This window comes from Mustelus asterias, chromosome 1 (genome assembly GCF_964213995.1).
Source record: "Mustelus asterias chromosome 1, sMusAst1.hap1.1, whole genome shotgun sequence".
NCBI classification, from domain to species: Eukaryota; Metazoa; Chordata; class Chondrichthyes; order Carcharhiniformes; family Triakidae; genus Mustelus; species Mustelus asterias.
The window spans coordinates 131,202,755-131,346,933 of record NC_135801.1 but is presented as its reverse complement, the minus strand read 5'-3'; the positions used below and the strand labels follow the sequence as shown (position 1 = coordinate 131,346,933).

The 144,179-nt window shown below is 44.0% G+C and overlaps 1 protein-coding gene and 1 pseudogene across 1 annotated transcript; one reads left to right on the top strand and one right to left on the bottom strand.

The window, feature by feature from the left end:
- Nucleotides 1-25,748: 25,748 nt before the first annotated feature.
- On the bottom strand, nt 25,749-135,018 carry ankrd55 (ankyrin repeat domain 55). The gene is made up of 12 exons (XM_078239754.1): nt 134,944-135,018; nt 126,709-126,811; nt 115,963-116,085; nt 112,123-112,253; nt 101,254-101,363; nt 81,404-81,464; nt 78,773-78,901; nt 72,884-73,068; nt 57,883-58,050; nt 50,729-51,396; nt 32,011-32,112; nt 25,749-26,042 (listed from the first exon to the last, which is right to left on the bottom strand). Exons 1-12 carry the CDS (start codon nt 135,016-135,018, stop codon nt 25,768-25,770), a joined length of 2,130 nt encoding a protein of 709 aa, XP_078095880.1. The 3' UTR covers nt 25,749-25,767.
- On the top strand, nt 36,938-37,592 carry LOC144497584 (NADH dehydrogenase [ubiquinone] 1 beta subcomplex subunit 8, mitochondrial pseudogene; annotated as a pseudogene).
- Nucleotides 135,019-144,179: the final 9,161 nt, after the last annotated feature.

Below are 144,179 nucleotides of genomic sequence, written 5' to 3'. Positions count from 1 at the left end.
ACTGCACCCACTGCCTGTAGCAAACATTCCACAGGAACAAAGAGCTCCCTGCTCTCAATCTAATTACAACAACAACCACCTACATTCGACAAGCTACCAGATCTCACAAACACACTGAAATACAAAAACTAAGATCTCTCCTATCCATCTGCTGCCTTTCCCCTGGCGTAAAAGGCTTATAGGTTGCCTTTGGTTGTGCTAACGTCCCTCCTCTCGTGACTGGCGCTAGATTATAATTGTCTATGTTTTCTTTTGATGCTGGAGTGGCTGTATGTTTCTGCACTGACTCGTATGGGCGCCGAGGGTCCGTTTCCTCTGATCTCTGCGTTATCTCCGCAGTGTGGTTTCTGTATTCTAATTCCCTCACTCTCTCCTGTAATACTTTAATTTGCTCTGTCTCTTTGTGTCTCTCCTCCATAGAGGCATTTACTTCCTCAATTAGTCCAGCTAACTGGGTCACTAATATTACTCCCATTACTTTTGTTTTGTCCCGTTTAACTCCGTCTACCCACTTTCTTTGATCTTCTAAAGTTTGTGATGCGTTCCACCCATTCCGTTTCATCTTTGCAACAATCGCTTCTCTGGCTAACAGATACTTCAAAATGAGAGCTACTGCAGTTTCTCCCTTAACAACGTGGTCTGCCATTTTTCTGTCTAGCAGTCCTGCAACCCCCGTATGCTGGCTGCTACAGTAAAAGTGCCTCAACTCTCTCCCTTATCTCCTGTCACTGATACTGCCCCAGCACCGTCTGTATTGCTGTAGGTTCTCGTAGTGAGGTTCCAGTGGGTCTCTTTCCCCTGGGCTCCCCCAACTATTCCTGACACCTCACGCTTGGACTATTTTGTGTTGTCTTATTGGGATGTGTGCTGGTTGTTTAGTGGGTTTGTCCGCCCCTGTTCCCAGCCCCTCTAAGTACAACGCCTCCCGCTCGGCCACCACCCCCACTAGCAGGGTTGATCCGTTACCCCAAAACCGGGTATCCTGCTATGGGCTGTGGTGTTCCCTACAGACGAACAAGGTTATCAAACTCCGCCCGGGTCCCTAATGGATCCTCCGTCGTCGTGTCTCTTGGTCAGGATGGATCGGGTCCCCTTTTCCTCAACACTTACACACATGTATTCTGTTATCAAAGCCCCTGTTATAGTTAGTAACTGTATCGACTCTGAGGTTGTTCGTCCCTTCAGAGTCAGTGTTGTTACCCGATTTACACTGTCCGTGCCTTGCACCCTGAGTGCCTGTGCCTCTTAGCGCCCGCTTCAAAACCCAACCTTAGCGTGGGAGATTTCTCCTCTTAACGTCCAGTTTAGGGTAGGGCACCTTGAGTCAAGCACTCCCTTGTCCTATTGCCTTGGCACAGACAGCGGTTTCATTTACAATCCTGGGTTAGTTACACCAATTAGTTCTGCATGCGGTACTTATCTTTATATTAGTCTTAATTCCTGTTATCAAATAGCCCAAAACCTGTTATCTTTACCTCTGGTCCTTTACTCCTATTAAAGTTAAAAGTTACTTACCTTCTTCCACGCGGTCGTTCTGACCTGTACCTCTTTAGTGCGGACTTCTGTTTCAATTTAAAAACTTAGGCAAGATTATACAGTTCTACAAGACAACAATACTTAAAACAGACAAACCCTAACCCTTAAAGGTACCTCACTTTGAACGGAGACCTGCACTCGCCTTTGACTGCTCTGGATTTGTATCAGATTCGTTTAAATTTGATCCCGACTTTCAAACTGTGGCCATCAGTCAGAAGTCAGATATCAAATCCTGCCGTGACTACGCCATTTTGTTGTAGGGAAATATCCCTTACCAGTGCAGAATAGAAGTTGAGTCGCAAATCAAGGTTCAAAGCGTGTCTTTATTGTACAATTACTGGGATCCCAGGGAGACCCCCGTAGCCAGCTCAGAAACAGTGGCTTGGCCACGTTGATCTCAATTAAATCACATCAGCTCTGGATCTTTATAGGGATCCAAAATTCGCGCGGGAACATTTGATTATGCCTTTTTTTACACAATGTATAAAGTGGTCTGTCAGTTTCAAAAGTCCCTAGGAAGTTTCATGGATTAGCATTTGTATGGTGTGTGTTCGTGTTAATGGGATTACTTGGTCCTGCCCCGGTGTCTAAATGCGTTTCCCATTACTATCTCTATGTGTCCTCTTATTTAAATTGGTCCTATTGTTCCGTGTCTGTGTTTCCTGCTTGTGAGATTGAGTGTTAATGTCATCCTGTCCTGTTGGGTGTCTGGGGTATTTCATTCTTAACCTTTTATCCTTATCTCTTAGTTTATCAGATTTTTATGTCTGCCTTGGCCGAATTGGTAATATTTCAGTGATAGCTTGGTTTTGATAACCCACTCTCTGTCTCGTTTCATAGGGATCTTGATCTTCCTTGGCCAGTTTAAAATGCAGCTATGCGCTGTTGCTAGGCAGATTAGGGATCTTCCGTAGTTTCTGAAATTCGTGAGTCTCTCAGCTGTGCAGGGGGGGACCCGATCGAATATCCATCCGGTGGTGCCCCTCTGCATTGTTGGCCCGTTATGAGTGGTGCCAATTAGTCCAATAAAAATATGTTTGATGATGCAAATATGGTTTTCTGGAAAATTTCCTCCTTCAATGGTTTGCTATTTATGGGAAACCTAGAGTTTCTTCATTAAATCATCAAACTGTTGGTAATTGTGGATGATACCAAACTCTGATTTATAGTGATTTGAAATGAATTACTGTGAATCTAGTTTGGTTTTTAAATCTATTTATCATAGGTTAAAAAGCTTATCATGAAATAATAGCACAACACTTCAAAAGGCGTTAGATAAGGTGCCACAATGGAATATGGTTGATAAAATAAAGATGTACATATTACATGGAATAAGGATTAAATGGAATAAGAAGTAAGGATTGGAACTTAGCCTGAGAACATTCGACAGAGTGTTGGTTAATGGATTTTTTTTCAGACTGGAGGGATGCAAACAGTTGTGTTTCTCATGGATCAGTGTTAGAATCATTGTTTTTTTCACTTATGTGAATCTTTTACACTATCTGGAAAGGAAAATTTTGAAGGGTCACAGGGAGAAGGTGGGAGAATGGCACAAAATAGAAATGGTAGTGTGGTCAGTGCTGAATTACCTACTTTTGCACTGTAACCTTTCTGTGATTCTGTGAAAGGATTGGGACTTGGATATGCACAATAGCAACTCAACATTAGCAGGCAACATGAAAATATGGTGTGTAGCTAACTGTGGAAAGGCCTGTAAGTGATTTCAGTTTAGTAAATTGATGGCAGATCAAATTTAATGCAGAACAATGTGAGGTGATGAAATAACAATGGATTTGCTTCGCCCTGCGTTAAGTCACCCATTAAATTTTAACAGTCTGTCTACTTAATTTCTGCCAGGCAGTTATGTTTAAAATCATCCCCTGTACTTGCATGGTTAATGCTGTATCAATTATTTGACTGAGGTTTCTTACAGAAAGGTGGAGAATCACTGTACTGAGAAGTCATAGCATCTGCTGCTTGGTAATGAGGGACAGTATTTAATCCTGCCGAGAAGGGTTCCCATCAATTGGAAAACAAGAGAGAGCCCTGTGTCCCACCCTATGGGAAATGCCTGCTGCATTAAATGCTAATCTGGCACTTAACTGGTTCCAGAATTCTAGGAGTGGAAATTCCACCTCCAAGAGCTGCCCGCTAATCAGAAGCTGGCATCTCCCAAATGTAGGCGATAGGCCACCAACAGCAGTTGCTGCCAACGATGCACCTACCAGATGCCGAGGATCAGTGAGAGATCCAGGTCACAGGTGAGAGGAACATTTAAGAAAAACTTGGACGGGTTCATGGATGAGAGGGGTGTGGAGGGATATGGTCCAAGTGCAGGTCAGTGGGACTAGGCATAAAATGGTTCGGCACAGACAAGAAGGGCCAAAGGGCCTGTTTCTGAGCTGTAATTTTCTATGGTTCTATGGTTCTATGATGAGAAGGAAGTAGTGCAAAAGATGTTGCTGGTTTTGGGGAGGGCAACAAGATGGTAGATAGGATATAATGTAGGTAAGGGTAGGATTATGTGCCATGGTCGTAAAAATAGAAAAGCAGAATATTTTTTGAAAGGTGTGAAACTTTGATGTTGCAAATGGTGATTTTTCAGGGAGATGATGACAAAGTGGTAATGTCTCTGGGCTAGTAATCCAGAGTCCTAGGTCAGTGCTCTGGTGCCACAGACTCAAATCCCACCATGGCAGCTGGTGGAATTTAAATTTAATATATAAATCTGGTCTCAGTAATAATGACCATGACAGCTATCATTGACCCATCTGGTTCACTAATGTCCATTAGGGAAGGAAATCTGCCATCCTTACTTGGTTTGGCCGACATGTAACTCCAGACCCACAGCAATGTGGTTCCCAATGAACTGCCCTCTGGAATAGCCTAGCAGGTCATTCGGTTCAAGGGCAGTGCTGGCCTTGTCAGCGATGCCCACATCCCATGAAATAATTTTTTTAATGTTCAGAGCACCTTTGGGTCTTCTGTTTGTACTGAAATCTTGTTGCACTTCAAAATGTGAGGAAATTCGAATGTAATTCTGAGGTTACATTTGATTTTTATTTGAGTAGAAGCGAAAGATTTTGCAAAGGGTTCCTGAGGGGAATAAGGCAAATTGTTCATGATTTGTGTAGCAATGGGCTGGTGGATTGAATCATTATTTTCTTATATTTTTACAACTGAAAACTGATGAAATACATCTCTGGAGAAAAAGCAGAAGATAAGACTACAAAAGAATTGGCACTATCGGATATGTGAATGAAGACCACTTATCATCGTGGTATAATGTGAAGGAGCAGTTTAAAAAGTACAGTATTCAGCAAAGTACAGAAACTTGATATTTGTAGTAATCAATAAAGAGATTTATTTATTGTGTATTACATATTAAAATTCTAAATTTAGCTGAACAAAGATGTTGAAGTAAAACCAGAAAATGTTGGAAAACTCAGCACATCTAGTTGCCCCTATAGTGCGAGAAACAGACTAGCCAGGACCTTCTGTTCCTGTTTGCATCAGGCAGGTTCAGCGACAGGAGCAGAAAATGTTATGGGAAGGTCAAAGTCACCATTGCAGATGTCAGAGCAGCTTTCTCGAAAGCGACTGGCCTGGATTGGGTACCCAGACGAGCATTCAGATCCTGCGTGGATCAGCTGGCGGGGGTATTCGCAGACATCTTCAACCTCTCTTTACAACAATCTGAGGTCCCTAACTGCTTCAAGAAGATGACCATCATCCCAGTACCAAAGAAAAGCCAAGCAGCGTGCCTTAATGACTATCGTTGGGTGGCTCTGACATCGATCATTTTGAAGTGCTTTGAAAGGCTAGTCATGGCACGAATCAATGCCAGCCTCTCAGACTGCCTGGATCCACTACAGGTCGCCTACAGCCCCAACAAGTCCACGGCAGACGGGATCTCCCTGCCCTGCACTCAACCCCGGAACACCGAGATAACAAGACACCCATGTCAGACTCCTATTTATTGACTATATCTCAGCCTATAACACCATTATTCCTATGAACTCATCTCCAAACGGAGTGGCCTGGGCCTGGGCTCCTCCCTCTGCGACTGGGTCCTGAACTTCCTAACCCACAGACGACAACCAATAAGCCTAGGCAACAACATCCCCACGATCATCCTCAATACCGGTGCTTCACAAGGCTGTGTTCTCAGTCCTCTAATATACTCTTTATACACCTATGATTGTGTGGCCAAATTCCCCTCCAACTCGATTTTCAAGTTTGTTGACGACACCACCATAATGGGTCGGATCTCAAATAATGATGAGACAGAGTATAGGAATGAGATAGAGAATCTGGTGATCGGATGCGGCAACAATAATCTCTCCCTCAATGTCAACAAAACAAAGGAGATTGTCATCGACTTCAGGAAGCGTAAAGGAGAACATGCCCCTGTCTACATCGATGGGGACGAAGTAGAAATGGTCAAGAGCTTCAAGTTTTTAGGTGTCCAGATCACCAACAACCTGTCCTGGTCTCCGAATGCCGACACTATAGTGAAGAAAGCCCACCAAAGCCTCTACTTTCTCAGAAGACTAAGGAAATTCGGCATGTCAGCTACGACTCTCATCAACGTTTACAGATGCACCACAGAAAACATTCTTTCTGGTTGTATCACAGCTTGGTATGGCTCCTGCTCTGCCCAAGACCGCAAGAAACTACAAAGGGTCGTGAATGAAGCCCTGTCCATCACTCAAATTAGCCTCCCATCCATTGACACTGTCTACACTTCCCGCTGCTTCGGAAAAGCAGCCAGAATAATTAAGAACCCAACGCACCCCGGATATACTCTCTTCCACCTTCTTCTGTTGGGAAAAAGATACAGAAGTCTGAGGTCACGTACCAACCGATTCAAGAACAGCTTCTTCCCTGCTGCCATCAGACTTTTGAGTTGACCTACCTTGCATTATGTTGAACTTTCTCTACACCCTAGCTATGTCTGTAACACTACATTCTGCACTCTCTCACTTCCTTCTCTATGAATGGTATGCTTTGTCTGTATAGCACACAAGAAACAATATTTTTCACTGTATACTAATACATGTGACAATACACAATGACATCAAAGCAAGAAGCAATTTTTCCCTCCATCCATCAGTGAAGATCTGCATTTCCTGTATAACCTCATTATAATAAATTAACATACAATTATGTTTTTGGGCCCATACATCAGAATCAGCCGCCCATGTCAAAAAATCTATCCATGGTGGTGTGCTGTCAGAATGATGTGAAGCACGACTTGTACCTGGCGAGCAGTACTCTCAAGACAACGTGGAGGTGAGTTCAGTGCTCGGGGTAGAGGATCATGCCACGTGCTGGCAGGGTAATGCAAGGGTAGTACCAGCTTAAACTAAAACAGAAAATGCTGGATAATCTCAGCAGGTCTGGCAGCATCTGTAGGGAGAGAAAACAGTTAACATCGCAATTCCGTCTGACTTTTCAGCGCCCAGATCTTCAAGTGTCTGATTTGAATCAGAGTCTGCGTGCCAGTGATATGTCATGGAACCTGGTCTTTACTGATATCGTAAAATATCCCAGCCAGAGTTAATGTTTCTGGTCGATGACTTTTCATCAGAGGTCAAAAATACCAAATTGTTGGTTTAAGAGCCAAATTATAGTTGCATTTAGTTGAACACATACTTTGATTTTAAAGAAATAGCTTGAATAGTTTACTTTGGAGTGAGGTGTATTAATGAGACACCTACTGAAAATAAAAGATATTACAAGCAACATGCTTTACTATGAGCAATTTTATAAAACTGAATTGAAACTAAAAGCATACAAAATCCTCCTTTGAATATTACAGTAATGATAGTTGACTCATTCAGAAAGATGGGATAACTCATTTCCCTTTGGTAAGTGTATTCATTTGTCCTAAGTTCCCTTTGGTAACATTACACAGAAGTTACAATGTAGAAATAGACTGCTTAGCCCAACCACTCCATGTTGCCTCCACAGGGGCAACAGTCCTAATACCAAGTGAATGCCCTGGTCATTTATCCCCCTTTCAACACACATCTTACATATTCTTGAATGTTAGTAAATGGAGTTCAGATTCTAAAACTAGCATGATAGAATTTAAATTTATTCTTTGGATTATTAACCCAGACTTCTTCTATATTACTAAAATAACCATTACCCCACCATGTCCTAGGGTGGGTATTTGCTAGTGTGATTGAGGAGAGTTTCAACTGGAATGGCAGGGGGATGGGAACCTAAACAGGGTGACAAGGGAGAGAGAAACGAGTACAGCAACAAAAAAACAGTAAAATGCAAAAATGGTAGACAGAGTAATTAAGGGCAAGAGGCAAATAGGGCCACAGTACAAATAAATGATAGGATGATTAGGCTTTGTATCTTAATGCACAAAATGTAAAAGACTAAATTTGACATATCAGCTATGACTCTCACCAACTTTTACTGAAGCACCATAGAAAACATTCTTTCTGGTTGTATCACGGCTTGGTATGGCTCCTGCTCTGTCCAAGACCGCAAGAAACTACAAAGGGTTGTGAACGAAGCCCAGCCCATCACTCAAACCAGCCTCCCACTCATTGACACTGTCTACACTTCCCGCTGCTTCAGAAAAGCAGCCAGCATATTAAGGACCCCATGCACCCTGGACATTCTCTCTTCCACCTTCTTTCGTCAGGAAAAAGATACAAAAGTCTGAGGTCATGTACCAACCGACCCAAGAACAGCTTCTTCCCTGCTGCCATCAGACTTTTGAATAACCTTGCATTAAGTTGATCTTTCTCTACACCCTAGCCATGAATGTAACATTACATTCTGCACACTTTCATTTCATTCTCTAAGAATGGTACGCAAGAAACAATACTTTTCACTATATTAATACATGTGACAATAAATCAAATCAAATCAAGTCATGTTACACGATGACGTCAAAGCAGGAAGGAATTGTTCCCTCCACCCATCAACGCGATCTGCATTTCCTGGCATTCCATGTCGGGAACCTCATTATAATAAATTAACATACAATTATGTTTTTGGGCCCATACATCTGAATCAGCCGCCCATGTCAAAAAATCTATCCACGGTGGTGTGCTGTCAGAATGATGTGAAACATAATTGAGGTGTATAAGATTATGAAGGGTATGGGCAAGGTGAATGGGAAGCAGTTTTGACTAGATTAAGCTTACTTTTCGTGCTTGGTTGAAGGGTCAATCATGAGGGGACATAGTTTTATGGTGAGGGGTGGGAGATTCAAAGGGGATTTGAGAAAACATTTTTTCACTCGGGGTAATGAGAATTTGGAATGCACTGCCTGAGAAGTCAGCGGTGGCCGGAAACCTTACAACCTTAAAAAGTATTTGGATGAGCACCTGAAATATCATAACTGGCAGAACAGGATATATTGTCCATCCCAAGTTTCTCCCTGAATGTAATCAGGGTCAATTATCTACTATGGAACTGGAGTTTCATTACAGCAGACTTGACATGGCATTAAGTGAATCAGTGTGACTGTTACAACAATTATAGATTATTTTATTTCAGATGTTAGCTGACGAATTCCCATGCAATATGTGATAAGGCAAGGAAAGTCTGTTGAGGTGTTTTGAGAATTTGAGTGAGTAAAGGAAAAGATGTACTGATTTTAACAGAAAGATACGGGGTGGGGGGATGTGTAATAGTTTATTGTATTCCCACTTCATTTACACCAGCAGCACAACAGTAACAAATATATAGAAAATCAATCTTTACCAACATGGCTATTCTATATAGATACATTGCTTTGAAGTCCATTGTTGTTTAGAAACTGGTGAATACACTTCTTTGTTTAGTACATTATTTATACTTAAATTTTTGCAGTGAGAAACTTTGGGTGGGAAACATTTCCTGCTGCCCAGCAGATGGCGTCTATAGTTATAAATCTTACAAAATATCATATATTGCTAAGACAATGCAGGGTAGTTAGTAGAGAGTAAATTGCAAGAGTCAAGGAATGTTTCTTACCTGTTTTTCCCCAGTCTTTTCAAAAGCTGTACCGAAGTTTCCGGTTAGCTGGCTGCTTACAACTGTTTCTATACCAATGACTGTATCATGGCAATGCATATGATCAAGACCAGGAAACCCTTCATCAGGCTAAAATTATTTAAAGGCTGTAAGTTGGCATAATTTATTTAGAGGAGATTCTTTGCCTAGATGTTGCAATTCTTTGCCTAGATGAAGCAAACTACTGTCTTGGCTTCAATCCAGCTCAGATGAACAAACTAAACCCTGCTGCTTGACTAATAGCTGTGGACAGGAATGAATGCATCCTCTTGAAATGGTTTATGGATTAATTTAATATATTTATAATGTTTGTTTTCCTAAACATGGAGCCAGCAGGAGCAGGAATTTTGTTTCTGGCACCACATAAAAATACTGGGCTGTTATTCACTGCTCACCAACTTATTTCCCCTCGATTTCCTTGCACACTCTACCCTAGACTGATATTTCCTCCAGTGCTGGCACCACCATCTGCTAATTGATCTGAAAGAGATGAAACTTGGGCATTGCCAGATCACTGCAGACAGAGTGAAGGTGGAGATTTAGCTCAGGGAGAAGTTCAGACACACCGGAAGAAAGATAATGAGTTGAATTTACCACTATCCCATCAGTGGGTTTGAAATCAGTGGGCATGTAAAATCCAATGGGTACCATGCAACTACTTACCTGCCCAGCCCTGCGCCACTGCAATTTACCAGTGGAAGCCTGGAAAGGGGTGAGAAGTGCAGGGCCAACTGAGGCCCTGAAGTAGTCAATGAATGCCTTGCACATACTGTTGGCAAACAGGGATCGGTATCTCCTTGTCAGGCCATTGGGTCCATTGGAAAGCCATACCTCAAGATATAAACCCCCTAGATTATCCTCCCTCTGACCTTTGTACCCCTACCTCCAAACCCCCTTGCCAACCTCAGACATACCTTTGATCTCAGTTCCAGTGCAGCTCGTCATCATGTAGACTGGCAGTGGATACCACTCCTGGTGACGTTGGCAATACTGAAGATGTGCTGGCCTCTGATTGGCTGGCTCTGAGGCTGGGCGTTTTGTTGCTGAGGGGCATCACTTCAAGCCAATTAACACCTGTTAGATGGTTACGGGATTCAGAATGGGTTCCCCCCTCCACCTTATAGTCAGGAGATTTATAGACCATGGCACCCCATAAAATCTAGAAAAATGTGTCCAGAATAAAGAAGAAAGTGAATTCGGACAATGTCAGGGGAGGGGGAGGCGGTTGGAGTTGTTTAAAAAAAGTAAAGTTTATTTATTAGTCACAAGTAAGGCTTACATTAACACTGCAATGAAGTTACTGTGAAATTCCCCGAGTCGCCACACTCCGGCGTCTGTTCGGGTCAATGCACCTAACCAGCACGTATTTCAGACTGTGGGAGGAAACCGGAGCACTCGGAGGAAACCCACGTAGATACGGGGAGAACATGCAAACTCCACACAGACAGTGACCTAAGCTGGGAATCGAACCCAGATCCCTGGCGCACTGTGAGGCAGCAGTGCTAACCACTGTGCCACCGTGCCACCCAACATTTAAAGATTGAAAGATTTAAATACAAAGACAAAAGTAAGAGATAATTATAATGTACAGAAAGGGAGAAGACAGGGAAATGGAGCAAAGGACAAATATGAGAACGCAGAGACAAGTAGGCAAAAAGAGAAACAAAAGGAATTTAAAATTATAGATACAGAATCACAAATGGAAAGAGATAAAGAGGAAAGCGAACCACTACAGGAAGCAGTGGTAGTTTTGAGTATATTGTATTTTTTATGGGTATTATAAATAAGGTATGGCTTTAAGTAAGTTTAATTTTGTGTTTCTGTATTTTTGTTTTAAGAAAGGGTTAATAGTTCAGTTTGTTTCTGACGCCTGCATTATAATGAGGTTTTATGATGTTAAAGCAAATAGGATGTAAAGAAAAACTAGGCTGTTGCTTCGCAACCAGGGATTACACTGAGGCCGCAAGAACTTTTGAGTGAGTTGTAATCCAGTGTCAGGAGCAGTTGGACACAGGACAGGGAACTACATGGATCAGATTTCCCAAAGGAAATCTCAGAAACCAGGTAATAGGATAAAAGAATGTCCTAGGAGACTGGAATCTGAGCAAAGTATTGTTGAGGGAAATTACAGGAAAGAGCAGAGAAAGGGTTCTGAATTAAAGAGCCCTGAATTAAAGAAACAAATGTAGGAATGAGAAGCCAGACATCTGAGGTAATCAAAACGTTGGTGACTCCTTGTTATGGGCCTGTGAAGCATTGGTGTTCTGTTGGCATGGCTGGTTTCACAATGATGGAGAAAAACCATGAATTACGCAGAGAAATTTTGGACTTTAAATAACAACTGAGTTTTATTTTTTAAAATGAATACAAACCCCAAAGATGACTGAGAATCTACAATCAGCCACTGAGAGGAATGGCTGCAGAGTCATTCCCAAACGGATAACAGAATCCCTCCTTGTTTCCAGGCAAGATACTTCTAAAAGCAAGAAGAGACTGATTACCATCTCTGTCTGGTAAAGACAAAACAACATAATGACCATCCCATCTCGAGAGATCCTTTAACTGATACCGAAACAGAATTGTGGTTTCCATTTTACACTTAGAATCAACAAAGAAGGGGTTAAAAGCTAGCTGAAAGATCTGCCCTAGTGTCTGTGTGTGCTCTGTGAGGATAAGCAGCTGTAAGTTGTTTTCCCACTGAAGGTGTGTGATACAGTAACAGAAACTGCCAGCAGTATCCCTGCAAAATAGCCATATTTTTTGCAGGTATATTTTGGATCTCTCTCTTTGACTGAGGAAGGCAGCTAGCAAAGGGGTTGCAACTGGAAAGCGAGCTTTAGAAATCTCTCCACCAAACCACAGAACACAGGAAATGAAGAATCAACTATTTGCCTCAACTCTACTGGAATCAAACTGTAATGGCTGCACATTTCAGCAACTACTCCTTGTGAGTCAGTATACCTTTTTAAATTTATTTTTACTTACTATTGGAGTAAATTCTCAATTCTGACCTGTGTGTTTGTATATGCATGTTGTTTTATCATTTTTCTCCTTACCTTTTTAATAGTTAATAAACTTACTCTATCTTAAATTCAAGAAAACCTGGTTAAATTGTCTCCTTTTTAAACATAACTATTTGGTCTGGGAAAGATACCCACGTGTAATGGAACCTTATTAGATTAAACCTTGTTGCTACCAGCAGAGATGGGAGGGTTGAATTTAAAAAATGGAACCAGTCGCCCAATTGTTACCGATTTGTAACAATTAGAGGGGTACCCCAGACAAATTGAGTGGTCTTGCCTGGATCAACATAATTAGAAACCTCACCTGGGATTGGTTGTAACACTGAGTACCAGTGAGAGTCCATTGAAGGCGAAGCTTGAATGCACATGACGATCCAGGGCAGAGGAATACTGAAAGTTTGAAAATCCTGGAGGTGGATCTGTGGGGAAAGCATCCGAGAGAAAGCATTGTTTGGAAGAAGATTTGAGAGTGAAGTTTCGAAACCCTTGTGTGAAAGTCAGAATTCCAGTGAGACCAGTTGGCCCACAGTGTGACCAGTATCTGGAGGGAAATTGATGAGAAACCTGCAGAAGTTATATTGGGCTGTGGTATCTGTCACAGTTTGAGAGTGTGAGGTATGTGATCACATTTTGCATTTTGGTTTACATGGACTGTGCACTTACAATGACCATTATTGTATATGATAGATTTTGTAACCTGTATTGTCCTGACAAACCTGTATATATCTGTCAAAGTATAGTTAGGATAAAGGAGTAGCATATTATAGTTAATATTTTCTGATTTAATAAAAGTTTTATTCTTGTTAAAAGTTCATCTTGTGACTGTTCATCCACATTTCTAAACAAAAGAAAAGAAGTTAGATCCTTCAAGCCAGGCTCCATCTTGGGATCTGATTTGTCAACTAGTAAAATCAGCTAGGATCATTACCGTAGATTGTTTTTGATCATTAAAAGTTGTGGTTAACTTGTCATGAGTGAGCACCAAAGAAAGTGCAAATAGTCATTTGGTAGCTTTTATTAACAGGGGGTTGGAGTTTAAGAGCCGTGGGGTTATGCTGCAACTGTACAGGACCTTGGTGAGACCACATTTGGAATATTGTGTGCAGTTCTGGTCACCTCACTATAAGAAGGATGTGGAAGCGCTGGAAAGAGTGCAGAGGAGATTTACCAGGATGCTGCCTGGTTTGGAGGGTAGGTCTTATGAGGAAAGGTTGAGGGAGCTAGGGCTGTTCTCTCTGGAGCGGAGGAGGCTGAGGGGAGACTTAATAGAGGTTTATAAAATGATGAAGGGGATCGATAGAATGAACGTTCAAAGACTATTTCCTCGGGTGGATGGAGCTATTACAAGGGGGCATAACTATAGGGTTCATGGTGGGAGATATAGGAAGGATATCAGAGGTAGGTTCTTTACGCAGACAGTGGTTGGGGTGTGGAATGGACTGCCTGCAGTGATAGTGGAGTCAGACACTTTAGGAACATTTAAGCGGTTATTGGATAGGCACATGGAGCACACCAGGATGATAGGGAGTGGGATAGCTTGATCTTGGTTTCAGATAAAGCTCGGCACAACATCGTGGGCCGAAGGGCCTGTTCTGTGCTGTACTGTTCTATGTTCTATATGTTCTAGTACAGAACCTGAGTATTGCTGAAAAAAAGAGACATGTCAAAACTTTTCATCTTTCACTCATTAGGACACTTCAGGAATACCAATATAAGGTGAGAACAACAATTAATACTGCCTGAGAAAAGAATGTTAATTGTTGGCAAGTGGACTGTGATTGGTAGAGGCATTGCCATGCAGAATGCACTGGTTAATGGTGACTGACCGATAACTGCCAAGCATTGTTTGAAAGTTAAACCAGGCAGCTTGATCCTGGTTGGTCAAGGCATTATGCTGGGGAATGAATCAGTGAATGGTTGTCAGCCATTATAACAGGAAGTAATTATTATATATGTGTAATAAGTAAACAACTCATTCTCTGTGTGTAACTTCAGGTGGAGTGGCAATTGAATTGGATTGCAACTGTGCTGATAGTTACTTACCTTGTAATCCAGCTGTCCACAAACTTCATCTCATGCTTTGATATTGGGGGTTTTCAGAAGGTTGCTGCTTCTTTGGCCTTTAGAAAATATGTCAAGTATTTAAAAATATTCAGATCAGTAAAAAGATTTTTAAAATTAAAAGATATTGACAACATTTAAATGACTTTTCTCCCAATGTAGCTACTTTAATGTTTAAAACTGATTTGAACACAAAAATTGCCCTCAGATTTTTGGACAAGATTGTGTCTGTGGCCTTACATAAGAACGTACGAACATAAGAAATAGGAGCAGGAGTAGGCCATCTAGCCCCTCGAGCCTGCCCCGCCATTCAATAAAATCATGGCTGATCTGAAGTGGATCAGTTCCACTTACCCGCCTGATCCCTATAACCCCTAATTCCCTTACCGATCCGGAATCCATCTATCCGTGATTTAAACATATTCAACGAGGTAGCCTCCACCACTTCAGTGGGCAGAGAATTCCAGAGATTCACCACCCTCTGAGAGAAGAAGTTCCTCCTCAACTCTGTCCTAAACTGACCCCCCTTTATTTTGAGGCTGTGCCCTCTAGTTCTAGCTTCCTTTCTAAGTGGAAAGAATCTCTCCACCTCTACCCTATCCAGCCCCTTCATTATCTTATAGGTCTCTATAAGATCCCCCCTCAGCCTTCTAAATTCCAACGAGTACAAACCCAATCTGCTCAGTCTCTCCTCATAATCAACACCCCTCATCTCTGGTATCAACCTGGTGAACCTTCTCTGCACTCCCTCCAAGGCCAATATATCCTTCTGCAAATAAGGGGACCAATACTGCACACAGTATTCCAGCTGTGGCCTCACCAATGCCCTGTACAGATGCAGCAAGACATCTCTGCTTTTACATTCTATCCCCCTTGCGATATAGGCCAACATCCCAATTGCCTTCTTGATCACCTGTTGCACCTGCAGACTGGGTTTTTGCGTCTCATGCACAACACCAATACGCTGTGAAGATGGATAATATATTGCAAGTCAAATGCAAAACCAGGCTTAAACTTCATTGAACCGTTTTAACCTAACCTGCTCAGCGTATCTGGGTAGGGCACCAATTTTACATCTGCATGATTTTACTCTCCAATGCTGTTGATGGTGAGTGGAATTGGACAGGATTTAAAATGAATGTTCAATGTGAACCCACCATATTAGTAGCAGGAAGGTTACAATAACAAGTTGTATTTTTATAGCCCTCTTTATAGCAGGCAAATATCCCAAGGTACTTTACAGGAATGTTAACAAACAAAATTTGGCACCAAGCCACTTAGGAGAAGCATGACCAAATGTTTAGTCAATGAGATAGGTTTTAAGGAGCATTTTAAAGGAGGTAGAGAGACAATTCCACAACATAGATCCTAGGCAGCTGAAGGCATAGCTAATCATGGAAAAAACAACAACAGTTGGACAGACCACTTACAGTCCACGATGCAGCTTGGAATTCTGGGGTCAGATATTTGCAAACACAATGGACAGGACTTTCCAACTGTTCCCGCTAGTGGGATCTTCCAGTCCCGTCGATAGCGACAGTGTGGGTTTCCCAGTGGTGGAGGGTGCAAACAACAGGTAATCCTGTTGACAGCGATAGGACTGGAAGATCCCACTGAATGGTGATCTGTCTCCATCGCCGCAAAACATGCGGAAAATTCCTCCAATGACTGGTTTGGTGAAAATGATATTAAAAGGTTACATGATGGGAAACATTACTTGCACTCATCATGGATAAAGGACAAGTTACAAAACAAAAAGCAATATGCTTATAATCGTATTAAAAAGAAACATATGTTATATCAATAAACAAGGCCAGACTAAACTAAGGAGTATGAGTGACATCTGGTGGAGCATTGCAATGGTCTACTGACCAGAATGACATGAAGAACTTCTAAAATATATCCTTGGATTCCCCCAAGGATCTGGACTAGGCCCTCTCCTATTTCTCATTCACGTACTATCCCATGGCAACATTATCTGAAAACATAGGTTCCATGTGTCTTTGCTGATATGCACTATCTCATTATCATCTCTCTCAACTGCTGCACTGTCTCTGATTTGTCATGTTACTTACCTGACATCCAGTCCTAGATGAGCAGAGGTTTCCTCCAACTAAATATGGGGAAGACTGAAATCATTGTCTTTGTTCCATGCCACGAACTCTGTTTCCTGGCAACTGACTTTATCACTCTCCCAGGTAACGGAGGGTGAACCAGACTAATGACAAAGTTGGCATTATATCTGACCCTGAAGTGAATTTCCAACAACTTAGCCACTCCATCATCAAGACTACAAACTTTGTAACACCGCTCATCACCATCCTGCTGCTGAACCCCTGTCCTATGCCTTTGATCCTCCACATTGCTATAATGCTGTCCTGGCCAGCTACATATCTTCCAACTTCTATAAATTTATGAATTAATTCAAAATTCTGCTAACTTGTATCAAGTTCCATTCACCCATTATACCCCTGTGCTAGCTGACCTACATTGGTTCGTGGTCGAGCAATGGTTTGATTCTAAAATTCTCTTTATTATTTGAAAATCTCTCCATGCCTTGCCTCCTTTATCTTTGTAATCTCCTCCAGTAGTACAAACCTCTGAGATATCTGTGCTCCTCTAAAGATGCTCTTGTGTATTCCCAATTTTAATTGTCTGATTATTGACATTTTACAAAATTAAAGCTGCTATGTTAATAAATACGCTAACTTCTGTAATTCCCTCCATAAACCTCTAAGCCTTTCTCTGCGTTTTAAACCACCTCTTTGACCAAGCATTTGATCATCAGTCCTAACATCTCCATATGTGACTTTGTGTCAGATTTGGATTGATAATGTTGCACATTGAGATGCTTTATTATGTTACAGGTGCTATATAAATGCAAGTTATTGTTGCTAAAAGACTACAAAGTGCTGGGAAGAACTTACTGATAAATATTTGCTGATGGTCTCTTGTCACCAATTCCCAGGATGATATGCAAGCAGTCAACAACACGTTGCAATAGCTTTCATGCAATTTGGCAACAAGACCAAACCAGACCCTGTCAAGGATTACACTCCACTTATTATTACTATTGATACTGACATGCTGCCGATAATGGAGAGGTTCACTTACCTCTGTAGCAGCCTCTCTAAAGAAGTCTATATTGATACAACATCTTGAGAGAGATTTTGCACCCGTGTTCATTATATTGTCCTTCCACATTAGGAATTCATGACAGTTTACAACTTTAAAAAAATGACACAGGTGAGTGGAATGGGCCAGGTATAGCTCTGGGGGGAGTGAAACATGGCCGGGCAGTACCCCGGCACTGTCCCTGGCCCCTTGACACTCTAAGTAAGAAGTTTAACAACACCAGGTTAAAGTCCAACAGGTTTATTTGGTAGCAAAAGCCACAAGCTTTCGGAGCCTTAAACTCCTTCTTCAGGTGAGTGGGAATTCTGTTCACAAACAGGGCATATAAAGACACAAACTCAATTTACAGAATAATGGTTGGAATGCGAATCCTTACAGCTAATCAAGTCTTAAAGGTACAAACAATGTGAGTGGAGAGAGCATTAAGACAGGTTAAAGAGATGTGTATTGTCTCCAGACAGGACAGCCAGTGAGATTCTGTAATTCCCTGTAATTTATTAGCTCAGTTTTTTGGCCCTGTATTTTTTTTAAAAGCATTTCAATCCAGAACTTGTTTAAAATGGCTGTAGCATATCATTTGACTTGGCAGTATTCAACTTTGGACAGTCCTGAAACTCAAGAAAACACCTAATTAAAAATGGGCAATCATAGCCAATTGTGAAATTCAAGCATCCCTTAGTTAAACATGCACTGTCAACAGAAATTACGATTATGTACCAGCAGAAACTTGTTGCTTCCCCATGAGCAATAGAGACATCGAAACGCAATGGATGTTGGGGTGGCATGGTGGCACAGTGGTTAGCAGTGCTGTATCACAACGCCAGGGACCCGGGTTCAATTCCGACCTTGAGTGACTGTGTGGAGTTTGCACATTCTCCCAGTGTCTGCATGGGTTTCCTCCGGGTGCTCCGGTTTCCTCCCACACTCCAAAGATGTGAGGGTTAGGTTGATTGGCTATGCTAAATTGACCCTAATGTCAGGGGGATTAGCCTGGTAAATATGTGGGGTTACGGGAATAGGGCCTGGGTGGGATTGTGGTGGGTGTAGACTCGATGGGCCGAATGTCCTTCTGCACTGGAGGGATTCTATGATATGAAATGAATATTATCAACCTTTCATTATATTGTGTTGACTCCTTAATCCCAACACAAAGACCTTGACGGAGTGAAATTTCACAAAAGGTGTTAAAAGCCACAATAGAGGATGTTTACCAGCCTAACACACCATTTTATTTGGAAAAGAACTTTGGACTTGTAACAGGTCCCCTCGGCAAGGCAGCCATATTTGTTTCCTGCTTTTAAAATAGCCGGCAGCTCCACATCATTTAAAATATAAAAGCAGAAGCTGTTGTGCAATAGATACCATCAAAAGACCATCTGAAAAGCTACTGATTCAGCTGCAAGACAATTAAGCAGCTAAGGTAATATACAGCGACACCTTGAAAGAGAAAAAAGAACTGTCTTCTCCAATCTGTTCCAACTTCAAGTTCACTTGAGAGTCGACCTCTTGGCAATTCAACTACAAGATGCCTCGCAGCTTACTGAGAATTCTCTGCGTAAGACCTCCACTCCAGCTAAAGCATCAATTCATCAAAGAAACTGCAGCCATGCTATGAAGAAAAGTGAAATAATTCCAGATTGTAATTGTGTTGTTTTCTTCTTCCTGTAACTAATTTCTATGTGCATGATAGTGTATGTGAGACATCATGTTTTAAACCTCTAGGGCAAGTGTCTGATAACTAATTTTATTTTATTTTTAAATTCATAAAAGCCTGCTGCTGGAATCATTTAAATTGGAATATATCATTCTGAGAATCATTGAAGTAATTCACACTAACATCACACATTAAAAAACTTTGATCACAGACAATAATAAAATATGCATTCTGTCTGTGACAACTGGGTCAACACTCAGCTATAAGCTGACAAATAGTCGGCTATAATTACATAAATGCCAGATAATGACTATCTTGAGCAAGATAAAATCCTGCCACAGTACCCGACCTAACAGCATGACTGCAATTGAGTTCCTGAATAGCAAAATTTTGAAGATCCGCTGTTTGACCACAAACTTAACTGAACCAAATCTAACAATTCACACGATAAGAGACTGGGTACTAATGTGATGGCTCACCTTAAAACCTCTCCACTGTGTACAAGGTTCACATTAGGAGCATGAATGAATATGCACCACTTAGCTGTTTGGGTGCATCTTCAATCCTGAAGATGTTTGATGGCATTTAGTGTTCAGCTCTTCTATCACTGATACACTGAGGGTCTATTATATACAATCAACTGGATGCACTGCAATAACCTGACACAATTACTTTGTCTACACCTCCCTCCCAGTGAGTTTCACCACCAGGAAGGGTAAGAACAGTAATATTATGTGAACATAACCATCTCCATGTTCACTTCCTAGTCACATACTATCTAGACTTTGTTATATATCACCTTTTAATTATTGCTGGGTTAGTATTCTGGAATTACCAAACATCATTAGAGTAATAAAAGGTTTGGTTGGGGTCAGATAAGATTTAATTTAAAAAAATATTTCGAATCTGACTTCAACTCTCCTCCTGCCCACCCAATTCTTGGAATAATGGAGCAGAACATGGGGACAGGCACCAAATCCACTCAAGTTGGTCTTTTAAATGTTTAAATGAAGCTGACTCACATTTAAGTTATTCTACAGACTTAAATCTGTCTAGTTTTCCCTGGCCTCTGAGAGGCCGTTCATTTTTTTTAAAGAGTTTACATTTGGCCATCCCATTTCGTCGGCTTGAATGTGTCTACCCAAAATGTTTAAGGCATTTACGTCTGCAGGGTATAATCACCTAACTTTATTTCAAAGGGTTTGTGTTCATGCCCCTTGGAGTCTATGAGGGATTACCCTCAAGGATTGCATGAAATCAAAAGACATACCACCATCTCCAGTAGGAATGGGCAATAAATGGAGCTTTTGTTTATTCAGCATTACCCACATCCTGGGAACAATTTAAGAAATTAAACACTGATAGCGATTCATAGATCTGTTGAACGGACATTGAATGAAATTATGATCTACATTTTGTATTAGTATATCATTTTAGATTGGCAATACCAGACAATGTAAAATAATAACTGTGCCAAAAGTAGTAAATCAGTGCCAGGAATCAACAAATTGCCTAAATAATGAAGACGACTTCTCTACCATTCAGCTGTTTGTCAAAATGATAGCCATAGAAATGACGATGTGCAATAAACGTGTATGTTTTATGCATTGTATTTTATATTTTAGAGGTACAATTGTTTGTAATACAATACATTAATTAAAATAAAGTGGTGATTTAGACTAGTGGTGATTTAGATTTAACCTGAGGATCGCCAGACCTCAAGTGAGGGGCAAGATTGAGAAGCTTCATGAATAATCTCAGCCAGTACAGGAATTGAACCTGTGCTGTTGGCATCATTCATCAGAAATATAAATACTGTGGCTACAAAAGTAGGTCAGAGGCTAGGAATCCTGCAGTTTGTAACTCAGCTTCTGATTCCCCAAAGCCTGTCCACCATCTACAAGGTACAAGTTAGGAGTGTGATGGAATTACTCCACTTGCCTGGATGAGTGCAGCTCCAGCACCAGTCACGAGGCGCGACACCATCCAGGATAAAGCAGCCGCCTGATTGGCATCCCTTCCATAAACATTCAGTCCCTCCACCATTGATGAACAGTGACAGCAGAGTACCATCTACAAAATGCACTGCAGAAACTCACCAAGTCCCCTTAGGCAGTACCTACCAAATCCTTGACCACGACCATCTTGAAGGCCAAGGGCAGCAGATGCATTGGAACACTACCACCTGGAAAGTTTCCTCCAAGTCACTCACCATCCTGACTTGGAAATATAATGCCATTCCTTCACTGTTGCTGGGTCAAAATCCTGGAACACCTCTAACAGCACTATGGGTGTACCTACACCACAGGAACTACAGCTGTTCAAGAAGGCAGTTCACCACCATCTTCTCAGCGCAATTAGGGATGGGCAATAAATGCTGGCCTAGTCAACAACAGCCAACAACACCTACATCTGATAAATGACTCTTAAAAAAATTCACAGGAATGGAGCGAAGACCTGATAAAGCTGGGCTCAGGGCCTCCCTCTTGAGGTGCTGCTACGGGATGTACTGCACTCACTGTCCAAAGTCATGCATGAAGAATAACTACTTATGAAAACCACTGGGGCTTTGCTGATGCCTGTTTAACAGTATTTCTGTATAGTTCACTGGGAGTAAAGGATACAATGTATAGGGAAACTAGTCCCAGAATGGCATCACAACACATGTGTTCTAGCCATAAATCATTACAAGTGGTGAGTTGCCAACCTCAGTCTAAGGGATCTTCAAACTAAGATGAAGAATTACACCCTACTAAGAAGAAGGGCAAGATGTTGGAAAAAATTATAAGGGATAGGATTTATAGTTATTTGGAGAGTAATGAATTGATAGGTGATAGTCAGCATGGTTTTGTGGCAGGTAGGTCGTGCCTTACTAACCTTATTGAGTTTTTTGAGAAAGTGACCAAGGAGGTGGATGGGGGCAAGGCAGTGGACGTGGTATATATGGATTTTAGTAAGGCGTTTGATAAGGTTCACCATGGTAGGCTTCTGCAGAAAATGCAGATGTATGGGATTGGGGGTGATCTAGGAAATTGGATCAGGAATTGGCTAGCGGATAGGAAACAGAGGGTGGTGGTTGATAGTAAATATTCATCATGGAATGCGGTTACAAGTGGTGTACCTCAAGGATCTGTTTTGGGGCCACTGCTGTTTGTAATATTTATTAATGATCTGGATGAGGGTATAGTTGGGTGGATTAGCAAATTTGCTGATGACACCAAAGTCGGTGGTGTGGTAGACAGTGAGGAAGGGTGTCGTAGTTTGCAGGAAGACTTAGACAGGTTGCAAAGTTGGGCCGAGAGGTGGCGGATGGAGTTTAATGCGGAGAAGTGTGAGGTAATTCACTTTGGTAGGAATAACAGATGTGTTGAGTATAGGGCTAACGGGAGGACTTTGAATAGTGTGGAGGAGCAGAGGGATCTAGGTGTATGTGTGCATAGATCCCTGAAAGTTGGGAATCAAGTAGATAAGGTTGTTAAGAAGGCATATGGTGTCTTGGCGTTTATTGGTAGGGGGATTGAATTTAGGAGTCGTAGCGTTATGTTGCAACTGTACACAACTCTGGTGCGGCCGCACTTGGAGTACTGTGTGCAGTTCTGGTCCCCACATTACAGGAAGGATGTGGAGGCTTTGGAGAGGGTGCAGAGGAGGTTTACCAGGATGTTGCCTGGTATGGAGGGGAGATCCTATGAGGAGAGGCTGAGGGATTTGGGATTGTTTTCGCTGGAAAGGCGGCGGCTAAGAGGGGATCTTATTGAAACATATAAGATGATTAGAGGTTTAGATAGGGTGGATAGTGATAGCCTTTTTCCTCTGATGGAGAAATCCAGCACGAGGGGGCATGGCTTTAAATTGAGGGGGGGTAGTTATAGAACCGATGTCAGGGGTAGGTTCTTTACCCAGAGGGTGGTGAGGGATTGGAATGCCCTGCCAGCATCAGTAGTAAATGCGCCTAGTTTGGGGGCGTTTAAGAGATCCGTAGATAGGTTCATGGACGAAAAGAAATTGGTTTAGGTTGGAGGGTCACAGTTTTTTTTTTTAACTGGTCGGTGCAACATCGTGGGCCGAAGGGCCTGTTCTGCGCTGTAATGTTCTATGTTCTATGTTCTATGTTAAAAATAATGAACCAGCTGACTTAATTGGCCATAATACGGTCAGTTTGGAGTGAAGTACACAGAAATCTGGATTCTCAACTGTGAAGGAAGAGTTGTGCATGACAAGAAGCATCACAGACAGTTACAAAACAGATTGAATATTTCAATACAAGAATTTTGAACAAGTATATCCTTGAATTTTTAAAAGTCATTTATTGTAATCTGAGAGACAGTGCAATAGCAAATGCATGTCCAAGCAAAGACGAGACAGTGAGTAAATGTTCCCAGCTGATAGGTACACAGCAACTTCATACATCAAGGTAGAAATTCCACTCTACACTTTTCAGCAAATTGGCTAACCTGTTCAAGCCAAATTCCTCCGTTCAATATTTTAAAAAAGTCTCTAACATTAAAATAATGGATAGAGGATTTCCACTGAACACGATAGTCAATAAAAGCAATGTAAAAAAATAATTAATTTCTATCATGTCATAATTTTTGGACCGTTTTAACATCTCAAACAATACTCTCACAAAGTTTGCTGAATATTTTTGGCATTAGTTACATTTCTATTGAAAGAAAAGCAGTTAAATAGTAGAAGTCTTGAGTGTGCTAGTATTGCTGGGAGCTGGAAGCATCACTGAGTTCAAGGAGGTTAAATAGCAGGCTTAGAGAGAGAAGTTGTGGCATAGGACTAGAGTTGAATGTTATTGAGAAATTTAATCATTTGTTGAATAAGAAAAAATTGTAAGTGAAGTAGTTTTATTTTTTGTATGAAAAGATTGATTTTAGTTCCAATGCTGTTTTTACATTTTTTTCTTCTTTTTGTTTTCTTTTCCCCTCTTTTCTGCTCCCCTGTTGATATTGACTCCTTGTTGGTATACTTATGAATGGCACCGGTGTCATTGATGCAATGCTGAAGTGGCTATTCTTTGCATGTGTACCCTGGAGAATTGAGGGAACGTTTGTACTGGCCTTTGCCAATTCTGGGAAGGCAGGGGTGGGGAAATGCTTGGAGAGTATTTTTGTTTTGGCATCCAATTTTTCTATTTGGACAGATAGACTTTTATACTCTTTTACTTTGTATCAGTTTGGTTCTCCTCTTTTGCTGTATACACAACCTGCTCTGCTGCTGTGGATATCCAAGATTCACAGTGAGCATTTTTCTTCATCCAGTTCCCAAGGTGGCCTTTGGGTGGAGAAAATCCCACTGGGAGCGCAATAAAATTACAGTAATTAGATTGACCTCAGAAAAATTTGTCAGGGGTAGTAACAGAGCAGTTTGGTGGGTTTAAAGTCTATCGTTCTAACTTTACACCATCTTCCAATCTTATGTTACTGATAAGCTTTTGGTCATGGAGAGGCAGTACAATCAATCCTGTTTCTGATTTCACCTCGTGTCTTCACATGTACATTTTTCAATAAGAATTGCTGAACAGTGATCAGGAGACATAACAGTGGCTGGTTTTCCCTTCCTTGGCACAGGTCATTGGGGATAATTGTAACACTGTTACTGATGTATCAGTTGTCATTAGCTTGATTATTCAACAGAGAGCATGGATCAAATCGGAGACTTTCCTTTTCTCAGATAGCTCAATTACACATTGACTCACGGGAAAGTCTTTTTGTGGATTTTCAAGAATTCAGCATGTGACGAGTTCTTATCACATCCTCCTTTAATTCATCCTATTGTAGCATCAATATATTACATAAAACATTGGAAGTCAACAGGTCATCATTTGAAATGAAATACAATATTTTAGTTGGAACCCTTAACACCTGAAATGTTAATCCATCTGCCTCATGCAGATATGCTGTGTACTTGTAGCATTTTCTCCTCTTCTAAAAATGCAAGCATTCTCAACTACTTTTAATAAATGCTTTAGAAAAGAGCTGCCATGAACTACAGTTTCAAACAAATGCTTTCTATGTTTAGAAACATTGGCGCCTGAAAAACTTATGTAGAGAAAAGTAATAGTTTAAAGGTACATATAGCACAAGTATACTATTTTGAATATAGACTGATTACGTTTGGCATGCAAATGACGCTTCCACAAGAACTTCTTGCATTTTAACAAAATAAGCACTGCAGTCTCAAAATATAAAATGCATTAAAAAACTTACCGCCTTGTTTGAAAATGAAAGGCAAAAGTTGCTAAAGAAAGCTATCTGAATATTTACTCAGTTTCATAAATTGTTGTAAAAAATGCATTTTTTATTTACATTCCTATATTTATTGGCTGTTGTGCTGCGGTTTGGTATCACATTTGGATAAGCCTTCTGAATGAGTACCTTTCTTCTGAGATGGGATTGCAGGGAGTACACGATTGGTTCTCAGTGAATCACCTGACATAACTGGCAGAAAGGATTGGTTTTGGCTAATCTTTTCCCTTTGCAATCTGGATGGACGTGGTGGCAGGAGATTCAATGCAGTAGTCCTTACAGAAGTCTGAGGAAGAGATCTGAACTTTTTCATATTCTGAGACATGCTGTCAGATGGCAGATTACCTACAGTCAAGAGAAATAATTTAATTTTTAACAGAGTTATATTTCAAACTTTCTTTTAAGAAAACCTATTTCCCCTGCATGTTGGTAATCATTTCAGGCAAGTGATAGTTAAAACAGAATTGTAGACAATACAAGATATGAACAAGCAGGGTAGATAAAGTGAAACCAGTAGATGTAGTATATTTGGAATTCCAAAAGGTATTTGACAAGGTGCCACATAGAAGGTAAGATTATGGTGTTGGGAGTGATATATTAGCCTGGATAGAGGACTGGCTAACAAATGGGAAAACACAGTAAGGAGTCTAACAACACCAGGTTAAAGTCCAACAGGTTTATTTGGTAGCAAACGCCACCAGCTTTCGGAGCGCTGCTTCTTTGTCAGGGGAGAGGGACGGCCTCAACCGGGATCTTGGGTTCATGTCACACTATCTGTAACCCCCACAACTTGCCTGGACTTGCAAAGTCTCACTGGCTGTCCTGTCTGGAGACAATACACATCTCTTTAACCTGTGCTAATGTTCTCTCCACTCACATTGTCTGTATCTTTAAGACTTGATTAGCTGTAAAGACTCGCATTCCAATCATTATTCTGTAAATTGAGTTTGTGTCTTTATATGCCCTGTTTGCTGTTTATGAGCAAATCTCCCACTCATCTGATGAAGGAGCAGCGCTCCGAAAGCTAGTGGCGTTTGCTACCAAATAAACCTGTTGGACTTTAACCTGGTGTTGTTAGACTCCTTACTGTGTTTACCCCAGTCCAACGCCGGCATCTTCCATAAGACCATAAGACCATAAGACATAGGAGCGGAAGTAAGGCCATTCGGCCCATCGAGTCCACTCCACCATTCAATCATGGTTGATTTCAACTCCATTTACCCGCTCTCTCCCCATAGCCCTATAAGACTTCACATCATAACAAATGGGAACAGAGAGTCAAGATAAATGGGTCATTTTCAGGATGGCAAACTGTAACTGCTGGATTGCCACAGGGATTAGTGATGGGGCTTCAGCTATTTACGGCCTACATTAATTACTTGCATGAAGGGACCTATTGTAGTCAAATTTGCTGACAATATGAAGATAGGTAGGAAAACAAGTTGTAAGGAAGATGTAGAAAGTCTGCAAAAGGATAGGTTAAGCGAGTGGGCAAAAAATTTGCAGATGGGGTATATTGTGGTAAAATTTCTCTTTGGCAGGAAGAATTGAAAAGCAGGATGTTATTTAAATGGAGAAAGAACGCTGCATATACAGAAGAATCTGGGTGTCCTTGTATATGAATCACAAAAAGTCAACGTGCAGGGACAGCAAGTAATTAGGAAGGCAAATGTGATGTTGGCATTTATTGCAAGAGAAGTGGGCCTCAATTTTACTGCCCCGCCTGGTGCAGGCACCAGAGTGCGCGAGGACAAACAATGGAAAGGTCCATTGACCTTGGGTGGGATTTTATGGTTTTGAAACAAACTAGGCCATAACATCCCACCACCGGGTTATAAAAGTAGGGAAGTCTTGCTACAACTGTATAAATTATTGGTGAAACCATACCTAAAGTACTGTGTACAGTTTTGGTCACCTTACTTAAGAATGGACATATTTGCATTGGAAGCATGTCAGAAAATGTTCATTAGACTGATTCCTTGGATGAGGGATTTGTCTTATAAGAAAAGGATGGGCCAACACTCATTGGAGTTTAGAAAAATGAGAGGTGATCGCATTGAAATGTGTATGATTTTGATGGGGCATGGCAGGGTAGACACTGAGAGGATGTTTCCTCTCATAGGGGAATCTGGAACTGGGGGCACAGTTCAAAAATAAAGGGTCTCCTATTTAGAACATAGATTAGGAGGATTTCTTCTTTTAGAGGATTGTTAGTGTTTGGAATTCTCTGCTCCAGCAAGCAGTGGAGACTGGGGCATTGAATCTGTTCAAGGCTGAGTTAGGCATAGGTAGACTTTTGTTTGACAAAGGAATCAAGGGTCATAGGGGGCAGGCAGGAAAGTGCACTTATGGTTACAGTTAGATCAGCCATAATTTATTGAAAGGGGAGCAGGCTCAAGGGGCTGAATGGCCTATTTCTGCTCCTATTTCTTATGTTCTCTATTCTCCTAAAGACAAGTTAATGTCAACTGCACAAAAGTGCCAGTGCTTATCAACAACAACAACTTGTTTTTATATCACATTTTTAATGTAGTAAAATGTTCCAAGTCACTTCAAGGAGCATTGTAAATCAAAACTTGACACGGAGTGACACAAGGACATATTAGGGCGGATGAAATTTTAGGATGTCTGGAGCATCACATCCCCACCAACTCCAACAGGCCCACTTTACACTGCCATTTTACACTCTAACAAGCATTGATTGACAAAAGGCAGGCATTCCATCCTCACTTGGATGGAAGTCTTGCAGCGACCCCTGGAAGGGGAGTGTTGGGGATTCCTGTGAGGGGTGTTGCAAGGGAGGTGATTGGGAGACAGGTCGAGGTGGGGTAAGTGCGGTCGGGGGTGTCTATTCCTTCAGGGGAGGGTAACCCCAGTAAGAAGGGGACTCCCAATGGAGGTGTCCTCCACCTAGCCCTGAAGTAGCCATTTAAGGCCTTAATTGAGGCAAAGTTGGGCTTTTTCCCCAAAGTCCTGCCTGGCCTATCGTAAAATTACTTCCAGATTGTGGTGTGGAATCCTGGAGGGAATCCCGTCCATGCAATTTCATGCTGCCCCTTTGCCTCAAAGCCCACTGGGAGAGGGAGTGTAAAATTCAGGCCAGAATGTCTTAAAGGACGAAGGAGAGGTGGAGAGGGAGTGGCATTCAAGAAGCGAATTTCAGAGGTAAAGGCACAGCTACCATTGATGAGGTAATTAAAATCAGGGATGCTCAAGAGGCCCGAATAGAGAAGTGTAGATATTTCAAAGGATTGTGGGGCTAGAGGAGATTAGAGGTGGGGAGGATGACACCATGGTTGGTTTTGGAAAGACCAATGCAATGCTTATCCTGAAGCCAGTCTAGGTCAGTTACCACAGAGTTGATGGGTGAAAAGGGACTTGGTATGAATTAGGACACAGACAACAGAGGTTTGGATAACCTCAAGTTTAAGGAGAGTAGAATGTGGGAGGTCAGCCAGGAGTCCGTTGGAATATCCAAGTTTAGAGGTAATACAGATATAGGTGAGGATTTAAGCAGTAGATGATCTGAGACAGGGTTGAAGTTGCTAATGTTATGGAGGTAAAATTAAGTGGCCCAAGTGATGGTATGTTTATGTGGCCAGAAGCTCATCTTAGGGTCAAATATGACAATAAGGTCACAAACTTGCTTTTTCCTTCTCTATATTGCAATTATTAGATTACCACTATTACATGAAATTTTATGCAGTGAATGAAAATGATGAAAAAACATTCAATGAATACATAAATACTGTATTTGATCCAGCCTGTAAGCAGAAAATGGTAGATTATTTGCAGATATTAATTATTCATTTTAATTTAGATTTATATCATTGATTCAGCCTCTTAAAAAAGGTTTGCCTGTTTATTTTGTGATAAGCTGGAGTTTGACACTCCATTTAAATATATGGTATTAAACGTTTGAGTTGAAATGAAAATATAAGCCAAAAAATATCTAAAGTATAAAAGATAAAATATAATTTTGCAAAAGTTTGGAATTTCGAGTCAGAATAATTAACAACATTGAATACAGTTTATAAGCAACTCACTTCTCTGGAAATCTTAATGAGCTTCACTTTCAATATTAGAAATTTGAATGTTACAAAAATGACCAGTATGACGTGGCGAAGTTTCCTTGGAGATTGGGCAATAGATTCTGTTACTCTGAATCCACCCAGACTAATGGGATGTAGGTCTTCTCTCTACTAGGTGTAAGGGACCAGTGTAAAACAAGTTTGGTCAGATTCTCTGATCTCATTTGCCCTGTCACCACTGCAAACGAGAACAGAGAATTTGGCACTCAGCCTAAACTTCATTCACTGCAGCGGGACTGGAGACTCCCAGCTGTGGATGAGGTCGGAGAATTCCAGCCAAGATCTCCTATTTGAATTGGCTTAAACCATAGAATCCCTATAGTGCAGAAGGAGGCCATTCAGCCCATAGAATCTGCACCAACTCTCCGCAGGCCCATGGCTCCAACCTAACCCCATAACCCCACACGTTTACCATGGTTAATTCACATAATCTACAAACTTTTGGGCACTAAAGGGCAATTGGCATGTCCAATCCACCTAACATGCACATCTTTAGACTGTGGGAAGAAACCAGAGCACCCGGAGGAAACCCATGCAGACACAGTGCAAACTCTACACAGACAGTAACCCCATGCTAGAATCGAACCCAGTCCCTGGTGTTGTAAGGCAGCAGTGCTAACCACTGTGTCACCGTGCCACCTTTAAGTAGCAATCTCAAAGTGACCACAAGAGTGATTGCTGTGGGAAATAAAGGCAGGGGCTCTTATGAGCTTTAGAATCTAAAGTTAGGATAGATCACATTAGACATATGTATAAAATATACATAATGGAACCTGCCATTTTGACCAACTAGTCTGTACTGATGTTTATATTCCTCTGAAAGCTCCTTCCTTTACAACTTCCTCATTTAAGCTTTTCAGCATACCTTTCTAATCCCTTTCCTTGTCTAGTTTCCTTTTCAAAACATCCAGGGCAAGATTCACAGTCAATGGGATTTCCTATTGAATCCACCCCCATGCCACCGGGAAACCTGCGGCAGGGTTGCACCATTGGTGGGACCAGCAGATCCCACTGGCATGACCAACAAGAAGTTGTTCAGCAAATAAATTTCTCCTTATTTTCCTATTGGATTCATTAGGAACTATCTTGCATTTATGGCCTCTAATCTTGGATCTTTCCACAAGTGGAAACATTTTCTCCACATCATTCCTGTCCAACCCATTCATAATTTTAAAGATTCCTTGCTGGATTACAGGGAAATGGCAGGAAGTCATCAAGGAACTCACTAAGATGCTTAGACAGCACTTTACAAACCCATGACTACTATCATCAAGAAGGAAAAGAGTAAACACATGGGAACACCACCACCTGAAATTCCTCATCAAGCACTCATCATCCTGATTTGGAAGTGTATCGCCATTCCTTCACTGTCACTGAGTCAAAGTCAAGTCCCTTCTTAACAGCACTGTGGGTGTACCCACATCATATATACTGCAGCAGTTCAAAAAGTTAGCTCACCACCAACCTCTCAAGGGCACCTAAGGATGGGCAATAAATAATGGCCTAGCCAGCAACAACAATATCCCATAAATTAATTTAAAAAAAAGAGTGGATCTAGCTGAGTTTCTGTTGCAAACGCCGGCAGGAACACAAGCCAAATGACCTCTTTGTGTGCTATAACCACCTTATGATTCAATGGGCTGGATGTTATGCTCCCCGCTGGTGGGTTTGAAGGTGGGGGCATACAAAATCCTGTGGGCAGCCTGCCTGCCCACTCCTGACTTGTGAAAAATTTAATGGGAGGATGGCTGGAGAATAGGGTGACCCATTAGTGGCCAATTAATGAAGGGATGTTTACACTGTAGCAGATTTTTTTCAAGTCTAACCTGGGAGGGAGTGGAATTGGAAAGCATTTTATTCTTTGATACTAATATTCTTTACCTTAATGAGAATAAAAATATACTCCAAATATGGAATTTCCTCATTACAAGTATAACAACAATTGTGATAACAGTTCCATATATTAATACCAAAAATACCAAATCATCATTTATCTATTAACACCAATTAATACAAATGGGGTGACATTACTCTTTTCAGTAGCTTAATGAAAAAGAATGAGTGTGAAATGAGAAATCACATTTTGTGTGCATGCTAATGGAATTATGGAACAGAGAAATGTTGACATGAAAATGTAAAACAAAAGTCATACAGAACTTATCAAATATGATTAGACTTTACTAAGATGATTTGCAGGAACAACTTTATAAATAATCACTTACATTTACGAGCACAATAGTCAGCAATTGGAGCTAGGAAGGACCGTGCTGGGATTGAATCTTGTATTTTTATTTTCTCAAGGAGTTCTTGCTGCACATTTACTTCTACAGAGAAAAGGGGATATATAATGTATAACAAGGATGTAGGTCAGTGTATATTCTCAATATCGTCATACTGACAAGTATCCATTTTCATTTAGAATTTTTAAAAGTTAGATTCACTTCTGTGCCACTAGGAGCAGACTAATCAAGCTACTCAATGACATTGATTTGGGAACACATGAATTGTCCAAGTTAGAAAGTAAGCTAATTTAAAAAACTGTGTGACTAACATGTCTAATTACCTCAATACTAATACCAGGAAAGGTTCATGTGAAAATCCATTGTTGATTTCCAAATCTTGTGGCATGTACCCACTAAGTGAGTGAGTGATTACGTGTACTAAATGAGTGAGTGCATATCTGTACAGAAAATTCTTTCTCCAGTGCATTGCAGAGATGTATCCGACCTGTTCTCATGAGACAGAAGATTTAACAAAAGCAGATTACACATGGAAAGAACTATCAGTACACAACATAGTATACCATACAATTATTTAAAGGGATACAGCAAAAGTTCACCATTTAAATTACTGTGTTTTTTAATTGCTTCCTCAAAATCTTTTCTTACCGCTGTTGTCACAATTGGAAAATTTCAACTTGTAACAGGTATGCTTTGTTTGTGTAGCGCGCAAGAAACAATACTTTTCACTGTATACTACTACATGTGACTGTAATAAATCAAATCAAAAATATCACAGATGTGCCAAAATGGGCCATTCAGCATGTGAATGCTGGAGCAAGGATAGTCAATGCAAGAATTATGGTAAAATGGGTCACATTGCAAAAGCTTGTTGGGCTTGACCTTGAGAAGAGCATTCAGAAGAAGAATCTGGGTACCTTCAAGAAGGAGAACTAGTTACCTTCTACAAAATAAATTGCAACATGGAAGAAAAGATTTATGACTGAAAAAGAGAATGCCCAGAAATATGATTAAGAATGCTGACTGAGCACCATATTCATACAGGGTGAATCACTTAGATTCTGGGTGATTCTGAAGTTAAGTGGACAACATATCAGGATGATGGTTGATACTGGTGCTGCTGTACCTTTGATTCCTGAGACTATAGATCAACAAAAGATGAAGCATTTTCCTTTGCAACCAGCTGATCTGATTTTGAGAACATACACAGAAGGGATCGTTCCCTTAAAAGGTTACCTCATGGTCAATGTAGAGTTGAGTGGACAAACAGCAGAGTTGCCTCTCCATGTGGCCTGTGGTGATTTACCAGTTCTATTTGAGTGATCATGGTTGGAGAGGATAAAGCTTAACCGGAGTGCTCTCAACAGATTGGTTGATGCTAAAACAGATCTACTGCACATTCTGCTTAAATACTGGGTTATCGGGCGGGCAGAAATTCAGCAAGATTGATCTTTCACAGGCATATTTACAGATGAATGTAGTTGCGGAATCACAATCATTGCTTACCATTGTTACTCATAAGGATTTTTTTGTTATAAAAGATTGCCTTTTGGAATAACATCTGCATCGGCCCTCTTCCAAAGATTGATGGGTCAGATTTTAAGTGGTCTCTCTGGTGTACAGTGTTACCTGGATGATAGTCTAATTACAAGGTCCGGTAAACAAGAGCACTTGAATAATTTAGAAGCAACATTTGAATGTCTTCAAGCACTATGGTCTATGTATCAAGAAAGAAAAGTGTGACTTTTTCCAGACATCAGTCAAACACCTAAAAAGATGGACACTATTTTAGGAGTACCATGTCCAACGAATGAGATGCAATTGAGGTCCTTTTTAGGATTTGTAAATTATTATGGCAAATTTGTTCCTAACTTATCTACATTATTGAAGCCATTGCATAATTTACTATGTGTGAAACAGTCATGGGGCTGAACAACAGACTATGAGAAAGCATACAAGAATGTCAAAGATGCTTTGCAAAAGTCTGAACTATTGGCTGATTTTAATCCGAAGCTACAACTATTGCTTGCTTGCGTGCTTCACCTAATGGAGTAGGGGCAGTAGTTTCAGATATTATGCCTTCAGGAGAAAAATTACCAATATCTTTTTGGCTAGTGCTGAATCGAACTATGCTCAGCTAGAAGAAGAAGAATTGAGTATAATTTTCAGTATACGAAAGTTGCATCATTATTTATATGGTCATCATTTCACATTATTGACCGTTGACTACTATTTTTGGGCAATATAAATGAAAACTGTTGTTACCTGCTAGTCAGTTGCAAAGATGGTCACTGATCTTATCTGCACGTTCATATGATATAATGTATCATCAATCAGAGTGCCATGCTAATACTGATGCATTATCACACTTACCTTTACCTATTGAGCAGATATCACAAACTACTTTTGCTAATATTCTTTCTTTTTCGCTGGTAGATCATTTGCCTGTGACAGCTTCTCAAATTCAGAAACATAACAGAAATGAATCCATGGTGGATAAGGTGATGAAAGGAATTCAATATATTGAAAGGAACAATAGCTGGAACGCATCCTGATTTGAAATCATATGTGTCAAGAAAGCTTGAGTTGACCTTCCAAGGTGCGGGTCTATTGTGGAGAATCTGGGTGATCTTTTCTCCTAATCTGCGTGGAAGAGTTCTTGAACAACTACCTGAGCGTCATCCTGGTATAGTCTGGATAAAGGAATTAACACGTTATTTTTGGTGGCCGGCCTAGATACTCAGATTGAAGAAAACGTGGGACAGTGTCAATCCTGTGCATGAATAAGAAATATGCTACTGTTGTCTCCTTTATATTCTTGGGATTGGCCTAAAATGCCATGGCAACATGTAGCTTTTGCTGGTTTGTTTGAGGGTTACATGTTGTTAGTTATAATTGATGCACACGCAAAGTGGCCAGAAATTATCATGATATCTGCTACATCAGAACAAACCACTGAAAAACTTGATGAAAATTTTGAAAGATTTGGTAAACCAGAACAGATTGTTAGTGATAATGGTTCACAGTTTACTTCACATGAATTTGAAAATCTCAAAGTAAATGGTATTCGACATATAAAATCTGCACCTTATCATCCATCAACCAATAGATCAGCTGAAAGATTTGTATAATAATTTGAAACATTCTTTAAAAGCTTTCAAAGAGCAAGGTTCATTATCATGTCGTGTGACTAGCTTTTTAGCATCTTATATAAACACTATTCACCTGACTACCCAAAGTTCACCTGCATTATTACACTTAAAAAGAAAGTTAAGAACTACATTTGATTTGTTATTACCTCTAGAAACTTCAGAGATGGTAGAGCTTAAGCAATAATCTCAAGTTGCTAGATGTTAAGTGAGGACAAAACAATGCTCATTTCGACAAGGAGATCAAGTATTAACACGTAATTATGCCATGAGTGAGAAGAAATGGATACCAGTCATAGTTTTAGAAAAAACAGGTCCAATTTCTTACACGGTTCAAACCGAAGATTAACTAGTTTGGTGATGCCACGCTGAATAATTGTTGCCATCCTGAAATGATTTCTCAGAATCATCTCCAGAAGAACCAATGTCTTTTGTCCCTAGTGTTGTGATTACTGCTACAGAAGACTTAGTTCAATCTGAATTGCTTGATGATTGTGTCTATGCTAGTGCACCGAGTAAGAATGATACAGAATTAGTTCCAAGAGAAGAAATGTCTACTGAAGTTCCAAATCATACTTCTAGAGTCAAAGATAGCCAAATTCCACAATGTTGTACACAACCGAAGTGGCACAGTGGTTAGCACTGCTGCCTCACAGCACTAGTGACCCAGGTTTGATTTTGGTCTTGGGTGATTATCTATGTGGAGTTTGCACATTAAGAACATAAGAAATAGGAGCAGGAGTAGGCCATCTAGCCCCTCGAGCCTGCCCCGCCATTCAATAAGATCATGGCTGATCTGACGTGGATCAGTACCACTTACCCGCCTGATCCCCATAACCCTTAATTCCCTTACCGATCAGGAATCCATCCATCCGCGCTTTAAACATATTCAGCGAGGTAGCCTCCACCACCTCAGTGGGCAGAGAATTCCAGAGATTCACCACCCTCTGGGAGAAGAAGTTCCTCCTCAACTCTGTCTTAAACCGACCCCCCTTTATTTTGAGGCTGTGTCCTCTAGTTTTAACTTCCTTACTAAGTGGAAAGAATCTCTCCGCCTCCACCCTATCCAGCCCCCGCATTATCTTATAAGTCTCCATAAGATCCCCCCTCATCCTTCTAAACTCCAACGAGTACAAACCCAATCTCCTCAGCCTCTCCTCATAATCCAAACCCCTCATCTCCGGTATCAACCTGGTGAACCTTCTCTGCACTCCCTCCAATGCCAATATATCCTTCCTCATATAAGGGGGCCAATACTGCACACAGTATTCCAGCTGCGGCCTCACCAATGCCCTGTACAGGTGCATCAAGACATCCCTGCTTTTATATTCTATCCCCCTCGCAATATAGGCCAACATCCCATTTGCCTTCTTGATCACCTGTTGTACCTGCAGACTGGGCTTTTGCGTCTCATGCACAAGGACCCCCAGGTCCCTTTGCACGGTAGCATGGTTTGCACATTCTCCCTGTCTCTGTGTGGGTTTCCTCTGGGTGCTCAGGTTTCCTCCCATAATCCAAAGATGTGTACGTTAGGTGGATTTCCCATGCTAAATTGCTCCTTAGTGTCCAAAGATGTGTAGTTTAGGTGGATTAGCCATGATAAACGTGGGGGTTATGGGAGTAAGGTGAAAGGGTGGGCCTGGGTAAGATGCTCTTTCAAAGAATCAGTGCAGACTCGATTGGTTGAAAGGCCTCTTTCTGCACTGTAGAGATTCTGTGGTTCAGAGGAGAATAGACGTTGTGAGGTGGGGTGAAGGGACATGGTGCTGAGTGGGTGCTGGCTTCGCTCTTTGAGCAGAGGCTTAAGGAAGAGCCTGCAGCTGGTGGGGATTTTGGCCTGATTCAGGGCTGCCTTTGGTATTCCTAAGGACATGTTGCCAGGTCCGTATCCCAGAACAACAGAGGAAATAGAGATAGCAGCAAAAAAGTATAATATGAGGGTGGAAGATTATGAGCCGTATCCTGACGATGGAATGGGATTTGGTGACTACTCAAAACTACAGAACCAGCCGCAGCAAGAGTGAGATCCGTGGTACATCTGGGCAAAGCCTGACCTGCAATGAAGCTGGGGTGAACTGATGCATTGGGATTTTGACATGTTAATTTGGAATCGTGTGGACACATCTTCAAATCCTGTGGATTGGAATACTATAGTCAAAATCTTGAGTGGCTTTGTAGGTTTGATGCTGTTCATGTCCTTTGTTGGGGAGGTATTTTCTTCATATCAGCCTGTGGTTCCTAAACAATATCCCTACAGTAACCTGTACCTGGAGAATGGAGGAGCACCTGACAAAGAGCAGCCTGAAGTGCACAATTATAAAATATAACCAATTTTCCCTGTCTGATTCGAAGGTGCAGATCATTTTGGAAATGGTCTCTTATTCTGTACAGTGAATAATTTTTAATGTCTGGATAATGAATAACTGAATATTAAATCAAAGAGGAATAGATGTCCTGATCAACTTTCTTGTTGACTATGTATAATGATTAAATGATGCAAAATACTGCGTCTGGAGTATTATTGATCCTATGTATAACAGCATTGTAATTTGCTGTCATGTCAACAGAAGAGGGAGGGATGTTTTATATTTTAAAAAGGTGCAGGTTGCTTTAAGAGCTGATCACATGATTTGGTGACATCATTAGGGTTGTGCTATTTTACTTTCAGTTTTGTATGCTGCAGTGCAGAGAGAGCAGCTCTTGAATAGGAACTGTTGCATTGTTTGAATCTATATGTGCAAACCATGTTTTTTTTCTGTTAAAACCCATGACCCTTAATCTGGTTAGGACAATACAGAGACAGCCTCATTCTTCTGAAATCCAGTGAATATAATCCTAACCGACTCAATCTCTCCTCGTCAGTCCCATCATTCCAGAAATCAGTCTGATAAACCTTTTGTTGCATTCCCTCTATAGTAAGAACTCAGATAAGGAGACCAAAACTACATACAATATTCTAGATGTGGCTTACCATGACCCTGTATAATTGCAGCAAGACATCCCTGCTTCTGTACTCGAATCATCGAGACTCCAGGATGGTGTGTTGCCTCCCTGGTGCCAGGGTCAAGGACGTCTCTGAGCGGTTGCAGGACATTCTTAAGGGGGAGAGTGAGCAGTCAGAAGTCGTTGTACATATTGGTACCAACGTCATAGGTAGGAAAAGGGATGAGGTCCTGAAGTGCGAATAGAGAGAGTTGGGCAGAAGGCTAAAGTGCAGGACCTCGAAGGTAGTAATTTCTGGACTACTACTGGTGGCACTTGGTAGTGAGAGTAGGAATAGGAAGATTAGGTAGATGAATGCATGGCTTGAGAGCTGGTGCAGGAGGCAGAGATTTAGATTTGTGGATCATTGGGATCTCTTCCGGGGAAGGGGTGACCTGTTCAAGAGGGTAAGAAGTTTAACAACACCAGGTTAAAGTCCAACAGGTTTATTTGGTAGCAAAAGCCACACAAGCTTTCGGAGCTCTAAGCCCCTTCTTCAGGTGAGTGGGAATTCTGTTCACAAACAGAGCATATAAAGACACAAACTCAATTTACATGAATAATGGTTGGAATGCGAATACTTACAACTAATCAAGTCTTTAAGAAACAAAACAATGTGAGTGGAGAGAGCATCAAGACAGGCTAAAAAGATGTGTATTGTCTCCAGACAAGACAGCCAGTGAAACTCTGCAGTTCTAGGCAACTGTGGGGGTTACAAATAGTGTGACATGAACCCAATATCCCGGTTGAGGCCGTCCTCGTGTGTGCGGAACTTGGCTATCAGTTTCTGCTCAGCGACTCTGCGCTGTCGTGTGTCGCGAACCCTGCCACAGCAACCTCTGCAAGACGTGCCGGATCATCGACACAGATGCCATCATCTCACGTGAGAACACCATCCACCAGGTACACGGTACATACTCTTGCAATTCGGCCAACGTTGTCTACCTGATACGCTGCAAGAAAGGATGTCCCGAGGCATGGTACATTGGGGAAACTATGCAGACGCTGCGACAACGGATGAATGAACACCGCTCGACAATCACCAGGCAAGACTGTTCTCTTCCTGTTGGGGAGCACTTCAGCGGTCACGGGCATTCGGCCTCTGATATTCGGATAAGCGTTCTCCAAGGCGGCCTTCGCGACACACACAGTGGTGTTGTTAAACTTCTTACTGTGTTTACCCCAGTCCAACGCCGGCATCTCCACATCATGACTGTTCAAGAGGGACAGGTTACACCTGAACTGGAGGGGGGACTAATATCCTGGCAGGAAGATTTGCTAGAACCACTCGGGAGGGTTTAAACTAGTTCGGCAGGGGGGTGGGACCCAAAGCAGTAGCGAGACAGAAGAGAAGATTGAGGACAGCACAGAAGTTCAAGAGAGCACATTAAATAGTAACAGCAGTGTCACTAATCCTAGTACTAGACAGGTAAGAACGTAAGAATATAAGAACTAGGAGCAGGAGTAGGCCATCTGGCCCTTCGAGCCTGCTCGGCCATTCAATAAGATCATGGCTGATCTTTTTGTGGACTCAGCTCCACTTACCCACCGGCTCACCACAACCTTTAATTCCTTTACTGTTCAAAAATTTATCTATTCTTGCCTTAAAAACATCCAATGAGGTAGCCTCAACTGCTTCACTGGGCAGGGAATTCCACAGATTCACAACCCTTTGTGTGAAGAAGTTCCTCCTCAACTCAGTCTTAAATCTGCTTCCCCTTAATTTGAGGCCATGCCCCCTAGTTCTAGTTTTACCCGCCAGTGAAAACAACTTCCCTGCTTCTACTTATCTATTCCCTTCATAATCTTATATGTTTCTATAAGATCTCCCCTCATTCTTCTGAATTCCAATCAGTATAGCCCCAGTCTACTCAGTCTCCTCATAAGCCAACCCTCTCAACTCCGGAATCAAACTAGTGAATCTCCTCTGCACCCCCGTCTTACCAATGGGACAATTTATATCCAGATGTCTCGCTATTTCTTCCTTGATGATAGATTCAAGCATTTTCCCTACTACAGAAGTTAAGCTAACCGGCCTATAGTTACCTGCCTTTTGTCTACCTCCTTTTTTAAACAGTGGCGTCACATTTGCTGTTTTTCAATCTGCGGGAACTACCCCAGAGTCCAGTGAATTTTGGTAAATTACCACTAGTGCATTTGCTATTTCTCCCGCCATCTCTTTTAGTACCCTGGGATGCATTCCATCAGGACCAGGAGACTTGTCTATCTTTAGCCCCATTAACTTGCCCAACACTACCTCTTTCATGATAATGATAATTTCTACGTTCTCATCTGCCATAGCCTTCCTGCCATCAATTTCTGGCATGTTATTTGTGTCTTCCACTGTGAAGACCGACACAAAACACCTGTTCTTAGAGTGAAGGGCAAGGCTGGTAGAAACAGGGAATCCTGGATGACTCGGGATATTGAGGCCTTGGACAAGTAGAAGAAGGAGGCATGTGACATGCAGAGGCAGCTGGGATCAAGTGGATCCCTTGAAGAGTATAGAGGGTGTAGGAGTAGAGTTAAGAGAGAAATCAGGAGGGCAAAAAGAGGACACAAGATTGTTTTGGCAGATAAGGCAAAGGAGAATCCAAGAAGTTTCTACAAATACATAAAGGGCAAAAGAGTAACTAGGGAGAGAGTAGGACCTCTTAAGGATTAATAAGGTCATCTATGTGCGGATCCAAAAGAGATGGGTGAGATCCTAAATGAATATTTCTCATCAGTATTCATTGTTGAGAAAAGCATGGATGTTAGGGAACTTGGAAAATAAATAGTGATGTCTTGAGGAGTGTACATAAAACAGAGAAGGTGGTGCTGGAAGTCTTAAAGTGCATCAAGGTAGATAAATCCCTGGGACCTGATGAAGTGTATCCCAGGATGTTGCGGGAGGCTAGGGAGGAAATTGCGGGTCCCCTAGCAGAGATATTTGAATAATTGATAGTCACAGGTGAAATGCCTGAAGATTGGAGGGTGGCAAATGTTGTACCTTTGTTTAAGAAGGGCTGCAGGAAAAAGCCTGGGAACTACAGACCGGTGAGCCTCATATCTGTGGTGGGTAAGTTGTTGGAAAGTATTTTGAGAGACAGGATCTACAGGCATTTAGAGATGCAAGGTCTGATTAGGGACAATCAGCATGGCTTTGTGAGTGGAAAATCATGTCTCACAAATTTGATTGAGTTTTTTGAAGGAGTAACCAAGAAGGTAGATGAGGGCAGTGCAGTTGATATTGTCTACATGGACTTTAGCAAGGCCTTTGACAAGGTACCACATGGTAGGTTGTTGCATAAGGTTAAATCTCACAGGATCCAGGGTGAGGTAGCCAAATGGATACAAAATTGGCTTGATGACAGAAGACAGAGGGTGGTTGTAGAGGGTTGTTTTTCAAACTGGAGGCCTGTGACTAGTGGTGTGCCTCAAGGATCGGTGCTGGGTCCACTGTTATTTGTTGTTTATATTAATGATTTGGATGAGAATTTAGTAGGCATGGTTAGTAAGTTTGCAGATGACACCCAGAAGGTATCTTAGATTGCAATGGGATCTTGATCAATTGGGCCAGTGGGCTGACGAATGGCAGATGGAGTTTAATTTAGGTAAATGCGAGGTGATGCATTTTGGTAGATCGAACCAGGGCAGGACTTACTCAGTTAATGATAGGGCGTTGGGGAGAGTTATAGAACAAAGAGATTTCGGGGTACAGGTTCATAGCTCCTTGAAAGTGAAGTCACAGGTGGACAGAGTGGTGAAGAAGGCATTTGACATGATTGGTTTCATTGGTTAGAACATTGAATACAGAAGTTGGGACGGCTTGTTGAAGCTGTATAAGGCATTGGTAAGGCCACACTTGGAATACTGTGTACAGTTCTGGTCACCCTATTATAGAAAGGATATTATTAAACTAGAAAGAGTGCAGAAAAGATTTACTAGGATGCTACCGGGACTTGATGATTTGAGTTATAAGGAGAGGCTGGATAGACTGGGAAATTTTTCTCTGGAGCGTAGAAGGCTGCGGGGTGATCTTATAGAGGTCTATAAAATAATGAGGGGCATAGATCAGCTAGATAGTCAATAGCCTTTCCCAAAGGTAGGGGAGTCTAAAACTAGAGGGCATAGGTTTAAGATGAGAGGGGAGAGATACTAAAGGGTCCAGAGGGGCAATTTTTTCACACAGAGGGTGGTGAGTGTCTGGAACAAGCTGACAGAGGTAGTAGTAGAGGCGGGTACAATTTTGTCTTTTAAAAAGTGTTTAGACAGTTACATTGGTATTGAGGGATATGGGCCAAACTCAGGCAATTGGGACCAGTTTAGGGATTAAAAATGGGGCGGCATGGACAAGTTGGACTGAAGGGCCTGTTTCCATGCTGTTAACCTCTATGACTCTATTATCTCGCTATGAAGGCCAACATATCATTTGCCTTCTCTGCTGCCTGCTGCACCTGCAGTGACTAGTGTACGAGGAACACCAAGCCCTCGTTGCATATTCTCAATTTATAGCCATTCAAATAATAATCTGCTTTCCTGTTTTTGTTACTGAAGTGGATGTCCGGACATTCATCCACATTATATTGCATCTGCCATGCATTTACCCACTCACTCAGCTTGTCCAAATCTCACTGAAGCATCTCTGCACCCTCCTCACAGCTCACCCTCCCACGCAGCTTTCTGTCATCTGTAATTTTGGAGATATTACATTTAGTTCCCTTATTTAAATCATTAATATACATTGTGAATAGCTAGGATCCTAGCCCCATTCCCTGTGATACCCCAGTAGTCACTGCCTGCCATTCGGAAAATGGCCCATTTATCCCTACTCTTTGTTTCCAATCTGCCAACAAGTTTTCTATCCATCTCAATGTTCTTCTTTTCGGTGATCCACCTAACAAGCTCCTTGTTACTGGTCATAGGCTCTGTGGGTTCTTGTGTGGCTGATGAACCTGATCCTATAGCCACTTCTTCGACTACACACAGGTATTTCCGGGAGGTGGATTTGGTCCTTGGACTCCAGATCGCTGATAATATTGGTATTCATTTCTCAGGCTCCTTTTCCAGGCCTCCTCTTGCCGCTGAGTGTCCTCGAAGAATTGTGTCCCTTCAGTTAGGAGATTCCTCCAAGTAGGTCCCTTCTGAGCAAGGGTCTCCCAGGCATTGATGTTTATGTTGCATTTCTTGAGGTAAGCCTTCAGGGTGTCTTTGAAGTCCTTCCTCTATCCTTCCCTTATTCAGGAGCCTTCCTTGAGCTGGATGAGGAACATTTGCTTTGGCAGTTGGGACTCTGACATCCTAAGCACATTGCCAACCCAGCGGAGTTGGTTTCGGATGATCATGGCCTTGGTGCTGGTGTTCTTAGCTCCTTCAAGGATGCTGATGTTAATATGCCAGTCCTCCCAGCTGATACGGAGAATCCATCTCAGAGAGCATTAATGGTACCTCTCCAGGGTCTTGGGGTGGCATCTGTACGTGGTCCAAGTTTCTGAGACATATAGAAGAGTTAGGAGGATGACTGCCTTGTACAGGAGGATCTTGGTGTCAGCATGAATGTTGCTGTTGTCAAAGAGTCTCATCCTTGGGTGTCGGAAGGTGGCACTCGAGGATTGGATATGACGTTGGTTGTCCACATTGATAGCAGCCTCAGATGAGAGTAGCTCCCAAGGTAGAGGAAATGTTCATGTTTGGGATTTCTCCATTTCACGACTTTCAATTTTGTATGCTGCATGACTTTGTGAATTTGTGCTCATAGGCAGCTAAACCTGGACAACATTCCAGGCTTGGGCTGATAAGTGATAAATAACATCCATGCCACACATGTGCCAGGCAATGACCATCTCCAGAAAGAAAGAGAATTTAACCATCGCTTCTTGACATTCAATGGCACATCAACGTCTTGGGGGTTAACGTTGAACAGATGTATTACATAGCTTACAGCACCGATACGTTCTTTGGAGATGCAAAAACACAAAATTAGCCAGTCAACTGTGGCTGACAAAGAACGTTAAGGACTGTATAAGATTAAAAGAAAAGGCTTATAAAGTTACCAGAAATAGTAGAAAACCTGAGGATTGGGAGGTTTTTAAAAATACAGCAAAAGAAGACCAAGAAACTGATAAAGGGAGACTAGAATACGAACGCAATCCAGCAAAAAATGTAAAAATGGACTGTAAAAGCTTCTAAAAGTAAGTAAAAAGGAAGCATTTGGCTTAAGCAAAAACGGGTCTATTAATGGCAGAATCAGGAGAATTCATAAGGAGGAATAGAGAAATGGCAGAGAAGCTAAATTATTACTTTGTGGTTGTTTTCACTAAGGAAGATACAGGAAATCTCCCAGATGTAGAAATCCAAGGGACTAGGGGAAATAAAGGAGAGAATTTGGATGAGGTATATTTGGATTTTCAGAAGGCTTTTGATAAAGTCTCCCAAGGAGGTTGATTAGCAAAATAAAAGTACGTGGGACCGGAGGCAATATACTGGAATAAATTAAGGATTTGCTAACAAGCAGAATACAGAGTAGGAATAAATGGGTCATTCTCACGTTGGCAGGCTGTGGCTAGTGGGCTACCACAATAGTGGGGATCAGTACTTGAGCCCCAACTTTTCCCAATATATATCAATGATTTGGAAGTGGGGACTAATATTTCTAAGTTCATGGATGATACAAAGCTAGGCGGGAATGTGTGTTTTGAGGAAGATGTAAAGTGGCACAGGAGGATTTGGATAGAGTTAGCGAGTGGGCAAGAACATAGCAGATGGAATATAATGTGGAAAAATGTGACGTAATCCATTTTGGTAGAAGGAACAGAATGTGCAGAGTATTTCGTAAATGTTAAGAAATTAGAAAGTGTAGATGTACAAAGGGACCTGGGTGTCCTTGTCCATAAGTCACTGAAGGTTAACATGCAGGTGCAATAAGCTATTAGGAAGGCTAATGGAAGGTTTGTTTTTATCACAAGAGTATTTAAGTATAGGAGTATAAATACAAGTTCCTTCTCCTAAGCCTTACCCAAAACACTGCCTACAACTTTAGTGATACCATAATTTTAATCAAAACTTTCCTCTTTGGTTCCACATGGCACAAATGTGTGACTTCTTCAGTCTAGCCTTGCACTTCTCCCAGGTACTGCCTGCGTGGCTGGAATGTAAATTGCATTCCTACAGGTACTTGTTTGGTCTGTTTTTGTTTCAGATTCCAGCATCTGCAGTTTTTGCTTTTATCTTGTTTAGTCTAACCTGGTGCTCATCTCTTGATAACTGAATGCTGAAATAGATCCGCTCAGACTGCACCTGTTATGAAAATGCAACAACAACAACCTGTCCCTGCCTTCTCTCTGCCACATGTGCAACATTTGATGGGAATGATGCTGCTATCTATCAGATGCCTGGCCCATTCAGCTGGAGAAGGTGTTTTAGTTCTTCAGCAGTATCTTTTTGCCTCAAAGAAGCTTCCAAACAGAGGTGTTGACAATGCTGGGAACTCATCCACAATGTTCAAATTGCATTGCACCTGAAACTTGGTGGGGTCACTGCAGGGTCAATTAAGTGGGTGAAAACCCATCCCAACCACATTCCTGCCAATGACTGCACAAAGGTATTATTGCTGCTTTGCTTTTGGACACTTTTAACCTTCCTTATAAACCTAGGGATTCATAAATCTTTTCAAAAAATTAAAAATTATCATGTCCTCTATCATGAAATGCCATATTTATTTATTTAATGGACAATTTTTTAAAGTATGACGTCACATACTCTCAATACTCATTCAAGTGCAATGTGCGTGTGTACTTCTGTGTTGTAAAAATCTAAGAGGAAAGTGGAGTGTGAGAGCATAATTTCAAGTGATTCATTTCCCAGGTTATTGAATGGTGGCAGATGTGTGTTAAGTAAAGTATATTGTGCAAATATGAGGTTAGGGCCGGGTGAGGTTAGGGCCGGTCAAGGACAGTAGTGGGAACTTGTGTATGGAGTCAGTAGAGATAGGCGAGGTGATGAATGAATACTTTTCTTCAGTGTTCACCAAGGAGAGGGGCCATGTTTTTGAGGAAGAGAAGGTGTTACAGGCTAATAGGCTGGAGGAAATAGATGTTCGGAGGGAGGATGTCTTGGCAGTTTTGAATAAACTGAAGGTCGATAAGTCCCCTGGGCCTGATGAAATGTATCCTAGGATTCTTTGGGAGGCAAGGGATGAGATTGCAGAGCCTTTGGCTTTGATCTTTGGGTCCTCGCTGTCCACGGGGATGGTGCCAGAGGACTGGAGAATGGCGAATGTTGTTCCTCTGTTTAAGAAAGGGAATAGAAATGACCCTGGTAATTATAGACCGGTTAGTCTTACTTCGGTGGTTGGTAAATTGATGGAAAGGGTCCTTAGGGATGGGATTTACGACCATTTAGAAAGATGCGGATTAATCCGAGATAGTCAGCACGGATTCGTGAAGGGCAAGTCGTGCCTCACAAATTTGATAGAATTTTTTGAGGAGGTAACTAAGTGTGTTGATGAAGGTAGGGCAGTTGATGTCATATACATGGATTTTAGTAAGGCGTTTGATAAGGTCCCCCATGGTCGGCTTATGATGAAAGTGAGGAGGTGTGGGATAGAGGGAAAGTTGGCCGATTGGATAGGTAACTGGCTGTCTGACCGAAGACAGAGGGTGGTGGTCGATGGAAAATTTTCGGATTGGAGGCAGGTTGCTAGCGGTGTGCCGCAGGGATCAGTGCTTGGTCCTCTGCTCTTTGTGATTTTTATTAATGACTTAGAGGAGGGGGCTGAAGGGTGGATCAGTAAATTTGCTGATGACACCAAGATTGGTGGAGTAGTGGATGAGGTGGAGGGCTGTTGTAGGCTGCAAAGAGACATAGATAGGATGCAAAGCTGGGCTGAAAAATGGCAAATGGAGTTTAACCCTGATAAATGTGAGGTGATTCATTTTGGTAGGACAAATTTAAATGTGGATTACAGGGTCAAAGGTAGGGTTCTGAAGACTGTGGAGGAACAGAGAGATCTTGGGGTCCATATCCACAGATCTCTAAAGGTTGCCAGTCAAGTGGATAGAGCTGTGAAGAAGGCCTATAGTGTGTTAGCTTTTATTAACAGGGGGTTGGAGTTTAAGAGCCGTGGGGTTATGCTGCAACTGTACAGGACCTTGGTGAGACCACATTTGGAATATTGTGTGCAGTTCTGGTCACCTCACTATAAGAAGGATGTGGAAGCGCTGGAAGGAGTGCAGAGGAGATTTACCAGGATACTGCCTGGTTTGGAGGGTAGGTCATATGAGGAAAGGTTGAGGGAGCTAGGGCTGTTCTCTCTGGAGCGGAGGAGGCTGAGGGGAGACTTAATAGAGGTGTATAAAATGATGAAGGGGATAGATAGAGTGAACATTCAAAGACTATTTCCTCGGGTGGATGGAGCTATTACAAGGGGGCATAACTATAGGGTTCGTGGTGGGAGATACAGGACGGATATCAGAGGTAGGTTCTTTACGCAGAGAGTGGTTGGGGTGTGGAATGGACTGCCTGCAGTGATAATGGAGTCAGACACTTTAGAAACATTTAAGTGGTTATTGGATAGGCACATGGAGCACACCAGGATGATAGGGAGTGGGATAGCTTGATCTTGGTTTCAGATAAAGCTCGGCACAACATCGTGGGCCGAAGGGCCTGTTCTGTGCTGTACTGTTCTATGTTCTAAATGTGTACAAAGCATTTCCTGCTAAATATAGCATGAATGCAGTATATGGTTAAAACTGTAGGAGCTGATAGGACCCTTTAGCAGCATTATGTCAAGGGATCATTGCCCACTTTAAATTATTTGCTGGTTGATTTCTTCTGGATGTTGCTCTCAGCGAAAGGACATATCACCCCCAAGGTATTCAGGGAACTATTGTCCTCATCTCAGCAATGAAAATATCTGTGAAATATCTACATTTCAGGAAGGATTTCCCCACTTTAATATGCTACCTGCTGCTCCCACAACTGCACCCTCATAGCAGGACAAGGTCTGCATTATTAGTGGCTGCAAGGTTGAAGGCAATGCACATTGCTTTGTCACGCCAAATGCGAACCCTGCCCTGTACCAGAACAAAAATGATTCCACACTTGCTGCATTCAACTTGTGTGTGATCATGGGTAGTGAATTGAGCACATCAATCCCAAATGTTTATGATGATGCTGTCAGATGGAGTGGAAACGTTTAACCACAGGAATTGTTGGATACAAAGAACAAAAGAACAAAGAACAATACAGCACAGGAACAGGCCCTTCGGCCTTCCAAGCCCACGCCGCTCCCTGGTCCAAACTAGACCATTCTTTTGTATCCCTGCATTCCCACTCCGTTCATGTGGCTATCTAGATAAGTCTTAAACGTTCCCAGTGTCCGCCTCCACCACCTTGCCCGGCAGCGCATTCCAGGCGCCCACCACCCTCTGTGTAAAATACGTCCTTCTGAGATCCGTGTTAACCCTCCCCCCGGCCTCCTCACCTTGAACCTATGACCCCTCGTGAACGTCACCACTGACCTAGGAAAAAGCTTCCCACCGTTCACCCTATCTATGCCTTTCATAATTTTATACACCTCTACTAGGTCACCCCTCATCCTCCATCTTTCCAGTGAGAACAACCCCAGTTTACCCAATCTCTCCTCATAACTAAGCCCTTCCATACCAGGCAACATCCTGGTAAACCTCCTCTGCACTCTCTCTAAAGCCTCCACGTCCTTCTGGTAGTGTGGCGACCAGAACTGAGCGCAGTATTCCAAATGCGGCCGAAACAACGTTCTATACAACTGCAACATCAGACCCCAACTTTTATACTCTATGCCCCGTCCTATAAAGGCAAGCATGCCATATGCCTTATTCACTACCTTCTCCACCTGTGACGTCACCTTCAAGGATCTGTGGACTTGCACACCCAGGTCCCTCTGTGTATCTACACCCTTTATGGTTCTGCCAGTTATCGTATAGCTCCCCCGTACGTTAGTTCTACCAAAATGCATCACTTCGCATTTATCGGATTGAACTCCATCTGCCATTTCTTTGCCCAAATTTCCAGCCTATCTATATCCTTCTGTAGCCTCTGACAATGTTCCTCACTATCTGCAAGTCCAGCCATTTTCGTGTCGTCCGCAAACTTACTGATCACCCCAGTTCCACCTTCTTCCAGATCGTTTATATAAATCACAAACAGCAGAGGTCCCAATACAGAGCCCTGCGGAACACCACTAGTCACAGGCATTCAGCCGGAAAAAGACCCTTCCACTACCACCCTCTGTCTTCTGAGACCAAGCCAGTTCTCCACCCATCAAGCCACCTCCCCCTTTATCCCATGAGATCCAACCTTTTGCACCAACCTACCATGAGGGACTTTGTCAAACGCTTTACTAAAGTCCATATAGACGACATCCACGGCCCTTCCCTCGTCAACCATTCTAGTCACTTCTTCAAAAAACTCCACCAGGTTAGTGAGGCATGACCTCCCTCTCACAAAACCATGCTGACTATCGTTAATGAGTTTATTCCTTTCTAAATGCGCATACATCCTATCTCTAAGAATCCTCTCCAACAACTTCCCTACCACGGACGTCAAGCTCACCGGCCTATAATTTCCCGGGTTATCCTTCCTACCCTTCTTAAATAACGGGACCACATTAGCTATCCTCCAATCCTCTGGATAGGCTTGGGCTGTTTCCTCTCGAACAGAGGAGGCTGAGAGGACATTTATTGAGACGTATAAAATTTTGAGGAACATGGATATAGTGGATGGGAAATACCTGTTTCCCTTAGGAAAAATATCTATAACCAAAGGGGCATAGATTTAAAGTAATTGGTAACAGGAATCGAAGAGAATTTTTTTCACCCAGACGATGCTCTGGAACTCATTATTTGAAGAGATGGTAGAGGCAGACACTTCATCACGTTTATAATCCACTTGGATAAGCACTTGAAGGGCTCTAACTTACTGGGCTATGGACCAGGAGCTGTAAGGTAGGATTAGATTGAATAGCTTTCTTTTGGACACAGTGGACAAATAGCCTCCTTTGGTGCTGTAAATCTTTGTGTTTCTTTCTATTTTCTACCTTGGACTTCACTCACCTCTGTTCTTCTCCTAACTCAGTTCATTTGTTTCTTAAATCATCATATGCACATACAAGCATATGAAATAGAGTGGAAGTAGATAATTTGGCCCCCTGAAACAGCCATTCAATAAGATCATGGCTGATCTGTTTGTGTTCCACATTCCCCATCTATTCCCAATAACCTTTGATTCCCTTGCCTAGCAAGAATCTATCTACCCCTGCCTTAAAAATATTCAGTGACCCCATTTCCACTGCCTTCTGAGGCAGAGAATTTGTAAGTTGCACAATGCTCTGAGATAAAATAATTTCTTGTCTGATACTGTTGACTCTCAATTAAGAAGGTTCCAGGATTGCTTCTTCCTTGAATTTAGCTCCCTGAATTTAAAATAGTAATGCAGCTTTTCCTAAATACGATCAGTCATTGCTCTTAAAGTAATATATTGCATGAAGTATTGTTACACAAGTCATTATGTAAATGTAAGTATTACAGTATAACATTTTAAAAAGTTACCTTGAGTTTTGTTGTGTAAGCAGGGAAGTTGAGGATGTTGTGAGAGTTCCATGTGTTTGACCCTTTCTTGCAGGAAAACCTCCAGCAGCTTTGATGAAGGAGGATCAGTCCATGCTTTATGGGGCAAAACGTGATTGGTGTCTTTGGTCCACGGACCATCCAAAAGTTGTTGAGAGCTGGTCCTGTTCTCAAACAAGTCATGTTCACTGCGGCTTTTTTGAGACCTGTGTGCAAAGTGGTGTGTACTAGACTTACTGACTATGCTCTGAACTGTGCAAGGAGAATTTAAAAACAGAGGATTGCTAAGAGTTAGTGGTGGGAGGCTCTGTGTCCGTATTGGGGGAAGGCTTTTATATACTTTGTGTTTTTTGTCTGATGACTGCTGTTTCCGATTTGCTAGCTCTGCAGCCGTTTTCCTAAGTCTGTTCTCCTCCGTCCATTCCTCCAGGACATCACTATTGTTGGAATCCATTATGCAATCAAAGGTTGTTATAATGTCATCAACTTCAGAAGTTTCATCTCTTAGACATTTTTCCTTGTTTTTAATTTTCCGAGTGCCCTTTTTCTCATCCTTTTTCTTTTTACAGGAGAATATCTGGTTCAGTACACTGAAGCGTCCCTCTTTCTTCTTGCTGGTTTGAGAAGGTTGCTGTCTAACAGAGTCAGGTCTGTTTTCAACGAAAATTAAATTAAATCAAACTTTCTAGAATTTACAAACTGATTTTATCACATTTCTCATTAGTGGTTAATATTTAAAGCATGAAATAGCCATAGATTTTTATAGGTTTACAGCAATTTGTCATTCGACAAGCATTGTATAGGTCGGTCCATAGACCAAAAAGACATCAACCAAAGACATCAACTACATTTTATAGTTTTCTTAACTGTCTTCAGTTCCTTATTTCATTGGCCTGTTATTTGTAATTATTATGAGTTGTACATTTTTCTTCATAAAAGTAAAATCTTCACTTTACATTCCTTATTTATAGATATTGGCAAATACCGTTTAAGAGAAAGAAACATTTTATATGCCAAGCCATAGTGCCGACATTTCTCTACACCTTTGTCTCTCAGTTAGGGCTGAAGCTATCTGCATTGCCATTTTCAGTCTATTGGAAGAATGTGCATCACACTGGGTATTATAGGTCTCATGTCGATTCATCCTTCCTGATAAGATGAAGAACTATGCAATTTTGAGGTATGGTCTGGCATCCTAGCTGAGAACTGGCATCCTGATATGTCGCTTGATTGTTACTTGAATTGGACATTGTATTTTCCCCAAATCTTTAACTTGTGCCCTGTGCACTCCAGCCTAAGTGATTAATATATATTGGGGAAGAGCAAGGGTCCTACTGCCCCCTAGGAAACTCCACCATAAACCGTTACCCAGTCCGAAAAACAACTAGAATCCATACTTTATACTTCAATAATGTTTTGGAAAAATAGCATCTATATAAAACAAAATGTTTTGTCTGAAGGATCACAACATCCTCCAAACAATATTATGTATTCTTCAGGCTTGTAATTCAGACATTGAAAAGTACATGAGTGGAAGTGGGTGGATAATGTCATTTCTCATGCAGTTTAACTTGCTCTTAGTATATTGATTGTGCTTTAAAATAAAGACTAATTTTTGTTAATAGGTTCTTACAACTGCGCAAGTTTTCTCAGAAACACTAACCCCAAGAAAAGCTTCAATGACTTAGATGAGGGGAATGAAGGCATGGTACCTAAATTTGCAGATGACAAACAGATAGGTAGGAAGTATGTTGTGAAGGAGACATAATGGGAGCCATCTATTATAAGTGCCGAAAGAGCGTGAAAACAGGAAAGAATCGCGCTGATTTTTTGGGTGAGTTAAAAATTCAATCTTACCACTCTCTGAGGAAAAAATGAAGAAAGATCTGTTTCCCGCCAACAGGGTGAGGGGGTGGGGCCTAACCTCACCTGAAAGCCGGCAGATCACAGCAGAGAGCGCCATTGTGTATGCCCAGATCTCTCTATTCTGTGCAGTAGCACAGAACAGAGATCTGTTACTGCCTCCCCTAAGCTATTGGGAAAGTGTGAAGTTATTCACTTTCTGAAGAAAAATAAATAAGCAGAGTATTACTTAAACTGAAAACAACTACAGAATTTTGAGGTGCAGAGAGATCATAGAATAGGATCCCTACAGTGCAGAGATCTAGGTGCATAAGGCACAAAAAATTAGTTTGCAGATGCTGCATGTAATCAAGGAGGTTAATGAAATCCTGTTCTATATTATGAGAGGAATTGAACATAAACATAAGGATGTTATGCTTCAGTTGTACAGGACAGTGATGAGACTATCTTGAATACTTTGTGCAGTTTTGGTCTTCATATTTAAGGAAGGAAGTGAATGCATTGGAAGATGCTCAGAGGAGCTTAATGAGATTGCAAACCTGGAATGAATGAGTTATCTTATTAGGATAGGTTGGACAGCCTGAGTTGGCATTTAGAAGAGTGTGGGTTGATTTGCTTGAAGTATATAGCATCCTGAAAGGTTTTGACAAGGTGGAGGTGGAAAGGATGTTTCCTCTCGTGGGTGAATTCATAACTAGAGGGAACTGTTTTAAAATTAGGTGTGGCCCTTATAGGACAAGATAAGGGCAACTTTCAAACTCTCTGCCTAAGGCGGCTGTGGAAGCAGGGTCACTGAATATCTTTAAGGCACAGATTCTTGTCAGGCTGGGGAATCAAAGATTATTGGGGTACATGAGACTCTGGAAATCAAAACACAAACAGGTCAGTGAGTCTAACGTCAGTCGTAGGGAAATTACTGGAAAATATTCTGAGGAGAGGCAAGGATTAGTCAAGGACAGTCAGCATGGTTTGATTTGATTTATTATTGACACATGTATTACTATACAGTGAAAAGTATTGTTTCTTGCACACAATACAGACAAAGCATACTATTCATACAGAAGTAAAGGAGAGTGCAGAAAGTACTGTTACAGTTATAGCTAGGGTGTCGAGAAAGATCAACTTAATGCAAGGTAGGTCCATCCAAAAGATGGAGTTAAGAAAGTTAAGAAAGCCCACCAATGCCTCTATTTTCTCAGAAGACTAAGAGTCAGCTACGACTCTCACCAACTTTTACAGATGCACCATAGAAAGCATTCTTTCTGGTCATATCACAGCTTGGTATGGCTCCTGCTCTGCCCAAGACCGCAAGGAACTACAAAAGGTCATGAATGTAGCCCAATCCATCACGCAAACCAGCCTCCCATCCATTTTCTCTGTCTACAGTTCCCGCTGCCTCGGCAAAGCAGCCAGCATAATTAAGGACCCCATGCAGCCCGGACATTCTCTCTTCCACCTTCTTCCGTCGGGAAAAATATATAAACGTCTGAGGTCACGTACCAACCGACTCAAGAACAGCTTCTTCTCTGCTGCCATCAGACTTGATTTGATTTGATTTATTGTCACATGTATTAACATACAGTGAAAAGTATTGTTTCTTGCGCGCTATACAGGCAAAGTTCATAGAGAAGGAAACGAGAGAGTGCAGAATGCAGTGTTACAGCCATAGCTAGGGTGTAGAGAAAGACCAACTTAATGCAAGGTAAGTCCATTCAAAAGTCCATTCAAAACGGACATGCCAAATTTTCTAAGTCTTCTGAGAAAGTAGAGGCATTGGTGGACTTTCTTAACTATAGTGTCAGCATGGGGGGACCAGGACAGGTTGTTAGTGAACTGGACACCTAAAAACCTGAAGCTCGCGACCATTTCTACTTTGTCCCCAATGATGTAGACAGAGGCATATCTTCCACTATATTTCCTGAAATTGATGACTATCTTCTTCACTTGGTTGACATTGAGGGTGAGATTATTGTCGTCGCACCAGTTCACCAGATTCTCTATCTCTTTCCTGTACTGTGTCTCGTCATTGGTTGAGATCCGACCCACTACGGTGGTGTCATCAGCAAACTTGAAAATCAAGTTGGAGGGAAATTTGGCCACACAGTCATAGGTGTATAATGAGTATAGTAAAGGGCTGAGAACACAGTCTTGTGGGGCACTGGTGTTGAGGATGATCATAAAGGAGGTATTGTTGCGCATGCTTACAGATTGCGGTCTGTGGGTTAGGAAATTCAGGATCCAGTCGCAGAGGGAGGAGCCGAGCCCCAGGCCACAGAGTTTGGAGATGAGTTTCGTAGGAATAATGGTGTTGAAGGCTGAGCTGTAGTCAATAAATAGGAGTTTGACATAGGTGTCTTTGGTATCTAGGTGTTCCAAACCCTGCAGGACCAGGGAGATGGCGTTTGCTGTGGACCTGTTGCAGCGATAGGTGAACTGTAGTAGATCCAGGCAATCTGGGATGCCAGAATTGATTCATGCCATGACTAACCTTTCGAAACACTTCATAATGATGGATGTCAGAGCCGCTGGACAATAGTCATTAAGGCATGCTGGCTTTTCTTTGGTACCGGGATAATAATCATCGTCTTGAAGTAGATAAGGACCTCAGATTGTTGTAACGAGAGGTTGAAGATGTCTGCAAATATCCCCGCCAGCTGGTCCACACAAGTTCTGAGTGCTCATCCGGGTATCCCATCTGGGCCAGTCGCTTTCTGTGGGTTGACCTTCGGAAAGGCCGCTCTGACGTCTGCAATGGTGACCTCGGATATAGGTTCATCCGAGGCTTCCGGGGTGGAGGGCGTGCTCTTGCTGACCTCTTGCTCAAAATGGGCATAGAATGCATTGAGTTCATCAGGGTGGGGTGCGTTGGTGCTGGCAATTTTACATGCCTTCATCTTATAGCCTGTTACGTCATGCAGACTTTGCCACAGTTGGCGGGGGTCCGTGTGGCTAGCCTGGGACTCTAGCTTGATCCGGTACTGTCTTTTGGCATCTTTAATGGATCTCCTTAGATCATATTTGGCTTTCTTGTATAGGTCAGGATTGCCTGACTTGAATGCCTGAGACCTAGACTTCAGCAAGCAGTGGATATCCCTGTTCAGCTATGGTTTATGGTTGGGAAACACCCGGATTTCCTTCTTTGGCATACAGTCTTCTACACACTTACTAATGAAGTCAGTTACTGTAGTGGTGTACTCGTTCAGACTGTTCGCAGAGTTTTAAAATACTGAAAAAGCTTTGTTAGAGGGAGATCATGTCTAACAAATTTGATTGAATTTTTTCCAGCAGTTGATCAAGTGTGTAGAGGAGGACAGTGTACTTGATGTAGTCTACATGGACTTCAATAAGGCTTTTAACAAGGTCCCACACAGGAGACTGATCAAGAAGCTAAGAGTCCATGACACCCAGAGCAATTTGGCAAATTGGATCCAAAATTAGCTTAGTGACCGGAGGCAGAGGAAAATGGTCAAATGTTGTTCTTGTGACTGGAAGTCCCTGTATCCAGTAGTGTACTGCAGGGATTGATTCCTTGCTGTTTGTGGTGTACATTAATGATCTAGATGTGAATGTGGAGGGTACGATCAGTAAATTTGCAGATGACATGAAAATTGGTGGTGTGGTATTAGTGAGGAGGGAAGTCTTAGATTACAGGATGATATAGATGGGCTAGTCAGATGTCAACAGAGGCAAATGGAATTTAACCCCGAAAAGTTGCAATAATGCATTTTGGGAGGACTAACAAGGCAAGGGAATATACAATGAACGGTAGGATGCTTGGAAGTACAGAGGACCAGAGGGACTTTGGGTGCATGTTTAAAGATCCCTGCCAGAAGACAGTAGAACAGGTAAATAAAGTGGTTAAGAAGTATATGGGATACTTGCCTTTATTAGCCGAGACACAAAATATAAGAGTAGGGAGGTCATGATGGAGCTCTATAAAAGAGCTTATTAGACTACAGCTAGAACACTGTGTGTAGTTCTGGTTGTCACACTACAGGAAGGTTGTGATTGCACTAGAAAGGGTGCAGAGAGATTCACCAGGATTTTTCTTGGGCTGGAGCATTTTAGCTATGAAGAGAGGCTTAATAGGTTGGGGTTGTTTTCCTTAGAGCAGAGAAGACTGAAAGGAGACTTCATCGAGGTGTATAAAATTATGAGGGGCATAGATAGGGTGGATAGGAAGAAACATTTCCCCTAGTGGAGGGGTCAATAACTAGGGGACATAGATTTAAGTTAAGGAGCAGGAGATTTAGAAGGGATTTGAGGGAAAAAGGATGATGGGAATTTGGAACTCACTGCCTGAAAAGGTGTTAGAGCTGGGAACCTTTACAACATTTAAGAAACATTTAGATGAACACTTGAATCGTCATAGCATACAAGGCTATGGAGCAAGTGTGGGAAAATGGGATGTTTGATGGCAGGCATAGATACAATGAGCTGAAGAGCCTCTTTTTATGCTGTAAAACTCTACGGGTGAGGTTCTCTGGCCTCCCTACTGAACGTTTCTTAGCGACAGGATGCAGCCTGCAGTTGGCTGCTAGTGGAATCTTCTGGTCCTGCTGCTTTCAATGGGATTTCCCATGGAACCCACCCTTGCCACCGGGAAACCCATGGTGGGGTGTGCTGTTTGCGGGATCGGAAAATTCCATGGGAGTGAACAGCTGGAGGATCTCGCCCAATGACTCTATGACAATGACTCTGTGAGATCAACCATGATCTTATTGAATGGCAGAGCAAAGTCAAGGGGCAGAATAGTCTATTTTTTGCTCCTATTTTGTATGTTTGTATGTTATAGATGTCTTCAGTGTTGAAGAGAGGCTCAATCCAGTTCCTTGCAGATATAATTACAGAACAAAACCATCTATACTAATTTGCACTCCACGAAGCTGATGTGGGAAATGGGTTAAGTCCCATTAAGAAGTCTCACAACACCAGGTTAAAGTCCAACAGGTTTATTTGGTAGCAAAAGCCTATATATACCTATATATACCAAATAAACCTGTTGGACTTTAACCGGGTGTTGTGAGACTTCTTACAGTCCACTTAAGTCCCAGTGGTAAATTGACCAGGTAGTATTTGATACTAACATAATGCACTGAAAGTACTTAATAAACTTATGCAATTAACCAGCACTAAAATCTCTGGGCTTGATAAGCACCAAAAAGTATGAAGGCATCTATTTGAACATACATTGTACTATAACCGGTGCATTAGTGTTATATTTATCCAACATTCTTTTCTCATATTAATTGAAAGGTTTATGTGCAACCCACCTATTTTCCTGTGAGAACAGCTTGATACATGCTGTGTGCCCACAGTACATTGCATATGTCAAAGGAGTGTTTTCATTGATGTCCCTTGGACTGCTGTCCACCCCCAGCTGCATCAAAGATTGTACACAATCTGCTTTCCCTGCAGCAGCAGCCCAATGAAGTGGTGTCCTAGGGAAAAATAACGAAACACATTGAAAAAGCCAACAGTTGTTACATTTGAACAGCATTAGTAAATGTTTCACTGGTATTTAGTACATTGCACAACAATGACTTGTGAACACAAACCTCTGATTGAAATACAGTGGAAAAGTTAAATGGGGAACATTCCTTGGAAGAATTAAGGTGAGAAATAAAGCTTTCAGTATGACATATAAATTTGTTCCTAGTTATGAGGAGCAATTGGAAATTTGAGTCATTGCCAACAAACTGTTGGAAACTTATGGTATCAGGACTTGAAGCTGGAAGACCTGCGTGGCAACGCAGTATGTATGTAATCCTTCATTTTTAAATTGCTTTAAATGTTCAGGGCAGAAATGTAAGAGCAAATATCTCATATTTCATATCTATGGATATGAAATATCCATAGATATGAAATATGAGATATTTGCTCTTACATCTTGGATATGAAATATCCATAGATCTCTGAAGGTTGCCACTCAAGTGGATAGGGCCGTGAAGAAGGCCTATAGTGTGTTGGCGTTCATTAACAGGGGGTTTGAGTTTAAGAGCCGTGGGGTTATGCTGCAACTGTACAGGACCTTGGTGAGACCACATTTGGAATATTGTGTGCAGTTCTGGTCACCTCACTATAAGAAGGACGTGGAGATACTGGAAAGAGTGCAAAGGAGATTTACCAGGATGCTGCCTGGTTTGGAGGGTAGGTCTTATGAGGAAAGGTTGAGGGAACTTGGGCTTTTCTCTTTGGAGCGGAGGTGGTTGAGAGGAGACTTGATAGAGATTTATAAGATGATGAGGGGGATAGATAGAGTGAACGTTCAAAGACTATTTCCTCGGGTGAATGGAGCGGTAACTAGGGGGCATAACTATAGGGTTCATGTTGGGAGATATAGGAAGGGTGTCCGAGGTAGGTTTTTTACTCAGAGAGTGGTTGGGGTGTGGAATGGACTGCCTGCAGGGATAGTGGAGTCAGAAACTTTAGGAACATTTAAGAAGCAATTGGATAGGCACATGGATTACTTCGGGATGATAGGGAGGAAATAGCTTGATCTGGGTTTCAGACAAAGCTCGGCACAACATCGTGGGCCGAAGGGCCTGTTCTGTGCTGTACTGTTCTATGTAAAAGATGGCACCTCCAAGGTGCAGTATCCCTCAGTACTGGAGGGCTGAATTGTATGGTGGGCTTCACACCCTGATGTTCGGACCAAATGAGCAATCCCAAGACCTTCCTCACTAGCAGTGGTCTTAGATGGATGTTTTTACCAGATGCAGCCTCCTAATTATACATCTCTAGGCTTGCCATCAATAAAGGATGGCATGTGGACTTCTGGTGCTGCTAGCCCCATTAAAAAGCTGGCAGCTCTGAAATCCTACTGGGAGAAGTGGGCTCTGCTGAGGTAGTTCAAAGACATTGGAGACTTACGTATCCATTAAAATTCCGGATGGCTGAGGGTGAAAGGCCGATTGAGGGGAAATTCCTCCAGGAAAATTGTTGAGGTCCCAGGGCTGCCTTTCTCACCCAACCCACACGCTTTGGGCGAGAGGGCCTCTGGCTCCAATTTTTCTCCTGGCTGCTACAGGGAGGCTGCCTTCATGAAGCTGGCAGCCACCACACATGGGAGGGTGCTATTAATGGTCTCTGATTGTGGAATTATCTGTGCAAAAGTGTTAGCCTAGATTAGTTTTCAAGGGCATCATTTGCCCAGCCTTGAACTGTCGGGTTGGGAATTGAAGGCCCCTGCAGATGCAGTACTGCAGATTTCAGATATTTTGACATATTGCATGCAAATTTCAGAATTAATGGTGAGTCCAGGGATGTGGAGGTCCAGCCAATTTTAAAGTCAAGACTCATTCTGACTAAACCTGGATGATGGATGTACCTGGCTAATTGCGGGGGGCGGTACTATGGCAGCCGGTGGCACAGTAGCTTGAACTGCTGCCGCATAGCGCCAGGGATCCAGGTTCAACTCCGGCTTTGGGTAACTGGGTAAGCTTGGGTGAGCTTTTTATAACCAATGAAGTACTTTTGAAGTGCTTTTTGTCATTGTTGTAATGTTGGAAACAAGGATATTTCAGAAAAAGTAATGGTACATTTCCATGAGTTCTCTTAGACTGCCTGGCAGTCACCCATTCCTTTTCTGTCTGCATACTCAAACATGTGGGGTGATCATGTCCTAAATGTACCACAATGAATCCAGCCACTGCTCAAGTTCCAAAACCCAGATCTCAAGCTTCAGCTGCCAGTAACACATTCTGCAGATGTGTTCATCTCGGACACATGATGCATCCATGACTTCCCACATAAAGCAGGATAATACATTTCATTTTGCAAGGTTGAACTGCCATAAGAATGATTACAATTAGAATATTGCAGTAGAATAACATACCAGTTACTCACCAATTTGCTTATTTCCCTGTAGCAAAGAGCCTGAAAAAGGAAAGGAGCACCATCCGCACTGAACTCCCTCACTCACCAAACCCCCAGCTTGACACCCAGAAAGGAAGAGACATTAAAATGCAAAGTACTCGATATTGAAACAATTGTTCCTGTAGTAATTCAGTTAAATGCCAGTTTCCCGTCATCAAACACCCTTTATTTAGCACTTAAGGGAAGGGATGTGCGACCTACAGTTAGGCAGTCTGACCTCAGGACCTATAACACCGGTCCAGGTTGAGCAACAGGTTTAAAAACCCTCGCTGACCGCTTCTCATTGGGCGATCTTTCGCTCGCTCAATAAGAAGGCTCGTACTCCACAAAGCCCACAGGAAGATCTATTGATGATCCCCCATGGCCATCATAACTTCCCTCCCCCCTTAGGTCCATGTCTCTCCCAGCACCCCCACTATGGGAAGGTCCTTTCTGTTGCTTAGCGGTCAGTCTGATGTCTGTTAAAGGCAGGACTGGGTCAGGCGGTTTAAACAGTACAGGGGAGCTTCATTTCTGGAGGGAGCATCGCAGGGTTACCGATGCAAGTTCCTCCTCAGATTCCGTTTCAGCTTGGAAAGTTACTTCTTCAGCCTCCATTTCTGAGTCCCTGACTTCATTGTCCAGAGGGACTAAGGCGGAGACAGCTTCGAACTGAGGGCTGCCACTGTCAGCAGCCATCTCATGGCCAGGAGTGAGGCCTGCTTGGGCATAGCCTCCCTGGCTCTAAGATGGTCCAAGTGCTTAAGGTTTTACCCTGGACTTTGACCTTGCAAGATCACATTTTTTCCATAACGATCCCAGGGACTTAACTGGGACCATCCCTACAATTTCTCACATGAACCAGATCACCTGTTGTGAAAGTTCTTTCTGTCCTTGCAGAATCATAATTTCTTTTTTGATTTTCTTGTTGGTACTCTACTCTCCCCACGGTGAGCAGGGAGGAGGTAAAGGGGCAGGTACTGCACCTTCTTCGATTGCATAGGAAGATGCCAAGGGCAGGAAGTGAGGTGTTAAGTGTGATGGAGGAGTGGACCAGGGTGTTCCAGAGAGAATGGTCCCTGCAGAATGCTGCTGACCGGAGGGGTGAGGGGGTGAGAGATGTGTTGAGTAGCGGCATCATGCTGAAGTTGGCGAAAATGGCAGAGGATGGTCCTTTGAATGCAGACTGGTGGGGTGAAAAGTGAGGGACCCTATCCTGGTTCTTGTTGTGTGGCTTCACATGCACCTCCTTCAATCTGGTCCATTGCATTTGCTGCTCCCAATGCGGTCTGCTGTACATCAGAGAGACCAAATGCAGACTGGATGACCACTTTGCTGAACACCTTCGGTCAGTCCGCAAGCAGAACCCAGACCTTCCTGTCACTTGCCACTTCAACACACCACCCTGCTCTCCTGACCACATGTCCGTCCTTGGCCTTTTGTAATGTTCTCGTGAACTCCAACACAAACTGGAGGAACAGCGCCTCATCTTCCGAATGGGCACTTTACAGCCTTCTGGACTGAACATTGAGTTCAACAACTTCAGAGCATGAACTTTCTCCTCCACCTTCACTCCATTTCCATTTATTTTATTTCATTTTGCTTCATCCCATTCATCCATTTTATCATCCTTCCTTCTCACTTCCATTTTTCCACTTCTCCATTCCAGCTGTCCTTCTTGCCTCAAGGGCAACTACCATAATCCCCGGGCAGTCCCTTAACCATCTGTACCTCTGTTCTATCATTCATGCATTCTGATCACTTAATGGATACTCTGAGCATCTTCTCAGCCTTCTGAATCCTCATTTACATTCCCTTTGTTCAAGCCCCCCGCCCCCTCCCCCCCTCTCCCATCCCCACCCGCATAGTATAAATCTCTGCTGGCTCACTTTGCTCTTAGCTCTGAGGAAGGGTCATCTAGACATGAAACGTTGGCTCTATTTTGCTCCCCACAGATGCTGTCAGACCTGTTGAGATTTTCCAGCATTTTCTGTTTTTGATTTAGAATCCAGCAACTACAGTATTTTGCTTTTATTTTAGGTTTACATTAACACTACAATGAGACTCCTCTAGTCGCCACACTCCGGCGCCTGTTTACGGAGGGAGAGTTTAGCATGGCCAATGCACCCAACCAGCATGTCTTTCAGACTGTGGGAGGAAACCGGAGCACCTGGAGGAACCCCATGCAGACACGGGGAGAACGTTCAAACTCCACACAGACAGTAATCCAAGTTGGTAATCGAATCCGGGTCCTTGGAGCTGTGATGCAGCAGTACTAACCACTGTGCCACCTTGCCATCTGTGCGTGCGTGCGTGTGTGACTGCTTGAGCACCAAGTGCGTGATGTTGAGTGTTTATTATTTTCGTGGGGTTAATGGTTAATGAATTTCCTCTTTGACTCAAGAAACCTTGTTTGATGAGCTCCTGATTGCTCACAGCTTAAATAGTTAAATACATTCTGATTTGGAAATGGCATATCCTACTGAAAGATCAACTTGAACCTTTGTTGTGATCAACTGAGAAGGTTGAATAGAGGGGAGTCAATTCATCTCTTCTCATCTGGTTGTAACAGTTGAAGATTTAAATAAAAGCCTGCACAGATTTGTGAAGAGCAAATTGTGCTTAACCAATTTAATTGAGTTTTTTGATGAGCTAACAAGGCAGGGTTGATGAGGGTAACACAATTGATGTCATGTACAAGGACTTACAAAAGCATTTGATAAAGTGCTATATAACATGCTTATCAGCAAAGTTGAAGCCCATGGAATAAAAGAGACACTAGCAACATAGATATGAACTTGGCTGAGTGACAGGAAACAGAGCATGGTGAATGGTTGTTTTCTGGACTGCAAGACGGCATGGAGCAGAATTCCGCAGGGATTGGTATTTAGACCACTGCTTTTCTCGATCTATATTAACGATCTAGATTTGGGCACGCAGAGTACAATTTCAAAATTTGCAGATAACCCTGAACCTGGATTATTGTTATTGTGAGGAGGATAGTAATAAATGTCTCAAAGACATAGGCAGGCTGGTAAAATAGGCGGAGACATGCCAGATGGAATTTAATGCAGTGATACATTTTGATAGGAAGAACAAGGAAAGACAATATAAAGTAAAGGATGTAATTTTAATGGAATTCTGAGGAGCAGAAGGACTTGGGTGTATATGTGCACAAATCATTAAAGGTGGCAGGGCAAGTTGAGCAAATGGCTAATAAAGCATATGGAATCTCGGCCTCCTCCAGTGGTCCTCAGCATCTCAGATGCCAGTCTCCAGCCAATTCGATTCACTCCACATGATATCAAGAAACAGTTGGAGGCACTGGATACTTCAAAGGCAGTATCCAGTGATAATATTCCAGCACTAGTACTGAAGACTTGTGCTCCAGATCTTGCCGCTCCCTTAGCCAAGCTCTTGTGGTACAGTTACAACACTACCCAACAATGTGGAAAATTGCCCAGGTATGTCCTGTACACAAAAAGCAGGACAAATCCAACCTGGCCAATTACTGCCCAATCAGTCTACTCTCAATCATCAGTAAAGTGATGGAAGGGGTCATCAACATTGCTATCAAGCAGCACTTGCTCAGCAATAACCTGCTCAGTGACACCCAGTTTGGGTTTCGCCAGGGTCACTCAGCTCCTAACCTCATTACAGTCTTGGTTCAAGCAACGACAAAAGAGCTGAATTCCAGAGGTGAGGTGAGAGTGACAGCCCTTGAGATCAAGGCCGCATTCGACCAAGTGTGGCATCAAGAACCCCAGCGAAACGAATCAATGGGTATCAGGGGGCAAACTCTCTGCTAGTTGGAGTCATACCTGGTACATAGGAATATGGTTGTGGTTGTGGAGGGGTAGTCATCTCAGCTCCGCAACATCACTGCAGGAGTTCCTCAGGGTAGTGTCCTAGGTCCAACAATCTTCAGCTGCTTCAATGACCTTCCCTCCATCATAAGGTCAGAAGTGGGGCTGTTCGCCAATGATTGCATAATGTTCAGCAACATTTGAAGCTCCTCAGATACTGAAGCAGTCCATGTTCAAATGCAACAAGATCTGGACAATATCCAGGCTTGGGCTGACAAGCGGCAAATAACATTCATGCCACACAAATTCCAGGCAATGACCATCACCAATAAGAGACACTCTAACTACCGCCCTTTAACATTCAATGGTGTAACCATCACTGAATCCCCCACTGTCAACATCCTTGGGGTTACCATTGACCAGAAACTCAACTGGACTCACCACATAAACACAGTGGCTACAAGAGCAGGACAGAGGTTAGGATACTGCGGCGAGTAACTCACCTCCTGACTCCCCAGAGCTTATTCACCAAGTACAAGGCAGAAGTCAGGAGTGTGATGGAATACTCCCCACTTGCCTGGATGGGTGCAGCTCCAACAACATTCAAGAAGCTTGACACCATCCAGGAAAAAGCAGCCCACTTGATTGGCACCACATTTGCAAACATTCAATCTCTCCACCACTGACGCTCAGTAGCAGCAGTGTGTACTATCTACAAGATGCACTGCAGCAATTCACCAAAGATCCCTAGACAGCACCTTCCAAGAAGGACAAGGGCTGCAGATAAATGGGAACACCAACACCTGCAAGTTCCCATTCAGGTCTTCAAAGTTTTGGTGGGGAACATGTGGCAAATAGTGACCACAATTCTGTTAGCTTTAGGATAGTGATGGAAAAGGATGAGTGGTGTCCCAAGGGTAAGGTGTTGGATTGGGGGAAGGCTAACTTTAATGGGATTAGGCAGAATTTGGCAGCTGTTGATTGGGAGAGGTTGTTTGAGGGTAAATCCACATCTGGCATGTGGGAGTCTTTTAAGGAACAGTTGTTAGGGCTGCAGGATAGGCATGTGCCTGTAAAAAAGAAGGATAGGAAGGGTAGGATTCGAGAACCGTGGATAACCAGGGAAATTGAGCGATTGGTCATAAAGAAAAGAGTGGCGTACGTTAGGTCCAGGCAGCTAAAAACGGAGGGAGCTCTGGAGGAATACAAAGAAAGTAGGAAAGAACTCAAACGAGGAATTAGAAGGGCAAAAAGGGGTCACGAAATGTCCTTGGCAGACAGGATTAAGGAGAATCCCAAGGCATTTTATTCATACATTAGGAGCAAAAGGATTGTCAGGGAAAAAAATCGGACCTCTCAGGGACAAAAGTGGGGAATTATGCTAAGAGCCCAAAGAAGTGGGGAGATCCTAAATGAATACTTTGCGTCGGTATTCACAAAGGAGAGGGATGTGTTGACTGGGAGTGTCTCGGAGGGGAGTGTTGACCCGTTAGAGAAAATCTCCATTACAAGGGAGGAAGTGTTAGGTTTTTTAGGGAATATAAAGACTGACAAATCCCCAGGGCCTGATGGAATCTATCCCAGACTGCTCAGGGAGACGAGAGATGAAATCGCTGGGCCTCTGAGGCAAATCTTTGCCTCGTCACTGGACACAGGTGAGGTCCCAGAGGATTGGAGGATAGCTAATGTGGTCCCATTATTTAAGGAAGGATAACCCGGGAAATTATAGGCCGGTGAGCTTGACGTCCGTGGTCGGGAAGTTGTTGGAGAGGATTCTTAGAGATAGGATGTATGCGCATTTAGAAAGGAATAAACTCATTAACGATAGTCAGCATGGTTTTGTGAGAGGGAGGTCATGCCTCACTAACCTGGTGGAGTTTTTTGAAGAAGTGACTAGAATGGTTGACGAGCGAAGGGCCATGGATGTCGTCTATATGGACTTTAGTAAAGTGTTTGACAAAGTCCCTCATGGTAGGTTGGTGCAAAAGGTTGGATCTCATGGGATAAAGGGGGAGGTGGCTAGATGGGTAGAGAACTGGCTTGGTCTCAGAAGACAGACGGTGGTAGTGGAAGGGTCTTTTTCCGGCTGGATGCCTGTGACTAGTGGTGTTCCGCAGGGCTCTGTATTGGGACCTCTGCTGTTTGTGATTTATATAAACGATCTGGAAGAAGGTGTAACTGGGGTGATCAGTAAGTTTGCAGACGACACGAAAATGGCTGGACTTGCAGATAGTGAGGAACATTGTCAGAGGCTACAGAAGGATATAGATAGGCTGGAATTTGGGCAAAGAAATGGCAGATGGAGTTCAATTCAGATAAATGCGAAGTGATGCATTTTGGTAGAACTAACGTACAGGGGAGCTATACGATAAATGGCAGAACCATAAAGGGTGTAGATACGCAGAGGGACCTGGGTGTGCAAGTCCACAGATCCTTGAAGGTAACGTCACAGGTGGAGAAGGTAGTGAATAAGGCATATGGCATGCTTGCCTTTATAGGATGGGGCATAGAGTATAAAAGTTGGGGTCTGATGTTGCAGTTGTATAGAACGTTGGGTCGGCCACATTTGGAATACTGCACCCAGTTCTGGTCGCCACACTATCAGAAGGACGTGGAGGCTTTAGAGAGAGTGCAGAGGAGGTTTACCAGGATGTTGCCTGGTATGGAAGGGCTTAGTTATGAGGAGAGATTGGGTAAACTGGGGTTGTTCTCACTGGAAAGACGGAGGATGAGGGGTGACCTAATAGAGGTGTATAAAATTATGAAAGGCATAGATAGGGTGAACGGTGGGAAGCTTTTTCCCAGGTCAGTGGTGATGTTCACGAGGGATCATAGGTTCAAGGTGAGGGGCGGGGGGGGGGAAGGTTTAACACGGATATCAGAAGGACGTATTTTACACAAAGGGTGGTGGGGGCCTGGAATGCGCTGCCGGGCAAGGTGGTGGAGGCGGACACACTGGGAACGTTTAAGACTTATCTAGATAGCCACATGAACGGAGTGGGAATGGAGGGATACAAAAGAATGGTCTAGTTTGGACCAGGGAGCGGTGCGGGCTTGGAGGGCCGAAGGGCCTGTTCCTGTGCTGTATTGTTCTTTGTTCTTTGTTCCCCTCCAAGCCAACATTAAGGACATTCAAATGGTCATTGGATAAACATATGGATGATATTGGAATAGTGTAGGTTCGATGGGCTTTAGATTGGTTTCACAGGTCGGTGCAACATCGAGGGCCGAAGGGCCTGTACTGCGCTGTAATGTTCTATGTTCTAAGCCACTCACCATCCTGACTTGGAAATATATCGCCGTTCCTTCGCAGTTGCTGGGTCAAAATCCTGGAATTCCCTCCCTAACGGCATTGTGGGTCAACCCATAAAACATTGACTGCAGCGATTCAAGAAGGCAGCTCACCACCACTTTCTCAAGGGCAATTAGCAATGGGCAATAAATGCTGGCCAACCAACAACGCCCATGTCCCACGAATGAATTTTTAAAAATCTGCATACGGGATTGTAAAGAGAGACATAGAGTACAACAACAAGTGGGTTATGCTGAATCTTTATAAAACACTGGCCTCAGCTGGAGTAGTGTGTTCAATTCTGGGCACCACACTTTAGGAAGCAAAGCATTTAGGATGCAGAAAAGATACTCAAGAAAAGTTCCAGAATGAGAGACTTCAGTTATTTGGATAAATTGAGGAAAGTGGGACTGTTCTGCTTAGAGAAGATAATGTAAAGAGGAGATTTGTTAGAAATGTTCAAGATCATAAGGGATCTAGACAGAGTAGATAGCGAGAAAGTATTCCTATTGGTGGAAGGATCAAGAACCAGAGGAGACTGAAAAACAGGTGACAAGAGAAAAATCTTTATTATTAGTGTGTGGTTAGGATCTGGAATGCACTGGCTGAGGGTGTGGTGGAGACAGGTTCAAAAAGGAGTAGGATAATTATCTGAAAAGAAAAGAGTTGCAGGGCTATGGGAAAAGTGGGGCTGGCTGAGTTGCTCTTGCAGAGAGCTGACATGGATTCTCTGAGCTTAATGTTCTCACCTCTACTTTGAAGAAGCTTTTTAACATGTTGTTATTACATGTTATTCATCAAACATTTTATATCACAGGTTACTTTAAGTCCTAGATGAATCTAGATAGCCAGTATTTGGTGACAATGGGGACAATATTAGTGTGCTCAAAAGAACGCCAGGATAGTTGGACCTTGTGGGTCACAAGTGTATATTAAGTACGTGTTATACTTGTTGTTGTTTCACTGGAGCGAGCAGAGAGGGAGTGATTTGTGGCAGGAGTGCTGGTGAGATATTTATTTATTTATTTAGTTAGTGCGTTTTTTTTGCCTTTAGTTTTTGAGTAGTATTTTTCTTTTCTTAATTTTAAACTGAAAACCGGAAGTGGGCCACTAAGGAGTCTGGGAAGGGTTTTTTTTAAGCGCGTGAAGTATGAAAGATAGGCTGCAGTATACAGCGGGCAGCGTCGGGAGCGGGCAGCGTAGTGAGTGGGAAGTAGAGTGTGAGCTATAAGGGCTTTGGCTCACAGGGCTTCGGGGGACACGGCGAGCAGGGGTGAGTTTTAATTCTTATTTACTTTTCTCTGTGTACCTTGGTATAAAGGGTCAAATATGAGTGTGAAGCCAGTGTGTTGTTCCCAGTGTAGGATGTGGGAGGTCCTGGAGGCACCTGGCCTCCCGGACATCCACATCTGTGAGGGGTGTGTCGAGCTGCGGTTCCTGAGGGACTGTGTTAGGGAGCTGGAACTGCAGCTCGAGGATCTTAGGCTGTTAAGGGAGAATGAGGAGGTGATAGACAAGAGCTATCATCAGGTGGTCACACCAGGGTCACGGGTGGAGGCCAAGTGGGTGACGGCCAGGAAGAGTAAAGCTCGGGTGATTGAGAGCACCCCGGTGGATGTGCCCCTACACAACAAGTACTCCTGCCTGAGTACTGCTGGGGGGAACAGCCTGCCTGGGGGAAGCAGCAGTGGCTGTGTCTCCGGAGTGGAGTCCGGCCCTGTAACTCAGAGGGCTAAGGAAAAGAGGAGGAAGGCAGTGTTAATCGGGGACTCGACAGTAAGGCGTTTTTGCGGAGGCAGGCGGGAGTCTCGGATGGTGGTCTGCCTCCCTGGGGCCGGGATCCAGGATGTCGCTGGTCGACTCCCAGAAATCCTGAGGGGGGAGGGAGAGGAACCAGAGGTAGCGGTACATATTGGTACTGCTGATGTGGGAAGGAAGGGGGAAGGGGTCATGAAAAGAGAGTATAGGGAATTAGGGAGACAGCTGAGAAGGAGGAAAGCAAAGGTAGTAATCTCAGGATTGCTGCCTCTGCCACGGGAAGGTGAGGGCAGGAATGGAGTGAGGTGGAGGATGAATGTGTGGCTGAGGGACTGGTGCAGGGGGCAGGGATTCAGGTTCCTGGACCATTGGGACCTCTTTAGGGGCAGGTGTGACCTGTACACAAAAAACGGGTGGCACTTGAATCCCAGGGGGACCAATATCCTGGCAGGAAGGTTGGCTCAGGCTACTGGGGAGAGTTTAAACTAGATAGGTTGGGGGGAGGGGATCGAGACGAGGTGACTGGGAGCGAGGAAGTTAGCTCGCAAACAGAGAAGGGTTATAGACAGTGCAAGAGGGAGGATGGATGGGGGATAGAGAAGGGGAGAGCTCAGACCAAAGGATTGAGATGTGTTTACTTTAATGCCAGGAGTATAGTGAATAAAGGGGATGAGTTCAGAGCGTGGATCGATGCCTGGAAGTGTGATGTGGTGGCCATTACGGAGACTTGGATGTCTCAGGGACAGGACTGGATACTCCAGGTGCCGGGATTCAGATGTTTCAGGAAGGACAGGGAGGGAGGCAAGACAGGGGGTGGAGTGGCACTGCTGATCAGGGATAATGTCACAGCTGCAGAGAAGGTGTATGCACTGGAGGGATTGTCCACAGAGTCTCTGTGGGTGGAAGTTCGGAGTGGGAAGGGGTCGATCACTTTGCTGGGAGTTTTCTATAGGGCGCCCAATAGTAACAGGGAGGTGGAGGAGCAGATAGGGAAACAGATCCTGGAGAGTTGCAATAATAGCAGAGTTGTTGTGATGGGAGACTTTAATTCCCCAAACATAGATTGGAATATCCCTAGGGTAAGGGGATTGGATGGGGAGGAGTTCATTAGGTGTGTTCAGGAGGGTTTCCTGACACAGCATGTGGACAAGCCTACAAGAGGAGAGGCTGTACTTGATCTGATACTGACCAATGAACCTGGACAGGTGTCAGATCTCTCAGTGAGAGAGCATCTTGGGGATAGCGATCATAACTCTATCTCCTTTATGCTTGCATTGGAAAAAGAGAGGATCAGGCAAGCTAGGAAAGCGTTTATATGGAGTAAGGGGAAATATGAAGACATAAGGCAGCAAATTAGAGGAGTAAATTGGAGGAGGTATTCTCGGGGAAATGTACTGAAGAGAGGTGGCAGTTTTTCAAGGAATGTCTGTCTAGAGTTCTACATGACAACGTTCCGAGCAGACAGGGAGGAGTTGGTAGGTTAAAGGAACCGTGGTGCACGAAAGCTGTGCGGGACCTAGTCGAGAAGAAAATGAAAGCGGACAAAAGGTTCAGAGAGCTTGACGAAGATAGGGATCTAGATGAGTATACGGCTTGTAGGAAGGGACTAAAGAAGGAAATTAGGAGAGCCAAAGGGATCACGAGAAGGCCTTGGCAGATAGGATTAAGGAAAACCCTAAGGCGTTCTATAAATATGTGAAGAGTAAAAGGATGAGATGTGAAGGAATAGGGCCTATAAAAGGTGAAGGCGGGAAAACTGTACGGAACCAGTAGAAATGGCAGAGGTACTTAATAAGTATTTTGCCTCGGTTTTCACAGAGGAGAAGGACCTGAGTGGATGTACTGCGGGCTTGCAGTGGACTGAAAAGATTGAGTATGTGGACTTTAACGAAGAGGTTGTGCTGGAATCTTTGAATGGCATCAAGATAGTTAAGTCGCCGGGTCCGGATAGGATGTACCCCAGGTTACTGTGGGAGGCGAGGGAAGAGGTTGCAGAGCCTCTGGCGATGATCTTTGCGTCGTCGATGGAGACGGGAGAGGTGCCGGAGGATTGGAGGATTACGGATGTGGTTCCTATTTTCAAGAAGGAGAATAGGGATAGCCCAGGAAATTACCGACCGGTGAGTCTAACCTCAGTGGTTGGTAAGCTGATGGAGAAGATCCTGAGGGAAAAGATTTATGAACATTTAGAGAGGTTTAGTATGCTCAAGAATACTCAGCATGGCTTTGTCAAAGGCAGATCGTGCCTTACGAGCCTGGTGGAGTTCTTTGAAAATGTGACTAAACACATTGACGAAGGGAAAGCGGTAGATGTGGTTTATATGGATTTTAGCAAGGCGTTCGATAAGGTCCCCCATGCAAGGCTTCTCGAAAAAGTGAGATGGCATGGGATCCAAGGTGCTGCGGCCCTGTGGATCCAGAACTGGCTTGCCCAAATGAGGCAGAGAGTGGGTATAGTTGGGTCTTTTTCTAAATGGAGGTCGGTCACCAGTGGTGTGCCCCAGGGATCTGTTCTGGGACCCTTGCTGTTTGTCATTTTCATAAATGACCTGGATGAGGAAATGGAGGGATGGGTTGGTAAGTTTGCCGATGACACGAAGGTTGGTGGGGTTATGGATAGTCTGGAGGGATGTCAGAAGTTACAGAGGGACATAGATAGGATGCAAGACTGGGCGGAGAAGTGGCAGATGGACTTCAATCCAGATAAATGTGTAGTGGTCCATTTTGGCAGGTCAAATGGGATGAAGGAGTACAATATAAAGGGAAAAACTCTTAGTACTGTAGAGGATCAGAAGGACCTTGGGGTCCGGGTACATAGGACTCTAAAATCGGCCCCGCAGGTGGAGGAGGTGGTTAAGAAGGCGTATGGTGTGCTGGCCTTTATCAATCGAGGGATTGAGTTTAAGAGTCCGGGGATAATGATGCAGCTATATAAGACCCTCATCAGACCCCACTTGGAGTACTGTGCTCAGTTCTGGTCGCCTCATTACAGGAAGGATGTGGAAAAGATTGAAAGGGTGCAGAGGAGATTTACAAGGACGTTGCCTGGATTGAGTGGCACGCCTTATGAGGATAGGCTGAGGGAGCTCGGTCTTTTCTCCTTGGAGAGACGTAGGATGAGAGGAGACCTAATAGAGGTATATAAGACGTTGAGAGGCATAGATCGGGTGGACTCTCAGAGGCTTTTTCCCAGGGTGGAAATGGCTGCTACGAGAGGACACAGGTTTAAGGTGCTGGGGGGTAGGTACAGGGGAAATGTTAGGGGCAAGTTTTTCACACAGAAGGTGGTGGGTGAGTGGAATCGGCTGCCGTCAGTGGTGGTGGAGGCAAACTCAACAGGGTCTTTTAAGAGACTCCTGGATGAGTACATGGGACTTAATAGGATGGAGGGTTATATGTAGGCCTAAAAGGTAGGGATATGTTCAGCACAACTTGTGGGGCCGAAGGGCCTGTTTTGTGCTGTAGTTTTTCTATGTTTCTATATACTGGTAAAATTTAAATTAAATACATAACAGGAATGGAAGATACTGCATCACTTTGGAGTAGATATGCATGTAGTACCTGTCGTCCACATCAAGTGGTTGCAGGTTGCATTCTGGAATTCTTGCTAGGTCATAGATGATATCACTGTATCCAGCTGCTGCTGCTATATGCACACTTGTCTTTCCATTTTCATCATCATAGTTTATTATAGATGAGCTCAGATGATGATCCAGAATAATAGAAGTCATGGCTCTATTTCCACTCTGGCAAGAAGAACAAATAAATGAATAAAATATACTTCATGATTTGACAAGGATGGTAGTCTTCAATGCTCTAAGCCGCAACAAACCTCTGTTTGAGCTGAATTTGGTTTACTATGGTAGCATCGAAAAATAATTAAACGTATCAAGTTTAATGCTCAGCTGAAGTTATTCAGAAGCATTGTTAGCTTGTCTGTGAAGTCATTTAAAATACCTTTTATTATTACAATGCAGAGACTTTGGGGGCAATTCTCTAGGGCCGCTAACCCCATCTGGGAGTCCCAATGACTCGTTAAACTGGGCGAGAGGGCTAAATCAGGATTGTAGCCAGGTGTCAAGCCAATTGTGAGTCTCCTAGCTCACTGCACCTGGACAGATCAGGTTCTCGGCCAGAGTGGACAAGAACCAGATAACTTAAATACAATTATTGGGCTGAAAACCCATTTCAACGACCTCCTGGGATGCCCCCTCCCCCCAAAAGGAAGCAACATAGCTGCCATTTAGTGCATGACCTGAAAAGTGGGAACCAGGCGTTGTGCACTCTGAGAGGGAGCAAGGACGTAAGTAACCTTTTAAACTTTCTCCTGTGATGCAGAGGAGGGTACTTCACATAACCTGGTGGCAGGGGGCCTCATGCTGTGGGGAAGATGTTGACCTTGGCGGGATCTCCCCTGGGATGGGAGTTCTGTGTCTGGACTTCTCCAAGTTGCTATTAAAGTGTAGTAAATCACTCTGTAGAGTTACTTTCAGGCATAGTACCAGAAATAATGTTGATTCATATCTGTTTCATGTAAGAGCTTTGAGGTCTCCTGTTCACTTAGAAATTCATTCCCCTGAAACATCTGGAAACCTTCTCAGTTGTATCAGCACTCCATTCAAAATGTGGGATTACCTTTGGTTGATTTTAAGAGCCCCAGTTGTTAGCAGACCTCTTTGAACTCCTTTGATTGACAGGAGCTGTCAGTTTCACTAAAGAGATCCCCCTTTCTATTTGGACTGAGCACTAGTTTTTGGCAGACTTCTTTGAACTCCTTAGATTGACAGCCTCAGAGCAGATCAAGGAGTGGATGAGTGAGGTTTGTTTACACAAGGAACAAATGGTCCAAAGCCGCAAAAAGCTTTTGTGACAGACAACCTAAGTCACATCATGGGGCGGCTTGCTCGATGGCACAGTGGTTAGCACTGCTGCCTCACAGCGCCAGGGACCCGGGTTCGATTCCCGGTTTGGGTCACACTGTGGAGTTTGCATATTCTCCGTGTCTGCGTGGGTTTCCTCCGGGTGCTCTGGTTTCCTCCCACAGTCCAAAGATGTGCGGGCTAGGTGGATTGGTCATGCTAAATTGCCCCTTAGTGTCAGGGGGACGAGCTGGGGTAAATGCATGGGGTTATGGGGATAGAGCCTGGGTGAGATTGTGGTCGGTGCAGGCTCAATGGGCCGAATGGCCTCCTTCTATACTGTAGGGATTCTATGATACATCAAACACTTCATTGTTGAAACAATCAGTTAACGCTCCATTAAGCCTCAAGTGCTTCCCCTTTACATCACACCTGTTCTCTCTTGTCCCATCTTTTGTACACCACATGTTTTCTTTATCTCTGAGCTTTCCTAGAGAGATAACTGCTTTCTAATACAACTTTTATTTTAAAATTGGCTATTTTTTCTTGGCTTCCAAGCTTCCAACAAAGGCACACTCTCAATAAAATTCATTTTAAGGCTGTGGTTTCACTTCAGTATCTTAAGAAAGAATCGCATGTCTGCACAGACTTAACATCTCCACCACACAAGCATCTGTCACAGCTCCAACAAGAAGGCACATGGGTCCCTCAATGAGGCTCCACTCACTTGAGTCACTGGAAAACCCAGGATAAGGGCTATATAGCCCTTCTCAAACACATTTATATTGCTGCCACGGATCCTGAGGGATATTGGCTCATGATTTGGGTGGGAGGGATCATGAGGATGGAAGCTTTTCAGAACAAGGGGCTAGTTGCAAATCGTTGACAGGGATTGGGCTGGAGTCTCAAGTTAATGTCCTTGAAGGGTGCGTGGTGGGGGGAGTAGCAGTCTCTCACTGGTTCTTGAAGTGTTAGGTCCTATAATGGCTGCCACGCTGTAGAGAGTGTGGCTACTTGCCAGGAAGAGGGTGGTGTGATGTTCAATCCTGATCATCCACATCCTTCTTCACCTCTGACAGCACCTGCGCTCTCACATTCCTGCTTGCCTTGACTCAATTGTCCAGCATCATTGATAATTCAGCAATCTCACAAGCCTTCGTTTCCAAGTAAGGTTCAGACAAAGAGGCAGTCTGGCACAGTGAGGGCTCACTTGGCATCTATAATGTTACCCTGCCAGTAAGTTTCACACTCAATCGCTGTTAAGCATTGCGGTCCATTATCCACTATATTCAAGCAGTTTCCTTACTTTATAGCAGTGGCCACACTTCAGAAGTAATTAATTGTCTTTGTAGTGTTTTCAGACATTGTGAAAGATGCTACAGAAATGCAAGTTCTTTCTTTATTTATATGACAAATGCATTAATTTTCACAAGACATAAAAATTATGTTAGTTGTTTTTGATTAAGTTTTTGTAATTCTCATGCAAGACAAATGGGCCAGCATATTTCGGATAGCCGGGTTTCCATTCGTGCCAAAGGTCTGCCCTGCAACCATTTCATGTTTGAACGAGTGTCAATTGGCTGTAGGTGGAACCCTCATCTGGGAGAAAGTCCCAGCTTCGAGAGCTGCCGGCCAATCTGATTAGTTGGCAGCTCTCCAGTCCCTGCAGTGACAAGAGCAGCAGTGGACAGAAGAGGGAATGCATGAAGATAACAGAGTCTAAGTCCTGGGACCGGACAGCAAGGTAGAGTGGGGGCGAAATTAGAAGGGGTCTTCTGATGGAAGCCTGAGCCCAATCATTTTCGGGCTTCTCCCATGCCTGAGAAATGCTCCCGCCAGCCTGAAATTTGAGGCTGGGTGGGACAAGGCCCATAAGTGGCCAATAATTGGAACTTAAAAGGGCTGAAATATGGAACAAATTGCATCCCAGCTGCAACCCACCCTGGATACAGGACAACCACATCAATTGCAGGACGTCCCATAGATTCTGGGACAGTTGGTCACCCTGATTAAAATAGAAGACATAAGGTCATTTGAATGTATTAAGCTAATGATTTTCAAACTTTTTTTCCAGCGACTCAATTTTACAGGATGACCACCCCTCATGACTCACTGACCAGGCAAGCTGCAGTACTGCTTTTCCAGTCACAGTCCAAACAGGATTATACACCTTCTCACCTTTTCCTTTCATGAAGTGCACATAACTTGAATTCTATCAGGCAATATTGATTTTCCTCCTCATGCTGGCTATGTCATTGTCTGAGTTGAGAGATCCTCATTGTCATACTGTCTTCTACAAATTGTGTGCAATAAACAGAACACCCTGCTTCTCTTTTGAACAGAATCACAGAACATCTCGCTATGTTTTGAAGACATCTCGTGATGCTTTGGATACATCTCCCTATGCTTTAAACAGAATCACAGAACATCCCGGGGGCGATTATTCCAGAGCACAGCGGGCCAGGAGATTTAAGTGGAGGCTGTTTAACACACAGTGGTTAGCACTGCTGCTTCACAGTGCCAGAGACCTGGGTTCGATTCCCGGCTTGGGTCACTGTCTGTGTGGAGTTTGCACTTTCTCCCTGTGTCTCCGGGTGTTCCGGTTTCCTCCCACCTACTGAAACATGTGCTGGTTAGGTGCATTGACCCAAACAGGCGCCGGACTGTGGTGACTAGGAGAATTTCACAGTAACTTCATTGCAGTGTTAATGTAAGCCTTACTTGTGATTAATAAATAAACTTTAACTTTAACTAATAGGCTTCTGGTTGGGTGCCACAGCCTCCGTGCGTTTCCACTTGCCGGATTTCCAGCATCGGCATGGAACTGAATAAATTATGCAAGTGATCATTTACATTTCATTAGTGGGCCTGGGACTGAAGTCTCTGGGCTTGCTAGAGTCCATCCGCCATCCCCCCCGCCCCCTCCACCCACCCCGCCCTACCAGGAGTATTTCATTCCAGTGGGGTTTACAACAGCTCCCCACTAGTGGGGAGCTGACGGCCCAACCACGCTGGAGTGAAAGGGGGTCATGGAGGCCCCGCAGGAGGTCAGGGGTAAGAGGGGGTGTCCCCGAGCATTGCCTGTGGGAGTGGGGAGGTGGGGGTCGGGACTGCCAGGGGCAGAGATTGAGGTAGGCCGGAGGGGGGGTTGGGGCTGACCCAGACACGTCTGGAGGCCAGTGATTTGGTAGTGGGGGGAGGGTCGCACAGCCAATGATGCAGGGTCGTGGGGCTGGCCAGCGATCGGAGGCCGGCAATGCGGGGTTACTGCCCCATGCACTGATCTCAGCACTGACGGATTGGCGCATGCGCAGTGGCCCTCTCAGCGCTATGCTGCCGGCCTCTCCAGCAGGAATAGGCCCCACCCACCACTTTTCAGTATGATTCACGCTAGGGCACTCTGTGATGCATGGAGTGTTTGAGATTAATTTTGAAAATCCCGCGGGATTTTGAAAAAAACAGCAGGATTTACTCGTTTTTACATGAATTCGGCACTTAGACTTTTTTTGGGAGAATCCTCCATGTTTTTTTTAAAACAAGAAACTTGGCAACCCATTTTCAACATCCCCGTGACCCATACGTGGATCGTGAACGCTCCCCCCTCCCACGCCCCCCCCACCCCCGGAGGGGAAAATTGTACACTTTAAAAATGGAATCAACCTGACCTTTATATCATTTTCAAAAGCCTGAAAATCCGATGTGTTATTTTATAGGACACACGGTCTACAGGGTGAGAAAGGGCATGTGATCTGCCAGACTACAAAAATCACATCAACTACTAGACTACTGCTTAGGTGGTGAAGTCAGGAACATACTCTACTCCTGCAATTCCTAGGCTAGGCTAAGAAGATTTGTAAGAGCTACTTAATTTGCAGAACTCGCATGAAATAGGAGTATTCACTTGAGTGTACTTCGGTTGGTAGCTAATTAACTGAAATGTATCTGGTTGCCTGTATTAGCCGGTGTTGCTGAAAAAAATCTTGATCAAATTAATTTAGCTTTTTGGTACAAAGGAAGAGACTTGTAATTGTGCTAGAGAGACAAAAAATGTGATCCAAAAGCTTAGCTTCCCCTCTTGGAATAATTGGAGATTTGTTGGAAGGCCTGTATTACTGTGTGATTGTACAGCAGTACGAGATAATTACAGACAGCTTATCCATTACAAAGGGAATATATTTTGCTAAAGCACATTGTATTTGTTGTCAGAGATTTATTTACAAATGTGACATATTTATTACTTTCCTTTACGAGTCCTGTTCTATTTATAAGTACAACTATAATCCACACTTGTCTCCTCAATCAATATGCATAATTTAATTTTTTACCCCACCTCCAGTTAGTAAAAACCCATCAATGTTTTACATGTCAGCTGATGGAAGAAACCATTCCTGATTGTTATCTCTGCCTTACGTAGCCAGAAGACAGAGGTCTAATAGTTTTGTAACAACTGTATACCGCCTCAGAACAGCTAAGAACATTCCAGAAATTGAACCAAAGATGTCCCTGGTTTTTATGTTTTGGTTCCACATTGTGCAGTTCATTTACTCCAGCTGTTTTAAGCACCAGAATTTGATTTAGAAAATAATCTTACCTGCACTGCCCAGTGAAGGGCTGTTTTAAAGTCTTTGTCAACCAATGTTGGGTCAGCTCCTTTCTGTAGTAAGGCCTGAACATGCTGTGGCCGATTGTGAAAAGCAGCCCAATGAAGCGGGGTCATACCCTGAAGGATAAAGAAACAAGTTTTAAAAACTTGGGACAAACATTTTTACTAGCTTGTGCTTTGAAACAATTTTCTCTTGTCCTAAATTTGTCCTAAAATAAACAATAATTGGTCTGTTGATGTTACATAACTGTAACATAATTAAAGGGTCAATTGGTATTATGAACTTGAAAGTGAAACTAAAGAAGCTTACATAGACACTTGGATCTTATCTTCCCACCAGAGTGGCAATCGGAAAGCTTTTCTGTCTCTCTTCCTGCTTCTGCTCCCTTAATTCTGGAATCTCCTCGGATTTATCCTTCGTACCTCCTACTTTTCACATAATGCTGGCCCTCGATGACATCTTCCAAAAACATGATCTCATGTACCACACGTATGCTAATAATATTCAGCTTTATTTCACCACAATCTGTCTCAGCTACTTTATTGTCTTTGACTTGTCCTTCATCCAATACTGGATTAGCATAAATTTTCTCTAAATAAATACTGCAAAGATTGTAGCCATGTACTGGATTTTCCCAGCCTTCAAGGATGAACGGGGGGTGGAGGGACATATAAAATGATCAGCTGAGGCAGGGATGGAATGCCCATATTTTCTCTGCTGAGCCATTACCAACAACGGGGAAGGTAAAGAATGGACCTCCCACTTAGAGGCCAATTGAGCCACTTAAATGGCCAATTCCAGGCTTCTTTTTGCCACATTTGCCACAGAGGAGGTGAACGCTCCTCTGCCTGGCGATACTGTCTGATGGCTTCCTTGCAAGCTCAGGGTGGTGGCTCCTGTTGGGGAACTTCATGGCCCACGCAGAAGCCCCTAGACAGCTATTACCATCCAGCCACAATAGCGCTCCCCACTCTCATCAACTGACACATTATCCTTGCCAGGGCCCGCCTGAGAGGGCCTGGAGGCCAGACCCCATTTACCTGGTTCAGATGGTGTCATGCTTCCATGGTGTTCATTTTATCCATTTATAGTCTTAGCAGTGGTGCTGCTGAGCTGTCGGTCCTCCAATGGGTCAGCAGTTCCTGGGGGCAGGTGGCCGTGCTTTAAAGGGTCAACAGCCCTGATGGCAACCTATTAGATGCCTGATCCCTAAAAGATGCACGCGGGGATCCTGCAAATGGCCAAGCTCTCAACTTTCCAGTCCATTGTCGGGTTTCTGGCCATGACGATAAAATTAAGCCCATTGTGTTCAGTCCTCACCATAAACTCTGTTCCCCAACCACTGACTTCATCCCTTCCTGCCAGCTTCTAAATTTTATTCATACTCTTCACAACCTTACTTGATACCTAGATGAGTTTCCGATCACATATCAGATTCATTGCCCAGACTGCTTACTTCTACCTCCATAATATTGCCTGACTCTGTTCCAATCTGCAGACAGCTAAGGAAAAGCAGACATGAAAGAACAAATTGAACACAAAGGCTGCAAGTAAGTTACTGAGTGAGTAACAATACCTGCAGTAAATTTTCTGCTCCCATCTCCGGTTGAAATGAACAATGATGCATGGCAAAACTTGCGGTTTTTCCACTTACAATGGCAAAACTATGAGATTACAACAGATATTAACAAGCCCTGAACCAATAAGAGTAGCTACATGACTAACACAGCTGGGAAGGGACTGCTATAAAGTGTATACTATCCTCAATCTAACACACAAGCAAAGACAACAGATGGCAGAGATTCTGAACACATTTTGAACCCCAAGTAAATGTTGCATGTGAATGGTATGTATTCAACACTAGAGCTCAGAGTGAAAACAAGACTATTGAATAGTACATGATGGCAGTAAAACAGTTTGCAGGATCATGTCAATCCAAACAGTTAAAAGATGACCTGGTTAAAGAAAGATAGGGCTGCTTGGCGAGAGACACTCCAGGCCAAAAGTGCAGAGGCTTTGTCACAGTCACACAGGATATAACTTGTGATTGATAAGAGTTGTTTCAGTACTGTGATGAGAGGAAACCTAATTAGGGCAGTTCAAACAGAGTTCCAGGAAAGAAGCAAAATGATGTGGGAGGTGACAACATGTTCAGGGACTTTGGAGAGAGCAGGGAGATTGGAGAAGTGATGTTAGTTTGCAACGATACTGGAGAAGAGGAAGTTGGAATGGTATTTTCAGAGTGAATTGAGGATTGTAGTAGTGGACAGTATATCATTTTCCAATTCTGGGACTGTCTAGATGGGCCAAAATGATACTTTTCACTCCTGTACCTTCTTACCTGCTTATGTATTTTGTTATGAAAGTTTACACATAGGAAATGTAGGCTGTGAATTTCAGCAGGGTCTCCCAATCTCTTGTCTTAATTTAGGAGAGAGATCAACATTATCAGCCATTTATGCCCTTTCTCTATTGTGAGAGCATCTGCCTAAGTTACAGTAGGAGATTAGAAAACCTACGCAGAAATTATGGCCCTAACATTGTTATGTGGTTAGTTCTGAAAGGATTTTTTGAACAATGTAATCAACAGGTTAGAAATAAATCATTTTTTCACTTACCTCATTGTCTTGATGATTTATCTCACACATAGTGGTTTGCTGCAACAATACAACTAACAGTCTGGAGTAAATGAAAAACAGTTTTTAGCACAACATTACAATAATGAACAATTTTACAGCAGATATATCTGTTAATTTGTGGATTATAAATGCAGTATTCTTCATGGTTAGAGGAAGAAGGGTTAATTTACAGCTTCTTCATAATTACATCGGTGAATACTGGAATTACCCACCCACTCTTTATTTGCTAATTTTGCACATTGGTAATTGAAAAAAAAATCCACAGTGTTACTCAAAGTGCAAGCTAATAGTAGCACAGTGAGGACAACATCTAGTGAACAACAGGAGAATGTATCTCTTAAATCAATTAGCCTAAAGGATTGAGAAATAAACAGAGGACTCAGAAGAAAGGTGAATTAAAGTGGTTAAATTCAATGTCAAATTTGATACAGAAAGAGAAAGAAAGATTAGAAACAAAAAATAGGAAAAAACAATGACGTAAAAGGATAAAAATGGAAAGAATTGACATTTTAACAATGTCCCAAAACATTTCACAACCTGAAGACAACAGCTTATTTTATTAGATTGATTGATAGACATTAACTATTATCACATTGTTAAAAAGGATACTTGTGCTTGTGTTGTGAAAGCTAATTTAACTTTCTATGACAAGATTAATGGTGAACTAATGTGCAAATGCAGCACTTTAGAAATCCAAAGGGAGAGTAAGCGGAGACGCCATCTTCATAAAACTAATGGAAGAGCATTGCCATCATCCAGGAATTTGCACCAATTCACATGGTATTATTCATTTCCTTGCTAAAAGTTGCTGGCCATATATCTAAATTACCGCTTAATTTTGGCTGCCATCGAGAAAGCAGCCAAGTTTCTCCTGTAGTACCACTGACCCACTACAAGACTAGAACAAAGATGATGCTCCCTGCTCAAGAAGTGAGAAGGAGAAGAGGGCCTATTTTAGCCACTTTTCTTATAATCTACCTTTGTATAAAGCTGCAATATTGGGTAGAATTTTCTGCTTCCACCAACGGCGGGAATCATAGTGGCTGCACAATATTTGGAATGATTGCAAAAATCTATTTCTTGCTGTTAGGAAATCAGTTTGGAATTTTGTTCTCCTGACTTTGGTGGCAGGGTAAAGGCGGGTCAACTTTCCTGCTGATCTGTGTCGGGAACTACATTGCAATCATTTGTATCTCATGAATGTTCAGTAAAAGGCCAACTGACGGAATCACGTTCTCCCTCCAAAGTAAGTGCCCCACCAGTAAATAATTAGAACAGTCTATTTTGCAGCTTACATGATTGGCATGCACCTGAAGCTTCACTTCATCAATGACTTCAATATACATAGATGGTGCTTTTGCCTACCTTTAAGAAGGTTGCAATTCGGGTGATCGCTTACAGCTCCAAAGCTGGACACGGGAGGCAGGCTTATGAGGGAAGGGGTGGGGGCTGCGTTGGGGGGGCGGTGTGGGAGGTTGTCTTAGGAAGGTGAATGAGGAAGTGGGTGAGCAGCTTAGAGGGTGGGATCAGTGGAGTCAATGGTGGGGTCCTTGGGGCTGAACTCAGGGTACTGGTGGTAGGATGGAACAGTCACAGTCAGAGGGAGAAGTGGGATGCAGTAGGGTGGCAGGTTCAGGATGTGAGTCTGGTAGGTGAAGGTATCATCGGGTGGGTCATGGCAAGAGACAAGAAAGTTGGCTCAGATAAGGGGAGTGGACAGGGGCCAAATGGGCATTTTTTGGGCGTTGCTGGCTGTGCCAGCATTTATTGCCCATCCGAGGACATTTTAAGAGTCAACACATTGCTGTGGCTCTGGAGTCACATGTGGGCCAAACCGCTAAAGACAGCAGATTTCCTTCCCTAAAGGGACATTAGTTAACCAGATGGTTTTTAATGACAATCAGCAATAGTTTCATGGTCATCATTTAGATTTTTAATTCCACATTTTTATTGAATACAAATTTCACCATCTGCCATGGTGGGATTTGAATTCGGGTACCCAGAGCATTACTCTGGGTCTCTGTATTACTAGTCCAGTGATAATAACACTACGCCACTGCCACTGCCGCCTCAGGGGATAGTAATGGGTGTTGTCTCTAAGGGGAGGAATGGCATGTGATGTTAGGTAATTATAGGGTCCGGATAATGGGGGGAGGTTCAAGGTTGACAGAAGGGTGGTTAACGGTGATATTGGGTGGGTCAGTGGTGACGATGGGTGACAGGGGGAAGGTAGAAGGTGGTGGAGCATGTCTGGAAAGTTACACGCACCATCTTTCCATTCAACATAAAGCTCCAATGCCTTAAAGTGAGAGGAGGATCTTTTTGGGTGGGTGGAGTTTAAGGTCAGCACAGAAGGCCAACAAACAGGAGACACCCTAATAATCATGAGGAAACTCAATGATGACAATGCTCAGTTGTGATCTTCATTCTATGGTGATGCCCACACAGCAGTAGGTTTGGTCCCGACTCATGGGTCTCATTAACCAAGATCCCAGCAAGGTATGGAGCTGCCATTCATTCTGTGCCCTATGTCATCAGCTGCAGCCACAGGCAGGGATAAAGGGAGGGAGGGAGGTGGATGCCTCCACAGCTGGTGGAGGGCAGCGAACTCGCGACTCCAAACCTCCATCCTCCCAGCTGAATGATCTTGGCTGACAAGGATTCATGTGGTTGGTCTTCTATGCTGTCAAAGCAATGATCTCTCTATAGAGTTCCAAGGGTAGTGGAAGCAAGCAGAAAAGTGTCAGCTTGACACTTCCTGCACTTGGCTCTCATCACCCTGATCATAAAGCATTGTTACCATTCACATTAATGTAGGATTGGGAGGAACATTCCTCTCTGGTATTCCAGGATGCCCTTTACCTGCAAGGGATGGGGTGGGGATGCCATGCTTAGACAGAGGCCAGGCAGATGACTTGTTTGCTGGCTTTAAGATGGAGGGAAACCTGTAAAGGATATGCTTATTAAATCTATCATTTCAATTCATTCGCATGTCCACTGAGGTGTTGATGATGCAGGTTCCTCCAACAGAACAGAAACCCAGCTGTAAATATTTTAAAATTATATTCTTATTACTATTTAAACAAAGACAATTAAGAGGGTTGATGCTCTGACTGTAAATTATCCTCAGTTGTCTCAAGAACAAAAGAATTCTCTTAATTTCGGGAATGCCATACCTCATTATGCCCAAGGAGCTTCGAACAGACCACCCGGAATTGTACAGACCAATTGAAAAAGGAGCTACAAGAATTCTACTTGCATTTAATAATACACTCTGCTAGTTGAGTCCATGCGTTTGTTGAGACAATGCTTTCCCAAACACTAGACCCTCAATACAAATGATACCCCTTTCAACTCATAATGGCTGAGACATTATCAGTCCTGAAAACAAAGCCAAATTCCAGAAGCTGCATAAACATGCTTTGTTGAAGTCTCTATGGAGAAGTAGGTGACATGACCAATGACTCTGGCCTTTTAATCAGTTTAATGTTATCTTTCTGAACTGTGTAGCCAATCCGTTGTTTAACATCCAACAGGCAGACCACATAGATGCAAGATCCGGCCAGATTGGAACACCAGCCCATTTAACTTGACTGTACTGGAATATTTTGTATTCTCGCCTACACAACTGATGTCATCTCTGCATGTTTACTTTATCTTGCGACATCAACGCCACCTGAAAACCAGATCTCTTGCTAGCCAACCATCAAATGCCTTCATCATTGGACGTGAAAGACTTCCTCATTGGACTCTGACTTTGGGATTCTGGAACTCACGTGAACCAACATTCAGTTTGTGGTCATTGTAAACCTCCTTCCCTCTATCACTCCCTTTATTGTCTAAATGTGGAGTGGGAAGTTACAAACACTCGTTTATGTGGGTTTTGAATGGGTAAAAATGGACTAACCTTTTGAGTTAATCCTCCCTGAAGTTTGCTGTGTGATTATTAATGAAATTGGATCCCACAAAAGGCGAGAGATTTTGAAAATGCATTATTGCTTATTCTTTAAAAAAACTAATTCAAAACACCTTCTAGTTATAGAACATAGAACATTACAGCGCAGTACAGGCCCTTCGGCCCTCGATGTTGTGCCAACCAGTGAAACCAATCTAAAGCCCATCTAACCTACACTATTCCAATATCATCCATATGTTTATCCAATAACCATTTGAATGCTCTTAATGTTGACGAGTCCACTACTGCTGCAGGCAGGGCATTTCACGCGACCAGAACTGTACGCCTGTTATGGTCAGATGGCAAGAGGAAAACAGTGCTGTTTGAACTGACCCCTTCCTATCCATAACACAGGCTGCAGACAACCCTGCATTGGTGATGCCTTTCATCCAGATGAGGAGATGGAAAACCCATCTCCAGTTGACAGAGGGCCATGAAGAACAAGATCCTGAGCAGCAAGAGTCAGAGGGACCTCTTGTCAGGTCAAGAATCTGGCAAACATGAACTACTTCAATGGCGAGCAGTGTTTTGGGTGTTTTGTCGCTGTGCTTTTGTCTGGAGATGAGAAGAAGGCAACGCCGGAGGTGCCTTCACATGTCACGGGATCTGTTAGCTCACATTTGTGAGCTTGTCCAGTAGAAGCATAGAGTGAATAGAACAGAGAACAGTACAGCACAGAACAGGCCCTTCGGCCCACGATGTTGTGCCGAGCTTTATCTGAAACCAAGATCAAGCTATCCCACTCCCTATCATCTTGGTGCGCTCCATGTGCCTATCCAATAACCGCTTAAATGTTCCTAAAGTGTCTGACTCCACTATCACTGCAGGCAGTCCATTCCACACCCCAACCACTCTCTGCGTAAAGAACCTACCTCTGATATCCTTCCTATATCTCCCACCACGAACCCTATAGTTATGCCCCCTTGTAATAGCCCCATCCACCCGAGGAAATAGTCTTTGAACGTTCACTCTATCTATCCCCTTCATCATTTTATAAACCTCTATTAAGTCTCCCCTCAGCCTCCTCCGCTCCAGAGAGAACAGCCCTAGCTCCCTCAACCTTTCCTCATAAGACCTACCCTCCAAACCAGGCAGCATCCTGGTAAATCTCCTCTGCACTCTTTCCAGCGCTTCCACATCCTTCTTATAGTGAGGTGACCAGAACTGCACACAATATTCCAAATGTGGTCTCACCAAGGTCCTGTACAGTTGCAGCATAACCCCACGGCTCTTAAACTCCAACCCCCTGTTAATAAAAGCTAACATACTATAGGCCTTCTTCACAGCTCTATCCACTTGAGTGGCAACCTTTAGAGATCTGTGGATATGGACCCCAAGATCTCTCTGTTCCTCCACAGTCTTCAGAACCCTACCTTTGACCCTGTAATTCACATTTAAATTAGTCCTACCAAAATGAATCACCTCACATTTATCAGGGTTAAACTCCATTTGCCATTTTTCAACCCAGCTTTGCATCCTATCTATGTCTCTTTGCAGCCTACAACAGCCCTCCACCTCATCCACTACTCCACCAATGCAAGCAGGCTTTTTCCGCTGAGGCTAGGGGAGAAAAAGACCAGAAGGCATGGGTTAAGGGTGAAAGGAGAAAAGTTTAAAGGGAATATTAGGGGGGGCTTCTTCACGCAGAGAGTGGTGGGAGTGTGGAATGAGCTGCTGGATAAAGTGGTAAATGCGGGGTCACTTTTAACATTTAAGAAAAACTTGGACGGGTTCATGGATGAGAGGGGTGTGGAGGGATATGGTCCAAGTGCAGGTCAGTGGGACTAGGCAAAAAATGGTTCGGCACAGACAAGAAGGGCCAAAAGGCCTGTTTCTGAGCTGTAATTTTCTATGGTTCTTTGGTTCTAAGCTGCAGTTACAAAGACTCCAGAGGAATAATGCAGAGCTCCTGGCCTGCAATGAGTGGGGTCACTCCACCAATGAGATCTCATTTTCTGATTTTCCCCACCACTTGCTGGTGAAGGAACAAGGGTGGGAACCTCATTTAAATGTATTTAAAGGGCTTTTGCACCATATTTTCCTCCCAGGTAAGGAATTTCCCTCACGTTGGCAAGGTTTACAATAGCTATTGAAAAACGGGAAGCAGTCATGGGGAACAAGCCAGAGTGCAAAGATAAGTATAGCCCCCGGGGGAAGAGGGATATGATTGACAATGTCCCAGCACATTGGCAGTGTCAGCCTGCTAATATGTATGTGTGTGTGGGGGGGTTGCCTCTTTGTTTGCACGGGTGCAGCAGGGACATTTCTTTTTAACACAGATGGGGGTGCCTCTGTGGAGCGGATGTTGCCGGTTCTCTCAGGTCCCGCCCTGCCAGAGTGATGACAGAAACTACATCCCCAGATTCTTTGGCACCATGTGAGAAAACTTTACTGTCCCTCTGGAGATTTACATGCCACTTTTCTAGCCCCAGCTGGAGAGCTGTACGCTGCTTTTCTCACCCCAGCTGGATAGCTACACGCCACGTTTCTAGTCCCAGCTGGAGAGCTGTACGCTGCTTTTCTCACCCCAGCTGGATAGCTACACGCCACGTTTCTAGTCCCAGCTGGAGAGCTACATGCTGCTTTTCTTGCCCCAGCTGGATAGCTACACACTGCTTTTCTCACCCCAGCTGGAGAGCAACACGCTGCTTTTCTTGCCCCAGCTGGATAGCTACTTGCAAGCTTTTCTAGTCCCAGCTGGATCGCTACTTGCTGCTTTTCTAGTCCCAGCTGGATAGCTACACGCTGCTTTTCTAGCCCCAGCTGGATAGCTACATGCTGCTTTTCTAGCCCCAGCTGGAGAGCAACACGCTGCTTTTCTTGCCCCAGCTGGATAGCTACTCGCTGCTTTTCTAGTCCCAGCTGGATAGCTACACGCTGCTTTTCTCATCCCAGCTGGATAGCTACACGCTGCTTTTCTTGCTCCAGCTGGATAGCTACTCGCTGCTTTTCGAGTCCCAGCTGGATAGCTACACGCTGCTTTTCTCATCCCAGCTGGATAGCTACACGCTGCTTTTCTAGCCCCAGCTGGATAGCTACACGCTGCTTTTCTTGCCCCAGCTGGAGAGTTATATACCGCTTTTCTTGCCCCAGCTGGAGAGCTACACGCTGCTTTTCTCACCCCAGCCAGGACTCTGTGCAGAGTGCAAGATACTGCTCTTTTCCTTTGGGAACATCGTTACAGTGTCACTGGATTTTCTGGTCCAGTTGTCTTCAGAGTGGTTTCACTGGTGAGAGTGTGCCTCCCATGTCTAGTTGACCACAATTGCAAAAAAAAATCAACCCTTTATGTCTAGGTCTGCTCTTGAAATTCATATTTTTGTTATATCACGTTATAATCTCAACAACCAAGGGTGGTATAGTCAGGGGAGTTACTCAGACCTGATTTAGGAATAAGGCTTCCCACCTCTTTTATTGGGTATTATGAGTTAGAGTGCCCAGCAGCTCTCAAGGCTGGAACCTCTTGTCCACTGATTTGATTTGATTTATTATTGTCACATGTATTATTGTTTCTTGCACATTATACATACAAAGCAAACCATTCACGAGAAGGAAAGGAGAGGGTGCAGAATGTAGTGCTACAGTCAAGGCTAGGGTGTAGCGAAAGATCGGCTTAATATAGGTAGGTCCATTCAAAGGTCTGATGGCAGCAGGGATGAAGCTGTTCTTGAATCGGTTGGTACTTGACCTCAGACTTTTGCATCTTTTTCCTGATGGAAGAAGGTGGAAGAGAGAATGTCCAGGGTGCGTGGGGTCCTTGATTATGCTGGCTGCTTTTCCAAGGCAGCGGGAAGTGTAGGCAGAGTCAATGGATGGGAGGCTGGTTTGCGTGATGGACTGCGCTTCGTTCACGACCCTTTGTAGTTTTTATGGTCTTGGACAGAGCAGGAGCCATGCCAAGCTGTGATAAATCAGAAAGAATGCTTTCTATGGTGCATCTGTAAAAGTTGGTGCGAGTCGTAGTGGACATGCTGAATTTTCTTAGCCTCCTGAGAAAGTAGAGGTGTTGATGGGCATTCTTAACTATAGTGTTGGCGTGAAGGGACCAGGACAGGTTGTTGGTGTTCTGGACACCTAGAGACTTGAAGCTTTCGACCATTTCCACTTCATCCCCATTGATGTAGACAGGCTATGTCCTCTACTACACTTCCTGAAGTCGATGACTATCTCCTTCAGTTTACTGACACTGTGGGAGAGTTATTGTTGTCGTGCCAATTCACCAAGTTCTCTAATTCTTTCCTGTACTCCGTCTCATCATTATTTGAGATCTGACCCATGATAGAGGTGTCATCATCAAACTTGAAAATCGAGTTGGAGGGGAATTTGGCCACATAGTCATCGGTGTATAAGGAATGTAGTAAGGGGCTGAGGACACAGCCTTGTGGGGCACCAGTTTTGAGGATAATCGTGGAGGAGGTGTTCTTGCTTATCCTTACTTTGGGTTAGGAAGTCTAGGATCCAGTTGCAGAGGGAGGAGCCAAGCCCGAGGCCACGGAATTTGGAGAGGAGTTCTGTAGGAATAATGGTGTTGAAGGCTGAGCTGTACTCAATAAATAGGAGTCTGACATAGGTGTCTTTATTATCCATTTGTTCCAGGGTTGAGTGTAGGGCCAGGGAGATGGCGTCTGCTGTGGACCTGTTGTGGCAGTAGGTGAACTGTAGTGGATCCAGGTAATCTGGGAGGCCAGAATTGATCCATGCCATGACTAACCTTTTGAAGCACTTCATAATGATGGATGTCAGAGCCACTGGGCGATAGTCATTAAGGCACATTGCCTGGCTTTTCTTTGGTACTGGGATGATGGTCATCTTCTTGAAGCAGGTAGGGACCTCAGATAGGTGTAAGGAGAGATTAAAGATGTCTGTGAATATCCCCACCAGCTGGTCTGGGGCAGACTTTCAATGCTCAGCCTATTTAGACTGCCCCCAGGGTGTTAAAGCTGCAGGACAGGCTTTTTAAATGAGGGAGGGGTGGAAGGGTGGGGGCTGGGGGAGTTGGCGAGCAATTCTCCCCCTCCCCCCAAAACAATCCAGCCTTTGAAGTCAGAATAAAGTCCTTCAACACCAGCAAACCATTCCTTTAGACCTCTGAAACTTGAAACAGTTAAAAGCCAAACATTTGTAGAATCATAGTTACACCCAGATGAAATTTGGGCGGCACGGTAGCACAGTGGTTAGCACTGCTGCTTCACAGCTCCAGGGACCTGGGTTCGATTCCTGGCTTGGGCCACTGTCTGTGTGGAGTTTGCACATTCTCCTCGTGTCTGCGTGGGTTTCCTCCGGGTGCTCCGGTTTCCTCCCACAGTCCAAAGATGTGCGGGTTAGGTTGATTGGCCATGCTAAAATTGCCCCTTAGTGTCCTGAGATGTGTAGGTTAGAGGGATTAGCGGGTAAATATGTAGGGATATGGGGGTAGGGCCTGGGTGGGATTGCGGTCGATGCAGACTCGATGGGCTGAATGGCCCCCTTCTGCACTGTAGGTTTCTATGATTTCTATGATTTCTATGAAATCAATCAGCAGCTAAACTGAAAGTAGTCGGTAGTCCCTTTAAATAGTGTTGGTTGGTTTTCTTTCCTGCTGCCAAATGCATGTTCAATTAAGCATCTGAAGAGTGTGTGCTGGCTGGAGTGGTGAGCTCCAAATGGGACTACAAGCATCAAATCAGTGGTTGATGTCATCTTTCTTCTCTGCATACTTCTGGTTGATGTTCACTGCTTGGATGCTAAAGCCTGTACCAAGATGGTGTGTGTCGTGATTCACCCCGTGTGGGCACCCATGTCATTGGGGCGGCACGGTAGCACAGTGGTTAGCATTGCTGCTACACAGCTCCAGGAACCTGGGTTCGATTCCCGGCTTGGGTCACTGTCTGTGTGGAGTTTGCACATTCTCCTCGTGTCTGCGTGGGTTTCCTCTGGTTTCCTCCCACAGTCCAAAGATGTGCGGGTTAGGTTGATTGGCCAGGTTAAAAATTGCCCCTTAGTGTCCTGAGATGAGTAGGTTAGAGGGATAAGCGGGTAAATATGTGGGGGTAGGGCCTGGGTGGGATTGTGGTCGATGCAGACTCGATGGGCTAAATGGCCTCCTTCTGCACTGTAGGGTTTCTATGATTTCTATGTCATGGATATCATTTTGGAACTCTAAGGGCACTCATAGCACTCAAAATACTGGCACAAGCCCAATTTCTCACCCCATAAATGCTACTCTTTACTGTAAAAGTGAGCAGTTTCAGCGTTGAGCTTTGCGTGCTCTATGTTTTGACTTCATTTCATTTGCATATTTAGTTTTTAAACATATAGCAAGAATTACAATGGCATGATAAGGCCCATGGAAATTATTTCAGGCAGAACATCCTCTTCTGTCATCATTGCATGGGTGTAATCTGTGTAAGTCTGCAATTTTCATTATAACTACACTTAATAACATTCTCTGTCAGTGCAGTGACTTTTTTGTATGTTTGACTACCACTTTCTATTATGCCTTACTATTGTGCTCTTCTTTAAATAAAGCATCTCTTTCTGCTTCTTTTGTTAGGATCCGTGAGGCACTGACATCACATTCACTTTTTCACAACATATCATGCTTATTGTATCCTTTTCGGATCTGGGGGTTGTTCCTTCCGAACAAAACTTCGCTTATGCTTTTCCATAACAATGAAAACTTAATGTCCAGCAAATGGTCAACTTCCTTTTAGCCATGTTCCCCCAGAATTGACACTGGGCCTAGCTGGATTTGAAAACTTTCCAACATCTGTGACGGAATATATCTGAAATAATTAGTCTTTACTTTCTACTGATGCTGACTGACCTCTGTATTTCCAGAATTTGTTTGCTTTTTTTTTCAACTTCTCCATTGGCTAAATGTCTGATTATTAGCTTGAACTGTATTACAGGAGTATTTTTATCATTATTGCAGCAATGCTGTGATTTGATGCTTTTTTTGTTACCACTAATAAAATCAAGTGCTCAAACACCAAATGATTAAGAACATAAGAACTAGGAGCAGGAGTAGGCCATCTGGCCCCTCGAGCCTGCTCCGCCATTCAATAGATCATGGCTGATCTTTTCGTGGACTCAGCTCCACTTACCCGCCCGCTCACCATAACCCTTCATTCCTTTACTGTTCAAAAATTTATCTATCCTTGCCGTAAAAACATTCAATGAGGCAGCCTCAACTGCTTCACTGGGTAGGGAATTCCAAAGATTCACAACCCTTTATGTGAAGACGTTCCTCCTCAACTCAGTCCTAAATCTGCTCCCCCTTACTTTGAGGCCATGCCCCCTAGTTCTAGTTTCACCCGCCAGTGGAAACAACTTTCCTGCTTCTATCTTATCTATTCCCTTCATAATCTTATATGTTTCTATAAGATCTCCCCTCATTCTTCTGAATTCCAATGAGTATAGCCCCAGTCTACTCAGTCTCCTCATAAGCCAACCCTCTCAACTCCGGAATCAGCCTAGTGAATCTCCTCTGTACCCCCTCCAGTGCCAGTATATCCTTTCTCAAGTCAGGAGACCAAAACTGTACACAGTACTCCAGGTGTGGCCTCACCAGCACCTTATACAGCTGCAACATAACCTCGCTGTTTTTAAACTTCATCTTCTAGCGATGAAGGACAAAATTCCATTTGCCTTCTTAATTACCTGCTGCACCTGCAAACCAACTCCTTGAAATTCCTGCACAAGGACACCCAAGTCCTTCTGCACAGCAGCATGCTGCAATTTTTTATCACTTAAATAATAGTCCATTTTGCTGTTATTCCTACCAAAATGGATGACCTCACGTTTACCAACATTATACTCCATCTGCCAGACCCTTGCCCACTCACTTAGACTATCTATATCCCTTTGCAGACTTTCAGCATCCTCTGCACACTTTGCTCTGCCACTCATCTTAGTGTCATCTGCGAATTTTGACACACTACACTTGGTCCCCAACTCCAAGTCGTCTATGTAAATCGTAAACAATTGCGGTCCCAACACTGGTTCCTGAGGCACACCACTAGTCACTGATCGCCAATCAGAAAAACACCTATTTACCCTCACTCTTTGTTTTCTGTTAGTTAACCAATCCTCTATCCATGCTACTACATTACCTGTAACACTGTGCATCTTTATCTTACGTAGCAGTCTTTGGTGAGGCACCTTGTCAAATGCCTTCTGGAAATCCAGATACACCACATCCACAGGTTCCCCATTGTCCACTGCGCATGTAATGTTCTCAAAGAATTCCACCAAATTAGTCAAACATGACCTTCCCTTCATGAAACCATGCTGCGTCTTACCAATGGGAGAATTTATATCCAGATGTCTCGCTATTTCTTCCTTGATGATAGATTCAAGCATTTTCCCTACTACAGAAGTTAAGCTAACCATCCTATAGTTACCTGCCTTTTGTCTACCTCCTTTTTTAAACAGTGGCGTCACATTTGCTGTTTTCCAACCTGCAGGAACCACCCCCGAGTCCAGCGAATTTTGGTAAATTACCATTAGTGCATTTGCTATTTCTCCCGCCATCTCTTTTAGTACCCTGGGATGCATTCCATCAGGGCCAGGAGACTTGTCTATCTTTAGCCCTATTAACTTGCCCAACACTACTTCTTTCGTGATAATGATAGTTTTTAGATCCTCACCTGCCATAGCCTTCCTGTCATCAATTTTTGACATGTTATTTGTGTCTTCCACTGTGAAGACCGACACAAAATACCTGTTCAATGCCTCAGCCATTTTCTCATTTCCAGTTATTACATCCCCCTTCTCATCCTCTAAAGGATGTTTACTTTAGTCACTCTTTTTCATTTTATATATTTGTAGAAACTTTTGTTATCTGTTTTTATATTCTGAGCTAGTTTACTCTCATAATCCATCCTACTTTTCTTTATAGCTTTTTTCGTGGCTTTCTGTTGACCTTTAAAGATTTCCCAATCCTCTAGTTTCCCACTAATCTTTGCCACTTTGTATGCATTTTCTTTCAATTTGATACCCTCCTTTATTTCCTTAGATGTCCATGGCTGTTTATCTCTTTTTCTACAGTCCTTCCTTATCACTGGTATATACTTTTGCTGAGCACTGTGAATGGTCGCTTTGAAAGTCCTCCACTGTTCCTCAATTGTCCCATCATAAAGTTTTTGCTCCCAGTCTACCTTAGCCAACGCCTCCCTCATCCCTTGGTAGCCTTCTTTGTTTAAGCTCCCAGTCTACCTTAGCCAACGCCTCCCTCATCCCTTGGTAGCCTTCTTTGTTTAAGCACAAGACACTGGTATTGGATTTTACCTTCTCACGCTCCATCTGTATTTTAAATTCAACCATACTGTGATTGCTTCTTCCAAGTGGATTCCGAACTGGAAGATCATTAATTATTCTTGTCTCATTACACAGGACCAGATCTAGGATAGCTTGCTCCCTCATAGATTCCATTACATACTGTTCAAGGAAGCTATCACGGATACATTCTATGAACTCCTCCTCAAGGCTGCCTTGACCGATCTGGTTTGACCAATTAATATGTAGATTAAAATCCCCCATTAAAATCTACCATTTTTACATGCATCAGTTATTTCTTTGTTTATTTCTTGCCCCACCATGATGTTATTTGGTGGCCTATAGACTACGCCTATCGGTGACTTTTTCTCTTTACTATTTCTAATTGCCACCCAAATGGATTCAACCTTTTTTTCCATAGAACCTATATCATCTCTCACTACCGCCCTGATGTGATTCAAAGCTGTGTACTGTCAGGTGTGAACTGGTAAGAAAAAATAAAATTTCACATGTTTTTGGAGAGAGGAAAATATGAATCCGAGCGAGTAAGAAGTGTTCAAGGGCTATTTAAGAAGAGAAAATAAATATACAATATAGTAATTTAATATATAATAGAACTAGGATTGTTGTTGTGCTCTTGCCAAGGCAGATTTTCATCTGTTCCCAGCAAGTTGCCTGGAACAGGTCGCTAGTCTATTGCCAGAGGCTCATAGCTACCCTCTCCACAGGATCTCTATTAATAGGATATAATATCCCCTGCTATAAGCTGCCTCTGGCAACTCTTGCCTATGCTCCTCGGGAGGCTGCATTTCATTTGAGTTATCACGATCTAATGTTAAGCACACTATTGCTGGAAAGGTGGATACAAAACTTAAAACAGAAGGTAACAAATGGGGAAGTTTCTTGGACTGGTAGGAAGTACAAAATGGTGCCCTCTAGTGATCTGTGCTGGGACCAATGTTGTTCATCATATAAAGTGATTTGGACTCATAAATTGGAAGTATGGTGCTTGAATTTACAGATGATACCAAATAGGGAGGAGTGGGAGGCGGGGGGATGTGGTGGTAGTATAGCTGATAATGTGGCGGGTTGCACCAAAATACAGGAAGATGTAAGCAGACTTGCAGTGTGGGTAGGCAAATGGCAAGTTAAGTTGAATAAAATGAAGTGTGGCATGGTTCTGTTTGGCAAGAGAAATAAGAAGGCCACGTGTTCCTCAGCAGTAAGAAATTAGAAGGTTAGAGAAGCAGAAAAATCTGGAAATATAAATGCATAGATCACCAAAAGTCATAATACAGGCTAATAAAGCCATAAAGGATGCAAGTAAATCACTGGCATCATTTCTCAAGGAACAAATGCAAATAAGGTTAAATTTATACACAACATTGGCTATGTGAAATTTTGGTCCCTATACTTTAAAAAGTATATTGAGGGCTGGAGAAGGGTAATAAATTATTTACAGGAACGAAGAGATGATGCAGTTGAAGGAAAGATTGAGAAAAATGCAAGTTTTTCTTTGGTAAATAGGAAACCTTCAAAATTATTGTTTGATTCAATAGCCCGGATGTGTAGTAACTGCTTCCAGCAGTGGATGGTTCCTGAAGATGAAGCCATTAATAAAGCATGGTCATTAAACAGATTTGTTCCCTCCTTTCGCCTATGTTTCTTTCATCCTCTTTTAAGATACACCTTTGAACCTATATCTTTGACCAAACTTTTGGTCATCTACATTAATATCGCCATCTGTGGCTTGCTGTCAAATTTTGTTTTATATCGCTCCCATGAAGTGTCTTGGAACATTTTATTACATTAAAGGTGCCAGATAAATACAAGTTTTTATTGTAGTAAAGAATTTAGGCAAATACTTTTTACAAATGGGTGAGGAAAATGTGGAACTTGCCGATACCTGGTTGAAACAAGTAGTATTGATGCATTTAAGGGAGGAGTACGTGAGGGCAAAGGGAATGGAAGAATAAGAGCTGGGGGTGGGATGTAGCAGTTGACAAGATTATTAAGATGGGAGAATACTTGTGTAGCATATAAAGTCAGAACTTCACTTTGCTATAAATTCAATGTAATTCTTATGTTGAATTTATATGAACCAAACTATCACCTACAAGGTTAATATTCAAGCTTTAAAATGATGATATTCTCCAAACTTAAATTGAATATTATATAAACAAAAGTTTAAATGAAAGTATTTAGTGTGTTATATATTTTGGTGACTTGCCAAACGTTGTGTGTGCGTGTGTTTTCTGTTATTTTGGTTTTTGTTAATGGAATTAGCAGGGGAGACGATGGAATTGGAGGGGAGGCGATGACCTGGCAGTATTACTGCTAGACTATTAATTCGGAAAGTCAGCTAATGTTCTCGGGACCCAGGTTCGAATCCCTCCATAGCAGATGGTGGAATTTGAATTCAGTAAAAATCATCTGAAATTGAGAATCTACTGATGGCCATGAAACCATTGTTGATTGTCGGAAAAAGCCATCTGCTTCACTAATAAACTTATGGAAAGGAAATCTGCTGTCGTTACCTGGTCTGGTCTACATGTGACTCCAGAGCCACAGCAATATGGTTGACTCTCAACTGCCCTTGGGCAACTAGGGATGGGTAATAAATGCTGGCGAGCCAACGACGCCCATGTCTCATGCATTAATATAAAAAAATGCAATTTGTTTTAGATTAAGGGAAGCGTATTTCCCCTTCCTCATACAGTTTTCACCTATTCCTTTGAGGAACCCATAGAAAAGATTGGGTGAAAACATTTATTGCTCTACAAGCAAAGATGTAAAAATTGTCAAAAAATATTCCATCTTATGGAATACTTCCCATTGTCATTTTTACTCTTTTGGCGACTTCTAATTTTGTGTCATCTTCGGCTACAAGGTTATCAGTAAGCAACTCCATAGAGAATCCAACAAATCATTATCACTGTTGGTCCTGGCTGGGAGGTTTCTGAATCAACACAATTTGATATTGAGGGCAGTACTCTTTCTTAGCCCCGTACTTATCAGCATTCAAGACTGGCCCAGGGGCTGATCTGTCGGATTTCCTGTGAATCAGCAGAATGATGGGTCAGGATTATATTAGCTTAATGGCTCCCTTGAAATTGACTTCAATGAAGCCAGACCATCACCCACAATCGCTTCCCACTCAAAAATTGCCAGTGGTTACTGTTTTGAGATTTTATTTGTATAATGCATCTATACAGATATTAATACAGGTTCATAGAACTGTCACTTGATGTCCTTCCAGTTCCATAAAAATTCCATTGAGAATATGCTGAGATTTAAGAAACATTTTAATTAATTTTGTGTTGAATGTCCACTGAAAACAGTATTCATGCAGAATTTCTATAACAAAATGTCAATATAAAACAGCCACTTCAAAATCCACTTAATTAAAACAGACAATTAGGTGGTTTGTTCCAAGAGAAAAAAAGCCTTAGCAAACTATTGATTTGTTCAGTTGTGGTCATTTGCGTCATATGGTGAGTCTGCGAGCAGAATTCATCTGCTCGTGTGTGATTAGTTGATACACGGTAAATATTTAATTTTTCCCTTTCAGTGGAAAAAAATGATTACAACACCCTTTTTGTGAAAATCGTCAGCAGTAAACGTTGAAGGCTACTTAAATTGCGTTTGTAGGACTTCCAGAAATAGCTTTAGCTATGCAAATAAGATGGCATTTTTGCAGCTAGAGACCGTGCAAACCACTGACACACATTACATTTATGCAGCCTAAAGGTTTGTAATCGTTCCACAGTGCACTTCTGCTGTAACTCCAGCTGGAATGTACTAAAAGAGTTGAAAATTATGATGAAATCTAGGTGCACCAACTTCTAGCCTCACATTAAATAGTCTGTGGGGCCTTTTAAGAGAAGAGCCTTTGTCTACACCATACAGGAGTAGTGGCACAAGGACATCAACCAGGAGTAAGTATGTTGGGATCTCCCCAGACTCTCAGAGAAGATCAGTGGATTAGTAGAGATCACATATCCAGTAAATGGCATACCAACTGGAGAATATCAGTATTATTATTCTGAAAACAAAATATTTCAAGGGTAGAATTTTAAGGATGGGAAACGGTCGATGCTTACTTGAGCATTGATTGTCAGTGGGTGGAAGGCCTGCCCATGAGAGCTGTCGGCCAATGTCCAGGCACAGTGCCGCAGTGGCCAGAAGAGGTACACACAGTAAGAAGTTTAACAACACCAGGTTAAGACAAGTCAGCATGGATTTAGTAAGGGGAGGTCGTGCCTGACAAACCTGTTAGAGTTCTTTGAAGAGATAACAAATAGGTTAGACCAAGGAGAGCCAATGGATGTTATCTATCTTGACTTCCAAAAGGCCTTTGACAAGGTGCCTCACGGGAGACTGCTGAGTAAAATAAGGGCCCATGGTATTCGAGGCAAGGTACTAACATGGATTGACGATTGGCTGTCAGACAGAAGGCAGAGAGTTGGGATAAAAGGTTCTTTCTCAGAATGGCAACCGGTGACAAGTGGTGTCCCGCAGGGTTCAGTGTTGGGGCCACAGCTGTTCTCTTTATATATTAACGATCTAGATGACGGGACTGGGAGCATTCTGGCCAAGTTTGCCGATGATACAAAGATAGGTGGAGGGGCAGGTAGTATTGAGGAGGTGGGGAGGCTGCAGAAAGATTTAGACAGTTTAGGAGAGTGGTCCAAGAAGTGGCTGATGAAATTCAACGTGGGCAAGTGCGAGGTCGTACACTTTGGAAAAAAGAATAGAGGCATGGACTATTTTCTAAACGGTGACAAAATTCATAATGCTAAAGTGCAAAGGGACTTGGGAGTCCTAGTCCAGGATTCTCTAAAGGTAAACTTGCAGGTTGAGTCCGTAATTAAGAAAGCAAATGTAATGTTGTCATTTATCTCAAGAGGCTTGGAATACAAAAGCAGGGATGTACTTCTGAGGCTTTATAAAGCACTGGTTAGGCCCCATTTGGAGTACTGTGAGCAATTTTGGGCCCCACACCTCAGGAAGGACATACTGGCACTGGAGCGGGTCCAGCGGAGATTCACACGGATGATCCCAGGAATGGTAGGCCTGACATACGATGAACGTCTGAGGATCGTGGGATTATATTCATTGGAGTTTAGGAGGTTGAGGGGAGATCTGATAGAAACTTACAAGATAATGAACGGCTTAGATAGGATGGACGTAGGGAAGTTGTTTCCATTAACAGGGGAGACTAGGACGCGGGGGCACAGCCTTAGAATAAAAGGGAGTCACTTTAGAACAGAGATGAGGAGAAATTTCTTCAGCCAGAGAGTGGTGGGTCTGTGGAATTCATTGCCACAGAGGGCTGTGGAGGCCGAGACGTTGAGCGTCTTCAAGACAGAAATTGATAAATTCTTGATTTCTCGAGGAATAAAGGGCTATGGGGAGAGAGCGGGTAAATGGAGTTGAAATCAACCATGATTGAATGGTAGAGTGGACTCGATGGGCCGAATGGCCTTACTTCCGCTCCTATGTCTTATGGTCTTATGGTCTTAAGTCCAACAGGTTTATTTGGTAGCAAAAGCCACACAAGCTTTCGAGGCTCTGAGCCCTTTCTTCAGGTGAGTGGGAATTCTGTTCACAAACAGAACTTATAAGACACAGACTCAATTTACATGAATAATGGTTGGAATGCGAATAGTAAATTGAGTCTGTCTCTTATAAGTTCTGTTTGTGAACAGAATTCCCACTCACCTGAAGAAGGGGCTCAGAGCCTCGAAAGCTTGTGTGGCTTTTGCTACCAAATAAACCTGTTGGACTTTAACCTGGTGTTGTTAAACTTCTTACTGTGTTTACCCCAGTCCAACGCCGGCATCTCCACATCAGAAGAGGTACTGCAGCATTCTGCCTGGAACTAAATCCAGGACTGTCCTCAAGTCCCAGGGATCCAGAGGCACGGGCGGGTAGCGGTCGCCCTGGGGGGGGGGGGGGGGGGCAATTACAGCATTGGAGATAGGTTGGGGGAGAGGGGAGGGAGGGCTGGAGGACAAAGGTCCTGAAGGGAGGGACACCCTTGCTGCCCGAAATGGAGAAATATTTATTTCTCTGTTTCCCACCATACTCACACCCACTCCCGCCAGCCTATAAATTAAGGCTAGGTGGAAAAAGGCCCTTAAGTGGCCATTTAAGAGCCTTAATAGGTGAAAGGGCAGATTTCAGACCTGAAACCCTGCCCGCCCAACTGTGAAATTGTATCCGAGTTGTGCAGACAGGGTCCCAGGGGAAATCCCTTCCATACAATTTACCCACCCTCCAGCCTCAGTGTAAAATTCTGCACCAAGTGTTTCTGATAAATTGTCATTTGGTAGTACAGAAATTGAATATGTCTCTATATTCAACAATATTCACGTTTCGGATAAATTAATGTCATCACCAATTCCATTTCAAATAATAACTGTTAAACTTAGTTATTTGTGAAATTCCCTAGAGCTACCTTACACATTAACATTAAAACAAATATTCATCTAACTAATGACTAAATGAAAAAATAGCAATATTTTTCTATTCCTGAAACGGGTGCTGTTAAAATAACAAAGTCATATGATGTCTCTCTCATTTAATTTTTTAAACAGAAAAATATCTTTACCTGGCATTGTCTTCAGCAGTAGCTGCATGAAGAGGTAATCTTCCATTTTTATCAGGGATATTTTGCTTGGCACCATTTCGTAGGAGTGTTACACAACCATCCAGCCAACCCTGAAAATGAAAGTATTTGTCAATTTGCTTTCTCCTATTAATGTCAATCTTTGAGAACTTGTATTTTTTTAAAAAAAGAGTGCTAGCCTGTCATTCAATAATGCTGAAAAGAAAGTAAAATTCCCAGTGTTTTCTTGAGGAAAGGCTTATCCCTGATTTGACATCTCATGGGTCATGACTGACAGAAATCAATAAAACAGTGGACCATTTGACCCCTTGATCCTGCTCTCCAATTCAGTAAGACAATGGATAAATTTGTACATCAACTCCACTTTCACCTCCCTTAGTGTCCGAGATCTGTTCATTTCTGCCTTGAATATACTCATTGACTGAGCATCCATAGCTCTCTGGGCTAGAGAATCCCAAAACTTCAAACCCTCAGTTAAGAAATTTCTCTTCATCTCAGACCTAAATGGCCAATTCCTTACCCTGGTTCTAGACTCTCCAATCAGATGAACCAGCCTCTCACCATCTCCCCGTTAAGCCTTAGAATCATGGAATAGTTACAACTCAAAATTTGATCTAGTTGTCTGTTCTGGTCCTCTAAATAACTGCCATCTTCCTGCCTTTTCCCTGTAGCCTTGCAAAATTTTGCTTTTCAGATAATGATCCAATTCCCTTGTGAATGCCTCAATGGACTGCACATTCAAAACACCCTCAAGCTCGCTGCAGTGAAAAAGAGTTTCCTCATGTCACCATTGCTTCTTGTATCAGATACCTCACATCTGTACCTCTTGTACTCAATTCTTCCACCAATGGGAACAGTTTTTCTCCATCTACTCTGGCTAGAACCTTAATGATTTTGTATATCTCTATTAAAGAACAAAGAAAATTACAGCACAGGAACAGGCCCTTCGGCCCTCCAAGCCTGCACCGACTATGCTGCCCGACTGAACTAAAACCCCCTACCCTTCCGGAGACCATATCCCTCAATTCCTATCCTATTCATGTATTTGTCCAGATGCCCCTTAAAACTCACGATCATATCTGCTTCCACTACCTCCCCCGGCAGCGAGTTCCAGGCACCCACCACCCTCTGTGTAAAAAACTTGCCTCACACATCTCCTTTAAACCTTGCCCCTCGGACCTTAAAGCTATGCCCCCTAGTAATTGACTCTTCCACCTGGGGAAAAGCTTCTGACTAGCCACTCTGTCCAAGCCCCTCAATCTTATGGACTTCTATCAGGTCGCCCCTCAACCTCCGTTGTTCCAGTGAGAACAAACCAAGTTTCTCCAACCTCTCCTCATAGCTAATGTCCTTCGTACCAGGCAACATCCTGGTAAATCTTTTCTGTACCCTCTCCAAAGCCTCTACGTCTTTCTGGTAGTGTGGCGACCAGAATTGAACACTATATTCCAAGTGCGGCCGAACTAAGGTTCTATAAAGCTGCAACATGATTTGCCAATTTTTAAACTCAATGTCTAAGCCAATGAAGGCAAGCATGCCATATGCCTTCTTGATTATCTTCTCCACCTGCGTTGCCACTTTCAGTGACCTGTGTACCTGTACACCCAGATCCCTCTGCCTATCAATACTCTTAAGGGTTCTGCCATTTACTGATTATTTCCTATCTGTATTAGACCTTCGAAAATGCATTACCTCACATTTGTCCAGATTAAACTCCATCTAACATCTCTCCGCCCGAGTCTCCAACCGATCTATATCCTGCTGTATCCTCTGATGGCCCTCATCGCTATCCGCAAATCCACCAACCTTTGTGTCGTCCGCAAACTTACTAATCAATCCAGTTACATTTTCCTCCAAATCATTTATATATATTACAAACAGCAAAGGTCCCAGAACTGATCCCTGAGGAATGCCACTTGTCAGCCCTCCATTCAGAAACGCATTCTTCCACTGCTACCCTCTGTCTTCTATGACCGAGCCAGTTCTGTATCCATCTTGCCAGCTCACCTCTGATCCCATGTGACTTCACCTTCTGCACCAGTCTGCCATGAGGGACCTTGTCAAAGGCCTTACTGAAGTCCATGTAGACAACATCCACTGCCCTACCTTCAACAATCATCTTTGTCACTTCCTCGAAAAACTCGATCAAGTTAGTGAGACACAACATCCCCTTCACAAAAATATGTTGCTGCTTGTTAATATGTCCACTTATTTCCAAGTGGGAGTAAATCCTATCTCGAAGAATCCTCTCCAATAATTTCCCTACCACTGACGTAAGCCTGTAATTACCTGGATTATTCTTGCTACCCTTCTTAAACAAAGGAACAACATTGGCTATTCTCCAATCCTCTGGGACCTCCCCTGTAGCCAGTGAGGATACAAAGATTTCTCTCAAGGCCCCAGCAATTTCTTCCCTTGCCTTTCTCAAGTCTCATCTCACCTTCTCTTCTTCAATAAAACAGTCTCAACCCACCCAATCTAAGTAACTGAATTTCCTCACCCCGGAACGATTCGCGTGAATCTTTTCTGCATCTTCGCCAATGCCTTCATGACTTGCCTAATGTTATCTGTTTTCCCACTTCCACCAACCTGTCCATGCCCTTTTGAAATTTACACTATCCTCCTAATGGTTTACAATATTTGCAAGTTTTGGAATTTGCACATTTTGAAATTGTACCCTGTACACAAAGGTCTAGATCATTAATGTATAGAAGGAAAACACGGTCTGAAAACTGATCCCTCGGGAGGTCCAATACAAAACTTTCTCCAGTCTTATACTTAATCCAGGTCATCTGTGCCAGATGCATTCTTATGCTATTAAAGTTGCCTTCCCCCAGTTAATAATTCTTAATCTGGATTGCTCCAAGGGGTGGTCCCATGACATTTGCTGGCAGGCAGCTCTCCAGCATTCTTAGGTTCTAAAAGAAAATTAGGGTTTTTGTTAAAAAGGGCATCACAATACAAAAATGAAAAATTGAACACCCCCATCCCCATCCCCATCCCTGAACATCCCCACAGAACCACCCCCCCATGGAATACCACCCCCATGAAGTACCCCCCCCTCATGAAACATCCCATCTCATCCCCCCCCCCCCCCCCATCCTCCCCCCATTGAATACCAACCCCCGTGGAGCACACCCTCTCCCCCACAGAACACCCCTCCTCCCACAGAAGCCCCACCCCACGCAATGGAACACTCACCTATGCAACACCCCATCCGCCCCCAAAGAACACCTCTGAAGTACTGCTCCCCTGGCGGTGCTGCAGCGGTTTTGCTGGTGGGAAGGGCTCAATGAAAGCCTGCACGACGTTGTGGAACCCGCCACTTCATTTGTTTTCAGATATGAGCTGAATGATACGATGGGAACTGGTGCCTTTGGAACTGGTGATTTCCTTGTCATTTTTCCTGCCACTCTGCCGATTTATGGGAAAATTCCATCCAGAGCTTTTAGTTATTCTAGGATTTTTATAACCTCTAGCCGATAGCTGTTTTACTCAGATTTGTACTGTCTATCCCTTCCTGCCACGTTCTGTTTATCATTTCCCATGTTAATACTTCTTTCTTTTGCCTTGTCACTACTCTTTTGTTTAGCACATTTTCAAAATTTGATTCCTTTCCCCCACTATTTAGTTTAAAACCCTCTTTAATTCCCTAGTTATGTGATTTGCTAGAATTAGCACCAGTACAGTTCAGGTGTCGATCATTCCAACGGTACAGCAACTACTTTCCGCAGTACTGGTGTCAGTGCCTCACAAACTGGAACCCAGTTCTCCCATTTCATTGTTGTTATGTTCATTAATTGGACTGAAATCTAAAATTCATTGGATACTATTCAGATAGTGTATTTTTTATGGCTAGTTGAGCTCCTGTAGTTGAACACAAGGGGCAGAATTTAATCCTGCTGGTGGTTGACTTGCCCCCCCCCCCGGTGGCCATTCTGAGTCCCCCAAACAGACTTATTGACTTCCTGGTTGGTTTCATCATTCTCAGGAAATTCCCTGTCTCGCAAATGCTGCAAATCAATTAGAAGTTGGAACCTTTTCTGCACGGGTTCCACTGAAAAAATCACCTTGGTCCCAGGTGACCAAAAGCTACTACCCCCTTTGAGGGGGAGAGCTGACTGGTGGTGATTTAATCTGAGGATCACAACACCTCAAATGAGGGGTAAGGTTGAGAAGACAGGCCTTCATGAATAGCTTCAGCTGGTATGGGAGTTGGACACCACATACCTACCAGGGTTTGCCTTGCAGGTTGCTCACGTGGGGTCGCCCCCCCTACTGCTGGTTGAATACTAGCAGTGGTGCATTTAGGCTCCTTAAGTGGCCACTTGAGGAACTTAATTGACTTCCAGGCTGAAAGACCATTCTAGGCCCTTCCCGTTCTGGACTTAATCAGTGAGGGGAGTTGCATGGCAATGGGATCGCCACACTGCAGCTTCCCACCCAATTATATGCCCATTGCCCACCTCCAAGCCTGCCTCTGGGGGAGCATTAAATTCTGCATGAGGAGTCTTGACTTGTAACCTTAGACTTGTGGGAATATTATACCAGATATGAAGACATTATTCAATTCCTATTTGAAAGTCATACATTCTGTTCTTTTTTATACTACTATAATTTTATTTTATGATTTACAATAAAATAGCAAAGAGCACTATAATTAGAGAAGCAGCAATGTAGAATTGGTTGCTGCATAGGCATTTCTCTGAATTACCAGCTGAAGATATGGAAGACACAAAGCTGACAAGTTTACATTGCAACTTCCATTATAAAAATAGGTAAAGGGATTTACATAGAAACAGAGAAACTAAAAGCAGGAGTAGGTCCTTCGGGCCTGCTCTGCCATTCATTTTGATCATGGCCGATCATTAAATTCAATATCCTGAAACGCCCTTCCACCAATATCCCTTGATCGCTTTAGCCCCAAGAGCTATATCTAATTTCTTCTTGAAATCAGACAACGTTTTGGCCTCAACTACATTCTGCGGTAATGAATTCCACACATTCACCACCCTCTGGATGAAGAAATTTCTCCTCACCTCAGTTCTAAAAGGTTTACCCACTTTTCGCCTCACCCACCATTGGGAACACTCTTTCTGAATCTACCCTGTCTAACCCTGTTAGAATTTTATAAGTTTCTATGAAATCCCCTCTCACTCTTCTAAAATCCAGTGAATATAATCCTAACTAACTCAGTCTCTACTCATAGGACAGAACTGCCATCCGAGGAATCAGCCTGGTAAACCTCCATAGCAAGGACATCCTTCCTCAGATAAGGACACCAAAATTGCACACAATACTTCAGATGTAGCCTCGCCAATACCCCTATACAATTGCAGTAAAACATCCCTATCCCTATACTCAAATCCCGTCGCTATGAAGGCCAACATACCATTTGCCTTCTATACTGCCTGTTGTTTCTGCGTGCTTACTTTCAGCGACTGATGGATGAGGACTCCAAGATCTTGTTGACTATCCACCTCTCTCAATTTACACCCATTCGATAATCTATCTTCCTATTATTGCTATTAACTTGGATAACATCGCATTTATCCACATTATACTGCATCTGCCATGCACGTGCACACATACTCAGCCTGTCCAAATCATGCTGAAGCATCTCTGCATCCTCCTCACAGCTCACCTTCCCACCCAATTTTGTATCATCTGCAAATTTGGAGATAATACGTTCAGTTCCCTCTTCCAAATCATTAATATATAATGTGAACAGATGGGGTCCTAGCACAGATCCCTGTGGGACCGCACTAGTCACTGACTGCCAATCAGAAAAAGACCCATTTATGCCAACTTTTTGCTTCCTGTCTGCTAACCAGCTTTCTATCCATCTCAAGACTTTACCTGCAATCCCATGTGCTTTAACTTTACATAGTAATCTGTTATGTGAGACCTCATCGAAAGCCTTCTGAAAATCTAAATAAACCACATCCACTGGTTCTCTTTGGTCAACTCTACTGGTTACATCCTCAAAGAATTCGTCAAGCATGATTTCTCTTTTGTAAATCCATGCTAACTTTGTCTGATTATACCACTGCTTTCCAAATGCCGAATTATGAAGTCTTTGTAATACACTCTCGCAAGTTTCCCAGTAAAGACATTAGGCTCACTGGTCTATAGTTCCCTGTTTTCTCTCTACCTCCTTTTTTAAATAGCGGGCTTACATTAGCTACCCTCCAATCTGTGGGAACTATTCCAGAGTCCAAAGAATTTTGGAAAATAACCACCAATGGATCTACTATTTCCAGGGGCACTTCCTTAAGTACTCAGGGATGAAGATCATTAGGACTTGGGGATTTATCCTTCAGTCCCACCAATTTCCCCAAACCATTTCTCTACTAATGCTGATTTCCTTCAGCTCCTCACTAAAACATGTTTCTCCCATCACTTCTGGTACGTTATTCATGTCTTCCTTTGTGAAGGCTGAAGCAAAGTCCAAATTTAATTCTTCTTCATTTCTTTATTCCCCATTATGAATTCTCCCGTTTGACTGTAAGGGGCCTACATTCAATATTGTCAATCTTTCTCTCATTACATACCTACAGAAACTTTTACAGTCAGTTTTTACGTTCCCACTAACTTACTTGCATGCTCTATTTTTCCCTTCTTAATCAATTCCTTGGTCCTCCTTTGCTGAATTTTAAACTGCTCCCAATACTCAGGCCTATTGCTTTTTCTTGCTAATTTGTATGCTTCTTCCTTGAATCTGATACTACCTCTAATTTCCTTTGTAAGCCATGGTTTGGCACAATTCCCTTACCATTCTTGCGCCAAACAGGAATAAAGAACTTCTGGAGTTCACCTATTCATTCTTTAAATGCCTGCCATTGCTTTTCCGCTGTCTTTCCTTTCAGTAATGTTTCCCAGTCCATCATGGCTAATTCATGCCTCATACCACCATAATTACCTTTATTGAGATTCAGGACCCTGGTCTCAGAATCAACTACATCATTATCCACCTTGACAAATAATTCTACCATATTATGGCCTCGCGTCCCCAAGGGTTCTCTCACAACTAGATTGCCAACTAACCCTTTCTCATTGCACAACACATAGTCCATCTAGTCTATCCTTCCTAAACACTGAATAGCTCTCAATGTTTAGTTCCCATCCTTGCTCACCTTGAAGCCACATCTCCGTAATGCCAACTATGTCATACCCCTTTACATCTTTCTGTGCAACTAATTCATTCATTTTGAATGCTCCGAGCATTCAAGTACAAAACCTTAAGGTGGGCACTTTAAACATTTCTTTTCCCTTTCCTAATATTTTTTACTTGGTCCTTATCTGACTTCGGCCGTTGATTTCTCTGCCTTTCACTTTTCTTATTCTCCTTACTGTCTTTTCCTCTTGTTCTTAATTCCCCCTGCTCTGAATCGTTGCAAAGGTTCCCATCCCCTTGCCAGATTAGGTTTAACCTTCCCCAACCACTCAAGTACCACACACTACCCCCCAAGGACATCAGTCCCAATCCTGCCCATCCAGTTTGTACAGGTCCCACCTCCCCCAGAACTGGTGCCAATGCCCTAGGAATCTGAAACCCTCCCCCTCATACCATATTTTGCAGCCACGTATATCCTATGTATCCTGCTGTTTCTATTCTGACTAGCATGTGGCACAGGTAGTAATCCTCAGATCACTACCTTTGAGGTTCTACTTTTCAGCTTGCCTCCTAGCTCCCTATATTCTGCTTTTAGCATCTCATCCCTTTTTTTTAAACCTATGTTGTTTGTATCAATGCGTACTGTGACCACAGGCTGTTCACCTTCCCCCTTCAGAATGTCCTGCAGACGCTTTGGGACATCCTTGAACCTAGCACCAGGGAGGCAGCATACCATCCTGGAGCCTCATTTGCGGCCACAGAAATGCCTATCTATTCTCCTTACAATTGAATTTATAATGGAAGTAGTTGACACAAGGGTGTCAAACAAGTATGGCAACAGTAACTAAGTTTTGTGGGCAGGAAATACACGATAAACATTGGTCCAGATTTTGCTGAAAAATTAACTGCATCTGAATATCATTATTAAAGTGCAAATCAGCCAGCAACTTGTAGTGAGGAAAAGATATTCCATGAATTGTGAATTGTCAGAAATAGCTGGATGTTTTGCATGGTTCCATATTAGCTTCATGAAAACAGATGTCACCGTAGTCTTCCTGTGATTTTCATGAAGTTGCCACATTGACACATTGGGCCTGATTTTACCATTTTCATTCTAAGTGCTGAATCTGGGCGTAATGCAGATCCGACTTAGAAATCTGCTTTCAGGCGCCCCCATACACACTCAGCCTGAAAAAACATCGTGAGTCCCATTCGCGCTGTGGGCGGGGCTTAGTGCACCCGAAACGATTGGAGCTCTGAACTGCGCATGCGCAGTTAGAAAAAATGTTTGAGAAAGCGGGACCGTGTCAGAAAAGCAGGAGCGATGGCCCCCACAGACATCACTGTCCCCCTTATCCACCCACCCACTACCCACAGATATCACTGTCCCCCTTATCCACCCACCCACTACCCACAGACATCGCTGTCCCCCGTATCCACCCACCTACTACACAGACCAATCGCCACCCCTGCCCCCCCTCCCCCTCACCGATCGCCTGCAGAGTGGCAACGGACCCCCGTGCCCCCCCCATCAGAGATCCATCTGGCCCCCCCCAAACCAGTGAGCGATTGGGCCTCCCCTCCCCCCCCCCCCCCCCCAACCAGTGAGGGATGGGGCTCCGCGCCCCCCCCCCCCCCCAACCAGAGATACATCTTACCTGCCTCACTCCTCCCCCAGACAACAAACTGGCCTCACTCCCCCCCCCCCCCCCCCCCCCCCAGAGAATGGTCTGGCTTCACTTACCACCTCCCCCCCCCCCCTCCCAGACAACGATCTGGCCCCACTGATCCCCCCCTGGAGAATGGTCTGGCCTCACTCAACCGCCCCCCCCCCAAGGAACATCTGACCCACCTCCTCCTCCCTCCCCCCACCACCAGACAACGATCAGCCCTCCCCCCTCTACCACCAGACAATGATCAGCACTACCCCCCCCGCCACCAGAGATACCTCTGACCTGCCTCCTCCTCCTCCCCCCAACCAGACAGCGATCTGGCCTCACTCCCCGCCCCCCCCAACCAGAGAATGATCTAACCCGCCTCCCTTCCCCTCCCTCCCCCAATCTGAGTCAGGGAGCCGGTGGAAGCCCCGAATGCGCCTCTTCAGCAGCTGGAGCCCCGATTCAGACTTTTATTCAGCAGGTCCATTACGACGCAGTTCTCGATTGGCAAACGCGGTGGTAAAGGTGGAAATGCTGATAAAGTTGGGCGGGCAGTTCATTAATTCAATTTAAATGGATCGCGTTAATGGCCTCACACCCAACTTTATCACGTTTTCGCGCCTGAAAACGGGCGCGACGCAACGGTAAAATCGGGCCCATTATTTTCGTATTAAATTCGCGAGAGCCAATCAATCTCTCACCTGGAAAGTAAATAGTAGGCTGAGTTTTATGGGGGGGCCTTGGGATCTTAATGTTAGATTTAAAAGTGGGTCCTGACCCTGCATTTGTCAACAGCCTACTTGGAAATTTTACCATAGGCAGCCTCCTGATTGGCCATCTTTAGGTCCACTGTCCAATTAAGGGTGGCAGGTAGACCCCTGATGCTGCTGGCACAATCACAGGGCAGGCAGCTCTGAAGCCTCAGCAGGAGAGGTAGTTGCCGCTGAGATATGAGGAGAAGCTGAAGCCACTGAGAGGCAAGTTGAAATTAAAAAATGAAAATTTCACTGGGCAAGAGTCAGAAGGAAAATCCCTCTAAGGAGGCCATTGGGGCCGCATGTGCTGCATTCTCTGCCCGTAGCCCCTCCTTGGCCCATGGAGCCTTAGCCCCAGACTGCTCCAGGAGGGTTGCCTCCATTTAACTGGCAGCCAATGTGGCAAGGTGTTGCCCCACCATCAGTAAAGTTAATCATAGAAATCATAGAAACCCTACAGCACAGCCAAAGGCACCATAAGATGACTCTTAATTGGTCTTTTATTTATGTAAATCAGCTGTCTGCCTTCTTGGGGAATACTATTTATTTAAAATATATTGTGAAATGTTTTAGGAAATGTTAAAAATGTCAAGTTTCTTTCCTTTCTGTACTATGATTTTTCTTTACTCCCCTCTTCCTTTTTCTGTGCTTGACTTGACATTAAACCTATCTACTCTAATTCTCTTCTTCTTGGTCTTTCTTCCATTTATTTCTCAATCCTTTAATCTCATTAATTAAGCACTGTTTGTCCTATTGTTCACTAATGTCCCAGATGCCCTCTATCTCCTTGGCAGTTTGCACTTCCAGCAACTTTATGAGAAATTTAAAAAAATATATAAATACATAGAACATAGAACAGTACAGCACAGAACAGGCCCTTCGGCCCATGATGTTGTGCCGAGCTTTATCTGAAACCAAGATCAAGCTATCCCACTCCCTATCATCCTGGTGTGCTCCATGTGCCTATTCAATAACCGCTTAAATGTTCCTAAAGTGTCTGACTCCACTATCACTGCAGGCAGTCCATTCCACACCCCACCCACTCTCTGCGTAAAGAACCTACCTCTGATATCCTTCCTGTATCTCCCACCACGAACCCTATAGTTATATAAATAAGTCCAAATAAATGGACCACAGCAATCCAGCAAAATGTGGCCTCTAAAAAAAAATTAACACATACCACACACATTAACATGCAGACACAAATATGAATGACTAATTTTGAAATGCCTACTAATTTTAATCAATATATAGGAAACTATGATATAAATAATCGTTGCAAACTGGGATGAAGGGAAATAAAATGACAGGAAATCTATACCAAGTAGGTGGCTAGAGATAGTGCAGTTCTTCCAGAGGCATCTTCAGTATTGATGGAAGCTCCCATCTTAAGGAGCAGCTTCACTGTATCGAGCTGGCGACCAGATATGGCATGCATCAATGGAGTGGACCCTGAAATATTTTTAAAATAATTATCTCAATATTTTCTTTCATCTGCAATTTTAAATTTTATCTCAAAACTCCATTATCTATAATTTGATGTGGTGTCATCTCCAAATTTCTGGTCTTGAAGCTCCTATTAAGAAATCCAAATTTTCTGCAGTTGGCTTGGAGTTAAAATAGTCTGTACAATAAACTTATTTCATATTTTTGTGTAAATTCTGTTCAGATACAGATATGCCATGCCTGAGATTACTATCTATTTAAAATACTAACAATGAAAACAGAACAAAAATGCTAGTTCTTTGCTAAACAGATTAATATTTAACTATTCAATTACTTAGATGAATTTAGAACTTGGATTATCACGAGGAACTACGATGTTGTTGCCATTACAGAGACTTAGTTAAGGGACGGACAGGATTGGCAGCTTAACATTCCAGGAAACAGATGTTTCAGGCGGGATAGAGAGGGATATAAAAGAGGTGGGGGAGTTGCATACTGGTTAAGGAGAATATCACAGCTGTACTCCGGGAGGACACCTCGGAGGGCTCATACAGCGAGGCAATATGGGTAGCTCAGGAATAGGAAAGGTGTAGTCACAATGTTGGGGGTTTACTATAGGCCACCCAACCGCCAGTGGGAGATTGAGGAATAGATATGTAGGCAGATTTTGGCAAGGTGTAAAAGTAACAGGGTTGTTGTGGTGGGAGATTTTAACTTCCCCTATATTGACTGGGACTCACTTAGTGCTAGGGGCGTGGATGGGGCAGAGTTTGTAAGGAGCATCCAGGAGGGCTTCTTGAAACAGTATGTAGATAGTCCAACTAGGGAAGGGGCCATACTGGACCTGGTATTGGGGAATGAGCCCAGCCAGGTGGTCAATGTTTCAGTAGGGGAGCAGTTCAGGAACAGTGACCACAATTCAGTAAGCTTTATATTTAAGAAAGGATATATTGGCTTTGGAGTGGGTACAGAGAAGGTTCACCAGGATGATTCCGGAGATGAGGGGGTTAACTTATGAGGAGATATCGAGTAGACTGGGCCTGTACTCATTGGAGTTTAGAAGGTTGAGGGGAGATCTCATAGAGACATATAAGATAATGAAGGGGCTAGACAGGGTAGAAGCAGCAAGGCTATTTCCACTTACAATGGAAACAAGAACTAGGGGGCATAGCCTCAAAATACAGGGGAGTCAATTTAGAACAGAGTTGAGGAGGAACTTCTTCTCCCAGAGGGTAGTGAATCTTTGGAATTCTCTGCCCAATGAAGCAGTAGAGGCACAAGAAGCAAGTGTGGAATACAAGGAAAGTAGAAAGAAACTTAAGCAAGGAGTAAGGAGGGCTAAAAGGGGTCACGAAAAAGCATTGGCCAGCAGGATTAAGGAAAATCCCAAAGCTTTTTATACATATATAAAGAGCAAGAGGATAGCCAGCGAGAAGGTTGGCCCACTCAAGGACAAGGGAGGGAATCTATGCGTGGAGCCAGAGGAAATGGGCGAGGTATTAAATGAGTACTTTGCGTCAGTACTCACCAAAGAGAAGGACTTGGTAGATGATGAGTCTGGGAAAGGATGTGTAGATAGTTTGAGTCATGTTGAGATCAAAAAGGAGGTGGTATTGGGGTTCTTGAGAAACATTGAGGTAGATAAGTCCCCAGGGCCTGATGGGATATAGCCCAGAATACTGAGAGAGGCAAGGAAGGAATTTGCTGGGGCCTCGAGAGAAATTTTTGTATCCTAACTGGCTACAGGGGAGGTCCCAGAGGATTGGAGAATAGCCAATATTGTTCCTTTGTTTAAGAAGGGTAGCAAGAATAATCCAGGTAATTACAGGCCGGTGAGCCTTACATCAGTGGTAGGGAAATTATTGGAGCGGATTCTTCGAGACAGGATTTATTCCCACTTGGAAATAAGTGGACGTATTAGTGAGAAGCAACATGGTTTTGTGAAGGGGAGGTCGTGTCTCTCGAACTTGATCGAATTTTTCGAGGAAGTGCGAAGATGATTGATGAGGGTAGGGCAGTGGATGTTGTCTACATGGACTTCAATAAGGCCTTTGACAAGGTCCCTCATGGCAGACTGGTGCAGAAGGTGAAGTCGCATGGGATCAGAGGTGAGCTGGCAAGGTGGATACAAAACTGACTCGGTCAAAGAAGACAGAGGGTAGCAGTGGAAGGGTGCATTTCTGAATGGAGGGCTGTGACAGGTGGCGTTCCTCAGGGATCAGTGCTGGGACAGTGTTTGTAATAGATATAAATGATTTGGAGGAAAATGTAACTCTTTTGATTAGTAAGTTTGCGGAAGACATAAAGGTTGGTGGATTTGCAGATAGCGATGAGGACCATCAGAGGATACAGCAGGATATAGATCAGTTGGAGACTTGGGCGAAGAGATGGCAGATGGAGTTTAATCCGGACAAATGTGAGGTAATGCATTTTGGAAGGTCTAATACAAATAGGAAATATACAGTAAATGACAGAACCCTTAAGAGTATTGATAGGCAAAGGGATCTGGGTGTACAGGTACCCAGATCACTGAAAGTGGCAACGCAGGTGGAGAAGGTAGTCAAGAAGGCATACTTGCCTTCATTGGCCGGGGCATTGAGTTTAAAAATTGGCAAATCATGTTGCAGCTTTATAGAACCTTAGTTAGGCCGCACTTGGAATATAGTGTTCAATTCTGGTCGTCACACTACCAGAAGGATGTGGAGGCTTTGGAGAGAGTACAGAAGAGATTTACCAGGCTGTTGCCTGGTATAGAGGGCATTAGCTATGAGGAGAAGTTGGAGAAACGTGGTTTGTTCTCACTAGAACGATGGAGGTTGAGGGACAACCTGATAGAAGTCTACAAGATTATGAGAGGCATGGACAGAGTGGATAGTCAGAAGCTTTTTCCCAGGTGGAAGAGTCAACTACTAGGGGGCATAGGTTTAAGGTGCGAGGGGCAAGGTTTAAAAGAGATATACACAACGCAAATTGTTTACACAGAGAGTAGTGGGTGCCTTAAACGCGTTGCCGGGGGAGGTAGTGGAAGCGGATACGGTAGTGACTTTTAAGAGGCGTCTTGACAAATACATGAATAGGTTGGGAATAGAGAGATATGGTCCCCGGAAGGGTAGAGGGTTTTAGTTAAGTCGGGCAGCATGGTCGGTGCAGGCTTGGAGGGCCGAAGGGCCTGTTCCTGTGCTGTAATTTTCTTTGTTCTTTGTCCCAACACCTGTTTCATAGCAATTAATCTAGTGGATGGAGATGTGTAAATGCAAGTAGTACTATGTAAGGGAGAACATAAATAAACTTTATGGGCAAGGCATGGACTTTATCTTTAATAAACACTGAATGCTTACAGTGATGTAAAAACATTTCCCTAATTATTTTCTTGACAGGCTACAGTTCTACAGGTTCCAATAAGCCTCCAGCGTCTCAACAGAAACACCCATTTTTATTAATGTCTTGGCAGGCTATTCAGCTGTATGAAGCGCTGCCTCAGCTCATAATCACTAAGAGCAATTATAGCACTCAGTGGCATCAGCTAATTCAGTGAAGAATTTGATCCAAATCAGGGGCCTACACTTCTGAGTTAATCCACATCACACCAATAGGTCTGTTGACCCAATGAGCCAATGCAAGAACTTCAAAAGTTGTTTGTGTAGAACTTATATTTTCTGTGATTATATGATCTAATCTAATTTTTAAATGGGTGAAGTATTGATAACACATTTACCCTCACTATCACAACATTCCAATATGGAGGGATCTTCACGAATCGCTGCAGTCAGGGTGTTGACATCTCCATTGGATGCTGCCTGATAAACCACAGTGAGGTCGATTTCTTCTGCAGAGTCACCTTTTTAAACAGGATCATAAATCAAAAGGCAGTAATTTAAATAGAACATTTAAATGCAAGTTTTACAGAAATACTTATTCAAAACAAATCACTGAACCATTGTATCTTTGCACCATTCTTTTGCCTGTACCTTGAGATCTATAGTATATGCAATTTATCATGAAGTATTAAATTGAACCCTAATGTTGCCAGAATATTTCTTTATTATATGAATGTCTAATCACATACTTCAATACACAGTTCTAATTTAAATTAATCCTGATAAATGTACACACCAGATAGAATTCCATTCTTTTCACCAACTCCCTTTCTTATTTGTTTAACACAAGAGTGAGATCAAATTCTGCCTGTTTTATCATAATGGTCAAAGTTTCAGTTTATGGTCATTTAATATTATGTATAGACTAATACATAATGCTACAATATAAAACTCCATGAAATGTAATGGAAATCTCAGATTTTCTGCTTCTAAACTCTTGATGCTGGGACAATTGGAGCTTTGTTAGGAAAGAGTATAAAGGGATATGGAGCTAAGGTGACTGAATGAAATTGAGGTACAGATCAGCAATGGCGTACTCCTATTTTTATATTCCTATAGTCAGCCTTTGAATCTTGCACTCCCTGTGGACTTCAACAACTTTAAACAGCTCTGGAAACCATTGAACATTACTGTAATCGTAACAAGAGCCATTAGAAATGAATTAGTAACTAACCGGAAAATAGTTGACGATTCATTTAAATAACACTGAGGAGGATCCTCAGTTCAGCTGTGTGATTAAGAATCAGTGTTAGCTGGAGCATGAAACTCTAAAATGGCAGTGCTGACATTAAATCAGCATTACATGCTGAGTGATGTCACAAGCTGCCTTCTCTGCTCCATGCATTTGTGCTAATACCCTCACCAAAATGGCATTAGCAGTGTGTATTTGCAACATGGGTGCCATTTTGGAGGCAAACAGCGCTCACAGTGCCAAAAAATGTGACAATACATTGCTGAATATCACTCTTGATATTCCAGGTTCCAGAGTTACTAGTAGCCCTCCAGTACTTTTCCAAGTAGCTAATGTTCATGTACGAGTGTAGGCAATGTTTGTTGGCAAAGGCAAATATGCAGGATATCATAGGTAAGCCTAATAATATTTTATGCTGTTTCTACATGCACAGTATTTCCAGCAAGCATCACTGGATACTGATCGGGAATATGAATCTTGGCCAATATTTCTCTATCACAACCATTTGTAGAAACCTTTCTGCAATACCAGGTGAGATAAGTAACTTAGCACAACATTGAACTTTCTGGCCGGTATGGTTTACTACCACATGTATAGTATTTTCACTTAACAACGGTGAACAGTTCACTTGACATATATTGCCAGAACTATTTTCAGTACTTTTCTCACTTCTAAATCCTTGTGTAAAATTGAGAAATGAAATTCAAAGTATCTTGTGGTCCCAGCTGTGATGTAGTGTGTTGAGTTCCATTGCAGAACGGGCAGAAGCTACCCAATGTCCTGTAATTGGATGTCAACTGAGGTCATGAGATCCAAACTTGTTGCAACATGATGCCATGCCAGCTCAGACTGCTGCCATCACCGCTGCAGACACCAATGACATACAGGTTCAGCAATCTGTGCTCCAGCAATTACTAGGATTGCTGAAGCACTGCCCTAGGGAATTATTTATGGCTCCATGGAGAACATATCTGTAGGCCTCCCTCAGAAGGACAGCATTCCCAACATGCCATTCTGCCAATAGCCCTGCTGATGCTGCTCAGTTAGCCGGTCATACTGTTGCCATCCATGCCAAGGCAGAGCAGTCGAAAACAATACCCTCAAGGCCCATAGCTGCTCAAGCACATTCTTCTAGGTCATCTGCAGTCTTTTCCAATAAAGGATAGCAGCCTTCCACTAGTCATTGAAGAAGCACTGTGCAGGAGCACTAGGACTGGCAAAAGCACATGGCATTAAAGGAATGCACATGGTTGAATAGTTTAGTTTTGCATATATTCTTGGAAGTGTTGTATTATTCTGGAATTTTTTTTAGTGGTGGCTTTTATTTCAGGATTTTGGCCAAAATCCATTGAATGGAGCAGATGAATTCTGGAAAATAGTAATGTGGGGTGAGATCTTAGGGACGGCTGAAGGCAACACTTCTGGAGTGACAGGGTCTAGGCCTCCTAGACCCTTTCTATTCTTTTGCCCAAGGTGACCTGCAAAGGCCAGGTAGAAAGTAGTGCACCTTCGTAAGAGCCAACTTGTGGAGAATGCAGCAGACTACCATGAACATGGAGACATATTCTGATGAATATTGAAAAACTTTTCTAAGTGGTCCAGGCAGTAGAATTGTTGTTCAAGGGTGGTGATGGTTTTATTCTAATGTCTATGTCACTCTCATTGAAAGTGTCCATAAACAGGTGGATGGCAGCAAGGAGTCATGAGCCAGGTTTAGTAGGTATTCCTCAGCACCCCGAAGCCTCTTCAATGATGGTTCAAAAACAGGAGGCATGGCTGAGAAGTGCAAGGTAAATGTGTTGTGACTGATGCCAGGATAGCAGGCATTTACCAAAAGGATACACACCAACTGCATGTTTATGGAGCAGTAATCCTTGTAGGCTCTGTGCAGCTCCCTGTTAATATGTGTGATTCATAGAATCCCAGGCTTGCAGCCAATGGTACCATGCACCATTGGGAATCCCACTAACCTGGCAAGCCACATGCCTTCTCCTCTAGATTCTTTCTCATTAGAGGGAAAGTAACAAATTCCCCTCTTCTCCCTCCCTCTTTGTTGCACAGCAAGCTGTAAAATGTTGGGAATGTTACCTGATTCTGCCTGGAAGGATCTGCTAGTGTAGAAATTGAGGGCCAATGTGATCTTGACTACCACTGGCAGAACCATTCTTTGTGTGAATGTAGGTCTGCAGGAGATAACAGGGTTCAGTCACCATCTTGGTGAAATGTAGCCACTTCTGATAATGCTCCTAGCTGAGGTTGAGATAGGAGAAGTGTTTTCTGAAGACCTTCTATTGAGTGCCTTCCTGCCCCTCTCTGCTTCATTCTGAGTCTTTCCCAGGAAGGACTGCAGGGGTTCTCAGTTCATCTGACCTCTTAAAGGTCAAGTGCCACTTCTTTGTGAAACCAAAATCTTCTCTCAACCCCTCCAACAACACTCAACGTACTACTTCCAAAAGGGAGATAGTTGTTGCAATCGCTCTGGTCACCTTTGTCCTTGTACAGTCACAATCTTTGCATCACACATATCCTGGGCCACTGCCCCCTCTATTCAGGAGAGACAGAGAAGTTTGCAGATGCTGCCCATGGCAAGCAAGTCAATAGCTTCAGTAAGCTCTTTCACAGTTGGCTTGATATATCCAGCTCTGCCATGACTGGCAGGTTTTTCACAATGTCCAGAACTTCCTCAATGGCAGTGTTCACCCTAGTGTACAACACTAAGTTGTGTTCCACCCATTTTCACAACTGTTTATTATAACCCATGGTGGATTCCCTTGTTTTTGTTTACAATAGGGCTATTTTATTTTCTGATGGACCTGTTGCCATTTTGATCCCTTCATACATGTCCCTGGATTCTGTGTCTTAGGATATCAGAAAGATAAAAATATGAAGAATTTATTTTTCAGATTAATATTGCAAAATTTTATAGTTATTTTTTCCTTCGGAAATGCAATAGGGACACGTGAAGCTACAGGGCCAGAAATATAATCTTCATTCATTTAGAATATAGGGTTTACTACTATTTCGCAATTAATTTTCTCACCAAATGTCTGTCCCAAATCCCTCAAAATTACTGATGATATCTCCTTGAGCAGTCCATGCAAAACACGCACAATGCTCTGCATGCAATAGTTATATATGATTATTTCATTCTATTTTCTTCTGTTGGGATAATGCATCTCTCTCAATATCAGTTTCAATTTCTATTCCAAAGGTTATAAAACACTGACCACTTTAGTTCGAGAATTTAGTTTTAGCCTTGTCTGTTTACCTTAAATTTTATTTTATTTTCATATGGTCTTCATTAAAACATTCAGTCATCATTTAAGTCTTAGTGATGAAAAATGAAAACAAGTAACTGTAGCCAACAACTGGGAGCTGTGTTTTTTTTATTAGGTTTCATTTCTAAACCAATATCAAATCTAATGAATTTATAATCATCTGTGCTTAGAATGGTCCCCAATTTATAACATTTTTCAAAAATGCTGCTGACGAGAATAAGCATAGCACTTCATGTTCTTGTGAGAATGTTGAATGATGGTAATCTTGACTTGGTTGCATGAGCTGATCTTTTGCAAGACCCCATTCTTCAAAACATTCCAAGTTAACATAAGTAAAATTTCTCCCAATTTTTAATTTATCTTTTTTGAATCCATTTTCATGAAAAATTTCAAGTCAATTACAAACTTTTGTTTTGTGATTCAGATTTTGACTGGCTTGATTCAGATCTCTGATCACTCAAGCAAAATATCTTCTGATAACTTTCAGATCCCCTCATTCAGTAATACTCACTTCCTCTTGTTATACTTTTTAACCTTAAGCAATTTAAATCCATCTGTGTATATAAGAAATATCGAAAATGGCAAAAGTAGGTAAAATTAAAGTTTAGGTTAACTGAGAGAAAGCCTGAGAAAGGACTGCAAGTCAACATAAAAATAAATGACAAGGGGATTTTATAAGCATGTGCAAAGTAGATGATTGTCAAATAAGTTGTTGGACCAATTAAGGATGAAAGTGTTACTTGATCCTTAAGAGTGAGGAAATGTTAGAAATGTTATAAAAGCGGTTTGCATTAGTTTTTACAGTGGGAGAATGCAAATTTACAATAGGAGTAACTGGAGGATGTGGATGAGCTCTTATTATATATAACCCTTCATCTTTTGTTACGACCATGTGAGAAGGGATGAACTGGCTCCCCTCTATTCAACCTGCTCAATTGGTCATAGTAAAGGTTTACGATTCTTTTTCAAAAGGACATGCTTTTGCGGAATCAGAATTTTAAAAAATTCATTTACAGGATGTGGGCATCGTTGGCCAGGCCAGCATTTATTGCTCATCCGGCAAGGTAGCACAGTGGTTGGGGCAGCACGGTAGCACAGTGGTTGGGGCGGCACGGTAGCACAGTGGTTGGGGCGGCACGGTAGCACAGTGGTTAGCACTGCTGCTTCACAGCTCCAGGGACCTGGGTTCGATTCTCGGCTTGGGTCACTGTCTGTGTGGAGTTTGCACAATTCTCCTCGTGTCTGCGTGGGTTTCCTCCGGGTGCTCCAGTTTCCTCCCACAGTCCAAAGATGTGTGGGTTAGGTTGATTGGCCATGCTAAAATTGCCCTTAGTGTCCTGAGATGCGTAGATTAGTGGGTAAAATATGTAGGGATGTGGGAGTTGGGCCTGGGTGGGATTGTGGTCGGTGCAGACTCGATGGGCCGAATGGCCTCTTTCTGTACTGTAGGGATTCTATGATTCTATGATCCCTAATTACCCTTGGGAATGTGGTGGGAGCTGTCTTCTTGAACCGCTGCAGTCCTTATGGTGTACATACACCCACAGTACTGTTAAGGAGGGAGTCCAGGCTTATGACCAAGTGACAACGAAGGGCTGGCGATATACTTTTGAGTCAGGATGGTGATTGGGCTGGAGAGGAACATCCAGGTGGAGGTGTTCTCACGTGTCCGCTGTTCTTGCCCTTCTAGATGGTAGTGGTCATGGATTTGGAATATGCTGTCTGAGGAGCCTTGGTGAGGTCCTGCAGTGTGCCTTCTAGATGGTATACACTGCTACCACTGTTTGTTGGTGATGGAGGGAGTGAATGTTTGTGTATGAGGTACCAATCAAGCAGGCTGGATAGTGTCAAGCTTCTTGACTGTTGTTGGAGCTGCACTCATCCAGGCAAGTGGAGAATAATTCCATCACACACTTGACCTTGTAGATGGTGGATAGGCTTTGGGGAGTCAAAAGGTGAGTTACTCACCACAGGATTCCTAGCCCCTGGCCAGTTCTTGTCCCCACAGTATTTATATGGCTCATCCAGTTCAGTTTCAGCTCAAGGGTAACCCCCAGGATGTTGATAGTAGAGAATTCAGCAATGGTAATGCTATTGAATGTTTAGGGGCGATGGTTGGATTCTCTTTTGTTGAAGATGATTGTTGCCTGGCACTTGTGTAGCATGAATCTTACTTGTTACTTGTCAGCCCAAGCTTGGTCTTGCTGAATTTGGACATGGACTGCCTCAGTATCTGAGGAGTCACGGCGACGTCCATCTCTAATAGTGGTGGAGCCCGGGTTCATCAGCAGGCAGTCAGGGACAACCTTCAGACTCCTAGGAAGCCCATTCCAGAAGGTTGTAGATGCCAGATGACAGACTATTTTAAGTGCTGCAGAAGACCACAATTGAGGCTAAGAGTTAGGGACAGTCAAAACATGTGCTATTTCGAGAAAGGATCATGGCTAGTACCAGACTGTGCCTTGCAGAAAGGCCCACAACCACGGACAATGCAATGAAATTTCATCGCCATGACAAAAGGTTGTCCCCATAATAAGGTTCACCATGGTAGGCTTCTGCAGAAAATGCAGATGTATGGGATTGGGGGTGATCTAGGAAATTGGATCAGGAATTGGCTAGCGGATAGGAAACAGAGGGTGGTGGTTGATAGTAAATATTCATCATGGAGTGCGGTTACAAGTGGTGTACCTCAGGGATCTGTTTTGGGGCCACTGCTGTTTGTAATATTTATTAATGATCTGGATGAGGGTATAGTTGGGTGGATTAGCAAATTTGCTGATGACACCAAAGTCGGTGGTGTGGTAGACAGTGAGGAAGGGTGTCGTAGTTTGCAGGAAGACTTAGACAGGTTGCAAAGTTGGGCCGAGAGGTGGCGGATGGAGTTTAATGCGGAGAAGTGTGAGGTAATTCACTTTGGTAGGAATAACAGATGTGTTGAGTATAGGGCTAACGGGAGGACTTTGAATAGTGTGGAGGAGCAGAGGGATCTAGGTGTATGTGTGCATAGATCCCTGAAAGTTGGGAATCAAGTAGATAAGGTTGTTAAGAAGGCATATGGTGTCTTGGCGTTTATTGGTAGGGGGATTGAATTTAGGAGTCGTAGCGTTATGTTGCAACTGTACACAACTCTGGTGCGGCCGCACTTGGAGTACTGTGTGCAGTTCTGGTCCCCACATTACAGGAAGGATGTGGAGGCTTTGGAGAGGGTGCAGAGGAGGTTTACCAGGATGTTGCCTGGTATGGAGGGGAGATCCTATGAGGAGAGGCTGAGGGATTTGGGATTGTTTTCGCTGGAAAGGCGGCGGCTAAGAGGGGATCTTATTGAAACATATAAGATGATTAGAGGTTTAGATAGGGTGGATAGTGATAGCCTTTTTCCTCTGATGGAGAAATCCAGCACGAGGGGGCATGGCTTTAAATTGAGGGGGGGTAGTTATAGAACCGATGTCAGGGGTAGGTTCTTTACCCAGAGGGTGGTGAGGGATTGGAATGCCCTGCCAGCATCAGTAGTAAATGCGCCTAGTTTGGGGGCGTTTAAGAGATCCGTAGATAGGTTCATGGACGAAAAGAAATTGGTTTAGGTTGGAGGGTCACAGTTTTTTTTTTTAACTGGTCGGTGCAACATCGTGGGCCGAAGGGCCTGTTCTGCGCTGTAATGTTCTATGTTCTATGTTCTATAATGGTGGAGTTGTTAGTAAACGGCCACCCATTAAAAATGGAAGTGGATACAGGGGCTGCAGTCTCTGTTACTGGGGAGCAGACTTATAATTGCCTCTGGGCTAGTATTCAGCTCTTGAACTTCGAAAGCACAAAGGCTAGGTTCGAAAGCACAAAGGCTAGGTTAGTCACCTACACAGGGGAACCATTACAGATAAGGGGCGCCACAGCAACACTAGTGACTTGCAGGCAGCAGTTGGCTCGACATTTTATTTTTATTCATTCGTGGGACATAGGTATCGCTGGCTGGCCAGCATTTATTGCCCATCCCTAATTGCCCTTGAGAAGGTGGTGGTGAGCTGCCTTCTTGAAAATCACTGCAGTCCATGTTCTGTGGGTTGACCCACAATGCCATTAGGGAGGGAATTCTAGGATTTTGACCCAGCGACCACTTCTAGATGGAAGTGGTCGTGGATTTGGAAGGTACTGTCTAAGGATCTTTGGTGAATTGCTGCAGTGCATCTTGTAGATAGTACAAACTGCTGCTACTGAGCGTCGGTGGTGGAGGGGTTGATTGTTTGTAGATGTGGTGCCAATCAAGTGGGCTGCTTTGTCTTGGATGATGTCAAGCTTCTTGAGTGTTGTTGGAGCTGCACCCATCCAGGCAAGTGGAGAGTATTCCATCACACTCCTGACTTGTGCCTTGTAGATGATGGATAGACTTTGGGGAGTCAGGAGGTGAATTACTTGCTGCAGTATTCCTAGCCTCTGACCTGCTCTTGTAGCCAATGTGATGAGTCCAGTTGAGTTTCTGGTCAATGGTAACCTCAAGGATGTTGACAGTGGGGGATTCAGTGATGGTTACACCATTGAATGTCAAAGGGCAGTGGTTAGTGTGTCTCTTATTGGTGATGGTCATTGCCTGGCATTTGTGTGGTGCAAATGTTATTTGCCGCTTGTCAGCCCAAGCCTGGATATTGTCCAGAGCTTGTTGCATTTGAACATGCTTCAGTATCGGAGGAGTCATGAATGGTGCCGAACATTGTGCAATCAGCAGCGAACATCCCCACTTCTGACCTTATGATGGAGGGAAGGTCATTGATGAAGCAGCTGAAGATTGTTGGGCCTAGGACACTACCCTGAGGGACTCCTGCAGAGATGTCCTGGGGCTGAGATGACTGACCCTCTGCAACCATCTTCCTATGTACCAGGTATGATTCCAACCAGCAGAGAGTTTGCCCCCTGATACCCATTGATTCCAGTTTCGCTAGGGCTCTTTGATGCCATACTCGGTGAAATGCAGCCTTGATGTCAAGGGCTGTCACTCTTGCCTCACCTCTGGAATTCAGCTCTTTTGACCATGTTTGAACCAAGGCTGTAATGAGGTCAAAAGCTGAGTGACCCTGACATCACTGAGCAGGTTATTGTTGAGCAGGTGCTGCTTGATAGCACTGTTGATGACCCCTTCCATCACTTTACTGATGATCGAGAGTAGACCGATTGGGTGGTAATTGGCCGGGTTGGATTTGTCCTGCTTTTTGTGTACAGGACACACCTGGGCAATTTTCCACATTGTTGGGTAGATGCCAGTAACTGTACTGGAAGAGCTTGGCTAGGGGAGCGGCAAGCTCTGGAGCATAAGTCTTCAGTACTAGTGCTGGAATGTTATCGGGGCCCATTGCCTTTGCTGTATCCAGTGCCTCCAACTGTTTCTGGAAATCACATGGAGTGAATTAAATTAGTTGGAGACTGGCATCTGAGATGCTGGGGACCACTGAAGGAGGCCGAGATGGATCATCCACTCTGCACTTTTGGCTGAAGATTGTTGCAAATACTTCAGCCTTATCTTTTGCACTGACGTGCTGGGCTCCTCCATCATTTTAGGATGGGGATATTTGTGGAGCCTCCTCCTCCAGTGAGTTGTTTAATTGTCCACCACCATTTACAACTGGATGTGGAAGGACTGCAGAGCTTAGATCTGATCCGTTGGTTGTGGGATCGCTTAGCTCTGTCTATCACTTGCTGTTTGTCATGCAATTAGTCCTGTTTGGTAGTTTCATCAGGTTGACACCTCATTTTTAGGTATGCCTGGTGCTGCTCCTGGCATGTCCTCCTGCACTCTCTATTGAACCAGGGTTGATCCCTTGGCTTGATGGTTGAGTGGGGGGTATGCCAGGCCATGAGGTTGCAGATTGTGCTGGAGTACAATTCTGTTGCTGTTGGTGACCCACAGCGCCTCATGGATGCCCAGTCTTGAGTTGCTAGATCAGTTCGAAGTCTGTCCCATTTAGCATGGTGATAGTGCCACACAACACGATGGAGGTTATTCTCATTGTGAAGGCAGGACTTCGTCTCCACAAGGACTGTGCGACATCCACTCATCACTGTACTGGGACAAGGACCTAACCTCATGGGGAGATATTGGCTCCAAGGCATCAGACTGAACTGACTAGAGATCTTTAGGCTAGGTGCGGGGGAACTGTACAAAGTACCCTGAAGTCTTCCAAGTAGGACTTGGAAAATAAGGAAAGCCAAAGCTAAGATTTACATTGACCCCGATGTTATGCCTAAATATTTTAGAACAAGACCAATTCCATACTCCTTTTTGGAAAAGCTGGCCATGGTAAGCCCGTATAGTTCACAGAGTGGGCTGCACCTTTGTTTTTTTCTTTAAGCCGACTAAATTGGTTCCACTTTGTAGAGACTATAAGCTTATGGGCAATAGGGTTTGTAAGCTACTCCATGTCCTGATCAAAGACCTGTTAGGTTAACTGGAGGCCGAACATTTTGAAGGTTGGACATGAGCTATACATATCTCCAACTTGAATTTGATGAACTTTCCTGAAAGTACATAAGTCATATGCACAAAGGCCTATATGAGTACATTCGAGGCTTTGGGGTCTCGTCTGCATGTGGCATTTTTCAATTGGGCACGAAGAACATACACCAAGGGTTACCTGTGGTGTACCTGGACGATGTCTTGGTCACAGGAACGTCGGCACACGAACGCCTAGCAAACCTGGAAGAGGTCTTATGGCGATTTTCGGAGGTTAGCGTATGCTTGAAAAGGGAAAAATGTGTCTTCCAAGCAAGTGCCGTGACTTATTTGTGCTATCGGATGGTTGGCAAGGTCCTTCATCTGGTGGAACACAAGGTGAGGGCCATTAAGGAGGCGCCAACTCCAAGGAACCCCACAGAATTGAAATCCTTCCTGGGGTTAGTGAATTATTATGGGAAGTTTAATTTAACTTCTTTGCTGGCCCCCCTGCATAGTCTGAAAATTCCAAGGTGGCCTTGGGGGGGGCACCGCAGCTGGAGGCTTTCAATAATGTTTCACAGCAGCTTTTGACCTCCATTTTATTGACTCATTTTGACCCCAAAAAAGGACGTTATCTTGACATGCGAAGCCTCCAGTTAAGGGGCTGAGGCAATACTGGCACATCACTGGAGAGATGGGACAGAGAAGTCTATTGCGTAAGCATCTAGGACCCTCTCAGATGACGCTTTTTCAGAGTGACTGATCCTAAATCTCTGCTGGTACTTTATAAAGAAGATAAGGATACCACGTTGTGGCTTGTGACTGATGCCTTATGAATACCTCCCAGAGCACCGCCCTCAGTCCTGGATAGCGAATGCTGGTGCCCTGAGTTGTCTACCATTGCCTGGAAGTCCAGCTTTCCCACCAGCTGTGGAAGAGATCATGATGATCCTCAATTATTTGGACACCTTGCCAGTATCTGTGAGGCAAATTAAGGACTGGACACAAAAGGAGCCAGTCCTGTAGAAATTAAAAAACACAATACTGCATGGGTGATTCAGAGGAAAGCCCTCAGATGAAATGAAACATTACTGAATGAAGAAAGACGAGTTGGCATCACCCTCTGGGTTTTTTGCATGGTTGTCTCTCGCCCAGGGTGATATCCAATACTTATGGAATTACATCATAGCCACCCTGGGATTTCAAAGAAGAAAATGCTAGCCAGGAGCTACATATGGTGGGCCAGCCTTGACATAGACATTACTAACTTGGTTAGATACTGTGAGTTGTGCCAAGAGAATCAAAAACTCCTCCCTCAACAACCATGGAAGTGACCTGATACGCCCTGGGTGCAAGTGCATGTAGACTTTGCCGGGCCCTTTTTGGGCTCCATGTTCCTGATTATGGTCGATGTGCATTCCAAATGGTTAGAGATACATCCTATAAACTTCATCACTTCCCATGTTACCATTGAGAAACTACTACAAAGTTACTACATGCAAGGGATACCGAAAGTTCTGATTTCTGATAATGGCACTGTCATTACTAGCCTTGGGTTCCAGATCTTCACGCTTTCCAATGGAATCAAACCTTAGGACAGCACTCTATCACCTGTCATTGAATGGGTTGGCTGGATGGTGCAAACTTTGAAGCTGGGCATGAAGAAGCAACCTGCAGCGTCCATAGAGATCAAACTGGTGCGATTTTTATTCAATCAGAGGACTACCCTTCACACAATGCCAAGAATTGAACCAGTGGCTTCGGACAAGAATAAGCTTACTGTTCCCAAACCTGGCGGGGAGGCTCGAGTCCCAACAAGAGACTCAGAAGAAAATCTAAGGCCGGGATTCTCCCAAAAAATTCTAAGTGCTGAATTTGTGTAAAAGTTTGAGTAAGACCCGCTGTTTTTGTTCAGTGGAGTTTTCAAAATGAATCTACCACACTCTGAGCACTGCAGAGTGACCTAGCCAGAGAATTACAATGAAAATCCAAGGGTGGGGCCCATTCCCGCTGGAGAGGCCGGCAGCAGAGCGCTGAGCGGGCCACTGCGCATGCGCCAATCTGTCAGTGCCAAGATCGGAGCATGCGCAGTAGCCCCGCACTACCGGCCTTCCGATCACTGGCCAGCAAAGCAACACTGCATCGCTGGCCATGCGACCCCGCCAACGCTCGATCGCTGACTTCCCAGACGTCTCAGGGCCAGCCTTGAAGTCCCTCGACCCCCACCGCAGTCCCGATCTCCCTGACCTACCCCTACTGCCCAGCAGTACCAACATCCCCCAACCCTGATCAGCCCCTTCTCTCCCTCTGGCACGGATCCCTATGCAGAGTGGCAGCACGACACCCCCCACTGATCTCCCCACACATAGGCCCCGCCCTTCTGGCACTGCCCAATGCCCAGTAGGCAGTGCCAAGATGCCCCTTGGGCAGTGCCGGGACCAGGCTGGCAATGGCCAGGGGCAGCCTCCCCCTTACCTCTGACCTCCTGGGGGGGGCCTCCATGGTCTCCCTTCCCTCCAGTGGGGTCAGGCTGCTAGCTCCCCATTAGTGGACCACTCCTGGCGGGGAGGGGTGACACTAGTGGGCCTGGAGATTTCAGTCCTGGGCCCGCCAATGAGATTAAAATGCAGATTTAAATATTTTAATCAGTTCTGCACCAGAAATCGGTGCAGAGCTGACAATGCTGGAAATCCAGGCTCTAGAGATGTGCGGAGGCCGTGCCGCCCAGCGAAGAGCCCACTAAAGTCTCCCAGCCTGCTGCGCTGCTCTAGCAGTGCAGCGGGTTGGGAAAATTGCCCCTCTAATTCTGTAAGGCCATACAGAACATTCAAAACTGGTGACCCAGTCCATCTGAGGAACTTTGGGGACGGCTTCTGATGAGACCCCGGTTTATAACAGAGAAAACAGGGCCTGTGTCTTATAAGGTCCAAGGGCAGGGCAAAATAGTCAAGAAACACCTGGACCATTTCAGAAATAGGCAGCCTGTGTCAGCACAGGACTCATTACCAGCTAAGGGGGTGACCATTGCCAGCGTTGAGTCTCAAATGGATGTTGACCCCACACCTGCCCCTCTGAGTGATGAGGACATGGATTCCGAAATGGAAGCAGAAGAGACTGGCACCCCTACTGAAATTAAACCTCAAGAAAAACCAGAGTTGGTGGCTTTGTGGCACTCCCTTTGGGAGTGAAGGTATCCAATCCGCTTCACACACAGTTGCTATGTTTCAAAATGAAACAAGTTAGCCTTTTGTTCCTAAAAGCATTTTGCATGCATAAGGAAATGTAAATGTACATTTCACATCATGAATTCTATTTTCTTGTACATGCAATAAAAACCAAGTCATGTTCCTTTCGTATTAGATCACAATAGAGATAATGGGTGTGATTCTCTTGAATTGGGCCTATGTGCTCATCACAGTGGGTGCTGGCTGCATCTGTCGGGTAGGATTGTCCCTGCTGATGGATGCAAATTCGTGCATTCCATGATTCATGTCGGCAGGGCACCCTGATCTCTGCATTCACGGACATGTCCCTCCCCTGCAAAACGTAAATGGTGTCTCCCCCTGCTAACAGTGGTCTGCAAAGAAGTGGAACCACGTTTTCCCTTTGAAGAAACAACAGTTGTCAATCAGGCTTAACATCTTTGTAAACATTGTGGTAAGGAACAATGGGAGGGGGGTACTTCAGATGCATTCAACTGTGGAGGGAAAGGTAAATAAACACAACTGACAGGAGGCTGAGTAGAAAACCATTAAGCTGTCAATCAAAGCTTACATCAAAGCACTGCACTACAAAATTGAAAGATATCAAAGGTTTTCATGAAATAGCGGAGGTTTCTAAGTATTTGAGCTTTCTAGGTAGGGTCAGAGACTTCAAATAAAAGCTGTGTGATTAGATTGGGACTGGGTGAAATGCAATGGAGAAGGGAATCCGCCCACCCCCCGTGAAATTGACATATTTTCTCTGTCAGAGGACTTCAAAGGGGTCTGCTCACACCTTCAGCTTCTGACAGAGAAAAAGGGATATTCCTGCTGCAGAATGGAGTGCTGCTGTGATTTAAAAGCCTGCAAGGTGACCAAGGGGCATGGAGATTAAAGTAACCAAGCGACTTCAACATTTTGACGGCTGACAGGCAGGAATGAAAATCACAGAGCTGAGATCACAGTGCCAGGAATAATCTTCAGGCCTGCCAGGACTAGAAGTCCAGCCACAGGACCTGAATCCCAGGGACAGTGTGGAGATCAACCCCTTGCCCCCAGCCCGAACCCACCCACCCCTGCAGGATGCCTAGGGGAACCTCCCTTTGCAGCATGGCAGCGGCAGAGGTGCAAATGACCTCTAGACCTAGCTCTCTCTAGGGGCCCAGCATGCCAGGTCCATGCTGTTTATTACCAGCACCAAAGCCCACCTGGTGCAGTTCCCATTGGCGAGGTGGATGAATAGCGGGGGGGCATTGAATTGGACTTCAAGCCCGCTAACGAGGTTTAAAACAGGGCTTTTGAATAATAATCGGGTTCCCACCCACTCTGGGAACCTGATTGGGGTCGGCAGGATGGGTGAGGTGAATCCCAATTGCCTTCACGCCGAGCTGGAATCCTGATTTTTGGCCAACACCCGATTTAATCGGCCATCGGGATTTCTGGCTGCAGCTGACGTCCTGGAGAATTCAGCCCAATATGTGAAACTGTGTGAATGAATCCATGCTACAGATATTACTTGGAGCCAAAAGACTAAATGTTAACTTGAGGGATGATTGATACAGTGAATGTGATGCTGGTTGCTTACTTTTGGTATGTAAGTTCAAGTGTTGTACATGACACATGTTTGGCTCATAGCACAAAACTGCCTTAGAAATGGTCAATGCCAATATTGAAACCCCGAATTAGAAAATGTGCCTTTTCTAGTATTAATAGTCCTTTCCTCATAGCCCCTACCTTGAGGAGCATATCACTGTGTATTAAAAGGTATTAACATTTCTAAGTGTGATAGCACCAAATAATAAAATGTGCAGAATTATAAAACGTATGAATTTATAATCTTGGAAAAAAATTGAAAAATCCTGTTAAGTTTTTCCATCTTGGTTTCAGACCAAATACATTCGCCACCAATGAGCACACAATTGCTAATTCTTTACTTTTCCATCTTCTCAAAATTAACATTGATAAAAATATATAAATATATATTCCATTTGTAAGAGATAATGCAGAACAGTAATGACTAAATAGCGTAAATTCCAATTTCACCATCCTACGCCCCAGATTACTAATTATCAGACTGGTTTTCTAAAAGTGGGTCAGTTCATTAAACCTAGATATATTTGTAGGAAAATGCACAACAAAGTTGTGAGTCTAAAATGTAGACTTTCATACAGTAATGAGATTAGATTGGCAATGTAATCAGTAACCCCATTGCAATTAAAATATTTGCCCTTGTTTAATCACTAGAACAGGCTCTTGCTATAAAGTATAATATTCAGGTTATTATTAGAATTTGAAGCTCAGATTTTAACATATTGAACAAATGCAAATTGTACAAAATCTGGTATTTCTATTTCAACAACTCATCAGAGATGGAGAAATAACAATGTGCGTAATATTTTTTAAAAGATCCAGCTTGCCAATCTATGTACTTTTATTTGAAGAGCACTGATGGTTTAGAACTCTGTACATCTCAATAGAAACCTGAATAAGATTGCACATCATTATTATTTTAATTCAGATCAAAAATAACCATACCTTTGTGCTGATCAAAAACAGGTGAAGAACTAAAATCCATTTTCTATCTCATTATTTAGAATTGGACCGAGAAAATGTGATCCTCAGTGCTTCAAGCAGAGAGTCAGAGGATTGCAGTAAATAAAATAACAGCTGTCGTCAAACAAAAATGTTGGGGAATGAATCACTTTACGGCCACAGGTTATCGAGGAGAATAACAGTGCTGGTCCACACCTATCACTGAAACAAGTTGTTTTCTACAGGCTGCTGCTAGAGAGCTACATCTGATGGGAACAGCTGAGCTTACTGAATAAATCCACATAGTATCTGGTCTGAAGAATATCCAGGTGCTCCTTCTAGTGATGCTGGTAAGACTGCTAAACAATCAGTTCACCAGTAAACTGCCACTTGAAAAAGATGCAGATGAAAATAGCACCAGCAATATTTCCTTTAAAAAATCAGAAGCATCTGATTGTGAACAAGGGTTTGTTTTCATATCCAAACTGAGCATGTGCAAACTGGCAATGCACTTTGGGTATACAGACTATATATGCATTTTAAGTGCCAGGAAGGATGTTTATTTTATAAGTATTTCGTATTATATGCTTCTTTAAAAGCTGGTGAAAAATGATTACTAATCTGATTTCTGATTGCTTAAACAAGAATGCTGCTCTCATCTGTTTGAGGAATAAGTGAAGTGATGAATAAAATGCTAGAAATGGCCTGTAATCTTGCAAGGTTGAGAAAGAAAAACAAAAAATGCTGGAAAATCTCAGCAGGTCTGACAGCATCTGTGGAGAGAGAATGTAGCCAACGTTTCAAATCAAGATGGCCCTTCTTCAGAGCTAAAGACAAAGAAAATGGGGGTGGGGTTGGTGGGAAGCAGAGAGTTGTGTAAATGACCAAGATACCATAGACAAAAGGACAAAGGGAATGTAAATGGTGATTATAAAGGCTGAGAATGGTGCTAATAATGTCCATTAAAAAATTGGAATGTGTAAATGGCAGAACAAAAGTGCACAGTGCCAAGGCGCTGCCTCACAGCGCCAGGGACCTGTGTTCAATTCCAGCCTCGGGTCACTGTCTGTATGGAGATTGCACATTCTCCCCGTGTCTGCGTGGGTTTCTTCCAGGTGCTCTGATCTCCTCCCACACTCCAAACATGTGTGGATTAGCTGATTGGCCATGCTACGTTGACCCTTAGTGGGACAAACAGGATAAATACAAAGGGTTACTGGGCCTGGGTGGGATTGTTGTCAGTGCAGGCTCAATGGGCCAAATAGCGTTCTTCTGTACTGGAGGGATTCTATGATTCTATAAAAGGACAACCTGAGGAATGTGGCAGATGGCCCTAGATGGTGGGCGGGGTGGGGGATAAGGTGGAAAGTGAGATGGAATGATGGAAGAAATTAAAATTTAAAATATATACCAGAATATAAAGTAATGGCTTCATAAGGTTAAAAAATGAAATAAATGGAAATGGAGTGGAGGTGGAGGAGAGAGTTCATGTCCTGCAGCTGCTGAACTCAGTGTTCGGTTTGGAAGGTTGTGAAATGCCTAATCGGAAGATGAGACGCTGTTCCTCCAATTTGCCTTGGGTTTCACTAGAACATTGCAACAGGCCAAGGATCGACATGTGGACATGTGAGCAGGATGGTGTGTTGAAATGGCAAGCACAGGAAGGTCTAGATCCTGCCTGTGGATGGACCGAAGGTGTTCTACAAGCAGTTACCCAGTCTGCTTTTGGTCGCTCCGATGTAGAGTGGACTGCATTGGGAGCAGCGAATGCAATAGATCAGATTAAAAGAGGTGCACGTGAAGCGCTGCTTCAATGAAAAGAGTGTTTGGGCCCTGGGGTTGTGAGCAGGGAGGAGGTAAAGGGGCAGGTGTTGCACCTTCTACAATTGCATGGGAAGATGCTGTGGGCAGTGGGTGCGGTGTTGGGTGTGATGGAGGAGTGGACCAGGGTGTTCCTGAGGGAACAGCCCCTGCGTAATACTGATAGGGGTCTGAGGGGAAGATCTGTTTGGTGGTGGCATCGTGCTGGAGTTGGCAGAAAGGGCAGAGGGTCATCCTCTGAATATTAAATACGTGAATACTAAATCATGTCCTATTTTCTTTGCCTTTAGCTCTGACGAAATCCAGACTTGAAATGTTGTCTCTATTCTCTCTCCACTGATGCTGCCAGACCTGCTGAGATTTTCCAGCATTTTCTGTTTTTGTTTCAGATTCCAGCATCCAAGTATTTTGCTTTTACATAGAACAGTACAGCACAGAACAGGCCCTTCGGCCCACGATGTTGTGCTGAACACCACTCTGCTGGGATAGACTGGTTTGTCCAGCTCCATGCTGAGCTGGTCTTTATGGAAACCACAGTGCTGTTTGACTCATGGACCCTCCCATTTCATCGACGCTGATCAGTACTGCACCCGAAGTTTGGGATTGTAGGAGTCTAATGCTCCCGGTGCCTGACACCGTTGTACGTAATGGACAAGAACTGCGCTGCGGGACCATGCTCCCTCCACTTCAACAAGCCAAAGTTTAAAGGGGGTGGGATGCGAGGTGAAGGGGAAGTTGCAGAAGGTTTAGTGGTATGCTGTCCTCTGTGTTTTGTTGTTGGTAGTGAGAGACTGCTACCAGTCTCCAGTCCCTTGTGGTTATGGCACGCTGGCTGGAAGTTGCAATGTGTCCATGGTGATTGCTGTGTCAACCAGCTGTACCATTGCTGTAGTTGGAGGTACAGGCTTTTCAGACTGCTGATCATTCTTTGGTACAGCTTCCACTGGAAGCGTCATGGTAATCTCGTGGATGGTGGGTTAGTCTGACGACTGGGGAATTTCTGGGATCTGGAGTGATAACGGACAAACCTGCTCCACAAAGAGATAAGAGAGGTCAAAGGTGAAATCTGAGCCTGAAACTCTTTAGTACTCAAGTATTCAGGATCGTGCTGTTCTGATCGGCTAATGGGCAATGACAATCTTGACATCCTCTGCCGTCTGGAGGAGATGCCGGGTGAAGCAGGCATCCCTGTTCAGGAGAGAGAAACTGAAATTAGAACAGAAAATGCTGGATAAACTCAGCAGATCTTCAGTAGAAGGCTAATTTGGACTCAAAACATTAGCCGCGATTCTCCCATTATGGCCTACAACTTTTCAGGTGGGTCGGGCTGGGAGATGCGCATGTCGGCCATTTCGCGGGTTCCCCGACAGTTTTTATGACCCGCGCGCATCTCCCATCTGGAGAAAAATGGCGCCGCAGGGAACCCGCTGAAAATCGGCAGGCCGCTATTTAGCATGAGTTTACATGCCTTTACATGCCATTATCAGAATCCGCACGGCGATCCCCGCCTACGTCTGTGTCTCCCAGCTCTTTGGCATGATGTAATTTTGGCGTGAATCAGAACAGGTATTTAAAAGTCGCAACCTGGCGTGGCAGCCTTGAACTGGCGTGAGGAGGTAAGTACTGCTAGCGGAGTGCGGGGGATGTTGCAGGCAGGCCCTGGAGATGGCTGGTGGCCTTCCTCCTGCTGCCTTCAGGTTTTGGCCCATTGACAGGTGACATCTGTTGGGGGGGGCTTCCATTTCCTCATAGCCCCCTGGGTGAAGTTCCGTCTGGGAGTCCCGCTCCCCCCCAGCACTCCTCCAAGCAGCGCTGAAGCTGACTGTGAGAGGCAGCGTCGAGGGCTCCCGCTCCCCCCCACCCGCACCCCCCCTCCAAGCAGCGCTGAAGCTGACTGTGAGAGGCAGCATCGAGGGCTCCCGCCCTCCCCCACCCCCTCTCCAAGCAGCGATGAAGCTGACAGTGAGAGGCAGCGTCGAGGGCCCCCGCTTCCCCCCCACCCCCTAACCTCCCCTTCAAGCAGCGATGAAGCTGACTGCGAGAGGCAGCATCGAGGGCTCCCGCTTCTCCTCCCCCCACCACTTTGCAGTGGCATTGTCTTTCTGCGGGGTGTGGTCAGGGAGTCTACTAAGTGCTGATGTTCCGGGTTGGGGGAGGAGTGTACCATGTGCTGACTGAGGCCTAACCAGATGAAGCAGCTGCTGCTCCAGGCCGGGGTGCAAATGTTCAGACATGGACTGCATGGAATCTGCTGTCACTGGGCACACATCTGGTGCTGCTTTGCACTCTGTCCCTGCCCTGTGACATGGACCAGCAACACATGCCTGTAACAGATGCTGCAGTTGCACACATAGCAATGGCTCAAGGGTGTATATTGCCCACGTCTGCACAGTCACTGCATAATCTGTGCCAGCATTTGTCATGATGGGAATCTCACACAACCCTAATCAGGCCACACATGGCACCATGGGTTGTGTGGGGTTGCCAGCTCCCACAAGTGGGGATGCTGGCCCAAGTAAGGGATTGGGATGGTGCTGGGTCCATGCAGCTAATGATAATAATCCATCATTCTATGCTCTTTCCAAACCCCACTGTGCAGATGAATCTCGGTTTGCTTGATCTGGAGCTGGCCATGTTGGTGGCAGCAGAGGCGGAGGAAGAGGAGAAGGAGGCGGCGCCTCAGGAGATGGTGGGCGTGGAGAGACCACTGCAAGAGCAGCTACCACCAGACCCTCAGGAAGAAGGACAAGGGACTGCCGCTCAGGGCTAGGAGGTGGGTGAGCAGGCTCCCGAGAGGGTGTACAGAAGGTGGAGGGTGCCGAGGCCAAGGAGGTACAGGCCCCGCAATTCCTTCGAGGCCCTCTCGGAGGAGATGTGCCGTCGCCGGCTGCGCCTGTCCAAGACTACGGTGCGACACCTTTGTGAGGTGCTCTCACACCTGGCACCTCGTGGGAGCGGCGGCCACCTGCTCCCTGTGGCCGTGAAGGTGACGGCAGCCCTCAATTTCTATGCCTCCGGGTCATTCCAGGCTCCCAGTGGCGACCTAGCTGGTATCTCCCAGGCCTCTGTGCACAGATGTGTGCGGCAGATCACAAATGCCCTGTATGCCTGGGCAGGGCAGTTCATTAATTTCGATGTGGGCCGTGCACAGCAGGAGGCCCAGGCTCTCTGATTCGCATCCATGCCAGGATCCCGAATGTGCAGGGAGCAGTGGATGGCACGCACATCGCCTTGCGGGCCTCACATGCAGGACCGCAGCGATTTGTGAACCGGAAGGGGTTCCACTCCCTGAACGTTCAAATCGTCTGCGACCATCGGCTCAAGATCATGAAGGTCGATGCACGCTACCCAGGGAGTGTACATGACAGCTTTGTGCTCAGTCAATCGGACATCCCTGGGCTCTTTGCAGACCAGCCCAGGCTCCCGGGATGGCTACTGCGTGACAAGGGTTACCCGCTAAGGTCATGGCTGATGACGCCTGTGCGGAGGCCCCAGACCGAGGCGGAGACCCACTACAACGAGGCCCATGCAGCCACCCGATCCATCGTAGAGCGGTGCATCGGCCTGCTGAAGATGCAGTTCCGCTGCTTGGACCGCTCTGGGGGCCCTCCAGTATGACCCTGTGCGGGCTTCACGCATCATCATCGTTTGCTGTACTCTTCACAACATCGCCCAGCAGTGGGGAGACCAGCTGGAGCAGGAGGAGGAGGATCACCGAGGGGGGGGCGAGGTGGCCGCCCCACCACATGAAGAGCCGGAGGAAAGACCGTGGGCGGCAATGGCTGGTGTCCGGCAAGGAAGAGCAGCGAGGGACACCTTGATTGCAGCCCGCTTCACTTAGCTGGTGCTGTGCAGCGAGGGGGGTGCAACCAACACATATCCACCACATCCCAGGAGTAAGTGCAGCCGCTATTCCCCCTCTGAATCAACCTGGGCCCTCAAACCACCACATCACCCTTCCCCTGCTCCTGTCATCCCCACCACCCTTTCCCCCAGAAACATCCGACCCTTTTTATGTGCCTGGACTGGCAATGGTTGCGAGTCTTGGTTGAAGGCTGGAGGATGATGATGACTCGCTGTTGTGCGCACTGGGATCCTGCCCCTGGTGCAATTCAAGTCTGACTCCTACCTGTTCTCTGAATGTACACTGCCACCCTGGCCCATGTAGCTGTAAGGGTTGAAGACACATGTTTTTTGGCCAAGAGAGGCTGGGGGGGTGGGCACTTGCACCAAGCGTCTGGTGGATGTTAGGGGAGGTAGCGCAGGCACTCTGAAACATGGGCTGAGTCTGCAAGGCTCAACAGACAGCACCTCTATGTTTGGAAGTCGGAAACACAGCTGTGGGTGGGGTGGGGGGGGGGGAGGTGGGGAAGAGAATCGGAGACACATTAGTCACAGCATGATGTGCAATTAACAGTTTATTTTGCTCTTAACATAAATGATTACCAAACCCTGACTAATGCTGACCTTCAGCTGTGTCCTCTAGTGAACTACAACTTTCTAACTTTGTGCTGTCTACTGCTTCTTCCAGGTGCTACTCCAGGATCACATCGGAGGTGGAGGTGTCCAACTCTGATGCACGCCCCGTTGCCTGGGTGGCCGGGACCTAGGGCCCCAGTTGACTTGCGGACGGCACTGTTTTGGTGCCACCCTGTTTATCTCACTGGCCCTGAGATGCCCCAGTGTGAGGAAGGGGGAAATTGGAAGGTCTCTGGACGTCCGGGATCTCCTGGGGGACCCGGCATGGGCTCAAGCCCTTCCTCCTCCCTTGGGGTGCCCAGAAGCCCCGGGGACACTCCTGGGGCCGCCAGGATAGCTGGTCTGGGCTCCAGAAGCTCCGGCGTCACCTGGCTCTGCCAGTCCTGGAGGCGTAGATATGTCTGCCCCATGATCCTGGCCCTCTGAGACGCGGCCAAACTCCAGAGCCCCTCCGATGCAGCATTCTGTGAGCAAGCCAGACTCTGGAGCCCCTCAGCAGTAGCCCTCTGAGCCTGGGTTAAGTTGTCGAGGCTCACAGCCACAGCCTGCTGTGTCTCCAGAATGCCAGTGAGAGTCCCAGCCATGGCCAGCAGTATCTCCCACAAGCCCCCGACACCCATGGCCATCGAACGCTGTGCCTCCTGGATGCTGGAAACACACTCACCCATGGCCCGTAGTGTCTCCAGGATGGCCTGGAACCTGTCACCCATGAGGACAGACCCCCTGAGCCAGACTTTCCACTGCGGTCGCCACCCTTGCAGTGTTGGCCTGGGTCTCACGCTGTGTCGGCGCCACCTTCTACAACAGCACTCTATTGGACTCCCCTAAACAGACTTGCAGTTGCAGCATGGTTGCTGACAGCCCTTCCACAACTCCTCAGATTTCCTCATGCATCTCCACCAGCCTTGGGACAAACAAACCCATAGGTCCAGCGGCTGGCCGGCTGGCTTGGGGATAGCTGAATCCTGGCCTCCGGCAGACCTCCGTGTGCCCGGGCCCTCGGATGTGCCCGCCTCCATCCAATTTGCTCACCAGATCGTGACCCAGAAGCCTCAACACTAAAGGTACCCACTGTGGTGACAGTCTCTGTGCTGGTGGGTTGTGTGGTATATGCCGGTGCCGCTTCAGTGATGCTGCCCTCGGAGAATTCCTCAGTGCCTCCCTCTGAGGTGTCATCCAGGGGGTTGTGGGCAGTTTGCTCCAGAGCAATGGGGGCGGCGGCAACACCCGAAGGGCCGGGTTCCTCTGGGTCCAGAGCTGGAAAAAATAACACACATTAGGGGGAGGGAGGTAAAACATTCCATTCAGCATCGCACTTACTTAGAGGAGGACCAAGGTTGAGGGTGCGCTTCTGCTCACTTGCATCACACCTGGCTGTTGGTGACCATTCGGATTGGCCCTTCATCCCCTGCCAGCTTTATGGCACGCTCCTCCATGCTGGTCAGCTGCCACAGGTCAGGCACACCACCCCCAGTCTGCATCATCTCCCGTGCGTTGTGGATTTTCTTTTCCTGTGGGAACAGAAGGTGGATAGCAAGCATTAACATATTGCAGTGCATGGTGCGCAATGCGTGCCTGTGTCTTGGGCGTTGTGCTGACAGTTTCGGGGAAAGCAGTCACCACTGAAGGGTGCTCGTTGAGGGGTGAGGGGAAGGGGTTAGATTCTGTTCCTGGGCAAAGGGTCATTTGTTGCATTGCCTTCAAGTGTCTAAGCAGGGTTGGAGATCCGTGCCAAGCATGTGCGCGGTTCCAAGAGGGATGCTCACTCACCCTTGCTGCTCACAGAAGGTTGTTCATTTTTTGCGACACTGCCGGCCAGAGCGTGGTGTCAGGCTCCTGGCATTCACCGCTTCTGCCACCTCCTCCCACAATGCCGTGGCAGATGCACCCCTTGGGTTGGGGCCCTGGCCGGGGAACAAACGATCACACCTCTCCCCCACGGCATCTAGCAGGCGCCCCTGGTCTGCCTCCGAAAATCTGGGAGCCAGTTTGCGAGCAGCCATCTTTGTGGTGTGACTGGCTGTGTGTCCATTCCTGCAGCTTATAGACAGCTCTGGCTTATTAGGGGAGTGCAGGTGCAGTGAGTGCGACCAGTCAAGGGCCCGTTGGCAACAAATATTTGTGAAAGATTTTGAAGGCTGTATTCAGTTGAGTGTCATTCATCCCTCAGGGTGCTAATTATTTACCATTCAATAGGCTGCTGTGTCCGGGGAGGGGAGGGGGGTGCAATACTCAAGGCTCCCATTCAAGAGAGGGAATGATCACAAGCTGGGATTGTGCATGTCAGCACAACACTAGTTCTCTGCAGGGCAGCAGTGTGGACAGTGTGGTCAAGGGAGAGAGGAATTGCGTTCCCGCATTATCCAGATCCATGGGGGCATGAGATGAGCAGGCAGCCATGTCTGTGTGTGGGGAGAGATGGGTGGAAGGGGGGGTGGGGGGGGGGCAGCGATGAGGCCAGCGATGTCTCTGTGGAGGGGTTGTGGGGGCCAGCGATGTGTGTGGGGGGGTGTAGGGGCCAGCGATGAGGCCAGCGATGTGTGTGGGGGGGTTCGTGAGGGCCAGCGATGTGTGTGGGGGGGTTCGTGAGGGCCAGCGATGTGTGTGGGGGGGTTCGTGAGGGCCAGCGATGTGTGTGGGGAGGTTGTGAGGGCCAGCGATGTGTGTGGGCACCAGTGAAGAGGCCAGCGATGTCTCTGTGGGGGGGTTGTGAGGGCCAGCAATGAGGCCAGCGATGTGTGTGGGGGGGTTGTGAGGGCCAGCGATGTGGCCAACGATGTGTGTGGGGTTTGGATGACAGTGATCTGGATGCTGGGAGGTCTTTTCTGTGATCTCCCAGCGATGTGCGTATGCGCGGGGGGTTCCTGCTCATCACGCTGATTTCAGCCTCTTTGCCCCCCCCCCCCCCCCCCCCCCCCCCCCCCCGCCCCCCCTGAGCGTTTAATGATATTCACGACTGGGCCCTCTTCATTGTAAGAAGCCTCACAACACCAGGTTAAAGTCCAACAGGTTTATTTGGTAGCAAAAGCCACTAGCTTTCGGAGCACTACTCTGAAAGTGGGAGTTCTGTTCACAAACAGGGCATAAAAAGACACAAACTCAATTTAGAAAATAATTTTGCAATTAAGAAGGAGCAGCGCTCCGAAAGCTCGTGGCTTTTGCTACTAAATAAACTTGTTGGACTTTAACCTGGTGTTGTGAGACTTCTTACTGTGTTTACCCGAGTCCAACGCTGGCATTTCCACATCATCCCTCTTCATTGCATAGAGTGCGGAGATTCGGGTGAGAAACTGAACTCTCAGAACAGTCGTGATCTAGAACAGTTTTCCCGCCAATTCAGCACTTTTGGGAGAATTGCCCCCCCTTAACTCTGTTTCTCTCTATAGATGCTGCCAGACCTGATAAGTTTATCTTGCATTTTCTGTTTTTATTTCAGATTTCCAGCATCTGCAGTATTTTGCCTTTATTTGAGAGAAAGGCTGGTTAGGGGTGATGTACATCAGCTCAAAGCCCTGTTTGCTGCCATATCTCAGTGTTTCCCAGACCATGCCAATGATTGGAACTTCTACTTCCCCTGCCCAGTACTACTGGGGACTCCACTAATCTTCCCTACACTCATTACGTTAGAAAAATGTAAAACAAATAAAATCCCTGAAAATTTAAGTGCCAACAAATAGAATACAGGAAACCATATTCTCAAGTGTAAATTAAAAGAAGTCAATATACAGAACTGTATAAATGAACAGAACATTTGTGATATTGGATCTGGTTCAATGTGGATCTAATGTAGATGGTATTGTCTGGGGGATTAAGTGAAAGATGCAGCGTCTAAGCCTGGTGAACATGATAATAATGATGGCTGATTAAAATGATTAGCTGTGAATGTATGGAACTGCTTTTTATGATAGATGGGCACTTGAGCACCGCATATACGTATAAGGCAGAAATGTATGGTCCCTCATTGGTGGGTTTGCTAGCCACTGAGGGGAAGGGGTTATATGACTTTCAAAAGACCTAGGACAGTCTGCCACCCTCGGCCAATTGAGGCCCTTAACTGGCCATTTACCCACCCAGCCTCAATTTTGAGGCAGCACATGGGGGCAACCTAGCAGGATACTCTACTCAGACCTTGGGTGAGAAAATGGGTCTCCTCCGTCAAGGGCCTCCCTTCCACAGCAGTTGGTCCTCCATACCCACGTTTGCCTCCAGCAGATGTCCCTGGTCTCATCATCTAGACGCATAGCTCCTTTTCCCCACCACTCCTCCAGGGCCTCCCCTCCTGCCCTCCCCCCATCATGTGACTTGGGACTTAGAATCTGGGGCCTTCTTGTAGTTTCAGCCCTGGCCACTGCTGCCTCTGGTACTGCTGGGACTACAAAGCTGTTGACCAACTCTCTGAGGTGGACTTCCTCCAAAGTGTGGGACATTAAATGGCAGGTGGGGCTGCTGTAACTGGCAAACATGTGTTCCTCACCAACTCTTCAGGTGGAGAGAGAAGTGGGAAGGCCAGCATCCAAAAAATTCTACCCATAGCAATTCTCAGATCAATTGATCAATGTTGCCCGGTTAGCTCCAGTATATTTTAGAGCATCAGGAATGACCCAAAATTCAACAGATAAGTGAAGGTAAATATATAAGCATATGAGGGAGAAGGGAACTGAGAATTATGCTGACAGAGTTGGATGGGAATGGATTGGAGGAAGTATAAGTGGAATACATATGCCGGCATGGAGTGGTTGGGATGAATGGTCAGATTATATGCTGCACATTATGTAATTCTACGTATGAGTATACTGAGGGCATTGCAAATTGGTCAGTCAGTCTATACAGTGATAGTTGTTAATGCCCAGATTTAGCTTGATATTGAAGATGATGACTACAGTTAAGCCAGTAGTAGGTGAAGGGAATTCACTTTGTATGCGATATACCCGTGTTACTGCGAGAGTTACTTTGGGTGCAATATAAGGCATATCTAGAAATATTTCCATAGTCACTCTATCCTCACATATTCGAGTAGCCTTAGACTGAATTGTGCCTTTACCTTTTTTTTGCTTTCTATTTTGTCTGATTCAACAAGATATTTAGCAAATGCTTCAAAAGTCAAACTAATAGCTACAGTATTTTGTTTCTTGTGAAGTTGATGAGTCAGCCAGGCATAACAGCAGTAGGCGTATTAGTGGGAGCTGCAATACTCAGATGTACTTAGGCTGAAAAGTGGAGGGAACACTTTTCTTTGATCAGTAACATTTTTATCGGCAAGCGTGATTGTGGAAGCAGTGGATTGGTGCCAGTATCAGAAGTAATTGTAGGTGGATGTGAAGGCGGCACTCACTTACTGTGGAACAATAGGTCATCTACTTGCAGTAGAAGTGTAGACAAGGTGCTGTCAGCAATAACTCTCAACTGAACTTTCAATTGCAGCTGAAATTTACATGTAAATGGCAGGTCTTCAGAGGTAGCATTAGAAAAAAGAAGAAATTTTACACTTTAAAGAAAACAAAAATATTCAAATAAGATATGTACCCTTTAAGTCCCCATTTTTCTGGGCCTGTTTATTTGGGATTCTTTATAATGGAGCTAAAGTGGAACTGCCCCTGATGCTACTGAGGTTGATGGCAATTATCCTGAATCTCTATAA

What these genes read in the sequence shown, in the direction of transcription:
- ankrd55 (XM_078239754.1), bottom strand. Translation starts at nt 135,018, where the DNA reads ATGACGCTTCCAGTGGAAGCTGTACCAAAGAATGATCAGCAGTCTGAA. An exon ending in TATCTCTAGCCACCTACTTG is followed by an intron (nt 101,364 to 112,122) that starts GTATAGATTTCC and finishes TTTCATTTTCAG; the next exon opens with GGTTGGCTGGATGGTTGTGT. An exon ending in CTGTTCTCACAGGAAAATAG is followed by an intron (nt 51,397 to 57,882) that starts GTGGGTTGCACA and finishes CGTTGAAAACAG; the next exon opens with ACCTGACTCTGTTAGACAGC.